Source organism: Meleagris gallopavo, chromosome 17 (assembly GCF_905368555.1).
Source record: "Meleagris gallopavo chromosome 17, MGAL_WU_HG_1.1, whole genome shotgun sequence".
Lineage (NCBI taxonomy): Eukaryota > Metazoa > Chordata > Aves > Galliformes > Phasianidae > Meleagris > Meleagris gallopavo.
The window spans coordinates 354051-478467 of NC_139420.1; the positions used below are offsets into that span (position 1 = coordinate 354051).

Below are 124417 nucleotides of genomic sequence, written 5' to 3' on the forward strand. Positions count from 1 at the left end.
ACATTTTCCTGCTCCGTTATGGCTACTGAAGTTTCCCCGGTGTGTGTTCCCAGCTACCAAAATTTCAGTCTCCTTCTCAGAACATGTAACACTGAGCAGTAGGAGAGGTCCAGGTGATACAACAAGGAATTTGCTTGTTTTGTTCCTGCGATTGCATGGCGGATTTGTATTGCTTTCAGCAGCTTTCCTGGCTCTGCTTGGAACAAAGTGTGACTTCTGTGGGACACAAATGTTTCCAGTGGCACCGGATAGACACTTCTGTGGCCATCTTAAAATTACAGTAAGCATAAACAGTTCATCTGTTACTTTTGTTTTTCTGCTGAAAAAGCAAGAATGGGATAAAAATGGGATAAAAAGCAAAATGAGCTGATAACCCACATGTGTATTGCTGTTGCTGCTTTAAATATTTTGTTCTTAATTAAGAATTAGAGGTTTATATACACACATCTACAGCGGAGACCCCTGAGTGATTCCAAGATGAGGGTAAGCTGTAGGGTTTTTTTCAGCTAGTTGGGTTGAAATTGCTTACCACTTGAATAGCATCTGCAACAGCGTAAGGCACGGAAGCAATTTTTCTTTTGTAAGAAGATGAAAAAGAAATAAAAAAGGAGTCAAAGAATAAGCAGGCTGAATGGGCCATTAGCACCAAACTCTAAAGATGTAGAAGTCAAATAGGATAGAAGGGCGCCATAAATTTTTACAACTCCTTGGAGAAAAACACCACGATTATTAAAACATGAAACCTTGCTTTTCTAAAATGCTTAAAAGATTAATATAGAAATGTCATACTGTGGCTGCTGGAGGGATTATCCTTAATGGGAATGTTAGAAGTTATTTTAATGTAAAGCAAACATAGCCACTGAAGAAAGATCAAAAGTAAAGCAAATTCAGGGCACTTAGTTTCAGGAAAATGAAGTTTGTCAAGAAACTATTTCTACTTTATTAATTAGAACGAGCAAATATTGCTCCATAAATATTGCATATATGTGGCATAGAAAGTGATGACCTCATCTAATTAGTCATTACCTAATCCAATCACTAGCACAGAAGCACAGCTTAGGTCTCTTTTATGAAAATTTTTGTTCTCTTTCTGCCTGGAGAAAAAAAGTGTGTGTTCCTGTGAAGTTGTGTGTGTGTGTCACCTGGTGGACCGCGATCCTCCGCCGTGTGGGCACAGGAAGGTCGTGCAGCACGGTGCCAAATGCTCACAGACTTTGTGGTCTTTTCCATGGAAAAGTAAATTCCGTGGAAGAGTAAATTCAGCAGCTTTTTGGTTTTTTTTCAATCCAGCATTGTTACTTTTTGTTGTAAACTCACCTCGGAGCTACGCACTGCTTTAGCCTCAGTGTGCACCTTTGAAGTCTAAAGGAATATTTCGTGTTGTTAATTCAGAGCAAGAAACAGAATTTCCTTTGCAGCCCGGAATAGCAGTTAATTGGCTGCCTGTCCCTGTCTGGTCCCTGCTGCAGTTCCTGAGTCTGTGGTGCCCTCAGTTAGCAGCCTGAGCCTATCAGCTCCAGAAGCACTAATTGGTTTACAGATTGCACTGCCGTCAACTTTTTTTTTTCTGCCAACATGAAGCACAAAACCACACCGCACCATGCAGCGGTCTTCACACATTGCTGCCCTTGTTTCCCTGTGAAGGAGTTGGCCGTACCGAACACAGGTTCTTTTAATGCTCGGATCTAAAAAGTTCCATCGTGTCCCAGTCTGCCAACTTTTGTAAAAAAAAAACTTGCCTGGAGAGTAAAAAAGTGCGAAATCACTCCCTGAGGTGCAAAAGTTCATTGATTCAAATGCATGGTGTCACACATGAAGCAAGATATTTCTTGCAAATAATTGCAAATATTTGTAGGGAGGTTTTGCTCAGCTTCTCAAATACGCTGCCTCTTTTGCTTGCCTTATCCTGAGCATAGAAATAGATTCCACTGAAATTAATGCCATTTTTTACCTGCTTGAAAACACAGAAAGAGCCTGCAACTTCTCTATTTTCAAAATAGTTCATTTTCATAACTGACTTGATAACAAGTTTATTGAATGTTACAGCATTGTACAGTGCATGAAGATACCCCACAAGCCAGTACCTGTGCTTTGCAGCTGTGTTGCTTAACATCCACCTCTTCGTGCAGCTTCAACAGCCATGGCAATGACTCTTCCTGAATCTGGAGCAAAACAAGTTGGTCTTTATGTTGTATTTCTTGATGTTGCTCTGGCAAATGAGCTAGTGTCAGTATTCTTCATTTTCCCCCAGCCTTTTCTGATTTCCTTACGTCTTAGCAGATGCCACTCCATGTCAGGAGAGAGGTTTCTTTGCATCTGTCCAGTACCCAGAGTCAGGAACATCTGTGCTGCCATGTGGCATAGAATAATGGGTCTCCTCAAAATCACAGGAGGTGTAACTGGTGTGAAGGTGGGCAGTCATTTGAGTAATCACATCTAACATAGCATGAACTGGGAAGTTTCTTAATAGTGGAAGTTATCTAAAGCAATTGAGCTTTGAAGTATTTTCCATACAGGGATATACAGTTTCTAGCATGGAAGACGGGACTGACTCTACCTGCAATAGAGCATTGTTTCTGTTGTATGTGTTCATGGAGGATCACAGGTAGTTACTGATTCAGGCAAGGAACAGCTTACAGCCAAAGCAAGGATGTGGGAGTGGCAACCAAGAAAAGTGGCCCCTGAAATTCTCAGTTCTCTTGACACACTGTGCAGATCTTGACCAAATGTATCCTCATCAATCCTGGACTCATCAATCCATCGGGTAGATACTGGCTGTACACCAGACTAGATCTGAAGGAATGTTTTAAGGAATTGAATGGAGGTGCCATCTCTCAGAAATCACGTGCGCCCTGTGTACCACCTGCTGGAACTGAACCATGTGTAATTGGCAGTGTTGCATTTGCACAGCAGTTGGATGGCAGGAGTCAGTGGTCTGGCAGTTGGATGTGCAGGAGCTAGCACAGTGATGTGTTCTAAATGCAGGAAGAGGCTTTCTCCTTCCATCACATTCCCGCAGAATCTGCACATAGCATGCAGATAGCGGCTGGTGATCAGGCATTTGCTGGAGAAGTGCACACAGCAAGTATGAAATGCATTTTATAAACATTATTTTATATTAAAGACATAACACAGTGTGTGGATGCAGTTCCAGGCGCAGTTCCAGGCACAGTTCCGTGTAAGATCTTATTTACCCTTTAAATGTGAGCATTCTTGAAACCCACTCTTTTCTTATATGTGAGTGGTTTTCAGTTTCACATGGGGGACTGGTAAGGTGGATGTCTGGAAACAAGGAGCAAATCAGTGACCTCGTGTGCTGCAACCTCCAAGAGCCCCGTGGAGAATACAAACACAGCTAACCAGATACAGTGAGATATAACAGAGGGAGCTGCGTGTAGATATGCAGCGAGTGAGCCAGCAAGCGGTAATACAGGGACCTTGGGAAATCTATTAAAAGGGGGAGGATCTCTCATTTTCTTGCTCACGCCTTTTCATCAAGAAATGAAGGGGCACATGTAGAGGCTGGGTAGCCTAGGAGAGAAGTGAGCTGGACCAAAAATGACAGCCAGAGCTTGCAGTCTGCTCTCTGGCCTGTGTCAGCGCAGCAGCAGCACAGCAGCAGAGCAGGAGCAGAGCAGCAGCAGCACAGCAGCACAGCCATCTCCTGACATCTTGTGGCTCTGCTGCAGAGTACAGCGACCCCTTCCCCCTGCAGCCTCAGTCAGTGTGTCAGCTGGAGCCGACCTTGGCATTAACCACAAACACTGGAGATCCGTATATATAGCCACATTACTCTCACAAATGCAAGGCCAATTCTTTTTCCCTCCTGTGCAAGAATGAGTGTGTTGTGAGTGAGCCCGTGTTTTCACAAGTGCTTGTGTATCAGGCTCAGGGTGATTTACAGCAGAGGAACCCGAATTGGCATTGAGCACAGATAAACATAAACTAAGTCCCTGGTTCTGCATTGGTTATCCTCCCTGTAGCAGGTGGAACAAAACCCAGACCCAAGCCCAGGTTTGCTGTTATCTCTCCCAGCCCCACATGTCCACGAGTGCTCAGATCCACGCCTGCTTTCAGCGCAGTGATTCTCTTTGCGTCTTTGCTGGAGAATCACTACTTTCAGTTGCAGTGCTCACCATGTATGATCTCCAGGGGAAAGGACGGGAATTTTAAGTATTCCGTAAGGTATATTTATTTTTGCACATAGATATTGTTTTTTTTAAAAACATGGCTACTAAGAATATTAAGTGTACACACATACACACATCCATGCAATGCAGTCCCAACCCCTGTCACCTGAAAAGTGTTGCCTGTTCTTGAAGACTCTTTTGTCTCCTCCTCCAAGTACCTGTGGCTGACTGGAATTAACCTCAATTCGTTTCAGAACTGGGAAAAAGATGAACCACAGTGAATTTTTTAAACAGAAATCAAGTTGTTTTCTGAATGCTAGGTCCTGTCGAATCTCCTCCGGTTCCTCATCATACCAGGCTCTTGCTCTGGCTGGAATCACTGTGGCAGGGCAGAAGACAGCAGGGATGGAGCTGGAGCTTTCAAATGCCACCCACCAGAGATTGGTGGAAGGAAGTGAGCAGTCTTTGCTGTTGGAATGGCAGAGGAAAGAGATGGAGCCATCTGGCTGGGAAACCCTTCAGGGAGCTGAAAGGTCATTTTCTTCTGTGTCTGTGGAGTCCCACTAGACCTGCACCTCAGGGAAGCAGGCATCCTGCTTTGCTTACCATAGCAACCTTCTGCTTTACCATATACCCATCTGCAGATGTACAGACACGCATATCCGCAACAAAGCCCATGATGGGAAATTCAAGGTATTAAAAAAATCCAGCTTCTGAAGAAGTGTGGAATGGGTGAAGTGGCACTAAAACATGGGAGGTTTTTCCCAATCCTCACTATTTTTTCAGTGCACCTAGGGCTTGTAATTTAAGATAAATACCAAACAAAGAACAAAAGACTTTCTTGCTCTTCATATGATGTCTTTGAATTTGTCATGGTCTCAACTGAAAATAAAAGTGGTTTTAATGTGCAGGTGCTATATTCTGTAATGAAACTTGCACTACCATCTTGTAAGATAAATTGCCCCTGAATATGTGTTACCGAAATTATTGCTACGGTTCTTGTAGCAGAGACTGCAGGACACACATACCATTTCCAGTTCAGCTCTTTCAGCCTCTTTGTTAAAGTCTGCTGCTGGTATACAATTGACTGGCTGTGGCTTGTGGCTGCTCTGTGAAGAGAAGCTATAAGCTGAAAGTGATACCAAGTGTTATATACAATGGGGAAACAAGTCACAAAATAGGAGGTATCAAAACCTAAAAAATCCTCTTTTAAATATATATAATTAATATGTGCACGTGTAATGCATGCACGCAGATGCACACATACGCAGATGTGTTTCCTTCAGCATAAGAGAATAAATTTTGGAAAACAGAATAGTTTCAACGCAGTATTTTGCTGCTGAAAACCAAAGTCATCTGTTCCTCTTGAATGCTAACTGGGGAAGGCAGCTGCAATCTGAGCTTCTCTGCCTGGCCAGCTGGTTGCTTAATGCAGCAAATAGGAGGAGGTGGGTTACCCCTCTGGTTGGTCTCGGGAGCGGTCACTGGAGCCTTGAGATGACATGAGCTGTGGTTCACAGAAGCTGCTGGGCTGACATTATCATTATTACAGATTTTGTTAAGCAAGACTGAGCAGAGGCTGGAAACTCAGCACTAGGTAACTGCAGTTCCATACACTTACTCAGTGCCCCTGTATGGGAAGAAATGTACCACTTTTTCTATACTTTCCATTTACTTCTCTCAGTTGTCTTTGAATGATCATAACTGTCAGCTCACTGTGAGCGGTACTCATTTGCACAGACCAGAAGTATAGGATCGTGGTTAGGAACAGGGAGCACCGAGCAGGCTGGGTACAACTCCTTATAGCTGCGGAGCGTGTTTAGAGGATTTCCTGCACTTGGTGTGTAAAAGGGAGAGAAGCGTTACCTTGCTTCAGCAGCTGCATGCAGCAAACTGGCACAATGGCATGTATAGGGGGCTCATTTGAATGAGTAACAAGAAGAAAGAGATGGGAGGGAAATGTGATTTATACCCATTTCATTATTTTCAATGACAAAACGCTACATATAAGCGGGCTGCAGCTGGATTTCTGGGTGGTGCAGCCCGTGGACTGCCCTGTGTGATACCTGCGGGGACTGAGCCCCTCGTGGCAGTGCAGTAACAGCAGTGGGTGACCTATCTGCCACCACTCTGAACTGGTCCCAGTGGTTTCTGTTTGCATCATTTCCAAACCTCAGTGCAAGAGCCATATGGCCCTTAACCAGCCATGTGGAAAAACAGTGTGAAGTACACACATGCAGCGTGTCTGGAAGCATAGCCATATCTTTCTCCAAAGAATTTCTTTAGGTTACACAAAAGGAATAGGCAGAAACCCATGGTTTTTCCTTTGGTGGTTCTCCCTCTGTTCTGCTTGGCTTCTCGGCTTTCAATAGATCCCAAGGTCAGGATGTTATTTGTTGCTAGGCCAAAGTGGCAGCCTCCCACCCTAACAATGCCACTATCTTCATATCTTCGCGGCTATGGGGGCCACATTGTGATGCTTTGGCAGTGTTGCTAGGGAGGTTGCTAGGTTAGATTGATGTCACTATGTGGGTTATAAATTGCCTTTACCCTCCTGGCCCTAACTTGCTCCCATAACACAATGATGTAGTAGATGGCATCGAAGTGTTCAGATGATGCATTGGAGCAGCATCTTCAGACCCTGAACCTGGCAGCAAACACATGGCGTATCTTGTCAGCAAAGGAACCCACTTGTAATCTAGAGAAGAAAATAACTGCTTTGGAAAGTACAACTTAAATAAAAATGCATTCATTCATGTCCAGAAATAAACTAAACTTGGGTGAAAAATTACTGACATGCACTCATGCACCAAAACCAAGCTTTCCCTTAGCACAGGCTATGCACACCCAGCTGTTCAGAAGAGGGAAGTTTTATAAATGTGGAAGTGAGAGCTGGGAAAACGAGGTGAGCTGAACTGAGGAGTTCCCAGCTTTGACCAATGCATGTCAGAACCGCAACTCGACCAAAATATACGCAGCGCCTTTGTTATTACCTCTGTTTCTTCTAGCACAGAACTGCCATGCCACATAGTGAAATTATTTGCATGTTTCTGGTTTGTGTTCCCAAGGGTCACTTTTATCCTGCTTGATGCAAAGAAATACTAATGGCTTAAGAATCATTTAAATCATTTTTCAGTATATTAATATATACAAAACTTAGAAATACTCTGTTCAAGTATCTGTATCTGTAGGATATTGATGCACTTGTGTGTGTGTGCATGTGTGTATGCATTTCATTTCATTTGAAAATGAATAAATAAAAATAGATAAACGTGCGTGCCCTCAGAGCTGTTGTGGTTTAATAAGTAAATACATCATTAGGGAGTCTTTTCCTTATGCATGATATCGATATTCGGGGCTGTAGCTCCGCACCTCTCATTAGTGATAATGAAATTTATTTGGCTAAATCCACATGCACTTTGTTGAATGTACACCTTAGTATATTTGTAATTATTTTTTAAAGACTACCTTCATTTCAAGACAGACCAGAACACAGCTCCTGCAGTGCCGTGTGTGTCCATAGGGTGTATACATATTTATAAATGTTTTCAGAATGCATATTATATTTTGCCAACAGAGCATAACATCTCCGCTGGGTGGAAACATATATTAAAGAAGGCAACAAAAATCCAGTGGAAATGTCTTTGAAAAAACAGTTAATACACATGAGATACAGCTGCCTTTTAAAGATTAATTTCTTGCCCATTTTCAATGTGTTTTTTATTATCAGAAGCCACTGGACCATATTACAGAAAGTCCTGCTCTGTAATGCCTTTTGCGCTTCTTGGGCCTGATCCTGTCATGTAAAAGTCAGTGATTTTCCTTCCAGACTGAACACCATTGCAAGCCCCAAACTGGACTTAGGCTGTCACAGGGTTAATGCCTGTCCTCCTTCATTGTCACTGTAGCAAGCAGTGCTCCTTGTGCGTGTGTCCCTGCTATCAAGAGGTGAAAGATAGAGATCTGCACCTTTGCTTAAATGTGGCTTGTAATGCTATAAACACAAGCATGACTTTGTAAAGGTAAGTCATAAACACGGGTGTGAATAGTTGCATAAATTAAATATGTAAAAGATTTTATAAAGATGGGGTCATACTTTTAAAATGAGATCTTAATGAAGGTGCACTAGTTTGGACTGTATTGCTTATAATTTCTTTTGGTTGTTGATTTCCACAAATATTTTAAAATTAAGTAAGGACCTTGGCAGCGCAGATACCTCATTATTCCTTCTGCTGGCTTTTGCCTGTTTTTTTCCCAACACACACAGAGTTTATCTCAGTGCCATACACTCCTCTGTTTCAACATGGGAGTGGGCAAAATGAAGAAGTCCGCAACGCTGCAAACTCTGCAAATCCTGAGCTCTCTGCCTTCTGACCTCCAAACAGCAAAGCCTCCAATAGGCAAAGGATTTGTAGAGTCCATTTTAGTGTGCAGTGTGTTCAAAGGTGACCGGAGATACTGATGGAAGCCTTTGTCTGGTGATATAGTGTCTGCATTAACAGTGAAATTTGCATTTCTTGGGAAGTGTTAAAACCTAATACATAAATGCTGGTGTTTTTTTTTAATGTGCTCCTGGGGCTTTTTCTTCTTTGCAGAATTAAGTGCAAGGGGAATTTTTACAGCCGACTTGTAAATTCCTGACAAGAGGAGTTTATAATAGATGTGTTGACATAACCTCAGCTACAGTGACAACTGAAGCTGGTTTGTTAGGAAAACAGCAAATAATTTTCTCACAGGACAGCAGGAGTTGGGCAGAGAACATGAGGCTGCTAAATTTTTTTTTCCTGAGAATCCCCAGAGGCCACTGTGTGAGACAGCATGTGAAATGAAGCTGAAGCGAATCGCAGAGCAGGCAGGGGAAGAAATGCTCTGGAATTTGTTCGTTTTCATGAAGGAGAAGGTGCATCTATCCACTTCTAAATGTTTTACAAGCCCATCTCCGAGGTAATCACGAGGAGCTGATAGCAAGTCAGTGCTCACTTTGGTCTTACCACTGGTTCCTGCCTTGCTTTGTCCTGCAGCAGCCAGGAGTGAATCCTTGCCCAGGAGCAGGGAGCATCCCTTTGTCTGCCATGTCTGTGTCTCTTACAAGCTACTTCTGCTCCTCTGTACCACTGCTGCTTGGTCAAAAAGGAAAGCATTGTAGCTACGTATGTACAAAGGAGAGCAGAGACTTCTCCAGGTGATGAGTGAAAGAGCCGTAAGGCTGGCAGAGTGCTTGAGAAGTTATCTAATCTGGCATCATCAGTTTGTTTACCGGAAGACTGCCCTCGTTTGTTGTTTATTCCCGTTCCATTGCAGAGTGCCATCACAATGGTTTAAGCATAAAAGTTGTATTTTACTCTTTACGCTGGGAAAGACCAATGTTGAGCAGATGTTATAACACAAAATTAAAGCCACATCTACTTGTTCTTTAACATAGGCATGAGTTCCTTTGCCCTGATCAGTTTCATCCTGACACCCTTTGTTTCTGTAGATGTTTATGGGTGTTTACTTGTTAGTCCACTCTGCTGAAATGTAATGGAATCAAAACATGATTCCACCACACACATCTCACAGACTGTGGAGTTGGAGATCTCCCAGAAAAATTACCAGCTCCATCCTGATCCCAAAAACATTGCTTCCTTTATTAATCACCCAAAATATCATGATGTCAGCTGTAGTTTTCTTTTCTCCATTCATGTGGAAGGTCATAGAAAGTTCTTCTATCCAAACAAACCTACAGTGCAAATAACAACAGCAATTATTGCTCTGTACTTAAAAGCATAGTTATTGGGAAGAACAGTTAGAAAGAGGACCTGTAAGGGAGGTAATTACAGAAGAAAATACCAATCAAAGATCACACTTTTTCATGATTAATTTCTGTGTGCCTGAGCAGAGGATTGCATTCATCTACCTCTCCTTGGCTGAGCCTGCTGAAATGTGCAAGGTAATGCACTGCCACAGCTGCTCCACAGGCAGCAGAACTTTAATATAGTTTTGTAATGATGCTGTTATGTGATCATCTTCTTCGTATTAACTGATTCATGTCCTGTACATCCAGGAAGCACTGAGCATTTTATTAGAGCTGATGAATGTACATTGACCGCTCAAACACAGTATATTCACAAAGACATGCGTTAATGTTGTTGTGCTCTGCTTCAGATAACTGAGAAATAGGGGTAAAAGGGCAAATAGGCAGTGTCCTGATCAACTTACCAAGTAGTCGATAATGCTCATTATTCCAATCCATATTATGGTCACCAAAGCTTTAATTTGATAGGAATAACCAAGAGAAGACTGAAAAAGTGTCAGATAATTTCTGAGTCGTAGAGCATAAAAACAAACCTGTGTTATTTCATACCTGAAATAAGAACTTAGAGCTGAAATTGCCATACTTCTTCTTGATATGTTTAATATATGACACAAAAGGAGAAAATTCTCCGTAGCTGTTTACATTACAAATGCGATAAGATCCTTTATCTCTGGAAGCAAATGGAGAAGCATCTTGTGATTTCAGCTTTGGAGGACTGCTTCTTACTGATGAGTAGGACACTGCAGTGTCCATAATAACTCCAGTGTCTGGAATGACTCCAGTGGTTTAAGTCTGGTAGAGCAACAGAGAGCAAGTTTTAAGAGGCAAGTGAAGTTCTGCTAATTCAGAAAATGGCATTTTATCCAGGAGTAATAGAAATTGAGAGAAGTTACTGAAATAACGTCACACATCTGTGTGTGTGCCCAGTTGCACGTTTCTGCACTGTAGAATGAGAGCAGTGAAGGCACGTCTTCGCTCATTAATTTACCTCAGCTTTCTCTCCAGTACAGGATCCAAACCAATGAAGAAGGCAGTGAGCTGTGGATTGTCACCAACTGGCTGTACATGGAAGTTAGGCTGAGTTTTCCTCTCCGTGAGCCAGCTGCAAGGGGCAGAGCTGGACTGAGAAATCCAGATGGGAAATGTCCCACGTGGCAAAATCCTGAACCTGGTCTGGTCAGGGAGAAAAATCCATTCCTAACTGTACTTTCATTATGTCTGGCTTTTTTCATTTAAATGTTCCCTTGGTACCTCCTACTTTTCCCTCTAATTGTGTTGATGCAAAGGGGGAAAAGCAGTAACATTTTGTGCATATGACCAGCAGCCAGTTCCTTCTTGAAAACCCCCACAAAGGATGAAGTACTCTGAATGCTTCCTAAATCCACCACCCTAGTTTGAAAAAGATTTACACCGAGATTCACAGATATAATTTATCTGGACAAACTAATAAAAGTGCAGTGTATCACATGCACACATAAGCACAGCCTCCCTTTGTGTGCTCCCACGGAGTGAACCCCCCACCACACGCACAACCCCCACCGTGAGAGTTGCACTTTATAGATTCAAGGACAGCTCTCTCCAAGAGGAGCAGAGATGTTGCCAAGATACCAGATGCGGTTCTATTCAAGACCACTCATAGGAGCAATTCAAGATGAAATCAAATTAGATGTGTTGGTTATACATAGCGCAGCCTGCTCGGGATACTAAATGACAGAGTTTGCCAATAATTAAGTGAAATCTCAGAGATGATGAGTCCCCAGAGCTCTCTAGGTTATGTCGGCCTAATTCTAAGTGTCATCATTATAGCAGCAGAGCAAAATACTCTACATAGGCCACCGAGATGGAATTTTTACTGTGAATATTAGTTTTTCATAGCCAGTGCTACGGGGCAGCAGTGAGCTTCATTACATGTCTTCTGCTATTATACTTGCTTAACCTTTCCCTCTTATAAAGCTCCTGAAACCTGATTCCTGCTTAATAATTGATAGTTAGCACTTACTGTCTCTAGCGGTATTTGTATTCAAAGCACTTTACAAAGAGCTCATTAATCTCTCCAAGCCCTCTCCCATCGAGGTGTCCAGCATAATTACTCTAGTTCTGCAGAAGGGGAAACTGAGGCAGAAAGGTTATGACTTATCCTGGGGCTAGAGGACAGTGTTACAGCTGCCACTGATAGAACTGGCTGAATTTGTGTTGTCAGGAAGCAGATAATTCTCAAATTCACTTCGGTGTTGGAGGTGCAGGAAGCCTCCCTAAAACTGCAGAACTGCTGAGCACACTGTGAGCACCAAGAGGAGGCTGGAAGGTTCCACAGATGACTGGGAAAAGTGCCACCTCCTGGTGGCACTTCAGCTTCACTGGCAGCCTTACTTGAGACCCCCAAGATGGGCCCCCCACGGGTGCCGCTGCCTCTTTCCATCCTTGTAGCCAGGGCTGGACAGATCTGCTCAAGGAGCACAGTGGCCCGCTTTGCACAAGGATTCAGAGCATGACAACGGCCTTTCATGGACAACAGTGGCATGGAAAGGACCAGACCAACAGCACTGCAGAGCCTCCGCCGGCCCCATCTGGCCATGTCTTCCTTCTCCCTGTGGAGTGACACAGGCAGCCCTGCTCCCACTGCTCAAGCAACACGTGGGCAGCAGAATGCAAAACAGCATCTCCAAGATGGCCAGGAGGAAGCTGTGAAATGGATAAAAGGTTCTGATAAAGATCTTGGATAGATACGGTCATTTTGCTAAAAGATTCAAGCGTCAGAGGCTTTTAATTAAAGACTGGAGTGCTCGAAGCTGTCTTACCAAAGAGGTAATAAAATTATTGACTCGATCACTAATAAAAGCAACCAAAGCAAAGAGTTTAAATGATTTCCACAGACTGTTCTCCAGGTGAAGGTTATAGTTAGAGAGTTAGGAGTGCAGCTAAGCCAAGTGAGGTCAAGCACGTTGGGCCTTAAGGCCTCTGCCTGCTTTTCAGCTTCCTTTTGTTCTTATAATTCAATTATAAAGACACCTCCCCCTCAAGAACCATTTAACTGTCTTGTAAAATGGTTTGTAAACATTATTATTTATCTGTAAATTGTCTCCTAAAAGCAGCTTTCAGCATTTCAGGCAGTGTGGATTGTGAGCAGGCTTCCCCATGCCTTTAGTTCCCACTTGTACACTGCACGTACATGGCATGCACCAGAGATCTCCCACAGCATCCCCTACCTATGCAAAATTTGATGGCTGTAGGTGGCAGCTGGTGGAACAGTGGGATGGGAGCTGGGCCTGCAGTGCTCTGCCTCGCAGTCACCATTGTTCCTTCAGTTTTCCCAGGTTTTCTTTATCCCATTTCTAAGTGGGGCAAAAAGAGGGAAACTGTGTGTGTGCCCACTTTCCTGACACTGAGTCCAGATATCCCAACTCCTTGTGTCATAAATGAGCGGGAAGTTCTGCTGGCCTGCAGATGCCCGTACAGGTTCACATAATTAAACACTTCTAAGGTATAGGGATTTTTTTTTTTTTTTTTTTTTTTTTTTTTTGGCAGACATATAGTTGTAAAACAGGAACAGGTAGAAGTTGGTACTGGCTTCCAAATGCAAAAATTCTGCAGCATGCAGTCCTGCTGTTCGCAGCAATCCACTGACCAAAAGGAAAACACCCATAATTTGGAGACCTTGTAGGGCTGGGTCTCGTGGCGCAATCTTTCAGTCTGGGTAAAAAGGCAAAAAAAGTTATTTTCTCCTTTCAAGAAAGAGAGAATTTGAAGAATGAAACCATTCCTCATTCACAATTGTGTGTAATTGCCCATGGAAGAAGATAGATGTCCAGAAGGATTAATAAACTTCTAATCAGTTTAAGCAAAAAACTCCGTATCATGGCTTTAGGGTCTTAAAAATGACTTAAGGGTCTCGGATTCCTGTCTGCATCATGAGGGCCTTGATACCTTTGTAAATCAAGCCCAGAGCGGCAGCATTCAGAAGTGAGAGTCAGAGCGTCATAGCCAGCAGCATTCCCATTTGGAAATGAAGCTTGCCAGGTGTCACGTGAAGTCCCAGGTAACAGATCAGTGCTTGGAGATGGGCCATGGAGCACAGTGCCTGGGATTCGTCTCTGCAGTCGTGGGGCCCATAGATTCACTTGTATGTGTCTAAACCAGCTGCAAACCTGGTAGCACTTGCTTGGTGGCAAGGGGGATTTCAGCTGAGAAAGTGCTTTTATTACTGTAAAAAATTAATGCAAAATGTCAAATATTTCACACCCAAGCCGATACTGGCAAAAAGCCAGTAATAGCCTGGTTTCGCTTGGGGTGTGAATATGTTTGATCATCTGTAATTCAAAACCTTTGATTTCAAAGGAAAGAGAGTGTTGCAACAGACTTTGTAGTGATAAATATCATCTGTGCCACTGCTCTCCCAAAAGGGGTTTCCCACAGTTCTGTAGTAATGTACAGTTCAAAAGGCCATGCTGAGATTTATAGAGCGATATATTCAAAAAACGGCATACAAATCACTTTGCTCAGCTAACGTGGGTTTGACTTGCAGCCTTTGCAGCTCTGCAGGACTGAAGAAGTAGCCACAGGTCCGGGTTGCCAGCTGGCCCTCGTAATCAGTGCATGTGTGGTAGTTGTGGTCACTCAGACCTGTACCAGCCCTTAATCTAGCAGTTCCTCAGCTGTGTTGCTGGAGAGTCTGTAAGCATTGAAAAGTACTTGACCAGGAGATCTGGTCAGTTTGGAGGAAAGGATAGAATTTGATTTAAACCAAGAGAATCCAAGCAGCTGGTGATAGCAGTGAATTTGGTCCTCTGTGTGGATTTATGGTTGTGACAAACTGCTCTTGCACTCTTCAGAGAGCATCCCGATTTCCTCCTGCTGCATTTTAAGCCTCACTCAAGTTCTAACCTACTGTTAAGGCAGTAGTTTTTCCTTGTGGATTTCTACTGGATGCCCCAAAATTATTTATCTGAAGACAGAAGGAAAATCTCTACTAATTTTATTAGGAACACTCTTGGACCCTTAAAGAAGGAAACTCATACCATAAGATATGTTCTGTGATAGTCTTAACAAGTTTGTGTTTGAAGGCTCTAGATGAGGCCCCACCTGTGAACAAGTCCTGAAGTCACTGCCCAGTGTCCACTTAGAGATTTAGATATATGCAGTATCTGTCCATAATACAAAGCCTTCCTATCCAATTTTCAGTGTGCACCCTGAAGGACCTTGAGGTACAGGAGTTTGGGAGCCATGTGGAAACATTAGATTTGTTAAGTGGATTGGAATTACCAGCAGTAAGATTCAATACCAAATGTGGGACTTTTCAAGCATCTGTAAACAAAAGTATGCACCACAGATTTTCTATCTGTAGATCTTCAGAGATTGGATCAGCCTGCAGAAGAGCAGCAGAAATTTTGTTATTGAAGAGCTTTCCAATAATTTCATTCATAAAAGACAAGACATCAAACAAGGCTTCACAATCTCTGACCCTTAAGATGATGGAGCCTGCCAAGAACTTTCTTTGACCCATCATAATGCTCTAGTAAACAATCTTCTCTGGACTGCCTTCCTCAATGAACTGTGTGTAGCACACAGCTGGAATGATGCTGAGCCTGCCTGAGGTCAGTACACATGGAGATTTGCTAACTCTTAGTCATTTCATTAACTTTAAAATGAAGAATGATTTTTCCTCTTGGTTACTTGCTGCAATAATTCAGTTCTCCGTGACATAAATGCACGGGAATGTGGTGCATGGGTAGCTGGCTGGCATGAAGGGCTGTTGTCTATTACAGACTTAACGTATCTACAGAAAGGGACATACAGAAATACAGAGGAATTCCTCTGCTGGGCTTAGTGCCTGTGAGAGTTCAGCCAGGTTATTGTATCTGGTTCTGGATTCTGCAGATTGAAAAGAACAAAACTGAGGAGAGGAGAGAGCAAGAGGGAGAACTGGAGTGTTAAAATGTTAGAAAACACGACCCCTCTGAACACTTGAGGTCATTAACAAATTAAAAATGAAACTTCTTGCAAAATCTACTGACATTCTTACCCAGAGTGTCTGTGTTTTCCAGAGCTGTCTGTACTAAAAGCTATTCAGACAAATGCCAAAAATTTAACAGTACAGGACAAATCATATTGGGTGCAGATGCACAACAATTAAAACAAATTTGCTGTCGCTGCAAGCAATTAGGATGAATTCTGGTCTGAAGTTGCAAGGCCCCTGGATTTCAATGAGATGATAATAATTTAATCCATGTGATTGCTTCTGTCTTGTTCTTTGATGTTGCTGTGATCGCCTATTCTACTTTAGTCCAAAATAACTGAGACAAAAAGGAAAAGTCACATATGTTTTTATTAAAAAAGGGCAATACAGGATGTTAAAAAAATGTTTAATCAAAGGTGGTACCATTTGAAATGCTAAGCAGATACTGGAGAGGTGACAAATTCAAGTTCGTACTCAGTGTTTTTATGTAAGATCTTTCAAGTTTTCATTTGCCAGACACTTGTTTAATTTTTTTAATGTATTCAGTTAGTCATATTCAGTTCTCTTTTATGTCCACTTCTCGTGAATCCCTTGACAGATGGTCTTCTATAAGCACATCCCTTTGGGGAAAGTAAATTTTAAGTCATAATAAGAACATAAGACCTGCCATGCTGGATCAGAGCAAAGGTCTGTCCAGTCTGTCCAGTCCGTGTGCCGATTGCGGCAGTAGCCCAGAGTATATGCTAGGTTTTAATGGTCACGGATTTGATCTTTCAGTGAGTACTGAGCAGAAAATGAAAAGGAATTCCAAGAGCAGACAACCAGAAGAAAAAGCAAGATTTCTCCCTGTGCCTCAGATGTAACTCGAGGTCTCTGTCCCCCCAGCAGTACATAGCAATACATACCACGAGCATGCTTTCCCTCGCAGGGCTCTGAGGTACTGAAGCTTGCGTACCGACGGCAGTTACGTTCTGAGGCCCCACCACATACAGCTACTCTGCAGGACTGCCTTCAGATCTTATGAAGAAGGGAATTTATTAGATTTTATTAGAAGGGAAGTGTATAATCAAACTCTAGCAATGTGAAAAGAACTTGTTGGAGAAGGATGAGAAGAAGACAAGCAAGTTGTCTGAACACTTAGAGATTTGGATTTGCGCAAAGTAACCGTCAATAGCTGACACATCTTTCTGTTATTTGCAGCAGCTCTGTATTTTTCCACTGAGATTGTACTTAAAAGTGCTCAGGATTTATGTCATCTTCTTAATTGCTGCTGTTTCAATTAAATTTTGTCATAGCAGCCCACCTGGAGACCCAAAAGGAATTTGAACAGGTTGTGAGCGAATTAAATAATTGTGGGAATTATAAAGTTTACCCCTACAGGCCATTGCAGGAAAAACTGCATACAGGGTGCATGTTTTTGTAACCTTAGTGCTTCTGGGAAACTTCAGAAAAAAAGGAGTTTCCCTGACAAAAGTCTGTAGGGATCACTGATAATTTGTTGATCAGCATTAGGTTCATTAGATCCATGTGCTTCATTATCTGATTAATTCAGAGGCAGGTTTGTAATCAGTGATGAAACGTTTAAGATTCTTCTGCTCTGGCCTCCACAACCTTCTGCAGCTCATTAGATAAGCTCATCGGATTGAATTTTCCACCATGCTGTTTATTGTAGCTCTAATGGAAGAGAGTCACTTCAAAATTACACACTTGGTAGGTAATTTCTAAAAGCCACGAGCTGTGGAATCGCTGTTCTCTCATTGCCTTGCTATAGAAAGGTAAATTGTGGTGATTTATGTTAAAATTTGCAGAGCTGTTTTGCAACATAACATGTAATGAAATGCTACTGAAAATATTGTTTTTTTTGTCTTTGCTATTCTTCTTGTCACCTGCCTGCTCTTTCAGAGTTGTTGTGTGGTGTGTGATGAGCTGAATTTAATACTCATACTTTCCCATCTTTGTGATTTGTTTTTGTTTGATTTTTGTGTTGTTTTTGCTTGTTTGTTTGTTTAGAGCATTAAGTGCTTTCTTCTCATGCTCTTATCTTGGGATGAATAATGATAGTAAAAATACCAAGACAAATTTTCAGTCCTCATGTTTCACAGATTGGTTGCTATAACCCACGTAGTGCTGAAGGGCATGGTTTTGGTTATACAGTGGGGAACCAGTCAGCTGGCATGCCCTGAATGTGCCAGCCTCAGGCTAGATCCTTCTTTGGGGATTTGTCTTTAGTCACACTCATTTCATGAATAAGCAGCAAGCTGCATAATGCCAGCTCTGCTTCCTCCACCTCTGTGGATGTGACAGCTTGAGTAGGAAGCGCCACGTGCACCCGGGTCATGGGAGTGAAATGTGCTGCTCAGGAAAAGGTCAGGGGTAAAAGTCATAGCAAAATATATCCCCTTAAAGTGGGTGGCACTCTCGCTTCTCGTTGCTTAAAATAATATTGGGGTTTTTGAAATACTGAAATCTATTAAAACTAAGCTGGTCTTCTGTGACATCATTCCACAGAGTCTACTCCACTGAAGGTGCGTGGAGATAACTGAGCTCAGAACACAGGAATGCTGTAAGCAGTGCTTGTGAAGTGCAACGACCGGTGCCCAGACTGTGTCTAACACAGTATTTCTTGGAGGAAATGCTTCTCAAGTGACACATCGTGGTTTCGGGTGAATTTTGCAGGGTTAACGTGGGCTGCTCTGTCTGTCAGTGCTCCCCTCCACCGGCAGTGCTGCCTACCTGATGTCTGTAGGGCTGAATTTACCCGAGCCCATGTGTAGGAGCTCCCTTTCATTACTCTCAAAATCCACCGCCAAACAATACCATCTTTGTCCTTCAGCCGTCCAGTGTTTCAGTGAGTTTGCAAGCCCCTTGCAGGTGGTGAGATTCAGGACAACTGTACGGAGTTGCAGTCATATGTCACAAGAAAGGCAGTATTTCACCTGTTGCTGCGTTGCTCTCTGTTTCATCCGGCTCAGCACCGCTCGCTGTGAGCTCCATCCCATGACCCGGGTTTGCCCTCCCAGTGGCAGGCAGCCCAGCTCAGCACTGGGGGCCTGGCTCGCTTTCCTGTTAGTTGCTGCAGGCTGATATCTGGCCTGGAGATCCACATGGATAGGGCTGATCCAGGCTTTCAGCAGCTATACAGCACCCACACAGCCGTCCCCCAAGCTGTCCTCCACCCTTCTCCACCTGGCCCGAACTTCAGAACGCATGCTTGCTCTACGCCACTGGATTATTCCATTGTTGTTGTTCTTTCCCAAACTAGTAGCTATACATCTGGAGAAACAGATTTTTGATAGCTTCCTCAGCGCTTTCTACACTGCTTGAGTTCACATCGTCTTTACTAAAAGTTTGCTGTGGTAAAAAGATTCTCTATGCTTTATCTTAAAATAGAGATCCAATTATTGTTCAAATTTCTGCAACTGTGAGAAATATAAGAAGTGATGTAACACAGGAATGAAGAACAAGGCTTTTGATTAGAGTTCCCCTTAAAAAGTACGCTTGTAAGTAGCACTAAGACCCACTTGGGACAGAAGTGATATTTAATGCAGAGGTCCCTCCCACGCAGGGTGCTCGTTCCATGGGCTCTGCTGCCCTCTCATGGCTTCATCACCAGGTTCTGAACTCGGTCATTTGAAGTGGCTTGCTTTTTGCGGGGGTAACGCTACGTTAGTGGCATGTGTTCTATGGTTTGGATTGGTTTTCCTGTTTGATTTTCTTCCTGGTTTGGTTTTATTCGTTACAGAAGTGTAGGACATTACTGAAGTACTCTTTTGTCTGGCTTTTCTTTTTTCTCCTCCAATCATGGAATAAATTGATTATGGTAGAGAAAGGGGTTGTGGACTACTTCTGAGGCATCTAACCAACTCAGAAAAGCAGCTTCATATCAACAGTAAGCTTAAGGTTTTTGTGTTCTCTTTTTAAATTAGCTATGAAATGAACTGTTTAGTTGCTCTTGAAGATGAACGTAACCCCTGCTGATCGTATGTAGCTCCCTAAAGTGTGTTCTAAATGAGTTAGAATCACTTTGAAATCTGAGTTTTGTCTATTCTGTAAATCAGCATGTCTAGGAATCCCAGATGCAAGGATGTCAGACCAAGACAGAAGTCCATCTAGCTCAGTGCCCTGCCCGTGGCAGCAGCTTATGCCCTATCTGGGGGCAGTGTGCAGATGAGGTCATTCACCTCATCCTTCCAAGCATCCGTAATTACATCTGGGCGTCAATTGGAGATGTTTGGTGAGGATTATTCCCTGCTTATTCTTTTTTATTTCTGTTTATGGACCTGTCACCCATCTCAATTAGTTCATTTTTTAACTTGCTGAGTTTTGCCTTTTCTACAGCTCATGGTAGGGAGCTCCAGAAGAGAAAGGTACTGCTTTGGCAGTACTGATTTCCTGTTAGTTTCACTGTATGTGGCTTAGTTCTGTGTGCCCCTTAGCTGCTGCCTTTATGATTTTTGTAAGCTCAATCCCATTCTTTCTCAGCCTCCACCTCTGCAGGTAGAAGAGCTCTGGCCATTTCAGCCTCTCTTAATATGGCAGATGTTCCATTCCCTTGATCGCTGCCCTTCTCTTTACCACTTCTTATTCTGTTGCATTTTTTCTTGATGTGTAGACCCATACTTTGTATTCAAGTTGTTGGCATGATCAGGTTTAATATACCAACAATTTTTTCTTTTTCTTAGTTCCTCCTATTCAGATTTCCTGATATGTTTTGTCTCTTTTCAGCAGTCTGTATGGGAACTGTTGAGTCATAGCCTGAAGCACTGATGGAACACCTGGGAAAGGACCCAGTCAGCCCTGAGAGTACAGGTGAAGGCAATAAACCTGTGTGACCAGAAGGGGTGGAGCCTGGCTGCACCTCTCTTAGACCTCATTTGAGGGCTGACCCCCACTGGGGAAGGTTCTCTGCTTGGAGATCCCTTCTTTGTGGCGTTTCCTCTGTGAGCCAAGATCTTGGGAGGTGAGTGAGCACTTCCCTTTTTTCTTTGTAACACCCCTTCCATTGTGCTCGTCCCTTTGTCATGTCACCTCCTGTATCACCATTCCATTGTGTTGATCTGTATGATTGTTACGAGTCCATTTCATGACAGAAGTTATGCACGGAGATTTTTTTATTTTATTTATTTATTTATTAAGTCTTCAAGGGTCAGGCTATTTTGTTATTCACCTGTTTGGAAAGTTTGTTTATGCCTTTTTTCTTTTTTTTGAACAGTTATGGTCCTAAAATGGTGATAGAAAATGATCTTTAGAAGAGAGCAGGCATAGATGTGATGTCTTCAAGGGACTGGCAAGCCCTACAAAATAAACACCAAAATGTGTATTTTAGATGCTCTCCATTGTCAAATAAAATAATGGATGCAACCTGGAAACAACAACAAAGTTCAAAAATGCAGAAAGGTCTGCAAAACTTTGTATAACTAGCAGCCTGTGTCCTGTCACTAACAAGGAGGTAAGAGTTACAATTGAAATTCTGTCTGAAAGTAAACTCTTTTTGCTTTGATATCAGACAGTATTTCATTACTACTAGTGAATTATATCCAGGAGAAATGCAGCAGTGTGACTGTGGCTGCACAGCCCTTGCTAATAAATAAGGCACTGCTCATCAGTGCTGGCAGCAGGTATGCGAGCTGTGTGCAATTGTGTAGACTTCCTTCAACACCTTGCAGTAAGAAAGGATGTCAGCATCAGGTGATAACTTGTGAGGACAGCTGTACCCAGTAGTGATTTCTTAAGAGCCGGCTGGGCTATTGTTAGTTTAGTGTGGGCGGTGTTTTTTCTTGTCGAAGGAAGTGTGGATTATCTTAGTAATTATCCCAGGTACTTCTGACATTCTCTTACAAGCTATAAAAACCATGGATTAAAATTACAGATCGTAATTCAGGTTTCCCTGCAGTTCTTTTAGTAGTACCTTTTGTGCATATGTCAGTGCAGATATGGGTGAGAGCTTGAATGAGTTCTCTGAGACATATGGTGGTCCTGGAAAACTGTACAGCTGAAGGAAGATGAGATGGAAAAAAAGTGGATAGAATTCTGACAAATGCATAAATACAGATAATAGCTGAAGCAGCTCATTTTTCATATCTGTGGGTATCTGTAAAATAATCTTAAAAAACCATGGTATCAGACATAAGTATTTCTGAACTTCAGCAGCACATAATCTGAAGTAGCCCTCTTAGTCAACTCAGTTCTTCAGTACACATCACAAGTCCTCAGCCTCTGCCACTCCTGTTCTCACACTGGGTGCATCTGATTGACATGTGGAGCTCCCCAGCTGCCACACACTGCGTATGTTACACCTCTCCTGCGATCAGGATGATAGAATAAGATCACAACGCTAAATAGTTATGATGATACAGTCTCAAAGATGTTTACAGTTTCGCAACACCCGTGTGAAGAGGTGAGCATTAAGCTGGCTTCTATGTATGCTGTGTATTTCTTCTCAAATGTTGAGATTTGGAGCAATAAGCACTATTGTAGACGTAAAATCTTGATTATCAAATAGCTGTTCAGGGAGTTGTATGGGAACTGTTGAGTCACAGCCTGAAGCACTGATTGAGCACCTGAGGAAAGGACCCGCTCAGCCCTGGGAGCACAGGTGAAGGCAATTCAGCTGTGGGACAGGAAGGGGCACAGCCTGGCTGCAGCTCCTAGACAGCAGTTAAGGGCCGAGTGCCACTGGGGAAGGATCTCTGGTTGGAGATTCCTCCTTGGTGAAGCTTTTCCCGTGAACCTGGAATCTCCTGATACAGGTGAGCGATCTTCTCCTTACAGCGCCTTTCTGTCTTGCTGGTCCTTCTGTCGTTCGCCTCTGTGAAGCACCGTCCCCATCCCACGGATCTGTCCAGAGTGATACTAATGGTACAGTGATCCTTGTTCTTCATAACCGATAGCTTCTGTTGCATCTCCACAAGTTTTTGAAAGCCTCTTACGATACTTCATTATTTTACATTTACTTTGTTTTTTCACGTTCCGTGTCTGTAAGGCTTATTTTAAAACACAGAACTTTTTCGGATGATAGCGGTAACTTCGCTGCGGAGCAGCGCCGGCCCAGCGAGGACAGCGGCGAACGGCGCAGGGAGCGATTCCGGCCCTGACACGGCGTCCGACGGCGTTTCGGATGCGAAGCGGCAGCTGAAGGCCAGAGGATTCCAGCGCAGCGCTGCGGGTGCCCCGGGGCGGCCGCGTGAGGCGCCCGGCCACCGCGACGGCCGGCTGGCGGGGATCGGAGCCCAGCCGTGAGCTCGGCGGGCCGGGGCTGAGGGCACGGCCGGGGCCGCCCCCCGCTCTCTCTCTCTTCCAAGGAGCGCTCCGAGAACGCACGGCCCCGCTCGTGCCCGGACAATGGGCGAAGCCCGCGGCCGTGCCCGCGCTCGCCCCGCCCTCCGCCCCGCCCGCCGCAGGAAGCGCGGCGCCGAGCGCCCTGCCCGCCGCCATGCATTGTGGGGCGGCGGCAGCAGAGCCAAGATGGCGGCCAGCAGGAGGCTGATGAAGGTAACAGCGGCGCCGCGTCGGGAAGGGCCGCGGGACGGGCGGCCCCCGCCTCCCCATCGCCCTCGGCGCTCCTACGGGACCGGGCTTCTCGCCTCCCCCCGCCGCGGGCCGCTCGAGCGGCCCCTTCCCGTCTCCGGCCCGGAGCGGCCGTGCGGGAGCGGTCGGCGCTTGGGCCTCGGCCGTGAGGGGCCGCGCCGCCTTCCCGGCCCCGCGCCGCGCTCGGGCAGCGCGCCTCGGCCGCCGCTCTCCGCGCGGGGCGGCCCGGGAGGGGTTCGGAGGGCGCCGCGAGGCCGTGCGGAGCGGGTCGGCCCCCTCCCTCGGGGGGCTCCCGCGGTGACTAAGCAAAGAGGAAGGGCTGAGGGGGAAGGAAACGGCGCGGCCGGGACGCCCCGCGCCCGGCCCATCCCCGGGGCGGTGTGACGGCCGGGCTCCGGCGGGCCGCGCTCGGCCGGGCAGGGGAGAGCGGGAGCGGCCCGAGCCCTCTGCGTCCCTCGGCCGGGGGGTTCCGCTGCCCCCGCAGTGGGGGGGATGGGGGTGGGGGGTTCGGCGCCGCAGTTTGGGTTGGGGACCGCCGCGCCCGCGTGAGTCAGAGGCTTATCGAGGTGAAGCATCGGCCCGGGTTCAGAAGTTGCCTCGCTCACCCCGGGCGCGGTGACGGTTTTGTCTTCACTGCAATGTAGTGAGACAGAGGGAGATTCTTATGTGCGGACAGCCTTGAGTGTGAGTTTCCACGAAGACTGTGCGTTTAGTTTAAAATACCGTTTGGGGTGAAAATTGGTACATAACTATGCTGTCAACCTTCTCCTTCAATAGCAGATCTAGAGGTGCCCTTAAGGTTGTGAGCCCCCGCTAGGGTTGGGGTTCTGCAGGGGGCTGTAGGTTGTTTGAGGTTACGTTTCCATGGCTGATCGCATCCATGTGCATGTGAGCAGTCGCTTTTGAGGAAACCCATAGCTCAGCATTGCTTTCGCAAGACTCATTTTGTCACTTTAATTGTGCCGTGTAGGCATCAAAAATTAAGTAGTAAATATATTACATGCAGAGTCATTCAGATATGTATTAGATCAGCAAGCGTGAGGCCTTGGTTCTACTGAAGGCTCCTGAGGAGTTTGGTTTTTATTTTGTTTCTGGTAGCTGTTATTTTTTGATCAGAGTTGGAGAGACATCAGCACATCTGCTGCTTTGTATTTGAATTAGGTTCTTTCCTTCAGATAGGATAGGTGTAGCTTCTTGCAAGTCGGCTTTAATGCCTGCTCTGTTGTTCAAAAGCACATCAATATTTTTTTCTTAGAGGAAAAATATCTAACTCAATGTCAAACTATTTAGTGCAGAACGTGAAAATGTGAGTGGCAAGAAAGTTTGTCCTTAAATTTACAGAGCCCTTGTGCTTTTCAGCCCCTCACGCAGTCCCCTGTGCTCCTAAAGCATCATACAGTGCCTTGGTCTTCCATGAAATACCATAGAAATGGTTTTGACGATGTGACCTTTTCTAGAAAAACAGCGGCAGTTTCTTTTCAGAGGGAGTGGTGCAGGAAGGAAGAAGACATTGATAACTTCCCTCTTACGTTTTTACTTTCATTTTTATTGCCTTCTGTTTATGGACTGTGCACGTCATGTGCTTTTTTTTTTATGCAACTCCAACAGCTGTGAGACGCTTTATCGCAGAACTTGTACAGGCTGTTCAACAAGCAGCTTCATTTGTTCGTTTTGTGGCATCGGATCAGCCTGTTGTGCTTTAAGTTTGCCATTCATCTGGGTAGGAACGGACCAGAGTTCTTATAACTCGCATATACCAGCCTGATACTGCTGTTTAGGTTATAAAGTGGAAATTCACTGATCGCAAGTCTTTCACTGTCAGAATTTTGCTCTATGGAAGAGCCTGTGGGATTCCTTTCTCAGGGCCATAGGATGATGGGTGATTCTATGTGTCACTCTATCCAAAACAAACAAACAAAAAAAAACTAACCAAGCTAATAATAAGGTACAATAAGCTTTAATTGGGTTGATCTCTTCCAACCCAATTAGTTCTCTTCTTTGGGGGGCTGAACATCAACTTTGTCTTTGCTAGCTGAGAATGAATCTTTTATAGGTCACATAAAATAAAGGCATTTCCATTTCCGTAAGGTCTTGCCAACATTTTGAAGTGCTGTAATCTTTCCTGAGTACGTGTCACATATCATAGTCACTCATGAGTCACGATGCCACAGAGACTGGGTGAAGTTGATTCATAATAACATGCAGCCTGCCTACAGACAATGGAGATGTTATTGTAGTTGCCACCTTTCAGGTGGAAGTGGGTTTCCTTTTCAGATTGTGGACTCTTCAGTTTGCAAACCTCCTCGTGAAAGAAGCACTGAAACTTTGCTATCATACAGTTCAGTTTTAACATTTAAGTCAGGTTATAACGTGCTTAAGATTGCCTTGTTATTGCACTCTGTGTGCAAATGGCCTATCTTAGGCCAAGGCCCTAATTTATGGCCTCTCTTAGCAGGGCTTTATGTGATGGTCTGGTCTAACTGTTTTCTCTTCTGTTTGTTCAAGTCTTTCCGGGAGTACACCCAGGTTAGTAAAAATGTGAAATGTTCTTAGCTAATGAATTGTGCTACAGCAGCATTTGAGGTGGAGTTTTGATCTCTGAGCCACCGTTACGCCTCTTCAAAGAGCCACAGCTGTCGGATCTCCACTGTTTGTGGAATATGAGAGGTGGGAATAAGGCAGCCTGCACCGAGGGTGTGTTGTTATGGGTTATCCCTTGTAGGATGGGATTGAGAACAGGGCAAACGCAGCATAGTTCAGTTTAAGAAAGCAGCTCATTCTTTGCTTTTGGGGAGCTGCTTTGCTTCGTGACTGTTTCTCGTGAGAAGCAACTTTTCCCCAAACACACACGATGGGCAGTACGTCTGCAGGAGACGTGAGAGATTTCACTGAAGAGCTTGCAATTTCCACTCACTAACATGAAACAAGCTGTTTTCTGGAGTTGAATGATCTGTGGGGAGGCAGAGCATAGCTGCAAAGGGGAGGCTGTCGGGGTGCTGACTGTCACGGTACCCACTTGTGTCAGCAGTGTGTGGTGCTCAGGCACAGACAGCACTCGCTTTCAGGTGGGGCTGAGCTGTCGTGGGTCTGCAGCTACTTCCTCCAGTGCTCATCTGCAGTATGATCTAGCTGAGGTCTGTGCTTTTGCTTCCTGGCTTTTAGGTGTTACAAGTATTTATAGCATTAAGAATTGAAAACAGATTTAAAGAGTAGGTAGTGATTCTTTAAATCTCTGTTCTCAATCTGCCTCCATGATTGCATAGTCAGACATATATGCCACCATTGAACTCAGTGGTAAAACCCAGGGCTGCCCTGCTGCAGGTGGCCTGCAGAGTGCTGCAATCTCCTGAACAGCAAAGCCGTCCCAGGAAAGGTGTTGGAAGCAACTCTGTGTGTCCAAGCACCGCTTCTCAGTAATAAGGGATGGAAGGCCTTGTGCCTCGTGGTTGTTCGCATGTGAGTGAGAGCACTGATTCCTTCTTCGAAAATGAAAATTGAGAAAAAGGTTTATAATCAAAACTGTAAGAGAACACTTCTGAATAAAAACCAGATGTAAACATTTTGTCAAAAAGTAGAATTAATAAATAAAAAAGCATGTGAGCATATGGAACTGCAGTGTCGCAGCCTCTTGGTTTCAGAAACTCTGTAACAGCTCCTAAACGAGCTGGAATCTGGTTTGTTTTCTTTTTTGGTTTTGTTTGTTTTGTTTCTTTGTTTTTAGCATTTCTCAGCAGTATGCGAGATTCAGAGAGTCAAGTTGGAGCTCCTTATCGGTGTCTTGGAGCCTATTTAGCTTTGTCACACATCTTTTAGGTAATGTATGAACAGATAAACAAATTGTAAATGTTAGGTAAGCAAAGCGTGCAGTCATTTCAGTAGACCTTTGTTTTCCTTTATGAATTTAATAGCATCTGCAGCTTAATGCAGAACTTCCTGAAGTCAATGAACTTAACCATTTCAGTCTTCACTGCATTTTCCTATCCAGTTTGTTTCTTTTTAGCCAAGTCCCCACACTTCAAAGATGTGTAAGCAAAACAGTTCCAGGATTGTGCTGGACACCTGGTGGTTGGTGGCTTTGTTTTTTTTTTTTTTTTTGTTTTAGCCTTCAGTGAATTTTGAGGAGCTGGGAGTTCTAAAAGTTACTATAATCTATGGATCTAAGTGTGAATCTGGTATTTCAGCTTTCTTCTAAAAGGCAAGTAGATTTTACTCAATGGTCTCTAGGGTCTCTTCCAACCCAAGGCATTCTATGATTTTAAGGTGATGTCACTTCATTTTCTATTTCAATCACTTGATTTTCAATAGCATACAATCACTTGTGCTGTTGAAAGCCAAAAACTGAAACTTTATGTATTGGCTATATATGAGAAAGGTAGCAGGTGCATGCAGGCCTGCTGCCAGCGCTCTTCCCAAAGGCCGGACGTCACCCCTGGAACAAGGCTTTCTCCTTCCCACGTGCTGGGCAGAATGTTGTCTGAACGCACCCACGCTGCGGCGACGTCCGGAGGGAGAAACGAGCAAACACCTCTGTAAGTGGGGGAGCAAAGCAGCCAGGTTGTGTGCGGTGCTGATAGCAGTGGGAAGTTAAAGATGGCTTAAACTCTTCTGCAGCATTCTAACCTTTGGTTGTGCTGCTTCTGTGCGCCTTTAATGATGGTGCTTGACAAAGGGGTGGAGGACAGAAGAGGAATTATTCTATTCACTGCCTGCCTAGACTATTAGGATTTAATTTAAAATAAACATCCAGACTATATTCTTATACCCCATGAAGTAGTTTCTGACCCTTTAAGCTTAGCTCTCATCAGTGAAGCATTAACTTCTAATCTAATGCCGTCTGGTGACATTTAGTAGTTCGTTCACTTCTAACTATGACTATATCCTTGAGTTGTCTGCTGCTGTAGTTCTGAGGTTATTTAGTCTTTATTGTGAGTTCCCACCCCTTTTTACTCCTGAGTGCTTAATCTCCTATCACTCCTGGTGAATTAGACATAAAAACACTAAAAATACTATTTAGAAATAAGAGTAATACATTGCAAATATGCTTCTAGGATAAGAAAAGCCCCTGCTAGGATAAATTGGCACCTGTCTTAAGCAAGTTATTCAGGTGAGTCATATCTCCACATGAGGAAAAGGACTGCCTGCTTTATCCTCCTGTTCCCCTTTTGGTTACGTGTTGCTCCTGCAGGACCCACGGCAGCAGGGAAGGAGGCACAGAGTCTGGGCCTGACACACTGCAGTCATTGGCTGCTTCTGTCACTACGGGAGTGAACTCCAGGATTGCTCCACGTGTCATTTTGAAAGAAGATGGACAGAGTTTCTGCTGGCTCTTCCCTGTATTGTCTTCCAGGCTGTTTAATTCCTTCTGCCATATGATGGACTTGACAAAAAAAAATAGGGAACAATTTGTTTACTTGCTTGGATTTTTTTTCCTTTTGTGCAGTTCTTATTACAATTTTATAATGATCAGTGCCCTACTTGATTGCATTTCTTAAGTAATAATTCATTTTTTAACCTGCATCTGCTTATGAAATACAGATATTTCATTTTCCGCTAGTGCAAAGACATTCTATCGTTTTATTAGCTTAATAATAGTAATTTTCCAGTCAGTATACTTAAAACATTGAACTCAGGTTTTTCTCTTTTAGAGGCAAGGTATTTGTGTTGCATGTTTATTCATGCATAGTGGTAAACTTAGCCTGATTTGTTCCTGGTGACCGGTGCGTTGTATCTGGTGTGGAATGGGATTTATCCCTTGTGGGACAGCTGCTTTTTGGATGTGGCAGTTGTGTGTGTGGAGAGCTCCATCCTTAGAACAGCTGCAGGAGGGGCCTGAGCTGCTCCCTGCTTTCCAAGCAGGTGCTCTGTGCCTTCAGCACTCAGCAGCTCGAATGCATTCCAGCATTCCTGTGCTGGAAGTTGGTGTTTAATCGTAGTCTCCTGCCCAGGTTTGCAAATGTGGTTGTCTCCAGTGGAGATCTGTGTGCTGGCAGCGTGCACCTCAGCAGTGCTTTTTCCCAGTGTGTGTGGGCACGCAGTCATGTGCTTCAGACTTGGAACCACAGGGAAAGTTTTACGTTTCATGGCAGGAGGCTTGAATTTGAGTTCAGTTACATTGTCTGTGCAGATAAAACTCTTGAAGGGCTGTCATTATTGTGGGAAAAGGTGGAGCCTTGAGGTTTTGCTTTTTTTTTTTTTTTTTGGTCTTACGGCTTCCTGATGAAATAAATACTCAGGGAAACAGCTGCTGCAGTAGGGCTTAGAGTCATTTTAATATAAAAATAGCATAAGTACTTCTTTGGTGATGCCTACATCACTAACCAAGAAAAGATAATTTTACTGGTGATTGATGGGTATAGAAAGATACCTTGTTTGTATTCCTTCTTGTTTCAGAGAGAGTGGCATCTTAGTAAATGCTGTAAGCTCTGATGAATGAAACGAAGGTAGAGCTGTAACAGCTCAAGTTATTGATCTAGATCAGATGAGTATTGCTGAGATATCCATTAGCGTTTGCATCATTTAAGTTGATGTTGCGGGAATTTATTGGTTTGCAGCCGAGAGAATTGGTCTGTTCAGTGACTTGATAAGTTTTTAAAACTATTATGAACTAATTCTTCCAAATCACTGGTTTTCATTTGGGTGAGTCCTATTTTATATACATAATAATCTTATTAACAAAGTATTATTGTATATTTGTGACATCAAAACCCTTTTTGAACAGCTTGTCTCAGGATTTTACTTCTCACAAGGACAACGCTTTGCTTTCTGTGGGTTGCTGCCACTGAAGCCTCAGGCTTCTTTAATGTTAGAGGAGCTCACGCTGACCTCCAGGCGTTTGCTGAAACAGAGCTGAGCGTTGTGCCTCGTGTCACTATTAACTGTTGACTTACTCTGCTTGTTTTCCAGGAGCTTGAAGAAATCCGCAAATGTGGAATGAAAAACTTCCGTAATATCCAGGTTGATGAAGCTAATTTATTGACCTGGCAAGGACTTATTGTTCCTGTGAGTATGGAACGTTCCTTATTTTAATGAGCTTTAAAACATAATCATTTTTTTACCATAAATCCCCAGTTGAGCATTGCTGTTAGCAACTATTAGATAGCTTTTGTACATTGACAAGATTTCTTCATTTTAGGGAAGTTGGCTCTCAGAGTTGTTGCTTTCTGGGCAGTGAAGGGTGCTAATGGATTTAATTCTTGGCCCTCTTAGACTTCTCATATAGCTGCAGGCAAATATTGTAATTTTTCTTTTCACTTCATGTGAATGTCTTGCGTGGTTTTATTAGTGCCTGATAATGTTAGTAGGTGTTTGTTGTAAGCAGTGTGAAGAAAAATCTATGTGTAATTGATAGGGGCTTTAGACAACTCTGAATACCTGGCTGAATGCTGTGTAACTGGGTCTGATCCAGCAAATGGCTGCTCTGGAAAGGCTGCAGACCCAGTGATGGCACTGGGTTGCTTGGGAAAGGTTCTGGAAAGGGGAAGCAGCTGAGTTCTGTAGTTTATCTCAAGCTGAAAGTATAAAATTTACATCATCGTAGGAGAATGCCTGAGTTATGAAATAGTTTATTCACTCCTCAGTAGATTTCGGTGCCTGTTGTTTTCTGGTGGTTTTGGTTAGTTTGGGGTGTTTAGTTTGTAAATTATTCATTTCTAGGGAGAAAATTAAATGTTGGAAAAAGTCTGCAGGGAAAAGGTTTGGATTTCTACAAGTGAGCTCTTTAAAAGAAAGTCCTTAGGCATTAATTGCTTCCAGAAACACTAATGCTGCTGTTTAAAAGCAGAAGTAGAATACTTCTATTAGCAGTATTAGAATAATAATAATAGAAGTAAATGACCACTGTATTGGTCAAATAGAGAGGGACTTGTTACGAAGGGGATAGCAGGAATCTAGTATGTTAAATTCCTTGGTTGCATGGCTCTTCACCTTCCTTTAGTTTGCACTGCTGCGGCTCACGTTCATTTATTATATCAGCTACTTTTAAGTCTGGGTCTTTGCTTCTTCTTTTCCTTGGTGCTACCTAAAAGGTCTCCTGACCAATGTAAATTATTTCAAAAGAAGCTGAAGCATTTTATTTTGGCACTGCTTTCGCTTTCACAGCTGAAGGCCATTCACAGACTTGGGTCGTGTCATCTCTGCTAAGATCTTTGCGAGGCCTTTGATCTTGAAGTGCTGTAGAACAGATTTAATTTACTCGCGTTCTGTGAGCAATTCCCTCGAGTGGTTGAGTCTACTCTTCCTAATAAAGTAAGCAGGATTTGGTGCTAAAATCTGACATAACTGAGAAACGGTGCTTTGCAAGCCACTCCAATACACGTGGTTCGTTGTGCCAGGTTAGCTTTTGGCAATACTTCGAAGTGGTGTACGGGTGGTAAACATGGCTAATAAAGCAAAGCACCAGAATGTTTGCTGCTGCTAAAGTTAGAAATATGTAGGGTACAACAGTTAGAAATATGTAGGGTACAACGTCTACTTATTGCAAGGGAAATAACTACACCAGTAAGGATTTAAGGCCAAGAGGGAATTTTGTTATGAAATCTGCTTATTAGAGCAGTTAATATTTGTGTCATAGCTGTTTTGAAGAGTAGTATAGATTACTGTTGTGAGGAAATGCTATAAACGATGCTTCTTCTGAAGCATAATTTGGGTTTTTTTTTTAGCTGGGATAAAAGGCTTGAAAATATCAAATATAAACTGGATACAAGTGAGGTGTGCTGGTTTTGGTTGTAGTGGTGGTTTCTAGGTATTTTCCCAAGTTCTGAAGTTTTACATGCTGTTCCCAGTTTTGTTCTTGTTGAGAGTTTGAGATACAAGTACAGTGCCATTAGTAATCAGTTATTGATTATTAAACTCTGTAACTAGGCAGTATTTTGGTTTGCTTCTTAATTAAAATATTAAAGATATGAAGGTTAGTATTTTGACAGTGTTTGTGCAGGAGTGCTATGAGAACCTTTATGCATCGTATTTTGTTTTTAGTGTTTGTTCAATTGAGAACCCTGTTGAAGGTGGTTTTTCGACACGTTTTCCCGTTCTAAATTGCAGAATAGGGTATAGCTAAAGTTCTGTATGTTGAAAAAGCACCGTTTGATTTTTTTTTTTTTTTGAATGCCAGTATGAGGCTCCTGGCTGTTGTAAAAGGTGCTGCTGGTTTACACTGAATTTTATTTCACTTTGTCCGTAGCAAACACTTCTGATAAACTTCTGCGGAATAAAAATACGTCAGATGAATGCAAGTCAAGTGTTAGCTATCTGTATTTCAGCATTTGTAATTCAGACTGTCTACCTTGTCAGTATAAGTGTAACAAATTACTGGAAATGAATTTCTTGAATATTCTGTTTTCTGTCTCTTGAAAAGATGAGCAACTGCTTTACGTACATTTTTAGTTAAAATTTATTGGTGAGTTATGGTGAAAAACTGTTCTGAGAGTCAAGCAGAAAATGTGTATCTTAAGCCAGGTCTGATCCTGTAGCATTTCACTGAACGTCCTCACACGTTCTAGCAGGTGATGGAGATAAGAACAAAGCGAACAATGTGAGAAGAGGGCATTAATGTAAATTGCCAGTACAGCCAGAAAGTTATTTGTTAAACTTGAAAAGCTTCTAGGATTGCTTAAGTAAAAAGGGTCTTAAGCTACTCGAGTTATTTCTTCCCTTGACTCAAAAAATCATATGTCACTTCTTAGAAGCACGCAACCAGACTTCCCTATATGGATAAAAACAAAATTGAATGTTATGTGTTGAATAGCATCTTAAAAGAGTGTTCCCCAACCCTAAGTATTTGTAAAAGTTTTTTAACCTCTGGAGTGGAATTGAATGAAGGAAATGGCCTGATAGGTAATGCAGAATAATTATACTTAACGCAAACTGGAAACACTAATTCTTCAAGTGTTTGGGAATGTATTTTGTCCTGGTTATTATTACTTACAGAATGTCATTTTCATCATCTTTAAACGTAGCAGTAGCTTTTTTCCTGCCTTTCTTCTGCAGTTAGCATTTGAAGTAGTAGCAGCGGTCGAAAATCTTTGCCTACTTCACAGTTCTCTCATTGTACTCCATCAAAAATGATCTGATAGCAGTGGGTGCTAAAACTGCATACGAATTCAGAATGTTCTCATCAGCAGATGCAGTGGATATCTATCTTTAGTACAAATTAATGCTCAGCAGATTTTTATGCAGTCAGCACAAAAGGGTTCTCAGAATGCTTATGGGAATGTGACAAATCAAACTGCTTTGCTGTTTGAACCACCATGTTGTGTGAGATACAAAATAAGCAGGTTTAGAGAAACAGATATCCTCATGAGGTTTCCTGTTTGTGTATCAGAAAGGGTTTACAGTGTATTTCAAAATACTGATAAATGCGGGAATAAAAATACTTGTTAGATCTCTGAGCATGGAGTAAATGGGATTGGTTGCTTTCCTACTAGCAGCAATGTCAGCCAGCTTCAGAACAGCAATAGCCTGCCTTTTCCATGGTGAAACAGAAAGGTGATGGAGGTTGTATTGCCTCTTCGTTAGCACATTAGTTTTGATGTTCATAGATGTAGGAATGTGTTTGGAAAAAGTGCCTTTAAAAGAGGTCATTTAGTAGACGGAAGCCTGAACATGCTTTTAGTTGGTGTGTTACAGAATGCTAGATTCCTTATGTTCTGTCATCTCGTTGCAGGACAATCCTCCATATGACAAAGGAGCCTTCAGAATCGAAATCAACTTTCCAGCAGAATATCCATTCAAACCTCCTAAGATTACATTTAAAACAAAGATCTATCACCCTAACATCGATGAAAAGGGGCAGGTTTGTCTGCCAGTAATTAGTGCTGAAAACTGGAAGCCAGCAACCAAAACTGACCAAGGTAGGACTCCTTGTGGAGGAAAAAAAGAGTATTAAGAGACTTTGCGTTGTGTGTTTGAAGCAAACAGCCTTTTAGCTTGTTAGCCGGTCACTGCTTTTCTGGTTTATTCATTTTCCTAAGGTTTGCCTCAAGAATACATGTTGTGAGTAAAGCATGCAGCTCTCTTGGAATGTCATTAGAACATAAAGTAATGACACTGACTTGTGGCATTTCCACCTCCAGGAAACCAACTCTTAATGGCTGAAGAGTTCATTAAGGTTGTGTCCTTGGTATATTTAAATCCAAAATGGAGGAAAAAAATTTATGTTGGTGTTACTGTATGTTTCTTTTTAAACAGTAACTATATATATGTTTGGCTTGTTTGCTTAAAGAAAAAGCAAAATCATGACACAGATTAACTTTTAGCTATTAAAAGATCACTGCTGTGAGGCAAGTGGAGTGTCTTTGGATAAAAATTTAAGTATTTTAAGGAAGTCTCATTAGGTTCTCTGTCAGACTTGAGAGCATGAAATGTCTTGCCTCTCGTTGCTCCTAGTAGTTAGGGGGAAATTTTCACATTTTCTGGCAGGTAACGATAAACTTGATGTTAAATGTTTATTACTGTACATAAAGAGGCTTTACTGAGTGAAAAGGCATTGTTACGGGCTGTATTAGTTTGTTACAGTTTAAAGGTCATGGTAAGAAATGTTCCTACTTGGCCCCCCTTCCTTTCAGGTAAAGGTAGAAAAGAGTGAGAAGACTGCGCTCTGAAAGAAGCTCCCGTGATATTCTAGCATCTTCCAGGGTGATAAGCATTGTAAGCACTTACACTGCAAAACTAGGGAGAATCCAGTTAAACTGGGAGGTGGCAGACTGAAAACAAACCCTGGCTTCTCACGTTCTGTTGTGGCTGTCAGCACTTTGTGTGAGTTCAGGAGGTCGCTGGCTGTAGTAATGGCACAAAGTTAACAGCTTTTGGTATTCTTGTTTTGAAAAACCATAGGGTGCTGCTTTATATTGCTCTGGAGAGTCCATTACCTCAAGTAGAAAACTATTAACTTTGCTGTTCAGGGAAATGCATCTTTGGTGTTTTCGCTGTCTGTAGACTTGCTGAGTTCTGTATATACTTCAGTAGGTGGATTTGAGAACTCATGATGATTGTAACCAAGCTACCATTACTGGTCATAAGAATGTGTACATAAGGAAAAACAGCAGTAAGTTTCATGGTGGCATAAAAGACTGGCTGTGTAAATGCAAAGTACACTTGTGAGAATAGTTTCTGTTGAAAGTGGTATGGGAATGCTGATTAAATGGCAACTGTTACAGAAAGATCAATGCGGTGGAGAGGAGATACAGGAGTGTAACAGCAAAGGGACCAGTGCAGATAGGATGGTATTTCAAAGGAAAAGATGCTCGCCCATCTCTGAAGATCTCAGTTCACAGGAAAGACTCCACAAAGGAGGAATCTCCAACCAGAGATCCTTCCCCAGTGGCACTCGGCCCTCAACTGCTGTCTAGGAGCTGCAGCCAGGCTGTGCCCCTTCCTGTCCCACAGCTGAATTGCCTTCACCTGTGCTCCCAGGGCTGAGCGGGTCCTTTCCCCAGGTGCTCAATCAGTGCTTCAGGCTGCGACTCAACAGTTCCCATACAGCTGTGAACAGTGGTATGAAAAGCACCTTACAGTTCTTACTGTACTGCCTCTATACTAAAAACATTTGGTAGTTCAAAATGTCAAGAGTTGTTCCCTACTTATAGGGGAAGTCAGTCACAGAAAAATAAAGCTGAAAAAAATGGTTTCCAAAAGTAGATCAAATTATAACTGAATTACTTAATTTATTGTGAGAGGTATTAGGGGAAAAATGTTCTGTGATAGAAATTCTGGGGCTCTCTTCACTTGATGCATTATAGGTGAAGCTGTCTGTGAAAGTCCTTGCTCAGCCATAAGGAGGGCAGGGTGCTCAGTGCTTGGGAAAATACTGCATTGTGCATTTTGGTCTTTACTCACAGGTAGTTGGTTTTGTTTACAGATGTGATTTCCTGATGTCTTTGCTGTCATTGAACTACGCGTTGGCATATTGCTATAGCTTACTGATGTGGTATCTTACTCTGCTCTTGAAAAGAAACAAGATTTATTGGGATATATTTAAACGCAGTTTAAGTTATTTTTTTTATTGGGAAATTTTTCTTATATTTTGATATATCATTTTTTTTTCCTTTAAATTAACAATCTTAGTCTCTGACAGTGTTCTTACTTCTTTTGACAGTAATCCAGTCCCTCATAGCACTGGTGAATGATCCACAGCCTGAGCATCCCCTGCGGGCTGACCTAGCTGAAGAATACTCTAAGGACCGTAAAAAATTCTGTAAGAATGCTGAAGAGTTTACAAAGAAATATGGTGAAAAGCGACCAGTGGACTAATCTGACACAGCTGATGTCAGCAACGTATGATAGAAGATCGGAGCAGTGCATTTGAGACATCCCGTAAAGCAGGACTCTATGGAAAATTGACAAGTGCCACCTTTTGGTGTTAACTTGTGGCTGTTACTAACTTTCTACAGTTTTCTTAATCAAAAGTGGGCTAGGTAACCTGTAAAGGAGGAATTAAAAATTTAAGATGTTCTAGTTCTGCTTTCTTTGTTTAAAAATCACTGCTTCAATATACTTTAAAGTATGCTGTTTCCTTTTTTTTTTTTTTGTCAGAATTTATCAAAAATATCTTAGACTTATATTCTGCCCTTAAATTGAAAAGGTTGTGGCTGTCATTTCTTACTTCTCCTTGCAGTTACCACTATCCTGAGTTCATTTTAATTCACCATTGAATTTTTGCCCCTCCTCAAACTGATGTCTTAGAAAAAATATCCCACTTCTGGCAGAAAATGATTGAGTGTTTGGCAGTTTTGTTTACTCTTCTCTTCAAACATTGCACTGTGCTCTGTGGGACTTGCTGCAAGTTCCCCTTAACTTCAGTTTGTAACGTTATAAAAAAACAACCCAACTACAATCAGAAATGTCCAGGTCTTATGTAAATCTGGCTGATGTTACCACAAAATGTTTATTAAATGGGGAAATCCAGTTTCTTGTCTGCGTTATTGAATTAGAATATGGCTTATGTCCTGCTTTTGGAAAATGCTGGAAAAGAAGTAGTAGTAAAATGTGATTCCAAACTCCTTTCACTTCTATTCTTAATAAAAGTTAGCATAAGTTGGCTTGGATAACGTGAACAGAACAACAGTGAGAGACCAGTTTAGAAGTTTCAGAAATTGCGGACCAAGAGATACACCAAAACAATAAACTGGTATTGAGTGAAAAAGTTGGTATTCTAGAAATGAATTAATTTCAAATACTAAATGTTAGCACTGCTAGTGAGATTTTTTTCATCCAAATGCATATGATATATGTTCTAGGGAATGGCACTCACGCCACTTCCTTCCCAGTTGCTGTACAGTTATTACTGAAAATAGTACAAGAGTAGGATTAAGCAATAAACTGAATACACTTCACTGCTACTGTTCCTATGTTTTAAAAGTACACGTTAGATCGTTTAATGACTACTTCACCTTACTGTTCTGACTTGGGCAGAGCTGTTTTCCCTTTGCTCCAGGCGCAGCCACGCATGCTGAAGGATGCCCTTTCTGTTCAGAATTGGGCACCCTTTACTGTGTCTCTATTGCTTTTCTTCTGCCTGCGTGTCCTAAGTCTGAAGTGTGATTGTAGCTCCAATCAAACTGCCATACAATCAAACTGCCTTCCCCACCTGTAGAACCTGAGTATGTTACTGAGTAAACAGATTTCCAGAAATCCATAGGTAGCTGGGAGTACATATCATCACTTTGATTTGCAAGAACTTGAATTAGAAAATCCCTCACATCTGGATGGTTGTCTGTGCTCCTAGATTCAGTTTTAATACAGCCTCTACCTTTGCAACCTTGCAGAAGTAGTGCATTAAGCTGTAGGGCTCCTGGTTTTTAATGTATATTTACTATTCCTTCATTTGCCCTTCTTATCTGGCTTTTATTTTGGATTTAGTGTGAACAATGACAGCCCAGTACCTCACCTCTGTTGAAAGTAATTTTTTTTTATTAGTTAGGGAGCTAAGAAATTTCATGTTAAGTGTTCTTAGACGGATTCTTTGGCAGGTAAATGAAGTTAAACCACATTCACCTTATTTACGGAAACTTACCTTCCCTAAGTGTTTCCTGGCTTGTGAGAGCACTATTACCAAATTTTTCACATCTTTGTCTTTGGTTGCAGAAAGTTGGTACTGATTTTGTTTTCTTCACACTCACTCAGATTCGTAATAAAATAATGCCAAATTATCTGTTGAATTGAAGTGTGTAACTTCCGCATCAGCCGAGTCACTGTACTTTTTGATCATGTCTGTTCACAATTGAAACGTTCTTTAAATTTGCATTATTTTTATTATTATTTAAAACAACTGTAGCACTAGTTTGCTGCCATCATTACTACTAAACAATATACTTTCTGGTTGTAAGCCTCTCAGGTTAAAGACTGCATTTATTTCAGTGTGGCTTGGATGCCACTGTAAGGAAACTGGAAGAGCTGTGTAACTGAAGGAGCTTCAGCTGATTTGTAGAGGTCTGTAGCAGTGCTGTATGCTAGCTGTTCTCATTTCATTTGTAAAGATCACATAGAAGATGAGCATTACCATCAGTTTTCTTTGTGTGTTTTTCAGAGCTCAGTTTTTAATCATGAAGTGTGTAACATAAGTGATGGCTTTTGTTTGCAGGTGGCCCTCTAAAAGGAAGATAAAGATCAAATACTGTATTGTGTGGTTGAAGTCTGAGGTGCAAAAAAATCAAATCCTTTGTTAACTCAGGAAATCAAGCTCTTGTGCTCTCTGGTTCCCTAAGCCATGCTGAATTCTAAACATGCAGTTGAAAATCCAAAATAAAAACATACTGGTGCAACTACACCCACGAACACTGGTATAGGCTTTCTGCAATTCCATTCTGCTACCCTAATAAAAATTGCTCTCAAAGGTATTGTGGCATGGTTTTATTTTCAAAGAGATTTCATGTTTGTTCCTCGGCTATCCTTGTACAGCGTTGTTTATCACAGCAGTCTGTGCGCGCTTTTAATTTCAACTCCATGGTGAACGTGGAGCTCATAGAGCCCCTGAGAAACCTCCTCTGTGCGTTCCGTGCAAGGGAAGGGTTCCTTATTTAGCAGTCTTTCAGTAGCCACATTTAGAACTCGTTTTAATTTAAAAATTGGGTTTCAGTTCTGTTCATCTGACAACGGAGTATTTATAAAATACCTTTCTTAACAACGTCTGCTCAGGTAAGACTGTTGTTGTGTTCATTTCCATGTTCAGCTAGGAGAAAATCACACAAGCTATGTTACATCCTAATGGTTGTGAACAGAGCAAAGTCGCCAATTATTGTGTTTAAATTAGAGTTTAAAAATACCCATAATGTCACGGTCACACTGCAGAAAAGGCTGAGCTTCAGCATTGGCGCATCGGCTGCACTGCACGTGTGAGGGCACTAGGTGGCACTCGTGTGTCCAGCCGCGCTCTGGCACTTCAGGCACCTGCCGCAGCTCTGAGGGCTGCTGTCTTCCGCGTTTCGTTTCCGCACCGCGTAAACTCCGCCCTCAGACGGCGGTGAGCCGAACTGCAGCACTGAGGGCGCTGCTCACACTGCTCCTGTGAGGACTCGGCTGTTCTGCACAGCACGGGCACAGTGTGGCAAGATAAAAAAAATTGTCCCATGTCAAATCAGCTCTGTTACGATAACTAGGAAAGAGCCTGAGAAAACATTTTACCAAGTGTCCTCGGTGATCTTTTGTGTTCGTACAGAGCAAACATTGCCTCAGGCGCACAGGAGTGGTGGATCACACAGCTCCCCAGACCAGCACACAAAGATGCCCCCAGGAACTTGCCCGTCATTGCTCACAAACTGCTCCAACTTTCACATAAGGCTTCATGCGACTTCCAGGCCACTGGCAGCTCCTGTCAGCTGTGCTGGGAGGTATTACAAAGGCTGGCAACGGTGGTCTGGCTTATGGGGACTTATGGGGACATTAGCAACTGTGTATCCTTGAAGTACAAAGATAGGGATGTATATACGTATATTTACAGATCTTTGAATGAACAAAGCTGAATGTTCCTTGTTTTGTAATGGCTCTGCAGCTCCGGCTTGATTAATGTCTGGAGTTCATGCAGGCGCTCCCAGGACTGAGAGAAATCATCTGGTCCTTCTCCACAGCCACCGATGGGAGGGAGGCTTGGGTACCCTGGGTGCACCATCAGTTCAATTGTTACTGTCCTGTGCTGTGGCACTGGGTGTGCAGGCACCTTGGATGTGAACTCCACAATGGCGGTGTCTATGGCATTCTGGATGGCACTCACAGACATGTTCTTGCCCATGGTACTCAAACCTACATAAATGTCTGGCCACCTGTAGCCAGAGGTGGGAACACAGATATTAATGTTAACGAGGTAGTTAGACAAAAGTGTGTTATGCCCAGTGGATGAGGAATCAAAAGTAAAACCATAACTACAAGACAATAATGCTCTTTCATTCCTTGTCAAAATCAAGATACTGTTTAGAACATCAGCTCTTCAGTCTGGCAGAAAGTCCCAGCACAGCCCCGATACCAACATTTATGTTATTACTCTGATAATGTATGCTGTCACGGCACTGGAATTGTGTGGCATCTGAGAGCTTACAGGTGCACATTATTAGCAGTGAAGGGACAAACAGAGCTGTAACTGAGAAATGCTGCTATCAACTAACATAGTAGGCCAAATAAAAGCCTACGTAAAAGTTACGTTTGTTTAGTAGCAATCGATTCCTCCTCACTCTCAGCAGCAGCAGAAGAGGTGGAGTGCAGCCCACTGCAGCATTTCCATGCAAGAGACAGCCACAGACTTCCACTTGTCAGGGTGTTGCCACAACAGGTATAAAGGCACAGCTCCCTTAGCAGCCATATGAGTTCCATCCTGAGGGCAGCAAGAGGGTCCTGGAGCAGTAGTTTCTCTGCAGTACCAAAGCATGGTCCCTGGGGTGGCATGGGGATCCTTGGAGCATGCAAGATTTCCATCAAATTCTCCTGCACTGCCCCTGGCACAAAGCTTCCCTGAAAGGTTAGCTCATTTCTCCCAATTTCTCACTCTGTGCCCTTTGCTTTCTCAGAAATAGGCTGTCCTAGTACAGTCTGAGTGCTCTGCACAGAAAGAGCACAGTGCCATGCTGGCCTTCTGCTAGTTGAGAGCAAGCAATACTGCCATCCAGCTTATATCAATACACGACTTCATGTAAAAGCCAAGAAGGCAATACTTTTCAGTCAAGCAAGAAAACAAGGAAAAGTAACATCATCCAAGGGCAGGCGAGTGCGCGGATCTCAGCTGAAGAGTTTTTCATCTGTAAAACTAAGACTCACAGGACTCTGACAAGACTGTTTGCTTTAAAGCAGTGATCACTTGCTCTGGCACTGTACGCCCTATGATCTTCTTGCTTCCCCATAACAAATAGTGACTCTTAATTAGCTTATTTCCTGCTACTTAAAACTCTTTCTTCACAAGTCAAGGATGTAAAAAGTTATCTTTCGAAAACATTCCCTAAATCTTACAACTAAAGTTCCAGTGCTTGAAGCACATCTAACGCTTCTAATCAAGTGGCATTACTCTGGCATCTGAAATGGTAAGAGAATGAAAGGTTGAGAAACACCCTGAGAAGAACAATCCATTTCACATGAAAAGTGAGTCATCTCTTTCCAAACAAATCTGCACAGTAACCCATAGTGTCTCCAGAGCTTCTGTACTCTTGCAGAATTCCTTGTAAGCCCCAAATTGGAAAGAGAAATTGGAAGAGATATTTCTCATCGGGAACTGATAACATCTTAAAGTTTCACTCCAAAAAGAATGAGTTATGCCTGTCTTACCTTATTCCATGCTTTGTAAACACATCCACAGTGTTCAGAGAATCTTCTTCTACTCCCACATAGAAGTCCATCAGGGATGGCTCAATCCAGTCACAGTTATGAAGGCCTGGCTCTATTGGGACACGAGTGTATTCAATCCCATATTCCTCTAACACCTCTGCAAATACATGCCTGACCTCTGTAAATAAAAAGAAACTTTAGTCAGGAATTAGATAACCAACTCACATCCCCTGAAAGCTGTTAGCACAGATATCTTTTTCCTTCAGTGTTTTAAATATAAAACTTCATTTGGCTTTTCTGCTGGAATGGTTTTGTTCATCTGGATCAAAGCCCCCTTTTGAAGTGGAAATACCTGAAAGCATTACTCATTCAACATCTGCTGTATGTGCCTTGTCTCCCCTTCAGCACTGAGTGCTTAGTCCAGTAACCATTTCTGAGGTTGGGAGTCTTGTCCTGAAGTGCACCTGAGGTGGCTGTACTGTTGGGAACACATTCTTCACCAAGTCCCTGCCATATTTCTTGAGTCAGCTGTTAACACAGGGAAGTACTGATTTTTTTTTTTTTGCCAAGTTTTCCATCTCTGTACAAACAATGATCTTAGTTGGAAAACTGAGACACTGGTACTTGCCTATGATATACATATGAAAAACAAGCTGAAATCACAGATAAAGTTTGAAATAGAAATACAACCAACAGGACAGCTTTTGTAGCACCCGATCTTCAATCTCAGAGGCTAACTTGTCCAAGGTGGGAACACAACTGCAACTGTAGAGCCTTACACAAATCCTATAAGGTTTATTGCCCAGGGAGCCACGGCAAGAGTGGGGCTTCTCATCTGCTTAGTGCTGGAAAGAAAAGGACTGTTTGCTTACTTGGGAGAACGTGAATGTGCTGGTGTCCATCCATGTGAGGAGGTAGGTGGCCTGTTAGCTCATGGAACAGATCCACCTGGGCCTTTAGCTCCTGCTTCACCTACACAGCAGAAAAGAATTAAAGAAAAGGCTGAGAGCAGGAGGATACAAGGTGGGTGTTGGAGACCTTGCTTGCTAGTACTTGATTTGGCACTGAAAGGCACAAAGTGCTGGACTGCCTGGCATCCTTCCTAAGTACAGGTCTCCTTTCAGCTCTGGCTGAGTGGATGATGCTGCTGCTGTGATTTTTTTTTTAAGCTATGATATTTGAATACCCATTTCCCTTTACTTTGAAAGGCAGTTTTGGTCACTAGAACACACTCATCCTTGCTTAACAGTGCAAAACCAAATATCTGCCTAGAGAATGAAAGCCTCTCAAGATGACACAGAGTCTACTGAGAAGTTCTCTGGCATTTTCCCTTTATTGATCTCCAGGCTCTTCACAGGTATCTGTTTCAATATCTCTTCTGCCTCCTCAGATAAGTAGTTAACAAGCACATTAGTGTATGTTTTAATGAAGCAGGGAGAAGTGAGTTCTCAAAGACTGCATAGTCTTCAGCAGCATTACATGTAGGACACAGAAAGCCAACTTCAGATGCCAAGGCACCACAGCCTAGATTCATCTGTAAGCATGCTCACAGATGCGACCTACAAACAGATGTTCAACTATTATGTGCTGGAATAAGTGTAGGCTGAGCTAGGTCAGGAAAGCAAGTTGCATGTGTGTGATGTTACAATGTGACAGAAAGCAAAGCAATAATAGCAGGGGGCAAAGTCCTGCACTGCAGAGTATTGCATACATCTGAACTCCTTTGGGTTGCCCCTGCCTTCCCACCAGGTGCTCAGTCACCACTTCAGGCCATGACTTAGTGTTTCTGCTACACATGCGGCTTTCTCCTACCTCTGACATATTTAGGAGGCCTTTTGATAGAGCTGTTCTGAATCCCATTTTCCCATGAAAAAATCCAGCTTCACTGAGCAGAGAAGAGTTTGTCTTGAGCATCTCACATACAGGGGAGCCCTCAGAGAGGTTGGCGTGCAGTCCTATGGGGATGTTGTATCTGTAATAGAAATAACATACCTCTTAAACTTTACACCTCTACCTCCCTCACTGCATCAAAAGCATGAGGCTTCTGTGAAAGATCCGGACTAATCCAGATTATTGTGGTCACTAGTACACATCTTTGGATCTTTTCTTTTTTAGAAAGGAAAGCAAAATAGCCCAGAGCAGAATATCTCCAGATAACAAACCTGTCCAGCCTATGGTATTCCCCAACAGTGTTCTCACCCTGGCTCACATGGAGAGAGCAGCCATGACACATCTCAGAATAAATTTTATATCTGTATTAAAAACTATAACTAACTGTATGGTATCAGTATCTGTCCTGAAGTCACTAGCAACTGACAGAAAAATATGCAACCATAACGCTGTAATAAGATGGAAAGCAGGGCAGCAAAGTCTTTAGCTGCAGCAAATGAGAACAAGCCCAAGTGCAGCAGCCATGGATGCAGAAACAAAGGAAAAAAGCTGCTTACATTTGGAAGGCCTCAGGTATGCAGGGATCTCCAGTGAGATACCCTCACCTCCACTGCCAACCCTTACACCATACCCGAGAAGGGGTCGATCCTGGCTCCAACCCTTCCAGTCACTCAGGCACTCAGGTGACTGGAATGTGAAAGTGCAGAGAGCTCCCCTAGGTTGGCCCTGCCTTCCCACCAGCGCTCAGTCACTGCTTCAGGCCATGGCTCAGCATTTCTGCCACTGCAACTCTTTCAGAAAACAATTAATAAACTCTAAAGCTTATACTACTGAAAATGCTGCCTTTATAAAAGATGTTAGTCTTACTCAACAACTTCATCCAAAGTTGTACGTAAGTGCAATCCAGCTGTACCTAAATAGTGCCTAAGGCAGCTATTATGGCAACAGCAAAGGCTACAAGCATGAATATTTTCCGAGTTTAAGGGTAACTTGGTGTGTATGGCAACTACTGAGTCACAGCCTGAAGCACTGATTGAGCACCTGAGGAAAGGACCCGCTCAGCCCTGGGAGCACAGGTGAAGGCAATTCAGCTGTGGGACAGGAAGGGGCGCAGCCTGGCTGCAGCTCCTAGACAGCAGTTAAGGGCCGAGTGCCACTGGGGAAGGATCTCTGGTTGAAGATCCTTCCCTTGTTAAGTCTTTCCCTGGAGTCTAGATCTTCAGAGACAGGTGAGCACTCTTCCTTTTCTCTGTAACACCACTCTATCCATGCTGGTCCTTTTGCTGTTATGCTCCATTGCCTTTCTGCCCTGTCAATCTTTCCAACTGTAGCACCGGTGAAGTGGCTGCAGCTGAAATGGCCTGTAGTGGTCGGGTTCCTGTCTAACCCTGCAGATGATCAAGCAGGGCTGTACAAAGTAGCACTACTCTAGCACAGGGACATCAGTGGTTTAAGTGTGTAGAGACTTGCTAAGGACTCACAAGGGTCCAACCTGTTACTGAGTTGCATTCTGTAATGCTTAAATGAAAAACACAGAGTTCATCTATCTACAGAGCTCCTGTAAGCCACAAGGCTTTGCAGAGTGGTGGTTTCTCCTACAACAAGAACAGGAATTGCAAGTGCTCAGGCTTGTGCTGAGCTTCATTACCACCACCTCTGAAATTCTCTGAGGGTGGACAAAACGATGCTTTGAAACTTCTTCCAAGACACCCTCTCTGACCCAATAAGCTGCTGCTCTGAAGCTGGTTAGTGAGTGCAAAGTTGCTGGGAACTAAAGCCCTGTGGATGGGTTGGACCAGGCCAGGGTAAGTTAGTTCCTTGAGGTTCTAAGACCTTGCAGGATTGAAATTCTTTCCTCCTGGCTCCTCCATGTCTTGTGCTCCAGGACTATGGTTTAGGCACCTGCTCTTTCTCAGGTATGGATAGCTCTGAGAAGAGCTGAAGCAGAACGACATCCCTTTCCTCCCATGACCTGCTGTCCACTTTGAATGAGCCCAAAGGTAGAGGGGGAACTCATTCTTTCAGAAGTCTCAGGTTCTTTATCCTGTTTCTGGGAAGTTCTGACTACGTCAGCTGATTAGCACTACTTGCACCATAGCCACTGCTGTCTGGAAGAAAAGGATGCATGTGCTACCATGAATTAGCAGACAGAAAACTTTCTGTTGAGTACTTGCCTTCTTGTGATGCAGGAGGACAAGAAATGAACAGCTGGGCCCCTCAGCGTTGTCTCCCAAGGGCATCAAATGAACCTCCAGTTGTGCAACGCTGTGAGCAATGCTATTTTCAGGAAAAGGCAAACTCTTCTGACAGGTGTGGGACACCGAGGAGCCAGGCACTGTGCTGCACTGCATTAGAGTTGCTCCTGTGCCTGAGCTGAAACCAGCCTTGCAGCAGGGGAATGTGCAGAATGTGGAAGTGCAGAGAGCTGGCCCTGTTCTCGCTGTAAGGAGAGACTCTGACTGTAACATTAGAGCATGTTTCAGAGCTTTGGTAAACACCAGCTGAGTATCTTAATAGTTTTCTCCTGGAATTAGTCTTGGCTGGTTCGAGTGACTGTTGGTGTGAAGGAATCTGAAGAGGAACTGTTAGTATTTAATGGCTCTGGGATACAGGCACTGAAACCAAAACTCAAAACACAGCATACGAGAAACTTCTAAAGAAGTATTGATCTATGGGAGATACACAGAAGCAAACATGCCAGGAGAGCTTTAAGGACATGAGAAGGTGGACAACTCAGTGGGCACAGCAGGGTTCTGCCTCTAGATCGCATTTTCCTGTATACAAATATGTGCATTTCCTCTGGATGCAGAGTCAGGCAATACTCCTTCCAGCACCACATGCCCAATGGCTCAGTGTTCATCCCAAACAATCCTGACACTGCATGAGTCTCTGAAGCCCTAAGAGCAATGAGATGAAAATGAGAGTAGAACTTCAAGATTATGGTAACACTTGGGCTGCACCTCAGGAGACTGGGATCCAATAATGCTCTGTCCAAAGCCCTGAGGCTTGGCCTTTAAGACTGAACCTGCAGGCTTTCTTCTGCTATCAGATACACTGGACTAGCTCTTTGGAGTACTCTGGAGTGTCTCTCGCCAGAGACATGTAGCTTCTGTAAAAAGTACATGTTCTTTGTACATGTACAAAGAAGTATAGTAAGGCACGCTGTGTTGCAGGAGAGAGGGGACAAAAAGGCAGGGAAAAAAGTCAAGGGAACTTCCCCTACACAAATATACCTCACAGCTGTCCAGATCTTCTCAAAGGCAATAAAATACCTGCTATTTTATTGGCAGAAATGTGATGCCAACTGGAAGCAAAGTTCAGCTATGGTGGGTCTGCCCTCATAACCAATCCTCTGCCTCAGACATTCAGCACAAATTCTGCCTTGTCCAGATTTTGTTGCCAATCAAATCTAACTGTTAGTTGTTCTACCCAACATAAAATTTAAAAGGATGAGCACTGAGATTCAAGGAACAGATTCTGCTATAAGAACTGCCAACACAAAACAATATGGACACAAATCTATGAGGTGGTCTCTAAATTAATTCTATTTGTTGTTTTAAGCGACAATGACCCTTCTACCTCTTTTTTGGAGGCTGCAGTCTAGATGTTTGCAAGCCTCTCCTGCTGTCCTGGAGAATGCACAGATTTGACCACAGATGTGGTGATTGTTGAAAAAGAGTGCTTTTTGGCTGAGAATTTGCTCTTTAAAGTAGAGTTATTTTGCTCTTTATATGTCTTGTAGTTTCCATAGATACAATCAGGAGACGTTACTTGTGAAGCAACCGATGTAGATATGGCCCTAGACAATTCCCCTTCACTCAGTGCAGCTCAGGCAAGCTGAAAGTTTGGACACCTGTGAAATAGAGGAAATACGACCAGATGAACTGCTTCCTTTTCAAGTAGTTGCTTATTTTGCCACACGAGTGCTCTGAACAAATCTCTGCTGAGGCAACAGGCTTTTGTACAGTTGCATTCAGTGGTAAAGGGTCCCCAGGCTGTGTCCCTGAACTGAGTCACTTTAAAATACTGCCAGCTTTGTTGCACACTTCTGAGTTTGGTACATAAGCAGCTGTGCCCCGGCTCCTGACTGGCCACTCTGTTCAGTCCCTATGATCCCTGAAGCTGCTGTAATGACTGTGGGAATTATGTGATTTCCCTAATACCAGACCCTTGGCAATTCTTTGCTCAAGGCTGCATACTCTGGGATAAGCATAGCACTTATTCTTTTCCCTGGTGGGTAAACAGATTCCACCTTCAACATCCTGTTTGTATCCTTATCTGGGAAATCACTGCCTCACTGGGTATCAGACCAAGAGTGATGCAGTTAAGGGCTTCACATAAATATCCAGACATCCTCCTTCAGTAAATATTCAAGTGTCTGAATCCAAACAAAGCCAAGCCATGCTCTATGTGAAGAGCACATAATAGTTTTTCCATGTGGGCACTTGCATGTTTGTTTGTTTATACCCACTGCCCACTTTCACCCTATAGCAGTATTTTGTCTAACTGCATCCTATCAAATACCATCTTGGCTTGCTCTGTTACTGCTAAGGACTTATTCTTGTAGACAGAAACACCCCATATCCTCTGTAGTGTTAAGAACTGGTTCTGTACATTGTGTAAGGCTGTACCTTTATTTTCAATTAAACCTTTGTATCAGTTGAAGATCTACTGTCCATGATCCCACATCATCAAAGAGCGCTGTGCCCTCTGAAATCAATCTGATTTGGGATTCCAGTTTAAGGCCTCAGCACACTATCCTGAATCCAAACACAGTTTGACAGCAGAACTGCCTGTCTGTGATTAAAAGTCAGATAAAGCAGGTGATGAGAAGTACGAGGGACTTCTAGATTAATCAGACATCGACTGGAGGGTCAGAATTAATTCACAATTTACACACACATTTTGCAATTAATGTTGATGGGAAAGGAAGAGAAAAACATACACAGCAATTAAATGCGGTTTTGTTAGATTCTTCTGTTAAATGTACCCAGCTGTTGTGGGGGCTTCAGCTTTTGTGTAGCTGAGATTCAACATTTAAGAAAAGGAGAAGGGAAAACAAAAAACAAAAAAAAAAAAAACAGGAAGGCTGGAGCTGTGCTCTAAAACTTGCCACTATTCAAGTGTTTGGACATAATCACCTAGAAAACGGGAAAAGGGTCCTAACAGTCACAACTGAGCTGGTAAGGGGTGGTAAATAGCTGTAGGTCTCTGTATTTCTGCCATCTCCATATGTGTTTCTACGGAAAAATGAAGACACCTTTTCAATTAACAAAATAACCCTAGTCTATAGATCTCTTCTCTGGAAGAAGCACCAAGAGCAGTGTCTCCAATGGGGGGCTTGATAAATATATGAGATGATAGTACATGGATAACCAGGACATCGCTTCAGTCTTATGCCCCATCAAAAGAAAGCTTTTTGAGTTACTGATAACACAGTAATTCTTTCTTCCTTCTGCTGTTCTCATTGTGCATTGCTCTAGCAATTGTTATCGTTTGTCATCTGACAAAGAATCAGGCCTCTGGTGAAACTACACTTTTGCCTGAAATAACCAGATCCTTTCTTTCAGCGCAGTTGTGGAAATGAATAAGAAAAGCCCAAAATCCAAAGCCTGAATGTTAGGAAAGGTGAAATATTGACTCCTTGGTTCTGCAATTAGTTTGCATTAGAGCTGGTAAAACCACCTGCTGACTACTGTCAAACTTCTGCCAAGTCTTCTAATCAAACTCAGGGCAACAGATGGTATACCCAGAAGCCTATGGGAATTACTGCGAAAATGCAGGAAATAGTAGAATTCCAGAGGAACAGTGTTTCTTCTTGAAGGATGCAGGGAGTCACAAAGTGCTTAAGAAAAACTATCCTGCAAGAAAAGCTGCCTTGTTGCTAATTACCTTTCCCTGCATGCAATTAATCAAAGATGGGAGGAGAGCTCAAAACCTGCAATGACAGGCAGCCACACACAGTTCATCAAGAATTACACATGATCTCGACAAGTCACTGAAACACCAGCACTCTGACAATCCTGGCACCATGTGTGCAAAAGATCACAATGCTGGAATGCACCACAAGAAAGCACAACCTGCTTACTTCAACTGGTGATGGATCCAGCCTCCCAGCTTACGCTGCTGCCTAGTCACAGGCTGAAAGCTCTGCTATGGAGCTCTCTTTCTCTGAAAGAGGCACTGGAATGGGCTGCCCAGGGAGGTGGTGGATCACTGACCCTGGAGGTGTTCAAGAAACGTTTGGATGTTGTGTTGAGGGATGTGGTTTAGAGAGAACTAATGGTGATAGGTGGATGGTTGGACTGGATGATCTTGTAGGTCTTTTCCAACCTTGGTGTTTCTGTGATTCTGTGATGTGTGGTACTTGCTTAGATGGGTGGTTATGGGATAACACAAACATGGGGGAAAAAGAACAGGGCACAGAACACAAAACATTATAAAACTTAAACATTCACAGTGAGATAGGAGACAACACCAAGTAAGGGAAAGAGGGAGTAAGAGTGGTGAGGTAGTAAAGCAGTGAGTCATACTTTTCCCCCTAATTTTCTTGCATCGTAGCATTGCAAGATGAAGATTAAATGTTATTTTTAATAAGTCTGGCCTATATGTCTTAGGGGTGACATGATTTTATTTACATGCTCAGATGTCAGTTTAATATAGGTATGCTAGCACCACCTGATTTGAGGCTTGCATTAGACAAATCCCTTGCCCCACGCCTGCAAACACTTTCCCCGTGCATGGGCAGGATTGAACACAGCTGCAGGAAATTACAGACAAGTGAGGAATTGTAGAACCTGGCTCATTAATCTTCAGTGCTAACAGATGTTTCTAAAGTCATCCAGCTTATATTCTCAGAAATAGATTTAAATATATGTAATTCACATGTACAATTCAAAATTACCCTCCAGAAGAGCAAAACTGCAGCAGCACGTTGCAGCTTCTATTGTCACTCACCATCCAACGTGGCTTTTTTTTTTTTTTTTTAACACCCATATCAGCTGTCAGCACAAGTGTCGTGACCTGGATTCAAAGATGTTTTTTAAACCTCTGATTACACAGCCTACATTCTAGCTATGGAAATGAGGCCAGGTGGATTCTATATTTAAAAGCCTGCTAAAGAACCACAGCTAAAATAGCAGAGCTATTACCAGAGCTTTGAGGCTTAAAGGCTTCATGGTGCCTATATGTCTGAGAGAAGTGCTAGCTTTATCTCCTCGTTTTACATTTCATTCATTTTACTTACTAACAGGATTTTAGGTATCTCAACAGTGTTGTGCCTTGCTCTGCTGCCTTTCTCCTCATCAGCCTAGGGATGGTTCCCCTCCCAGTGTTCGTGTGGCATCTCCAACCTTGCTAACAGAAGACCAATTTGCTGTTAACACCACACTCTTGACTTTCCTGCACCACCCAATGTTCATTTTCACCAGAGAAGCTGCAGGCAATTTCCAAGTACCTTGAAAAGCACAGTAATAAGGTGGAAGAGATGCTCAAGGAGAACAAGGGCACCAGGACTCTCATCACACTGTCCTTTGCAGAAGATGTATCTGAAGCATAAAGTCTCAGTGTTTCTAGTCCTAGCACAGCTCCTCTCCCTTTTCTGTTTTCCTAATTTTTTTCTCAGCCTTACTGCTCTGGGACATGCTCCTACTTCAAAGTCCCTGCCCACCCAGAAGCTAAAAGCATTAGCTGGGTTTTACCTTCTAAACTTTCTATTAAAAGACTTGCTGGACTAGCCCAGGAGAACAACACGTGCTATTTGATTTGCTACGCAGTCGGATGTGCCACAAACCTCTGAAAAACTTATGAGGGAGCAAAGGTACGTACAACACAGAGATGAGGTATTATGGGGGGACGGTGCTGTTTGGTTTTGAGTTCTTTGTTTGATCATGGATTTTCTGCTGTTGTTATGAAGTAGGGAGTCTTATTTGTTTTGATCTTGTTTGTTTCACAAATTGATTTATTGATTTTAAAATGAATAGAAATATTGATTTTATTGTTTAAGATTTTTTGGTTGAAAAAGCCAAGTTTTCTGCTGAGCTTCTGCAGAATTATACCTTTTCCAAATTCTGAAAAAAGCCTGGCTGTCCTCATGTTCAACTTGTTCAAATGCATTGAATTAAATTAGATGTAAAGGTTTGTACATTCGTGTCCCAATGGTTCTAGGGGTAGCATTTTGGTCTGAAAGTGTAGCATGGGCTTTTATTCCAATGGTATGTTTTAGAAGTATGGCAAAAGACAATCGAACAAATTCAAACTATACGAGTAAAACTGTAAGTGGTTTTCTATTACCTTAACAGAATGGGCAATAGAGTGGATAATTCCAGAGGAAGAGCCACATTTGGGGTATGCATTACATGTCAGTGGTTTAAAGATGAAGAACACTAGTAAAGATGCCCAGAATCCAACTTTCTTATGACAGCCTAGATTCTGAAACAGTGTTCATACTGGGGTTACTAAACAGGCAGCTTTACGAGATTATCTTTCTTTGCGATAGCCTGAGCAGGCTGTCCACAAAGGAGCTAAAGAAAGTAGCTTACCTCCTTGCCAGTTTGGCTGCATCTTCTGCAGCACTTCCATTGACCAAAAGGGACACATTAGATACAGCTCCAGCTAGGAAACACTCTACGATGCCTTGGTTTCTCCGAGGGCAGTAGCCAAAGTCATCTCCAGTTACTATTAGCTTTGCTTGAAACATCCTTAGAGGTCATGGCTAGTTTAAAAAAAAAAAAAAAAAAAACAATCAGCAATTTGTAAATTGGAAGCAAGGAGAAAAAGGCAGGTCAAACCCAGCCGTGACACAGCTCTTCGTGGACTCCGGCATCACTTCAGCCTGCCTGCTGTCTCACAGTTTGTGCAGCAGCTGGACTGGTGCGTGGCGCCCAGCTCACACCGTGCCCGCTTCCTGAAAGAAAGCACCACAGCCTCATCTGCAGAAAGGCAGCCTGCCTGCGCTTCGTACTGTGCCGAACTGCACAGAAGGTCAGGGGCTCTGTGCGCGAGTTTAATAGACCGAGGGCGCATCACAGGGTTCAAATTCCCTTTCCCGAGCCTCACCCGCAGGGCCCAGAGCGAGGCGGCAGAACTGCAGAACGCCTGGGGCGTCCCCGAGAGGACGCGGCTCCCCGCCCCCGGGCGGCGCGTACCTCCGCTCCCGACCGCTCCTGAGCCGAGGGCCGCCGCTCCGCAGGGCGCCGGTTCTGCCTGCGGAGCTCCGCACGCGCCTCGCCGCCGCACGTCCCGCCGCTCCTCCGCGGCGCTGCGAGAGCCGGGACCTTCCGCCGGCGGCCCCTGGCGGCCGCGACGACGCAGGAGGGAGCCTGCGGGGAGGCACCGCGCGGCGAGGAGCGGTGCGGGGGGCGGCCCGGGTCGGCCTCGGCGGGTGCGGGGAGGCTCGTGCCGGCGGCTGCAGGTGCTGCGAGTTATTCCGTTACTCTTTGATTGCTCCGGTGCAAAATGAAGCGCCCCAACAATGCCACGAACACGTAGCTCCTCGGTCCGTGATCTCCACCGTACCGCTCGCATCTTTCCCCCACCTTGGCTTGCCGGCGGTGCGAACTCTCCAGTCTTAGAGCTTCGTTTCACCCGACTCGGCTCAGGAAATCCCCACAGATCTCAGCTCCCGACTGGGGAAGGGCAGAGAGAACAGAGTTCTGGGAAGGGCAGCTCCTACCACGTGCTGTCGCTCAGGGTTGGATGTAAGCCAGTTCTCCATCGGGCTGTGTGTAAAATCCTGCTTGTCCTCGCATTCAACTGCCGTTTTTCCTTACTGTAGAAAAATTATTCTTGACGGACCAGAGTGAAAATGAGAAAACGCACTGAGTAGCTCATTAATGTTGAATGGGAGATGTTATCAGCCTGCAGAAGGAAAACATGAAGTTCCAGCAAGGCAGAACACGCCCTCTCTCAGTCTGTAATGTTACTTCAAATTATTCAGCCATTCCCATTATAGCAGAAAAAAATGACAATCTGATGTTTGGAGCAGGGAAAGGGTGACAGTTCAGAAAGCACAGGGATAACACGCATGTGAATTCAGGGTTACCATTAACCACTTCCAAGGAGCAGGAGTGCAAAAGTGGGAGGTCTGCCCCCTTAGCAACTCCCTTCCCATAAGAAAGATTACATGTAATTAATTTTTTTTATGAGAGATATTTAAAAGTATTAGAGAACTTGCTAACTCTGGCAATATCTGCGTTTCACAGCAGTGTACTTCTGTTACAGACGAGTTTTTCGTGTTCTATAAGGGCTTCCAATGCCCCTGGCATTTCTGAGCGGATATTCGTGCGCTGCTACTTGCTTCCTCTTCTAGATGAAGCTCTCATTCACCCATGGCTTCATTTACTGATGAGGGCTATTACTACAACAGATCAAATCAGCGTGGCCCTGAAGTAATGTCATGAATGAATAACAGATACATCTCCCCCTTACCAATGCAAACTCCGGGGTTTTCTGCCTCCTTTCTAATACTACCAATGCTGCTTGACTCTGCACAGGTGAGAGATGATACATATGAATCTTAGACAACGCCTGGCTTCTCAACCTTCTTAACCTTCGTGTGCATTTAACGCTATCAACAGTAACATCCTTCTTAATCACTGAACGAAGTTCCTGGAAGCTTTTCTTATCTGATTTTATTCTCATTTATCCATTAACCCATCCTGTGATTGGACCTTTCCCAAGATCCTGTACTTTGTAGCTCACCCCCTGCACAGTCTTGAGGAAAACAGACTCAATGTGGAACTGAAAGGCAAGGCAGACTTCCTCTGGCTACTCTCTGATCTTCTTTTAAGTAATGGCTGAGGATATTGGACAGCACTTCTGGTGGAACTCTATGAGCCAGGACGTGCATTAAGCACAGGCTGCATCTTCTAGCAACCTTATCTTAGTCACAGAAGCCAGCAAGAACTTTCTCCATCCTTGAGTCATGGTGCTTCACTGGTTTTGAGCTTCAATTTCTTTCCCCAAACTTCCTTTTATTCAGTAGCAGATTTAGAGGCTTCCTGCATTTTACAAAAACCTTTCCTAAATGCAAATACTTCAAGCAAACTGTTTGTTGACATAGAACATGCACATTGTTTTTCTTGTTCCCTCAGCTGCAGTGGGTCAGTTCATTTGGGATTACAATGGTAGCACAGTAGGACTCCATTTTTCTTATCTTTGAACATCATATTTTGTTCAAAGTGTGAAATGTAAAAAACAAGGTGTTTGAGTCAAATGAAGTAAAATCCACTTTAAATGAAAGGATGATAACATTTTATTTTCTAATACATCCTGAAAGATTTAAAAATTACTGCAAAGGCAGTGGCTACTGTAGAAATGTTTAAGTCTTTACATGACTGTAAAGAAGACTATTTTCAGAGGGAGAAAAAGACGTTTTTGTTCACATGGTCACTGCCTGTCCCACAGTCTTGTTTTAGTTAACAGTGAGAGGAGGCCAGTTTCAGCCTCCTTTGCAGCAGAGGTATAGGTCTTCCTATACTTCCAGTTTCTATATGTCCAGTGTCTTCTGCTTAGTTAGCTATTTACCTCATTCTTACATTCTATTTTTGTCTACTGAATGCAGAATTACAAACAGCTGATTTGGGGTGTTTAATCCTCAAACAATGTGGGCTAAGTAATAAGCTGCAATTCTATAAATTTTAGGCAAGCTACATCTTTTGTCATTTTGATTTCTCCTTAGGTAACAGCATCCTGCTGATACTACTACTGCTTACTATTTGTATTATAGCCACGCTTAAAGGTCACAGAAGAGGCCTAGTGTAAGGCATGCCAATGGATACAAATATTTGATCTGGAATGAGGTTATAACTCTCCGTTCATCAGCATGAGTGCAAAAGGAGAAGACAGAAAAAAACACAGCATGTTTACAGGCCTGATTCTCTATTGTTACTCTCTTGTACTCAGTAGTTTGTCCTTACTGCCACCAATGAGAACACAAGGTGCACAAAAAAGTCAATAGGAAAGCTCATGCAGACTTATTTTTGCATCATATCCTAATAAGGTCAGAACTGTGCCCCATATATTTTGCCTGGGGTTAGTGACACTCCAGGAAAGAGAAACCAGGCAATATTATTGCAGTGTTCTTCATAAATCAGAGGCTGTCTACATGCAAAGATGCACTACTTCTTTCTGAGGTGTACATCAATCCCAGGAGTTGTCTGCCATGCTACCTTGGTTGTCAGTCACTGCTATTGTTGCATGCAGCAAACAGAAAACTTAAAGCATTTTATAAAAAGGCCAATATGAAAAGAAGGAAAATCCTTTTCTGTAATACATTTCTTTGGGTTAGTGCTACACGTGCTACATGATCTCCCATTCCTGTACACCAAAATTACATTAAAATCCGCTTTTCAGGGAGGGCCAGGTTGTACTTAGAGGTGCACCTGAGTGGAAATTCTAGGTGCTTTCAGTCCTCGAAAATCAAGTATGTGAAATGACTGCAGGGTTAAGTGTCTGAAAACAGAAGGCACTGTAGTTGCACACCATATACTTCGCTTTTGCAGCGCTGCTGAATTACTGTGTGTGTGTAAAGAAGCAGCACAATGAGATTCCTATCAAATATCTGTCATTTCCATTCCCAACATGCACCATTAGTTAATTTCAGTGGCAAGTTTACCTGCAACTTACAGCATTCTGCTAGAAACAATAGTGGGCCCTATAGCAATGAGGTGGCTGTCAATTGCCATGGGTGTTTGGCATTGATAGGGTTCTTTGTTGGCAACTGTTCTAACCCAATTACGTTTCTAAAGTACAACTGAAAAGCATTGTAGGAAGTACCGTGTAAATAGTATTAAGTGCACTGAGGCTGAGCAACCTCCCAGAAAGACAGACAGGTGCCAGCTAAAGCCCCATATGATTGATTTTCCATGGCTAAAATGGCAACTACAGACATCTGTTTTTGCCATATGTGTAACAAGTGCAAATGTGAGCTCCTGTCTTAGCAAGGTTTCTTAGAATGACAAAGAAATATAGCACTTGGCTATCAATGTAAGATTTTTTATTTTGCGTGTGTGAAGAAACATACTTCTGAGACTACGAAGTTTTACTCCTCAGGTAAACACGCCGGGCTTGTGTGTGTGCACGCAAACGTGAACACATGACTGAGTTTAGGACACAGGCTTCTTTTAAGGTAAGTTTGACATTTAAGTCAGAAATTCTTCTTAGAGCAGATATACAAAACAGGCCAGCATGAAAAAAACCCTAAGCATTCAAGTGAGTGGTAGAAAACAACCTCACAGATTGGTGGTAGAGATAAAGGGTCATCTGAGCATCTTATGATGTTTCTGCTAGCCAGCAGTACTAATGTGTTTTCTAAATCATCCCATGATAGAAAAGAGCAATGTTGCAATCCTGTGCTGTTGCCAATGCAGAGTACAATCCTTACAAATAATTAAATCCCAAGGCAGGTGCTCTTCTACGTGCTACTGCATTGCTAAGAAGGTAAAAAGTTTTTCCTCTGTTAAATGATGCTGATTTTGGGAGCATCACACCAGACTGTTCCTGAGATACGGGTCAATTCAGTGATGAGTTTCAGAGGCAAAAGCTAATGGACTGTGTAGGCGTTCCTGTGTCCTTTGTCCATAGCTGTTTCCTACTGATAAAGGAGGTTGATATTATTTGCAGAGGGGAAAATCCTTCAGTCTCCAGCACCACGCAATGAAGTACAATGCTTTCTTTATCCGGTTTCCTTTTATACAGAATAGGTCCTAATAATCTCCTTATATTAGAAGAATTTTACAAAAGGAACTGAAACACAGCAGTGAACTTTCAGGTGCAAAACCAGACACGATCACCACAGCCAGCCGCACAGCAGTCAGCACTAGCTCTCTGTATGGCACTTACACCCCAGCACGAAAAGCTCTAGCGCAGAGCTGCACTATCACACAATTTGCTCGGTGCTTCCTTGCAAGGCCTGTCACCAGCTATTCTTTCTCTAACAGTCCCGACTACGCGTTCGCTGAGAATGCTGCTGTAACGAACCTGGCAGGCTGTCCTCCAACACCCAATTTTCACCAAGGGGAAGCTCCTCGCGAGAAAAGCGCACGGATTTCCCAGAGCCCTTGGGAGCACCCGGGGGTGATAACGCTCCGTGCCTGGCCACGGCCACAGCAGGGGTTGGGAGCCGCGCGGACAGGTGCCGGGGTGGGCGAAACGAACGGCCCACACAAGCCCGATCCCGGCGCAGGGCCCCGCCCGGCCCGTCGCTGAGGTAAAAGCGTCTCAGCGCGCCCTCGCGTCCCGCCCCGGGAGGCGCCACGCCGCTTTCTCTGATTGGTCGCCTCTTTCCGTCGGCCCAATGAGCTCCTCCTGCCAAGCTCTGAGTTCTCTTGCTCGCGGTCCAATACGAGATGGAGGCCGAGCGGAGGGAGGGCGGCGATTGGTTGACTGCGGTGCTGGCGGGGAGCGATTGGCTGAGCTCGCTGAGGGGCTGCGGAAGCGCGCTCCGCTGTGTGGCGGCGGTGCCGGGTGGGCTGTGTCGCGATGCGGGGTGGCTGCCGCCTCCTTCCTCTGCTGCTCCTGTGCGGGCTGTGTGGCGGGAGGGAGCTGGCGCCGGGCGCCGTAACCTGCGGTTCGGTGCTGAAGCTGCTTAACACCCGCCACAGCGTTCGGTTGCATTCTCACGAGGTCAAATACGGCTCCGGTGAGCAGGATCGGGCTGGGAGGCGCCGCGCTGAGGGGCCAGAAGCAGGGAAGTGGTGGGGGGAGCGCTGAGGTGGCGAGGAAATGGCGGGAGGGGGGCAGGAAATGGCCGCGGGAAGCTGTGAGGGGGCCGGGGAATGAAGTCGGAGGTTGCTCCGATCTGTTGCCGGGGCGGCGGTGGGATTGTGCGGTGGGCTGGAGGGAGAGGGGAGGGGAGGGGAGGGGAGTGGGGCGGGGATGGGGGCGGCTGTGGCCCGGGGCCGGCAAGGCCGTACATATCCTGCGTTTGTGGTGTGAGGGGATGCTTTGCCCTCCCCCTGAGGTGAGATCTGCGCTGTGCCAGCGGCCTCGGTCCCATTCTTCAGTCTGGAGGGTGCGATACCGCGTTCCACGGGAACCGGTAAATGGACTGTGAGAATTAAGTGTGTCTTAGTACTGTCGTGCCTTCGTGTTTAAAGCAGCTTTCCTCAGGTCTTTCAGGACTTCCTGAGCTCCAGAAGTGGGTTGGGTCTCCTGCCATTTAATTCTGTTCTAACAGGAAGTGGGCAACAGTCGGTGACAGGAGTTGAAGCTTCAGATGATGCCAACAGTTACTGGCGGGTTCGTGGGAAGGCTGATGGCAGCTGCCAACGCGGAACGCCGGTGAAATGTGGGCAGGCAATACGACTTACCCATGTAAACACAGGAAAAAACTTACACACCCATCACTTCCCATCACCACTCTCCAATAACCAGGTAAGTTGTTCTGAATCGTAAGTTTTTGTACAAATAGTGCATGACTGATACTAACAATACCTCTTTCCAGATTTCTTGCTTTTGAAGAATCAGGGTTAGATGCCAGCTGCCGTCTCTGGATATGCAAAGTTCATATAGTTGCTTCTCTGCATCATAGAATAATGTGTTAAAGGTCCTGACAGAGACAAAACGTAGTATCTACCAGTATCAGTTTGTCACTAGTTTTTACAAACATATATTGGTTTCTTTATTCTGCACCACTGATACTTTGATGATTGTTTTGAAATGTTTAGCATTTCTACAATATGGGACATTAGCCACTTTTCTTAATATCATGAAGACTGATCTAGAGCCAGACAGTTAACAGTGTGTTAGGACACTTACGATTAACTATATCCAAGTTCCTTGGTGTTCCAGTCCATTAATCTCAATCATCTTCTCTCTGTCTGTATTAGTTCCGTCTGCTTATTTATTTGTCCTCCCTTACCAGAAATAAATGAATCCACTTTCACAATCATCTGTATTTACTATTTTATGTATTTCTAGAGCAGTGTTCCTCTCTGTAACTAGGGTCCAGCCTTATCCTTGAACAAATGATTGTCCAAAATTGAAAGTCTTTCTTAAAATGTAATCCAAATGTGTTGGAAGTTTGTTTTCAGTAGTCATTTTAGTCTTCCATTAGATTAAGTAGATAGGTCATTAGATTCTATTTCGGGAAACCAGACTATTTCTAGAAAGAGTCTGAAAATAGCTGAAACAATAAAAGTCAGTTTTCTGTAAGGTATCTAGTTTATGTACTTATTAAGCAAAATAAATGGTGAAAAAATAGCATTTTAGAAGAATTATTTAAAAACCAGGTGGACTCCTGAAGACTTTTCACCTTTCCTCATTTGCTAGTTTAGACAATTCACTCAAAATTATCATTAATATGAAAATATTCAGCAACTGTCTTTTTTTTTTTTCCTTTGCATTTGCTATATGTTTTCACAGTATCTAAGCAAAAGGAGAATTTAAGTGGTTTCCTAGAGATTGATGGGACTGTGACTTATTATCTTATTGAAGTAAGGTGTGGTTCTGAATACAAACTTTTATTTCATATTCTTAACAAAGAAGTTTGATTTTCAATTGGTATGTTGTCTTTGACACTGTTTGGACTACATAAGCTTGAATTAACATGACCCTAAATTATTAGCTCAATAGGTTCAAACTATTGCAGTTCTATTCTCAAGTTGTTAATCACTTCTATCTGATTTTTAAGTCTGTGCTGAGTCTTAAACAGTTGGAGCTGAACCTGCCACGTTCATGAAAAGACTTGGAGTTTTGGGGGCACATAATGAAATCTGATCACTGACTTTTGTTTTAGCAGGAATTTATTTGTCTTAATGGTTGTCTTTATTTTTTAATGAGCCATTCAGCTGTCTGTCCAACAGTGCAAACCAAAATAGTTGTTGACTTGTAATCTTGGTATAATAAAGTAAAAAAGGAATACAGTTCCTTAATAAGTTAGAATGTTGGGACCTGGTGATTAAAAACTTTTGCAGTGATAACTATGAAGCATCGTGCTACAAAATTAGATATTTACAGTTACAAACTTGTTTTAGTGGGGAATTAGTGTCGTTTCTTTTGAAATTGTTTTGCCAGAAGGATTGCTCTGAACTCTGTGCTTGAGATGTCTTTAATTTCTAATGTATGTTGCAGTCTGTTGGCACTTTGCGCTCAGGTTATGTGTTGGAGTTTGTTGGCAATTTATGTTCAAGTTGTAGTTGCAGAGATTTACTGCTTCTGGATTTGAGAGCTGTTGACAGCAGTGTAACGTTTCTTTCCTCTGCATCCTTGCCTTTAAGTTTTGCTGGCTTTGTGGCTGATATTTTTGTGTGTGCATTAGCAATGTATGCTTATATTTTCACTTCAGGAGGTTTGTGTCTCTAACAGGAAGTAAGTGCCTTTGGTGATGATGGTGAAGGAGATGACCTCGATATATGGATTGTGCAATGCAGTGGGACACACTGGGAGCGGGAGGATGCAGTGCGCTTCAAGCACGTAGGAACTGAGGTGTTCCTTTCCATAACGGGGGAGCAATATGGCCATCCCATTAGAGGTCAACGGGAAGTTCATGGCATGCCCACTGCTAATCATCACAACTATTGGAAAGCAATGGAAGGAGTCTTCATCAAACCCAGTATGGACCTTGCAAAGCATGATGAGCTCTGAATTGCCAGAGGATCCCATAAGATTCATCTTGCTCCAGTGTTCAGAGATGCTAATACTTGGTCTCTTAAAAAGTCCCACCTTACCTAAGTGATTGACTTTCTGTGTTATTGAAGGGCATTAGTTCACTCTAGGAATGCTGCACTTCTGTGAGAATGACATCTGCCAGGCTAAGACATTTTACATTTATTTAAGAAATCCTTTCTAAATCTTCAAGCTTATTTGGTGAAGCTAGATTATACATGTTAGTTCTCATTGTCGTTTGTTTTGTTCATTACTTCTCCAAATTAGAAGAAATGGAAAAACAAAGTAGTACATCTCTGTAGTCCCAGGTACCACAAAACTTTGTATTTTGTAATCTTTTTTTCAATTATAATTAAATATTTGGAAACTTATTTCTAGCTAGTGAGAGAATGCTATTAATGAAGAGATGGAGTAAGTCTAGAAAGGGAAAATATTTCGTGGAAAATGGTGTCTTTTGAATGAGTCAAATTCAGCTATTTCAGCCTTACAGGAAAATATTTCAGTCCATCTGAAAATTGCTTCCAATGTATTTCGTGAGTTTCATTCTGTGTTTATGGAAAAGTTGAAAATACTGTGTATATTGAAGTAAGAAGACAAGTTTTTATTTATTACCTTTCTCCGAAGAAATTTGTGGTCTTTTTTCTGCTGATTGTGATACTGCTACTTCTCAAACGGTAAGACTTTTGCTCTAGGAGCTGGTGCAGAAGGCTACTACTTGTTTAATTAATGTTTGAATTTTATAAACTTTCATGGGATGTGAATAAATTTGTCTTATGTTGTTCTTGCATATCATTGCAAGCTCAATATGAGGGTCCAGGTGAATAAGTAGTGGGACTTACATCCATGTGGGGTTCTTTTATGCGAATCCAGAAGAAATGGAAAAAAGAGTGAATCTTAGAAAATTGTTTGGTCCTGGATTTTTAACAGGGGGGTAATTTCTAGAGTGATAGCGAGGAGTCCTCATTGCATAAGACAGTAACGTCTGTGTTCTTCTGGGGAAAGAGGGGAAAAAAACAAACTCTGGAACACTTATGTTACAGTGTACTACTGGAAATACTGACTGAAGCACCAAGTACCAGACATTTTCTATTTGCTTTAAAGAGAAAAGCTCAGTAAATGAAGTCAGCAAATTCAGGTGTTGTTTTTTTCATCTGTAACTAGTTTACTGATTATACTCCTAATTAGTCAGTTAACGAAGGAGGAAAGTTATGTGCTGCTTTTACATTTCTAGTTACATGCTGTTAGAGAGTGTTAATGAAGTGTAATATGTAATTTCATTTAAATTTGATAAATGTACCTATACACTTACACTGCATGTCCTGATCCCTCACACGCTCCTGCTGCACACAATAGCTTCAGTTTTAATTCAGGGTTTAATACTAGTGAAGATCTTTCATGTTCTGCAGAATAAGATGCCTCTGTTTTGTGATATTCTTCGAAGGAGGTAAGAGTGTTCTTCTGTTAATCTTACGGTACTGAAGGATAAGAGGCATTTTGGAGATGAAACAAGCTTTTACTGCTTTGTATTGGAAGCAAACTTTTCGGTAAGGTTCACTGGTATTCCTGACTAATTGTTATTGAAGTAATAAAGGGTAATTACTTTAAAAAAAAAAAAAAAAAACAGAGCTGTTTAAACGAGCTGCCCTTTCCTTTAATAAAAAGAAGGGCTTTTCTTTTGAAGTTGGTTTATGAGAAACTACAAAAAAAGCAGTAGCACTTACAAAATGAAGAAATAAATTTGGCAATGAGTTCTCTAGTTTTCTTTAACAGAGAGCTAAACACTTTATGCCTAAACCATATGGCCTTAGTTTAGTGTTTGCTGGCATGCTTGTGGAATACTGGTTTAGCTGAGGAAAGGGTAGATCCGTGTGGCTCATCTTGGTCTGTGTGCCACTTGTATTTGCTTCAGTTCCCACTGCAGAAGTTGTGCTGACAGACTCTTGACTAAGCCTAGTTGAAGCACATCTTAGGAAAAGTCTATTACCATCGTCATACAAAAGTTTTGAGTTGTTGTAAGAAATGCAGAAGCTTGTAGTTGTGAAAATTGACAGCTTGTGCAATTGCAAATGTGCATTTCTTTTTATGTAACTTCTAGATTTATAAGACCTTAGTTAGTAATGTTTAATGCCATACTGTATCTTTTTAAACTGAATTACTACGATTTCAAAATCTCAGGTGTTTTGATTTCTTCTGATTGCTTACAGTTAGCTTTCCAATGCACCTCCACAGCTGAGGGCTAGAGGCTTGATCTCTATTTTTGTACTGAGTTTTTTAGTTGCTTCTTTTCTATATGACTTTAATAATCTGACAAAAGGTGTTGAGACTTAGAGTAAGATATGAAATGCTCCGACATGTAGATATGAAGATCTTAAATGTTGTTTTGCTGCCTTTTTTTTTTTTAAGTTGGTAATTAAATTTTATAGTACCTCTTTCCAAAGTTCTCTGTGCACTTAAATGTTAAGTAAAAGCTTTTTGTTCGTTTTGCTTCTGTTGATAGCAAAACAGAGTTCTATCAAGTGATCAACAGATGCATTCTGACTTCTTGCTTATTGTACGATTACAAGCACTCAGTGAGAAGGAGGCATGCCAGCATTGCCCTGATAGACTAGAAAGGCTTTTGGGAAAATCATTAGTGGGATCTTTATTTATAGTTGTTCTCAGTGAGAATAATTGTTGAAGGAAATCTGCTTACTTTAAACTCTACTTCGAAAAATCTGCCAAATACTGCGTTTATTTAACACTGAATTAGATACGTTGTATGTATGTGTCTGTACGAAATGATACAAACAATGCTTCTGGAATTCTTTTTGAGGAATGCTTGTTTGAGCGCAAACACTTTTAGGGTCTGTTTCTTGAGTCTTTTTAAAACTTTGTGTAACTGCTTAGCATACGAACTGAGCACTTGTCATTTACTTTGTCTTTTCAGTATGAATAAGGAGTGCTGACTACTCCGTCCCGCTTAGGAAGCAGTGCGTTAGAGTACCCGTATAAAAACTTGGGTGGGAAGCAGGGCGGTTGTGAGGAAAACAGACGGGCACAAGTCGGAAGAGTCTCCCGTCAACCCCCGGCGCTGCAGCCCGAAAGCCGTGCTGGAAGCGGGTCGGAGCGGCCGCTAGTGAGCGCTGCTGCCCGCCGGCTCCCGGCCGGCCGCGGTGGATCGTGGCTGGGCTCCTCGGCGGGTTTGTGCTCCTCGGAGGAACGAGTGCCAGCCGGCTGCCCCGCCACGGCTCGCCTTAGCTGCGCCCTACCGTGTCCGGTGCTGCTGTTATTTCAAAGAGAAACAAAGTATTAGCGTAGGCTGAAGAGAGATGCTTTAGGCGTTTCTGTTCGCTATCTTTCTGTGGGATCCATAAAGCTCTGCCAAGGTTGAAGTGTGTTTGTTTAAGGTAGACGTTTAAGGCAATTAGCTGTATATTAAAAGTAGGTACGGATTTCCGTTTCAGTAGGGGGGAATGAAGGACACAAAAGGATTATTAATGGGAGGAGGAAAGAGTTCGCTGCCTGTATACGACAGTCCCATTGCGTTTTCTGAGATCTCGAAAGCAAAAGCTAAAAATAAAACGATCCGTTTCCAGCTGGTGCAAGATGCATTTCACATAAGCGGTAATATTACATGAATGCATCTTGGCCCCGGCGTAACTGCCTGGCTGCCCTCGGCTACTGCCTGGATCGCTTCCCTTGGAGGGTCCTGTGTAATACGGATGAAAGCCGGGCTGTTCTCTTACCGAGCCGGTACCGGTCTGTGAGCTGCTGGGACGTGATCTTCCTGCCGTCCTGTGGGGCTGCAAGTCCCACGTCCTTCCCAGCCGGCGCGGCTGTTGTCGCAGGCTTTGCTCATTTGCCAAGAGAGCGTAGTTCTTCCTTGAGCCTACCTGGCAGTGGTTCCTCAGCATCGACTGCCCGCTACTGTTCCTTGATGTGTAGCGAAAAGATGCTCTTGGTGAGGAGCCTTCCGCAATCCCGAGTAGCAGCGTTTGCAGCCTGCTCCTGCTGACAGCGCTCTTCGGGTGATGGCGGGAGGCTTCCTCCCAGCCGCGCTCGCCCGTACCCGAAGCTGTCCTTAGACCCTGCTCCACCGGGCACTGATGACGTCTCTTTACGCACCCTCGCCCTCCGCAGCGGGGCGTGGAGGGGAGCGGGGAGGTGCCACCTCTGCCTCCCGCGCGCAGCCACGTGTGCTGCCGGCACGATGCCACTGTCCGCGACAGATTTCTGGCAGCAGCCTCCCTGAGACGGGGCACGCAGGAACTCCCAGGCACCCGAAAGCTTGTCTCGCACAAGGAGCCGGAGGGCTCCTTGCTCATGGAGATTCTGTCTGTGCTGTTTTACTAGGGCTTGAGAGAGGGTTTCCAGCCTTCCCTGTCTCCTGGCATTGTGGCAGAAGCACAGTATCATAGTGCCCTTCTAGCAGTTCCAAACTGGTGTAGCACAGCAGCTGGTTTAGATGCGGAAGGCACGTGGGGTGCGATGTGATAACTGTATAGGCACTTGTAGGCATAGGCGCAACGGGTGCGTTTGCTCCTTAGGGGGCTAATTCTTAGCTGGGAGAAAACGTCCTCCTTGCCTATCTAAAAAGGAACAGGTAATTGTGACTTTGAAATTGGCTGTTAAAAGAGATACTCTCCTCCGGGAGAGCTGTGGAAGGAAAAAAAAAAGCCTCTCCGAGACTTTCAGCTTCCAGTCTCTTCACTTCCCCCGGGTTTTAACGCTTCCTTAACGTGCCTCCCGAAAGCGAGCGCCGGCTGCATGCTGTCCCCGCAGCTCTGCAGGGCGGTGACTGTTGTCCTGCGGGGCCAGGGGAATGAAGGAGGAGGATTTCTGCCCGGCGGGAGGGGGCCAGGCAGGCAGAGGCTGCGTGGGACCGAGTGGCCGCCGGAACGCTCGTGAAGGAGACGCGCCGTGCGAACTGGGCGCAGGAGGACGGCTCGGCGCTCCCAGCCCCTTCTTGCCCGCAGCAGCCCCTCCTCTGCCGCTGCTGAGCCCAGCGGCAAAGCGCCGGAGTGGAGCTTCCAACAGCTTCGTGCCACGGCGCTAGGCTGCCGCGGGACGGATGCGGTTATGTTGAGAGGGCGGGTGTCGTGTGGGACACTGCATTAAAAGGTATTTCTGAAGGCAAACTAATAATGCGGATCGACTGCTTTCTTTCTGGGCTGTTTTTTGCGCTCTTCTCCATAGGAAAGCTGCCTGGTCTAGATTATTCTTGCCAGAAAAGCACCATGACACTAGATCATATTTTATTCTATTTAGTGCCTTAAGAAATAGAAGGAAAATTATTATCTGTTGTTCAGTCTGAGACACTATGGTTCACAGTGAAAGAAAAAAAAAATCCTTTCTAAAAAAGTGTTAGCTATAGTCGAGGGGTCTTTAATAGAGGTAAGTGTGCAAAAGTGGTCACACTGGGGATGGTGAATAGGACAGAATTGAGTGATCCAAAGAAACGTGTTGGTATACCTTTTTCCCACCTGGAATTACAGATTTTCTTTGCCTTGCCCTTAAGTGCTATGCTGTGACTCAGGCCGGGCACAAGAAGGGTGGGCTGCCTGGCCAAACGCCTGGCTTCACAAACTATCCTTGCACCTCAGAGCTGCCCCTAGGCCTGCTCAAAGCACATTAAAATGATGACGGCTATACTTTCCCTCGAAGGCAGCAGCTCCAATGGCCCTGGCCCGGCTGCTGGTGGGATCCACAGCCGAAGGGGAGGGCTGCATGTCTTACCTGGATCTGTGGGCTGGCAGGAATCCCCCACCCATCCTCCTCCAGGACTGACCCACTCAGGCTGGGAGCCCCCCAGGGCTTCGCAGAAGGTAGTGGTGGGATCTCCCGGTGATACGGGAGGAGCTATAGTGGGCTCCCTCCGTGCTGATCTCACAGGACGTTCGGTCGGTTTAAGAGTCAGTGGAGCAGAGCCAGAGAAGGATGTCCTTGGATTTCAGGGATATTCTAAGCAGGAATGGTCGGAAGTGTATGAGTGGCTAGGCTGAGCAACCATTACTGAGCAGCCTCTCCTGCTAAGGTCCTCTTCTCTTTTCCCACCTATTTTATTGCATGCCCGTGAGTTAACCAAAATGTTCTGAGGATTGGTTTCAGTCGGTGTCCCCTTTACACCACCCTTAGCCTTCCACCCCTACGAGGGCCGCTGGATATTTTCCCACGGACGCCCGGTGGTGCTGAGCGGAGCGCACCTTCCTGCGGTGGGAGAAAGCAGCCCGATGCTCCCTCCGACTCGGCGGGTGAAGCTCGGCCGCCTTCCCCCGGGACGGAGCCGCGCCGACAAAACGGCGGGGCAGGAAGTCAGCGGTGTTCTTTCGAGAGCGAGGTCCCTCCGAAATCCCCAAGCAGTCGCTTTGCGGGGCCCGGTTTCCCTCGGTGGTAGCTGTCGGGCTCGGTCGCCTTGCGATGCGCTGTTCCGCACCGAGACCGTTCTTATCGGCAGCGGCAACGCGACTCGGCTCTGCCCTGTCCAGCCGCTCGAGAGCTGCCCGTGCCGGCGGAGCCCGGGCAGAGCTGTCCTTTTCCCTGGGATGCGCTGCCCCAGGCAGGCACAGGCAGCTTCTCGTGCCGCCGGGAGCCCGCTGGCTGTGACCCGCTTGTGAAGTGTGCTCTTGCTCCAGTGCCATTCCGCTGGTCGAGGCTTTAAAGCGTCACCACGTTCTCTCTCTTACACGGGATGCAAATGCAAAACAGTGCGGCTTCACTTTTCCCGATTTAAATATTATTCCCCCTGCTCTGTCCCAGTTTAAAAGCTCTCTTGCTTTTTCAGTGTCTTTGTACTAGCTTGGTGAATTTTCTTTGATTCGTTGTTCTTTTGTAAGTGTTCACCTCACAGTAGGAATAGTGGGGGAGGATGTTTTTGTGTGAAGAGGGAAAGGAGATGGAATCGATTTTGATCAGAGAATGTGGCCAAAGATTGAACAGGGAAACGGCAAAACTGCTCTTCAGCTTGCTCCAAATGCTACTTTAAATACCTCCAAATGAGTCACTTAATACTGAGGGCTACAGGGCTGGCCGTGAGGAATCTTTCATTTTGCTAGTGCTCAGCATCTGTAACAGCTTGCACATGGAAGTGGCCTCCTGTACCTCTCCGGAGCTGTTGATAGATCTGTGTTTTCTTCAGGTCTGGAGGTTTCCTTCCTTTCCTTCCTTTCCTTCCTTTCCTTCCTTTCCTTCCTTTCCTTCCTTTCCTTCCTTTCCTTCCTTTCCTTCCTTTCCTTCCTTTCCTTCCTTTCCTTCCTTTCCTTCCTTTCCTTCCTTTCCTTCCTTTCCTTCCTTTCCTTCCTTTCCTTCCTTTCCTTTCCTTCCTTTCCTTCCTTTCCTTCCTTTCCTTTCCTTCCTTTCCTTCCTTTCTTTTTTTTTTCCCTCAGAGCAGAGATCATTTGAGGCAGTGGGTTTGTTTTGTTGATTTTGTTGTTACTAATTTAGATGTGTGTTTAAGATCTAACTCTGTAAAACGAAAACCAAGCAGCAGGCTTTCTGCTATCACCCTTAACTTATCCTGAAAAGTGATGGAAATTCATGGCAGAGGAAGAAAACAAAGTTTCTCTTCTGGTATAGTGTGATGGAGGCTTTTGTGCAAAGTGTAATTCCCTACTGATTTTAATGGGGTGAAGTGCTGGTAAGGATGTAGCAGCTCCTGGCAAATGTGTTGCTTCCCAGCAGAGAAGTGTTTGAAAAAGGCAAAGAAGAGGTCTGACGTTGTTGTAGCAGGGTGATTCCTTAAAATAGTTGCTTTATTACTGGTATATTATTATCATTGTAATTTGATCATTCAGTGGGTCTAAGGATGTTTACAAGACCAAGGGAGGTTTACAAGACCTAAGGTTTACAATACAAAGCACATCACCTCCAAGGTGAGTAAGCAGGATTTTACCAAACTGGTGTTTGAGCACTGGCAGTGTACCTAGTTCTGTGCAGTGCCACGTGAATGATTTTGCTCTGCCAGTAAAGAACTTCCATTCTCAATCAGCCACCTACCTGCTGTTCTGCTAGCTTCTTATGGCAGAGATCTCTGCCCATGGAGCTCCTGGTGACAACACGTTAAAGAGAAGAGCACGATTCTAAAGCTGTGGAAGTTTGAGATGCTTCTTCCCATCCATTGACTTTTGAGCAGTGGGTCTCTGTAAGGATGTGGAGGTACTAGATCCAGGCCTTGCAGGGGAAGCTCACTGTTCTGAGGAAGGGTTTAGATGGAGTCTGAGGAGTTGTGTGCTGACTGAGTGAGGCTTTAGCTGAAAAGCTGGGTGGCTAATGCCATTGTCAAGCCTCCAATGGAGCAGTTTGACCACCTGCTACTCTCTTTGGATGGCAACAGGATGCTTGCTAGAAGACTTATTGGGAAGAGAATATGCTTTCAGGTACCCATGTGAGTGGGATTCTCAGAAGATAACAAGGAATTGCAGTTGGTGTTTTTTTTTTTTTGTTTGTTTGCTTTTATTGTTTTTTGTTTGTTTGTTTTTCCTAATCAAAGAAGGCTCTAGGATTTTTTAAGTGTTATTACTAAAGTATCCCTTGCCTTCTTGCTTAGCACTTTGCCATAATTGCCAGACCATATTGTGTCTTTGGTTTGTGTTGGATGAATCTTGAGGGCTGGATGTGTAACCAGTAGCAGGATAGAGTCCTAAAAACCAGCAGCCTTTGCTTTTTGCAGGGAAGTGGCTGTCTATGACAGCCCTTCTACAGGCAGAGTGACACCCTCCACTGCAGGAGAATGAGCACGAGGCTTTCCAACAGTTGGGGACTGGGGTGGGGTCGGAAATCTATTGTGCATTGGTTTCCAGTAAATATATTATGAGCTACCTGGTGTTATTAGGTCTAATCACAAGAGTTTTCCTCTTAAAGCTGGATTTATGTTGATCGCTTTAAAACAAATGTCACAGATATATTTAATAGAAGTATGTGTAAAACCCCAACCCCTAGATGGTATTATGTAACCAATACAGTATTTAAGTGCCCCCTGTGTAAACTAACTGAAAAGCCCGCTGTTTGCCTTCTTTGCCTCTGTTGTGTATTGGTCAACTAAAGCCAGGCACTCTGTTTGCTGTTCTGATTACTATTTTAAAAGGCCGGATCCATAGGATCATGTTATCTAGAAAGTGAAAAAGACTTAAACCCCATTTTCTGGGCTTAGAGGTCTCTGGGACTGAGTGAGAGCCCTCTCGTGGGCTGCCCAGAGTGTGAATTGCCAAGCAAGCCTGTGCTGTTTGAAAGCACGCACTCACAATGTACTCTGTCCTTTTACTTTGGTATCTTCAGGGCAGTCCTTCTCAGTGGCTTCATAACAGCCTCAGCCATGGGGTTCAGCTAAGCTCAACAAAGGTGAAGATGTGTTAGTGTGAGGTCATGGAGATAGTGGAAGATAGTGATACATGTCTACAGATGGAATCAGGTGAAAATTAAGAAGTGGATTTCCTCTTACTTTTAGCCAAATAGCGTTTATAGGCTTCCCACTAATTCATTGTTATTTATCTGCCATCAGCTCCTTGCCCAGTCAAATCCTTTATTCAAGGTGCTGGATCTCAGGAGCACAGTGGTTTCCCATTATTGTTATAATCTTTAGCCAAAGAGATGTCCCTCCTTCTCAGTAATGCACCAAAGTGGAAGTAATCGCTCTTTTTTTCTTCTTGCATTTGTCCTTTCCTGTTTCATTCACCAATTGAAAAATGGCTAAAGAGCAGCCCCCATTTCACCTCCCCTTTTCCATGATTGACTCAGCAGCTCCTGGGACAGAGAGAGGAAAGGGGCCTCGAGGTCACAACCTTCACAATCTTCAAAGCCCCTGCCGCTTCCAGCAGCTGTCACAGCTCTCACTGACCATATCCCCAGAAGGTCAGCAAAAAAATAAACACTGGGGCCCGAATGATCCCCTTCTCATGCAAACTGTCCATTTCCCTCCCCAGCTCCCATTCCATGCATAGCTCACACGTTGGAGACCCCCTTGGATTTGCACAGAGCTATGCAAGAGCAAAATGCCACAGAAAAGGAAAGCAGAAGGGCTTCCTGGGCAGGCAGAGCGGGAAAAAGAAAAGCAGCTTCCTGAGCTCTCCATGCCCACCCACAGGCTGCAGCCATTTTGTGTGCGCAAAGCCTGGAGGTGAAGCTGGGAAGGGGCTGTCTTTTCCCTGGGAGAGAGACTGCAGGGAAGGATTCAGCTTCTGTATCTGCTTGTGCACGTGAGAGATGGAAGAAAGAGAGAATCCAACGGGAATAGGAAATTGTGCATAGACTGGAAAAGCCTTCTCATCAGGATTAGATTGCATTCCTCTTTTCCAGCTGGTTTGCTTTCTGCACTCACCTTCCTCTGCAAAAACTCATGATGAAGCAGAAACAGGGTCGAGAAATGCAGGTTCAAGAGGCCAGAGTGGAAAGGTCCTTCACTAAAGGAAATACCCCTCCCCAGCCTTCATTTATAGAAGTATCCATTTCACCATGGCCACTAATAATCAAAGGGCTATTTCCTGGCCTTCCCAGCACAGCTCCCGGCCGCACTGCCGGTCTGATGTCCGTTACTGTAAACCATTCCTCTGTTGCCCCGTGCTCCCCCCCAGTCCCACTGCTGAACCCAGCACTAGGGCACGCCTCGAGCCTGTTTCCCAGTCTGCTCGGCTAAGGAAGACACTCATTTTCCGTTTTCACCCTCTTCCCGCAAAGAACAAGCGGGCTATTAGCACGCTGGACGGCCCGACAAAAAACCGTCGAGGGGCCGCCGCTGGGGAGGCAGGAGGGGCTGGAGACCTGCAAGAAAACCCGCCCGGAAGAAAAGGCAGCGACGGGAACGTGGGAAGGCACTTTATTTAGGCGGATGGCCGAGGCCGGCCCGCTCCCTTCGCCCTGCGCGTTCCGATAGAGCGAGCAGCGCGGCGACCCCTGCCCCGCTCGAGTGGCTCCTGGGGGCCCGGCCCGACGGCCCGTCTCTTCCCCGCCCGCTGTTACACCGGCTGGGCCCGGCTCTCGCCGCTCCCCGGCGCACTGACGCCCTTTCATTATTGCACTGCTCGCTGCGACCGTGACAGTAGTGCAACAGGGAAAGAGGGGCAGCCCGCCCGGTAGCCCCGGCCGCCGGACTGGGGCACGGAGGGAGAGCCCGGGCTTTGAGGCGAGGAGGGGGGGGGGGGGGGAGTATTTCCTGGCTTTGTCCCTTAGCTGGTCGCCTCCCCTCGGAGTGATGCCGAGGGGGGTTAAACAGAGGGCAGGGTTGTGGTCGGGCGAGCAGACGGGAGGCAGCGGTCCTACAGGGCTTCTCGCCCTCCCGCGCCCACCGCCGCAGAGAGAACGCGGCCCCGTGCTGCCCGGGGGCGGCTAAGAGAGCCCCGCGGCTGCGGCCGCTCCGCCGCACCCTGAGCCGGCCCCAATCCCCTCCCACCACCCCTCTGCCTGGGCCTCAGAGGTCCCGAAAGGGACCGCGGCGACCACCTGAAATGGAAGGCGAGGCCACCCACCCGGCCAGCCCGGCTGCTGTCAGCCCCCAGCTGATTTCTCACAAAGCGGAGAGGAGATTGAGATTGAACACCCCCGGCCCTGCTCCTTTCCCACGTACCTCCGTAGGCAGCTCCCGGGAAGGGCTGGGGGCAGTGCCCAGCCCAGCCTTGCCTGCACCAAGCCCGGGCTGCGGAGCCCGACCGCGTTCGCCAGGCAGAGGCACGAGCTTTGTTTAGAGGAGGTTATCGGGATTAGAGCCTCGGGCTCTTCGTGCAACGCTCTGCTTTGCACAGCACTGGTTTTCGGGCTAGGATCAGGCGCAGGAACAGCCGAGTGTGGCTGTATATCTCCTCCCATCCCTTGGTGGGTGTTTACGTCGTTATGTAAAATAGGCACCCTTCAAACATCTCAGGACTTGTACTGTTTTAAAATGGATACGCTATGGGTTTCTGCAGTTTCAGTCACTGCTTGCGCCTTTTAAACATAATACCATTTTGAATCCTGTGTGATAGCATCAAAAATATGCCCATTACTCACAACTTGAGTCACCACAATAGCATGATTATTTGTCACACATAACATCTCTGCACAATTACTTGCCTATCTAACAATGTTTGGTATTTCACAACTTTTCCCTTAACTCGATGGGCACATAGGATTAATTTTTCCTGCTGTGGCTGTCTTCTCTCCATGAAGAATACCCTCAAAAGAAAAGACCCTATAAGCAATATTGCACTACTACCCTGAGCACAAAAGCAGAGGCAATATTGATAGGGTCTCATCCTTAAGGTTAGGAAGCTGGATAATGTTTCTTGCGACAGGTGATTGGAGGGAGCTTCATTCCATGCCTGTAAATGGGGAAGGGGTAAAAAGTTAGAAAGTAGTGCAGTGCCCTGTGGATTGCAGCACCATGTGCTCCCTGGGGTCTGGGATGAAGGGATGGCTCAAACCCCTGCCCCCCGCTTTCTCCCAGGATGTACTTAACATGGACTTTTTTCTAAGGATTCTATACCTCTGTCTTCAGTTCTCACATTTCTTCTGCATAGTTTTCTCTCCTTCATTAATAAACTCAGTCAATTAGCTGCCTGAGCTGTTAGAGGCTGGGAAAAGCTATTTATTAGATTAACCGACAGTTGTATTTTGAACCTCTTTGTAACAGGCATTGAGCACACAGAGAACTTCCTTTCCAACACTGTCCAACTTAGAGAGCCCAGTGTTTTAAAAAATCCCACCTTTCATTAGAAATCACAGGATTGAGTACACAAACATCAAAAATTAGAAAGTGAAACAGTATCTTCAGGGCTGGTTGGTTTTTTGTTTGTTTGTTTTTTTTGTTGTTGTTTTTGTTTTGTTTTGTTTTTTGTCTGTTTTCTCTCCTCCCCCAGCACCTTTCTGTCCTAGGCTGGATGGCACAGTCTTCAGCTGGAGCTGGCCTGGTGCTAAATGCACCAACGGCCACAGAAAAGAATCCCAGGGAGAGGCCAGCACACCTCCAGCTTCAGGGCTGCTTTGCCAGCTAGACTCTTCCTCTGCATTCTGGCTCCCAGTAAATCTGCCTGGTGCTTCCATCATGTAGGAGTACTTGAGAGCACGGGAAGATGAGGGAAACTTCATTTCCAAACCATCCCAAACCAGCTCATTATTTCGATGCTGTCAGATTCTCTTTCCTCAGCCTACTTTGCAGTGGATTAAATAAGAGCAGTAGTGGAGAGACAATCCTCTAATTCATGGTTTCCTGGCTAATTTATGCATACCACATTGATCTGGTCTTTACCATTAGAGATCCCTGGCATTTGGCATGCTGGTGTGAGGCAGCCCTGCACCCCCTTTGATGTTGCCTGACTTGCCCAAAGCAGCTAAGGACATGCCAGAGAAAAGAACAGGAGAAGCTCCATTAATTGTTTGTTTTTCTAATGGCCTGATACACCAAATCTCCAGTCTGCACCAGTCCCTCCCTATCACCATCCTTTACGATGCCTGTTGGAAGCAAACAGGGATCTTTGTTCCATATTATTTATTTGTATTAACCTTTGCTCACACTAATTAAAAGGCCATGTTCACAGAGATTGCTATAAGCAGCTCAGGAGTTTTATCAAACTTCAGTATTTTTGTTACCTTGACAAAACCTCAGGTTTTAATCCTGCCACTCTGCTTCTCAGCAATCCCTGCAACCTAGACATCCAGTTGGGCTGAGAACAAAAAAAGATGCAACTGGGCTCTGCCTTACCTTTCCATCTATTCCCGTCCAGTCTCTACTTTACTTATGTTTACCACGTGTTTTCCACTCTTCAGCCTCGATGGTGTTTCAAACAAGACTTATGCTTAACACACACCATTTAACTTCTCCACTGGCCCACTGGTGAGTTCACAGTTGAAATGTTCAACTTGCACACCAAGTCACATTGCTAATCATTAGTAATATTGGGGGAATGCACAACTTGACAATGTCTACACAACTTCAGAACTTTAGTAGCTGCAGAAGCTACAGTTGTAGCAGGAAAGAGTAAGGGATGTAATTAGAAACATCAGCCAGAAGTTAAGGTCCAAGGAAAGGCAATTAAGTCACAATGTGTTTCTGGGTCTGCACTGAGAGCCTAGATGCGCCTCAGGAATTCCTTTATCTCCACGTGGTGCACTGGCACAGGGCAGCCCACGGTATTTATTTATTTATTTTATAAGACAGGAAAAATAAAGGCTGCTTCTGTCAGCAGTAATATTTCCCCAGTTTGCAAACAATATGCAAAGCCCGGGTCAATCCATGTTCTATAGCAGGGAGGCATCTCTGGAATGTATATGGGGGTTATTTTAAAATAAATGTTTAAACACGAGATTATGAAATGCACGCTATTTATACTCCAGGAGGCTCAACATCTCTAGATATGTTTAGAAACCTCTCTCGCCTTTAATCACAGTTACAGAAACTGAATGGAAATGTCACCCATACTAGTATAGAAATAACACTCTATGTTGCTCAATAATTGAAGATTTTTTTTCTTTTGGCAGTGCTGGGGGGATCTTTAACTGTAGTGGAGTTGTTGCTTTCTGTTTAAGCCCTCTTTTCTGATGCAGACAAACAGACTGAGTGTCCCTATGATGAAGCTTTGGAATAAATATGAAGCAGTGAACTGACTCTCAGGAGCTCAGAGGCCTCCTGCTCCTTCTGAGAGTAGATCTCATCCTCCCTGGCTTAGTTTGGAAGCCATTTTCCCTTCCATTCCTTGCTGTTTGCTTTTTCGTGTGGTTAAATGTGCCACTTTGGGCAAATGTGTGTTTTAGATATTCATCTGGGTTGCAGCTTCACATAATGTGGCAGGTCAACAAAGCCTCAGTCCAGCCTTGTTTCCCTGCTCACAGCCATTTCACTAGCCCAAGGAAAGGAGGCCGTTTAAAAGCCATCTTGCAATTAAATACATCACATAGTCTGTGATAAATTTTCTGCAGTGGAATTGACGCTGTTACCAATGGTCAGAGCCAACACTTTGAAAGCAGCTGAGAGTTGATTTTAGACTTCTCCATTGTTTTAAAACTGGGAAGTGTTGCCTTTCTAATTCTCCCCCTCCTCCATTCCCCCCCTCCCCCTTTTTTTTTTTTCTGAAAGAGAATTCTTAGCATTCCAATCCGGACTCCTTAAGTCTATCTAGCAAGTTACTACAAATCCATCCACAGAAAAAGGGGATTCTTGCTTCCACGCAAGAGTCAACCTGTCCAGGTGTGAGACTGCAGAGAGGAAGGGCTGGGAGTCCTCCCTGAGCACCCGCCTGCTGTGCATGTCTCACCCGCTGGCCTGGGGATGGTCTCCCACTGCCACTGAGCAGTACTTCACCCCTGATATAGGCTGATATCTCCTCCTCTAAAACCAGGAAGGATTACACTCCAAAATGTCCTGCCATTTAATTCTTGCTTATAATATTTAGTTTGTGGGTTTCAATAACCCTTTTCTCAGCAGCAACATTTCCTCAGCTGGCAGAAGCCAGATCTGCGTCAGTGAGCTCCATTAAAAGGAACGACAGAGCTCCTTAAACAGCCTAGACTTTGTAACCCCACAATACGGCTTTTCTGCATGGTGTTTACCAGGGCTCTGCTGTCTGATGGGAAAAAACAACAACAAAAAATACAACAACAGCACAAAATGCCCTCACAGTATGAAATGCAGCAGCAAATAGGGGGCTAAATCCTATCTCTTTGGAAATGACAATCCCATTCTGGCCCTGTGTGTGCAGGACAGCCGCACTCTTACTACTTGCCTCCACCGGTGAAGGCACAGCACGGGGCCAACCTTGGGGCCCCCCAGCCACACTGTGAGCCCCGATGGCTGTTCCCTGCAGCAGGACACGGCTCCCCCCGCTAAAATCCCAAAGGCCCTGAGCACGGTAGGGGCCGTGCACCCTCCCCAGGTCCCATCCCTGCAGCTGGGGCCGAGGGGGAGGGCGCGAGAGGGAAACCATCGACCACTGTCCTCCCCAGCCACCTCTTGTCCCTAGAGCACCCGAGAGCTGTGAGAGCGACCTTAACACAGATCGAGCTCTAAATGCAATGACTCCAAAAGTCCCCCTGAAAAAAAAAAAAAAAAAATCGCCTCTGAAAACTTAAACCATCTGATTTCACTTTCCGCTCCAATTGGTTGTGTAGTCAGGGCGCAGGTCTGGCCTCCTCCACCACACTAATACTCTATGTGTGCTGCCTCCACAGAGGAGGGGTTCTTTTAACAAGTTTATGCAACAACAGGATGGAGGCTCTGCCGGAGCCCTTCCCCCCGCAGCCCGACCTGATTCCCCGCATTCCTCCCTCGCCCTCCCCCTCCGACCCAACTGGAGACAAACTCTGGCATCTCCACACACATGCAAATGGTTTCCCTTGCACAAATACAGACTCCTGAAGGGGGCCTTTGCTTCCGAATCCCCCCTTCTTTTTTTTTTTTTTTTCGCTATTGCATTCCTCAGCCAGGCTGGGTTAAAAAAGAAAAAAAAAAAAGAAAAAAGAAAAAGGAGAGAGAGTGAGCAAGTGGGGAAGGGAGCGTTTGGAATGTGCAGCCTCCATCCCAGGCCCCAGTCTGCAGGGAACCCCGTCCTTTACCCCCCACCCCAGGGCCTCGCAGGGCTGCGGCTCAGTCCCAGCAGGCAGGCAGCCCTGGGAAGGTGTCCCCTATGTGTGAGCAGGACATGGTCCTTGTCATCACCCAGTCCTTCCCCTACATCACATGCCTCAAATGCCCTTGCCCAAATGCAGCTACCATCTTGTTTGTAAAGGACTAACTTTATACCAAAAAACAACCATGCGCAGATTCCCCCCAGGATTTCTGCAGTGCCAACTGAGGCTGACATGGCTGAGAGGCCATCTTACATCTGGTGTCAGCATCACCGGGGCTTTTGCTGCCACTTGCTCCTGCCCAGCGATGGGCTCCACACACTCACGTACTCAACATGCACGTGGCCCAGCACTGCCTGCACCAGTGCCTCACTGGGCCTCCTCATACCCTCTGATCTCCTTGGCCAGAGGCAGTGCTGGGCCCTTGTGCCCCTGCTCTGGTCTGGTAAAGGCCACAGGGCCTTTACAGATTTCACTTTCTCCTACTTCTTAATTAAGCAAAAATTAGAAGAGGAAAGCACCCATGCTAAACAGGCCTCCTCATTCCTTAAGGAGCACAGAAATGGCAGCCATGCTACATACAATGCAGAGATGAAGGAAAAGAAGAGCTCCAGAGAGAGGGAGCCACGCAGGACCATGTTACCTCCACTGAGGCACGGGAAGCGTTCTGCAGCCACCATCGGTCCCCAGCCTCCATGTGGGAGGGTTCAGCATTCTTCTCTGAGCATGGAAGGGAGGCTGGCAGACTCCAACTCCCCAACAGAAATACGGGGACAGAGAAGGTGTCTTTTGTTTGCTCCCCGCTCATGGAGGAACAGGAATGTAATATTGGGGACGCAGCTTCCCCTCATCCTTCTCAACTGGGATCGCCCCCTTAGGATGTGCTTCTCCATTTTCTGACTCCCTGTGGCTTGCCAGCATGCAGACCCTGGCCTGGCTAGGGGTGTGCAATCCAATCTGAAAATGCCCCTTTACCTAGATTTAATTTCCCATATGATAGCTCTCCCCACCCCCACCCTTTGCTCCCAAGGTAACAGCTCAAGGCTTCAGGAAAAAAGAGAGAAAGGTCCCATCCCCCAGCCTCCAACCCCCTTTCTTAGCAGCTGCAAGTGAAAATACCATATCTGCCTCCAACTACAGCACGAGTGACAGTCACCAACATATTGTTTTTTAAAGATCAATTCTGAATGCAATATTGCTGTTCCTAGGCCTGCATCATCCCTGAGTCTCTCAGACTCACTTCATGTTTGTTACTGAGACATGCAGAGAAAGATTGTCTTTTAAAATGCATTATTAGATGCCTCCTTTTTTTTTTTTTTACATAAATAAAGGTATCAATATTGCTTTAATCATAGCAGTAATTCCTCTAAAAGTGAAATACGATGGAATTTGAAAAGTCCATTAATAGGAAGCAAAAATGAAATTGCCATGAATGAACACGTATGTATTAAAGTCACTGAATTCTCAACACAGTAACATCCTTAGGTTCATAAAACTAATTTTTAAAGCAGACACAAGATAATACTCAAACTTGGTCAGGCTATTTTTAAAGGTGGTGATTGCTCTAAAGGAGGACAAGAGGGCTTTAGAATGTGAATAGGCCAGCTTTTTATTTTACAACTTGGAAACACAAACCCACGCTAGTGGCAGAAAGGGCAATCCATTTTGTACACTAAAACAGTCAAAATGGGGAACAAAACCCAAGGAATTTCTGTACAACCACTCAGCTTAAACACAAGCCCAACAAACAAACACGAGGGTAGGGATTTTTTGGTCAATTTCTACATGATCTCAATTTTTTTGCACACATTTGAGCATTTATAGCAGGGGGTCTGTGTATGTGTGTGTGTATAAGAAATCAGAGCAGGGGGATGGTTCCCTGCCAGAATGTATTAAATGTCTACAGAATCCCATCATGTCAGGGGCTGGGTGTGCAACAGTAACTGATCATGAGGATGTATTAGGACTGGAACCAAATGCTTTGACAATATTATTGCACTGCTTTATTTGTGCAGACAGTAGTGCAACATTGTCAGAGCCAGCGATACCAGCAGCCACTGTCACTCCTGCACAGCTGCCCTGCATCCTTTTGTAAGGGACTGCTACATTACAGTGTTAACCACAATAACGTTTTTATGTTTAGCCCCCAGTAAAACTCTGCATGACAAAGTTTATTTGCAATCGTAATTAGACAAGGTAAAAAACAACAACAACAAAAAGTTAGTAAAAAAAAAAAAAAAAAAAAGAAAGAAAGGGAGGGAGAAAGAGGAATAGAGAGAGCACTGTTAGCCTGGCTTGTTAACCAGGGCATTCAGGGCTTTTCCTACACGCCCAGTGTATCTAGGCATGGTATGTTATGAAGGTTTTATACAATAAAATATTTTGCTACAGTAATGGAGAATAAAGGAAGGGGGCTAACTCTGCACCCCCAAGTGTACAGGTTTCCACAAAAACCAAACTGGTCGCTCAATGAATCTCAACTCTGCAATTTAAATAAATCACTGAGCGCCAACCCCTTCCTGTTCCTTCACAAGTTTTCTTAATTGTGCTGAGTATTTTGTAGTGGTTGACTAGCACAGACCAAAAAGCCTAGAATGGTGTAAATACACACTGCCTGGATTTGCTACGAAGGGAAAATGTTACAGAATTATTAGACTTTTGCATACGAAAATATTAGTATCTGTGCTTCTATCTCACAGATGACTGTGACACCACTCAAAAAAAATAATCGCAGTATAAATGCAGTAGATTCATAGAAACAAATCAACAGCCTTAGATCCCCACAGATATTGGTAAGGACCACCTTAAATACATATGGAAATGTTTCTGCAAAGGAAAAAGACTATAAAGAAATCACTATAAAATTTCAATGTAGATACTATATGGAAGCATGTAGAAATTTAATAATGAATTACTCACAAGATATTAGTAAACAAATCAGGTAATGTGATGCCCTGAAAGCCCCCAGAAACACCTAGAGCTCATTTTAAATAGAATGTGTTTAAATTATTCCAGCTCTTTAATATGTAAGTATATATCACATGTATAACCCAGAATCTCTCCTTATTCAAAACCACTCCCACATGTATAAAACCTTATTTCACACACGTGCATAAATACACTGAAGGAGGCATCTATTTTAGGGTTGTTTGCCCACTCTGAACAAGGTGGGCTGCTAAAGGGGGTCATGTTTCTGCCAGCCAATGCCCTTTTAATATTGCACTGCTCATCATAATTGCCAGTAGTACAACAGAAAAAGGGCTCTGGACAACAGCATACTTCAGAGACTTCCCAATAGAAATGATAAATCAGTTAGAAACTTCTCCAAGTGATGGCCTTCTGTGCAAGATTTACTCTAAAAGAGATCTATTACATTTGAAAGAAAAAGAAAAAAAGAAAAAAAGAAAAAAAGAAAAAAAGAAAAAAAGAAAAAAAGAAAAAAAGAAAAAAAGAAAAAAAGAAAAAAAGAAAAAAAGAAAAAAAGAAAAAAAGAAAAAAAGAAAAAAAGAGTTTCTGCAACAATCACATTGATTCAATACCATTCTTTATAATTAGATTTTCATATTTCACGACTGCATCCTGAATTAAGTTCAGCAAGAATTTAGACAAGCCTGTTTTAGGGACTTTTTTCAGTGACAAACGTGCTACATTAGGACACGTGAAGCAGAGGTCAGAACTGCACTGTCCTGCTTGCATTTCTGGACCTCAGCAAGTTTCAGAAGGCAGTGCAATGAATTAGATTCACTGTTACCTTAAAGACACAATGCAGGAGAAGTTCTCATTCCTTCTATTGCTTTTATCTGAATCATCTGCTAAAATAATTGGTATTTATTAGAGACATGCTTGCTAGCAGCTCAAATTGCTCTTATTTATTTTGGAGTACTGAGGAAGTTTTGCTATTTCACACAAACATCCAAACAAGCTTCCAAAGCAGCTGCCAGCCAGGAGGGGCAGAGCTTTCACAGCCTCTCCTTGCACCGTGAAAACGTTACTGTTGAATCTTTCTTTCCTTTTGCTAAAAGAAAAGGCGGGCACGAAGGAGCAAACGCCAGTTAATAACTGCAAATCGCACATCCTAAATATTTCTAGCAAAAATAACATTTAAAAGTCAACTTGATAGTCTCTGGTTTTCAAACTGTTTACCATTTGTTTATTTAAACAACTTCAAACTTAAAAGTTAGACAATGGAACTGCTCATTAAATGAGATCACTGGAGAAATTATTTGATTGCAAACTTCAAAAAATGCAAAGAAATTACATGCAAGCAAATCCAAACCTGAAAGCAATTTTCCATAAGCTGTACCGACCAGGCAGAATTGTACCAAGTGCTGACAGGAATTAAACTGAATTGAGTCTGGGCTGAGTGAGAAAATACACTAAATGAATTCTAATTGTGAACTTTATTGAGAAGTATTCACAGAAAGCCAATTGGTTTGGAAACGTCCCAACCCAATTACAATCTTGAACTGTATCATTCTCCGATTTAATTTTTTTTCATTTTTTTCTTTTTTTCTTTTTTTTTTTGTATAGTAATTTATCCCTAACCCAGAAGCCCAGGCTAGTTTGGAGATGTTGAAAAGAGAAGGAAAGAATGAGAGAAGTGAGGGGAGAGGGGAAAAAAAAAAAGGAAATAAAAAAAGAAGAGGGAGTTGGACGAAAGGATGCGCTTTCAGCTTTAGGAAGTTGGGCTTTTGTAATTCCGGTGCCCCAGGTTTGTGTCCGAGGGTGCGAAGCTCCCTTCCCCAGCCCGCAGACCACACTGGAGGGAATCAGAGCGGAATTGGGGCAAAGTGCAAGAACGCCAAAGAAACACTTCGGGCTGCGCACCCCGGTTTACTGCAGAAACTATTTGAGCAAAGCATCAGTTTTACGAGATTTAAATATTAAGCCAATATAAATACTGGCTGGAGATAGCGTGTGACGTAGTGCTTTGCTATTGGGGGGGGGGGGGGGTGTTAAGCAAAAAAATAAACTAAAAGGAAAAAAAGAAGAAAAAAAAAAAGGAAAGGGAAGGAGATGGAGATCTGCTGGCAAATAGTAACCATCACGATCCACGCGGTGCCCGCAGAGCGGCTCTCCCGGGCTCGGGCCGCTGCCCTCCCCGCCGCGCTCAGCGCCCGCGGAGCACAAAGCGCGGCCCGACGGGAGGGATCTGATCAGAGGGTCGTGCTCGGTTTCTCGGAAGTGTTTGCATAGGCGAAATGTTTGCGGGAGGAGGAAAAAAAACAACAACAAAAAGCCAACCGGCTCAATCTCAGCTACCGCCGCCCAGCCCAGCCTGCAGCCCTCGCCTCCCGCGCTACTCGTGCGGCGCTCGCGGACGGACGATCCCCACCGCATCCCCGCTCCTCCCTCCGTTTTCTCCTGACCCGGGCTCCGCGCCGCTCCGGGAGAGCTCCGAGTTCGCCTCCCGGCCCCGCTCCGGCTCCCTTCGCCCCTCGCAACGCTCCCGGGCCCGACGGCCCCGGCGCCGCTCCCGCGGGCGGGAAGAGGGGGTCCGCTCCGGGCGGCGGGTCCGAGGCCGGCCGCGATCCCGCCTCGCCCGGCCGCCCGCGGCCGTCGTCGGATGGGCGGCGCTCCCCGCGGCCCCGACCCTCCGCTCCCTCCCGGCCGCGGCTCCCGAAAGGCGGCGGCGGAGCCCGGCGGGTGCCGTTCGCCCCCGAGCCCCGCGCCGCGGGCGAGGAAAGTTGCCAAAAGAGGCGCAAAAGAGGCGGCGGGACCGGCGCCGCGCCCGACCCCCGGCCCCGTGGCCCCGCGCCACCGTCCCGCAGGGAGAGTGGGGTCCGCTCGCGCTCGGACAGAACCGCGGGCAAAGCCTCCGGTACCAACCTCATGGCCTCCCCGCTCCAGCCTCCATCTTTGACTAGTTGACATTCAGCTCCTGCCTGACCAAGTCCTCATTAGCATACCTCCCCGCCATTGGCCCGGCCCTGCGCTAGTTTTTGCCACCGTCTCTCCCATTGGCTCGCGGGGAGGATATTTAAAAATATTATCCTTGCCCCCATTGGCGGGCGACTGCCGACGTCACGGCACGCTCTTTATTTTAACAATGAACGCACAAACACATTCTTCCATTCACAAATTTTTTTTTTCAGTAGTTTGCCCGCCTTTTCTCCAACTACATTTTCATTGATTTTTTGTTTCAACTGAGGGAGTCCCGGTTGTAAACAGATAAATTAAAGGCCAACAGAAGGGGGACCTGAGCAAATATTACTTTCTCTCTTTTGTTCGGTAGCGGCGGTGTTGGGGGAACAAAACTCATCTCCAGCGGTCCCTCGGCTGAGAGGTGCGGTCGCCGTTCTCCTGCTCAGCCCAGGAGACCGCGGCGACTTCGGGCGCATCGAGGAGCTCGAGCTCTTTCCCGCAAACAGAACGGCCGGTCCCGCCTCGCCAAAACAAATCGCCGAATTTGTCGCGTTAGGAGAGCGGCTGGGGCCGGGGTGCGGCGGCTGCATTCCCGGCCGCTCCCCCCGCCGCACTCGGGGCCGCTCCGCGCCGGGCAGAGCGGGGCTGCGAGGCGGGGAGCCGCGGGCGGCCGGGAGGTGCGCGCTGTGAGCGGCCGCAGCCCCGCCGGCTGTGAGAGCGGCCGCGGCGGTCCGGGGGCTGGGAGCGGGGGTGGCTGGCGGGGCTCTTTGCTGCAAACGGTGAAACGGAGGGTTTCCTGCGAAAAACGAGTGGAGGGGCCGGGAGAGTAGCTGAGGCGCAGTCTCTCTGTCAGAGACGTGTCTTGGTGAGTTTCTGGTTTTGAAAAGATTTCTGCTGTATTGTTAAGCAAGAAACTCGGTTAGTGCAGTTGCTTTCACCTCTGAAATAAATAGCTCCCCCCGTGGAATCAGCTATTCAGCAATTGGTTTCAACAACTGTTTTTAAATAAAATGGTTTTAAAGCTCAAATGAAACCAACTTAGAAGCAAACGAACAGTACGAGCTTCAAGAAAATGGTATCCTTTTGTAGGTAAAAAGTTGTTTCGTTTTTTTCCCCACTTTGCTAACATTTTATTAAGTAGTCAGCGTTTAAAAAGGTATTTCTCTCTAAACCGTTGGACGATTGTGTTTAAAAATCTCTTTTCCTCTCTTTTGCTAACTACCTTTTTACTCAACCCCGCTAAAACATGACTCATGGACACGGGAAGTAGAATTTTACAGTATGCAAGAAGAATATTCGCTTTTTGAATTATTATTATTATTAAACGAAACTTCCTTTGTGCCTCTTCTTGGGTTTGGGAGGTGGTTCTGATTTGGATGCTTTCTCCATATATGTATATACATGCCTGCATAGCCCCACGCGCAGATATTGAGCCCGAGCTGTAAGCGCTGGGTCTGGGTACTAATGGGTGGGGATTGGAGCAGTGGATCTCTGGCAGTGTTTTTGGAGATGGGAGAGAAGGGCATTGGGCTGTGAAATCACACATTCCTGTCCAATGGAGCTGAAATAGTGGTATTGTTCTCTGGAAAAGAGGTTGCTTTTCTCTTCTCCATTCTTCCCCTGATCTGCAGGGACCTGATTGTGCAGTTAATCAGCAAAAAAGCGTTTGATGTAAGGCAGGGCGTGAATTCAAAAGGGCCAGGGGGGATTCAAGAGGGATTCTTGTGTCTGTTAGACTTTTTTTTTTTTTTTTTTTTTTTTTTCCTGATTTCAAAATGGTAGGCGTTTGAAAAGCTGCGCTGGTCTCTCGTCAGAGATCCGGGTTTGTAGTGGGTACCAGCACTAATTATATCGCTTTCTTTGTGGGTTTGACACTTTACTGCTGGGGAAACAGAAAAAAAAAAAAGAAAAAAAAATAGATATCTTACAGCAGAACAGAAAGATGTTTTTCCTGGAGCAAAGGTGAGCCCCTACATCCCTGCAGCTAATTCCTTCAGCTTGCTATCGCTCTCCAGTGTGCTTCCTTACGCCGTTCTGCTTAGTGTTTAGCACTGAACAGTTCACTCTAAGATAAAGGCTGCGGGGATCAGGTAAGAACCAAATTGGTTTCGCAGCTCCTGGTGGTGACCTGCGCCCTGGGTGTGACACCCAGCTCCACGAGGCTGCAGGCACGGGAGCTTTCCTGTCCCCCTCCGGCTCGTGTAGTTTCTCATTGCCAACCTCGTCCCAGACGCTAAGAATATTTGAAAGCACCTTCCTTATTTCAGTGCGGTTGTTTCCCAAAACTTTCAGTAAAATGCTTTGTGCTGATTTCTGGCTTTCTTTCTTTCCAAATCACAGCGTACACAAATACGTAAATTCACTGAGATCCTCTTACTTCACGTATTATCCCAGCTACACAGGAAATGACACATCCCAGAGAAAGGGAGCTGCCTTGGATGTTCACGTGAAAAATGTAACTGTGCAGCCCGTTCCGAGCAGGTTTCTCAGGTTCATTTTGGCCACCCCGTCAATGAGGCGCAGGACCATTCCCAGCCCCGGCCCGGTGCTCTGCCCTCGGGCTGAGCGCTGCTCCGCTGCGGTGCTCTGAGCGTTCGGAGCTGGCGGACATCGGGGAGTTCTCTGGAATGTTTTGCTGTTGTTTTGCTGTAAATGCGCGGTTGTGCTCTTTCCTTCCTTTGGAAAGGAAGGCTGACATAAAGCGTCCGTTCTGATGTGTGTTTGCTTCAAAGAAGTGCTCCTCGCTGAACGACCGATGCTGGAGAAGAATGGCGTTTTTATCGTTTTTAAACATCAAGGAGGGGAAGGAGAAAACTGATTTTTCCCCCATATCTTGGGGTATTTTGCGGTGTAACTCAATCTGATGTCACTGGGGGTGGAGTCTGCACTGCGTTTGCTCAAACCGGAGCTGCCTCGGTTCAAGGCCTCGTGGCTGAAAGTTCTTAAATCTGTGGCAGACAGGCATGACTATTTCTTAATGAGACCCCCGCTGCAATAATGCGTTTTTTATTCTAATCAACTTCTTAATGCTATTAATTATGATTTCTTTAATAACATTCTTCCCATCTGAAAGGTTAGTGCAGTCTCACATGAGCACCACCGGTACCATCTGTGTGAAAACACATGTACAAACTCATATAAAACCCTCCTAATTAGAGCTCCAACACACATATGCTTTGTGAATGTGGGTGACAGGCAGAAACAGAGAGGAAAGATTGGGGCAAGGGAAATTTCACAGAAGTTTCCAAAGATATTTACAGAGGCTGTTATAAATTAACTTTAAAATCCATCCTTGGGGAAGGCTGCAAAGTTTGGGAAGAATAGATTTGATTTTTGTGTTTTCTCTTTTATTTCCAGCTCCCAGGCTGCAAACATTTGCTCCTGTGGACAAAACTGTACAGCTGGGTTCAAAATAAATTGGTAAAACTCCATGGGAGACAGGAACAAATGGATTCATAAAATGTTCACAGGGCAGCGCTGCCTAGTAATGTTTAACCTGAACAGCTTGGGCTTTTGGTTTGCCTCAGCATCAAAAAAATCCCTGCACCCCCCCCACGTGGGCTGGGAGTCAGAGCCACCCCCTGGCTGCTCTAAAATCCCAACTTGCTTCCAATGATGCACGACTGCCGCCTCTTTTCTTCTTTCAAAACACACAAACGTGAAATATGAAGGGCACCATTCCTTCAGACACCGACCTGAACGGTCCCCCAGGCTGCCACTGAATGGGTGACATGTCACCATTCCCATACTTCGGCTCATGTAGTTTACAGAAGAGTTTTGTTTTGGGCTTTGATTCCACCACAGTAGAATTGAACTGTTTAAAATAACTCTGTATGTGTACCCCCATCCACATATGTATCTGTGTGTCACTGCAATTCAAAGCATTATTTTTTTTCCCTTTCTCTTTCAATGAATACGGTTACTTAAAGGATTTTTACATGAACAACATAAACAAAAAACCGACTCACGACAGAAAGCCAACCTCGGACACGTGGGGATATTGAAGTTGTCACAAACGATTTTTAGAAGTTTGAAGTCCACCCTCACTCACCCTCCCCAAACATGCCTTTATTTAGGCTGAGCAATCGTTTTAATTAGATAAAATCTCAGTACTTTCTTAATGGCATTGTCCCATCTGCAGGGTTGAAAACAAGAAAGCCAGAGAATCCCCACGTTCCTTTCCATAGAAATAATCGGAATTGTTCCCTAGCTAGCAGATGGCCAGAAATACCTTCTATGTTTCCATAAACATGTCCCATCGATTGCTTCAAAGTGACTGAACGTAACCAACGCGCAGCACAGAGATCTCCCATCCCCGCCGATCAGAGCCCACAAAGCACACTCTGTGCTCGCTGACATTGGCGGAGCGGAGGGGAACGTGAATCAGAAAACTGGTCAGTAAATGCGAGCTGTGAATGAGGGGTTGGATGGGAAAAAAAAAAAGAAAGGAAAAAAAAGAAAAAAAAGGAAAAAAAAGAAACAGAGAAAGAAAAAAAAGAAAGAAAAAAAAGAAAAGAAAGAAGGAGAAGAAAGAACAGAAAAAAAGAAGGAAAAGAAAAAAAAAGAAGGAAAAGAAAAAAAAAGAAGGAAAAGAAAAAAAAAGAAGGAAAAGAAAAAAAAAGAAGGAAAAGAAAAAAAAGAAGGAAAAGAAAAAAAAAAGAAGGAAAAGAAAAAAAAAAGAAGGAAAAGAAAAAAAAAAGAAGGAAAAGAAAAAAAAAAGAAGGAAAAGAAAAAAAAAGAAGGAAAAGAAGGAAAAACAAGGGGATACACGGCTACACAGCTCGTGCCAAAACCCGTGCCGTTCCACAGACGCACACGGCGGCTTTGCCCCGGGCCCGCAGCAGAGGGGCTTTGTGCGGGGCGGCTCTGCTCGCCTCTCCCCCCAGCGCTCCCCTTCCCCTTTTGTAAATCACAACGAGGAGGTTTTACAGTGAGTCTAATTCTCACTCCCTCCATTTCCTTCCTTTCTGCATTTTTTATCCCCCCGCGGCCCGCCCCTCCCCTGCCTGCAGCCCTGCTATTGATTAACCACTTCGCTGCTCCCCGCGCTGCCCGGCCCGGCCCCTCGCAGCCCCCACCCGGCGGCACCCGGCCCGTCGGCGCGGCCGAGCGGCGGGGGGGCGGGCGGAGCCCCGGGGCTGCGGGCGGCCGGAGCGCGGCCCCGAAGCGGCCGAGGGCGGCGGGATGCATTGATTAGTATTGATGGCTTTGGTAGCTTTAATGGATTTGTTGTTGGTGGGAGGTGGGGAGTTTTCTGCCCCGCTTTGAATTCTAACCCCCCGGCCGGGAGCTCGCTCCTAATTGCATGCACAGCATTCCTTCGGAGTGGGTGGTATCACCTTTTACTGCTGCTCCCTTCCACGGGGAAGGCCTGTAAAAAATGCCTTTCATGTGCCCGAAAATCAATACCCAGGGCTCTGGATGGCTGCTGTAAAAACAAAACAAAATCCTGCCCCTCCCCTGGAAAATAAATAAATAAATAAATAAATAAATAAATAAATAAGGAACAACCGTAATAACAAATATATGAAGAGAAGGGCAAAAGCCCCCCTCGGAGCAGCCCACCCCGCAACCCAACGTGGGTGAGTGGGTCCCCGTTGCCCCCAGCACCGAGCTGTTTGTGCAGCTGCCGGGATCCGGGCGGTAACGACGGACGGGGCTCGAAAACGCCTTCTGCAGGGGCAGGGAGGATGGAGGTCAGGAGCAGTGCTTAAAAGGTTAAAAAGGATGGAGTGAGTGGGAAGTTACAGAGTTATGGGTGGAGTTACCCACACTTTAAAAAAAAGCACAACGCAGTGAAAAAAAATCATCTTTCAGTGAGTGTCACGGCGGTGTGCGGGCGCCGTGCCTCGCTGCGGCCAGCGCCGGGCTTTGGAAATGAGGAATGAGGCTTTTTCCTCGGAAACTCTTTAACCGAGTTCATTTCTCATCCTGCCCGGAGCGTGCGGGAGCGAGACGGGCTGACGGGCGGGCGGACCTCGTGCCCACCGCTCCCTACTGGATCTTCCTTCCTTTAGCGCTGAGGGAAGAGAGGGGGGTCGTTAAGCATTTAGAAATCCACGCACAATAAATCAATGTGTTTCTGTCATCTACATTTCAATTCAATGCCGTTGTTTTCACGGAGCTATTTCATTGATACGGAGTAACTCACCTGTAAGTAATTACAGCTGACTTGCTTTCTAGCAGAGACCAACACAGGAGCAGAAAGGGGATGAGGGTTAGCTCAAAGAAATCCTGCGGGGCTTTGGCATGGGAATGAAAGTGAACAGCAATGCTGAATCGTCATTTAAAAGAAAACTCATGGCTGTGCCTGAAAGCTTCATTTCAATTTAAAAACAGAAAGAACGTGGCGGCGTTCCATCAGAAAAGGGTATCGAGCAGAGAAAAGCTCCAAAGAGACAACGAGCCGAAGTTCCTCTATTAGTTGTTTGAGGAATCTGCCGGTCTCGGATTTCATGCAGTTTCAAACAGTTTGTTTGATATTTGTTGGTGTAATTCTACTTCTTGTTGAGACTGTGTTGGCACTGAGCTACGTTTGTTTGAAATGAGTTTATCAGGGTAACACTGAGAGATGAGGTTACTCGTTCAAAAGTGCACTGCTTTGAGTGAGATCGTTTAAGTGGGGCCACACAGAGGAAAAAAACACAACAACACAAGGAGTCTTTTAAATGATCATTCATTTTCTGTCTAATATTTTAAAGAAAATGTACAGACAGTTTGGTGTAAAATCCTACTTAAATCACAGTTCAAATGCTTCTTAATTTCATGCATGATTTTTAGCCAGAGCAAAGTGCCCCAAATATTTTGCATTAACTCAGACTACTGCACAGAACTTTCTGCCTGATCAGAAGATGCTTCGGCAGGGTTCCTGGGGTATTTTCTATTCAGACTGCTCTGAGTTTCTGACTAACCAAATTCTGAACAGAAAGAACCTTTTTCAGGATCCGCTGATTTTGGGCAGCTCATCCTTCCACCACTGGAGAAGCACCGTTTGTGCGCATTTTAAAACAGAATAGTTACAAACAAAATCCCTTCCTGAAACGCCTAGGATGCACTCCTCTGTTGTGTAGCTGTTGTGGCTGTGCATTGCAACCTCTTATTGCAGCACAAGTATCAAGGCTGTTTTCCTGCATCGGACAATGAAAGCCTGCTCTCGGCCGGCCACGGAGGCTGCAGGGCTGTGCTGGGACTGCAAGTGGTTTTTGGAGTGTGCTGCAGTGACAAAACGCACTGCAGGATCTCACTTTCTTTTAATGTCCAGGACATTCTTCTTCTTCTTCTTCTTCTTTTCATTTTTACTAAAAAGAAAATCCATAGAACTTCATCAGAAACCAAATCTGGGATTCAGTTCTTCCCTCCTCTCCAAATCTGTTTCCTAGCTGTTGATTTTTAAGGAGTTGTGTTTTTTAATAGCAAAACAACAACAACAAGAAAGTGAAATGTATCGTACACTGTCTGGAGAGCATGGGATGAGGAGGGGTTTTTCCTTCATTCACTGATTTAATCGTAACAGTTTACGACTTTCATTTGTTTGAGATCTCCAGCACAGTTATCCTGCAGCCATTTCAGCGCACAGATCTGTTTAATGTTCATGAAAACGAACCAAAGAATGAAGGCAGCTCCACAGCCACCCGGCAGCACTGCCTGCTGCTATGGATGTGTGAGCGCCGGGCACGGGGTGCCTGTGGGAGATGGACCTGAGGGACACATCTCTGCTGCACCAAGGATTCAACGTGAGGATAGATCAGCAGAAAGGTTTCCTCTTATGTTATCTGTGAGATGTGTGCCAAGCAAGAAGACGTCTGCAGAGGTGCAAGTGCAGCGTGTCTCTGGGCAGTGGTAGCAGGGGGGTTTGTTTCTCTGATAAATCTTGCAATCGTGCTTTTTTAGCTAAAAAATCCCATCAGTAAACACTTGTGCAGATATAGTTTGTGTATTTAAAAGGGGCTGACTTACACAAGTGGAATTAAGGAGTTATGGTTTGATTATCAAACAAATGGTTTCGTTCAAAAAACTTACGAATCTTCAGCCTAAACCGGGGGCTCGGGGGGGGCACGAGTGTCTGAGCACCCAGTTTGACTGTGTCATAAACTGTCCCTCAAAAGGAAACAGAACCTGCAGAGAAGTGCCTGCAGTATTGCTCACGCGACTGTCGCATTACATCCTAGAATTGAAGACTCCATTCCTTTTAGCTGTTAACCAATATCACCTTGTTTTAAACCTGCAGCCTTAGTGAATGCTTCCAAAGTTAAATCTAATCTTTGTATTGCTCAGCAGCACCCACAAGAACTAATTTTAAGTAACATTATTAAAAACTTTGTTTTGAGATTAATTTCCCATTACCTCAAAATTCATCTGGGTTTCTCATCTCATAAATCCAAAACAATTGATGCTGTCATTTAGTTCACTCATTTTCTCTTAAGCTGCATACCTGTTATTCAAGTGCACCACAGGTTGGTGCTTCAGCTACATGTCCCATATCACCTGGTGGTTCTCATTCAGCTTTCTGACTGGTCAGCTGAGCAGATCACCTTCCTTTAATTAGAATCAACTGTTCCTCATCATTTGCAACGAGAGAGAGCGAATGAGGCAAGTGAGACTTTGTTGGCACAAGCAGAAAATGAAATCAAATGAATTAACAAGCCCTGCAAACTAACCTTTGCAACTACAGATTTTCTTTAGTTAATATCTTGCATTTAACTACAGGGAAGCAGTGGGTGCTTAGAAATATTTCAGCCCTTAGAAATATTTCAGCTTATACTGCTAGCTCCTTCATGTAGTTCTGTGTACCTTCGTGTCAGTGGGGAAAAGAAGCAATGACGTTTGGGTATTAATACACCTCAAAACTGGGAAGTGCTGCTTCAGTGGGGCAGCGTGCAGCTGGGAGCCGTTCAGTGAGAGCTGAGCTTCTGCACCCACTGAGATCCGTACCTGGAAAACAACAGCCCACAGGGACAGGGCTGTGCAGTGAGCCTCCGACCCACTGTGAGCCCATTGCCAAACCTGCACGGCTCTGAGAGCTCTGCTGGGAATGCTCCTGCAGAACAGCAGCTTTCTGTTGGCAAAGGTGGAATTTAGATTGTAGAAATCATCAACTAAGATCCAACAGATAGCAGTATCTTTTCAAAACATTTAAAAATAGTCCTTATCCACAACGTCATCTTTCTGACTACAGGATTTTAGCAAACGCTGCAGAGAATTTGGCATTAGCTGAGTGCAGAGGGTCCCTGCTGGTCTCAGTCCTCCAGGTATTCCTCGCAGTGGACCAAGCTCACATTTAAAACATTCAAATGTGTTTTCCCAAATGACCTCAAAGACCTTTTAAATCAATATTTGGATGATCAGGGAGCAAATGTTTGAATTGGGAAAGGAAGGGGCAAATACAGCCCGCGCATGGCTGCTGCAGCGACCAGCGGGGGGTGGAGGATGGGGGTGCAGGGCAGTGCAGGGCTGGGAAGTGCAGGGCTGGGAAGTGTAATGCAGTACAGGGCTGGGCAGTGCAGGGCAGGGCTGGGCTGGGCAGGGCTGGGCTGGGAAGTGCAGTGCAGTACAGGGCTGGGCAGTGCAGGGCAGTGCAGTGCAGGGCTGGGAAGTGCAGTGCAGGGCAGGGCTGGGAAGTGCAGGGCAGGGCAGGGCTGGGCAGGGCAGGGCTGGGAAGGGCAGTGCAGTGCAGGGCAGGGCAGGGCAGGGCTGGGCAGGGCAGGGCTGGGTGAGGCGGGCGCCCCGCGGCGGCTCGGGGCTGTCAGCTCCACCGCGGACAGACGATGTGGGGGGAATCGCAGCGTCGTCCGGAAAGGGCTGAGTTTTACCCGGTTACTAATGACGCGGGCATAGAGAATAGGGTGAGAGACTTCGGGGCAGCATCATTCACCACCTTCTTCCAGGTACTTTATTTGATGTTGGCAGTGAAGTGGAAGACTTGCAATTCGTGGCAGAAACCAGAGAGAGCTCATTTTTTGTCTTAAGCTTAGAAGGAAACTCCTTTGGTGCTGTAAACACAACTGAAACCCTTTATGTGGTTGAAAAATTAAGAGAAAAATCACTGTCTTAAGACCTGATAGAGGAAGCTTCTGGCATCCTTACATCTCAGCTCAGCTTTTCTCTTTGTCATTTAAAAATTTAGGAGGGGAGAGATGTATGCCTAGCAGTGATTGAAAAAATTAAACCCCATTAAGAACACCTGGATAACATTTGAAACAGACTATTAGGGTTTCTTCCAAGCTTCGTCCAACAGGAGCTGACTCAGACGGGGTGCAGCTCATTCACTGCTCCCAGCTGACTCTTGGCAGACCTTGTCTTCGTTTCAGCACAACTCTCGGAAGACACTGATACTGAAAATTACTATGGTTCACCTCCTGGAAAGAGATAGCCAGCTTTTCTGCACTGCTCACATAGAAGATGTATGCTCTGGACTTCTCATTCAGACTTAAATATTGTGTTAAAAGAAATTATCAAAAGAAATCCCCAAAACCTTCAGACTCATTACATGACAGTGTGTTGTTATTAAGGGTATGTTAAACTATCCTGTTACTATTCAAGGAACAATCAAGATAGCATCTCTTTAAGCTACATTGATTCAAACTCTCACAGACTGACACAGATAGTGCAGATTGTGCAAATTAATGTGGTGAAGGATGGTGCACACTTAAACCACACTTTAAGCAACACACTGCTCCAGAAGATGGTCTGCTGAGAACACGCTCATCTCGTTTAACTGAAATTAATCAAAATTAAACGAATTCTCAATATGCCAAAAGCGACTGTAAAAAGAACAATGCGCATTGCAAACCCCTCCACCTCAGCAGCCATTATGTTTAAGGGAAATCTGTGATCTGCAACCAATTAGGAGCAAAATGGTTGTAAAATATTTAATTTGAGAGTAGCATTTTAAATTCAGTAACAGCTCTAGCAAAATGGGTAAGTAAATGACATTAATCACTCTTGATAGTAAATTATCCCTATTTTGCTTCTAAGACAGGAATCAGACTGGGCAATGTTTTCTATTAGTTAAATACATCCATAATCCAATGAAAGCCTAGGAGGCCATTTAACTAATAGGAATTTCAACATCCTTGCTGTTCCTTTATTTTGTGTACTTTTTAAAGGTCGTATAACCGTTTTAAAGAGTCACCCCTTGATGTTTCAGCAGAGGTAGTAAGCGTTGTTTTCCTGATAAGAGCTGTTTCAGACAGGTAGAGCAGTGTTTCCTGCAGTGAAGACTAAACACCAAGCTCATTTGAAATGATTTTAACAACTCCATGGCCTAGAGGAAAATACTGCTCTCTAGCCTACAACACCAGCACTTTGGTTTGGTTTTGTTGCTGTTCTTGCTTTTGTTCCAAAGAGGAAGAATTTTTGGTGGGTTACATAAAGCAATAAAATGTAAGTGGTTACTTTCCACAGCTGAGCTTTGGTTTCTTGGTATCTTGTTTGTTTGAATAAATGCATAACAAGTGCAGAGTGGTGCAAGTGCTGCGCTGCTCCCCGAGGGGCTCGGCACGGCCGCAGCCTCACGCTCACCTGCTTCCCAGGCTTCTCTATACCCCCTGGCTGTGTGCTTCCATTTCTCATTCATGAACGCTGAGGTTGTATTTTTAATACGTTTTAAAAGAAAATAAACATATTTTTAAAGCCCATTTTAATTCACAAACGTCTGAGGTTAGATTCAGCTTCTCAAGATGAATTATTTCCTGCTTTCTTTCTTGTAAATATCTTCCACCACCAACCACCTTCTGCAGATAAAACTTTACCAATTAGTCATTTACAGACATAAACTCACAAGGCAAAAAACAGCCTTTGCAGCTCTAGACCTCTTTGATGATGGTGATGTTTACAAATGCTTTCAGTGCTGCTCTAGTAATGTGCACTTTGCCATTAGCTCTCTGAAACTGTTCAACACACAGAATGTGCCTTTCAGTAAGTCAGATGGCAAGAAAGATTGTTCCTTTCATTACATGCAGGACACTTATAAAATAAATAGTGGCCGGGGAGAATGTACCGCAGCCTGATTTCGTCAGGCTGAAGAAAGATGTCTTTTTCACAGTGATTCCATCGAATGAACGGGTCACTTGTGTGAAAATCTGTCCCGGTGCGATTGCCACCCTGCCCGTGCTGCCTACCAGCAGCAGGCTGTGTGCCAGTGAGGGCTGTGCTCACTGCGCATCGACCCCTGCCTGAGAGACACCAAAACCCTCTTCTTCTTCTCTCTGGTTTCTCCAGTTCCTTTGGCAATTGTGGTTCTCTCCTTTTGGTGTCAGTTTCACCATCAGGACACACTGGTTCCTGGCAGCGCTATCATACATGGCAAAAAAAGCTCTATGTTTGATGGAGATAGGGGAGGTTAAAAGGGTTAAATCAGTCAAGAGAGACATGAGTAATCTGCACTGCCTGAACAGAAGCAGAAGTTCAGTTCCTGAATTGTGCAGCCCACAGGAAGAGTAAGTGAGACAAATGTCAGAACCCAGGGAATGAGAGCAAGCAGAGACTTTAGACTGTTTGAACATCACAGGTGTTAGAGCCCTTTTTATTGCTGCAAGCACTCTCAGATAAACAGCAAGTGTCCATTTGGAGTCAGACTGAAGAGAACACGAGGAATCCCAGCTCAGCTCTCCTGTGCACTCTGGTTTTCCTCCATTTATCTGCTGGGATCGACTTTTCCCTCTCCTGGAACTGCTTCACAGCTCAGTTTATCCCAGTACGGCCAGGTTTTGCTGACCTGGAAGAGGCCAGTGCACGGAGAACAGGCAGCATGTTTCATTTTCATCTGAGTACCAGACACTCTGAGGAACGCACAGGTGAGGAAGATGAATCACCCACCCTCTGCATTGCTTCCCCACAATGCTCTCCTGTAATCCACAGGATTACCTAAGCATCAGCTGAGTTTTGAGTTTGCTGAACGTCTACCAAAATATTTTAGTAGATAATTTTGCTATTTCAAGAAAGAGAAAAGTAGCTAGAATAAACTGGATTAAATCCTTAACCCTGTGGTGCAAAATCTCTCTATCAGAGTTTTAATAACTACGTTAAAATGAAAGTCAGAGAGAGAGTAGTACATTGTAAGAATAGAATCAAACTCCTCCAGCAATAGAATACCCCTCTTTGTGAGATGATTACAGTGTGGCTGTGCATCATAGTTCCTGCTTGGATGCAAGAATAGGAAATGCTCCGAGTAATGGTAGATTCCTGTGAATTTGTCGCTAGCGCATGTATTTGCTTGTCAGGAGAGAAAATCTTACCTTGAATCCTCTCATACTTACATACTGTGGGGCAAAGCAAGCACCAGGGTCTCTACTCCTCATATCTGCTCTCTGGTTAGATGTGTGCAGGGCACGAAGCTCTCCAATCTCAAGAAAAAATGGGAGAGGGAGTTGAAGTTTTGAGCATAAATATTGAAAACTATCTCTGGGTCAGCAGGAAAATAAATCAGAGTATCCTCAGAACATGGGTCTGCTTAAATAAATGTTCTTAGTGCATGGCACTGAGATTGCTGATGATCACAGTCTATTGATGCCTATACAATCTGGTGTCCTTAGTCCAGGGTTCTTGGATTTCAATTACATTCTTTTGTCTCCTGTCTGCAGCTAGAGGGGAAGCACGTTTCCTATGGTTGAGTTCCCGGAAGAAAAAGCTCTGGCATTTGATTGATTTTTTCCCCCTGAGACATTGGCTCCTCTGGGGACAGTAACTGGGGTGCTCCGGGTTCAAATGAGGGCTGCACAGAAATGTGAACCAGCCTATTTGATGACTTATTTTCTCCTGCTTTCTGCCGTTTCATAAGACCTCAGAGAATCTGGACAATAAGATTTTTCCCTGCACAGTACTCTAACACTGTCTCCACCTAGGTACAGTTATGCGGCGTGGCTCTGCATCAGCACTGCTGCTGAGTCTCTGAGCACTGCTGATAGGAATGAGAGATATTTGCTCCTCCTTGGGAGGATCTGTGCACATGATTTCTGTGCTATCCTGTCATCAGAGGAAGATAGGCATGCCTCTAGTAGATAAAAGAGCAATCTATCCAGGTTTGTTCCAGAGGAAGGCACTGACCTAATTTAATGTATTCAGAAAATAGAGATGAGGAAATCACTGTTAGTCTCTCTAGTTAAACTGCAGTTATTGGTGGCAGGACCTGTGCACTGAGAGACAGAGATCTGCGGTAAGGTGGGTGAAAAGCAAGAACTGCAGAAGTCAGGATCGTTTCCCATAGTCTCTACAGATGTGGGTAAGGTCCCTGGGAGCTGAGCAGGTTCAGCATTAGAACTCCGTGTAAATGAGCTTCTCTCCAAGAGTGTTTTACTCTTGGTATCGGTTCAATGCTTTTCTGCACTGTGCTTAGGAGTGGCTGATTATTCATCGTTTAGGACAAGACAGAGTATCACTGTTTTCAACTCTTTGAACACAGATGATGCCTCGCATTCAGTTTTCAGATGATGGTATGTTTTGGGGGAATGAGGAATGACTGCACATGAGCAGAGTGCTGTCAAGTACCACACCGGGTACTGGCACCCAGCTGAAAACCAGCAGGATTTTATTGTTGTTACTTGAACACCTGTATTTGATTGAAAGACTTCCAACGCCATCAGCACTTGTGAGCAGTGAAAGAAAATGTTCAGGTGACGATGTGTGCCTGGTAAAAAAGCTGCTCTTCCTACAGCCATGGGTTAAAGTCTGTTTTACTGCAGGATTTCATTGGGGTTGACTGGAATTTGGCCTGAGCAAGGTGCTCAAGGTTTTTCTTCAAGTAACTTCACAGTTACTCAGCATGGAGAACTGGGAACCACGTGATGCTCCCGACATCGAGTGATGTTTCCATTCTTGCTGCAGGAGCGCACTTATCTGAAGATTAAGCAGAACTTCACTTACAGAAGTGCACGCTCACGCTGAAGGCAGACAAAGACCTTGGAGCCTTTGTGTAATTGGAACTCAAGTTATTTATTCAACTGTCCACCGTGGCAGGAATTTTTCTGCTAGATATATAATTCCCTACTTTTTTTCCTCAAAGAAGAGAACCAGAGGGTGAAAGGGTTGAAGATTAAAATGTAAACAGCAAAATTTATTATAATTACAAGAGTGTTTCAAATTATTTCCTTAAACTGCAACATAATTTACCTCTAGTCAAGGTCTCTATTGGTGGTGAAAGAGGAAACTGCTTGACCTTGGGGCGACCTCTGGCCCCCGGGGGTCAGCGCCCGAGGAATGCGCAGATGTCACGGTTCATAAGCAAGGACAGAAACTCTCAGGTTTCCCAGGCAGAGAGGCGCCAGTTAGGGGATGGGGCCAATATGTGCACCTCCCTTTGAACCAACCACTTGTACCTGAAGTCGCGTGGAAAACAAGCGTGTGCTGGGCCAGGGATGGCAAGAGTGCAGGGCAGGATGGAGGCCTGCTCCAGGAACAGGCGCAGGCGGCAAGGAGCTTGTAGGAAATGTAAAGGCTCAAAAGAGAAGGGCCCATGTCTGCACTGCCTTGCTGTGTGTGTGGCATGCTGCAAATGTACGTGGTTTGCAGTACTGGTCCACGAGCAGCACCTGGCAGATGCTTTGACTGCAACAAACCAGTGCAGCCTGTCAGTGCAGCAAAAGCGATGTCCTGCACCCATAGCGGGGTGAAGAGAGGAGAGTGAAACCGAAGGAGTTATTGCCCACGCTGTGTCAAGAAAAACTGGGCGTGGGCTGAGTTAATGCAGTGCAAATTGCTGTTAGGACTTTTGGGACATCAGCAGAGATCCTCGAGGTAACCCCCCCGCAAGAAAGCGGCTTGCTTTGCCAAACTGTTTTCTTTCGACAAACGAAAAAAAGCATCTGAGACAAAAAATCAAGAGGTGCTTTAAGAAAATTGTTCTTAATAAATGCCAATAAATAAAGTCTGAGCTAAAACAAATTGCGTGGTGAATATTAAGCTAAGGGAGAGAAAATTACACCCACAATAATATTCAAAGAAGTAACGAGATGAGGGGAAAACACAGACACGAGGTTAATTTTAATACTGCTATCATAACTTATATATCAAAATAAAATTTATATTCAAGGAAATTGTGAACCCAAGGGTTCCTTTTAACTATTTTCAGTCTACAAACCACAAGTCGTGCTAAGCATGATCAAAGTACTGCACAATTAGTTTGGTCTTAAATCACTATAATTGTCAGCCTAGGTTGTAATCAGAGAAACATTGTTCTGAGGCAGCAGCAAACTTGTCCTGGTTGTAATCTGGGGAAAATTCGAGAAAAATGCTGGGATGTGGTTGATTCACAGGAGCGCGGCATGAGTACCTGGGGACATTGTGCTCAGCACGGTAAGCACCAGAGAGACTGCGCCGAATCTGAGACTGCCAGGGTGCCTCTCCACCGGTGCCAGGACCTCTCTGCTGGTTCCGATCAGATCCGGGCCTCAGTTTCCTTTGTGGGAAAAGTGGGGATGATACCAGAGAGCCCTTGTGAAGAGTAACTCATGAACTGCTACAGGCCACGTGAGCTTCAGGTGGTGCTGCAAAGTGCCTGCACGTGCCAGTTGCGGGTTGATAGAAGAGGCGGCTGGGGGAAGCGCAGCACAGAGCGCTTGGATGGAGGAGAATGCAGGAGTGCCAAGAATGACTGCAATGCAAGCAGGAGCCTGCTCGCACACTGCTCCTTTAATGATGCTGGCAGCACGTTATCTGGAAGCTGCAATGGCTTTCTGAATAGATTGCTTGGAAGTTTCAGGTTGGAGAGCTCTCCTAGGGGCTTTGCCAACAACACAACAGAATAGAGGAAAAGAAAGCTCAAATGCTTTTGTAATTAGTAACAGCGTATTTCTTTGCAATTAAAGAGATCTTCCAGGAATACGGGAAATAAAACTGGTCTTTGAAGGAATCGTGCTTTCTAGACATTCAAAGAGAAGAGGTAGCTTTAATCTGGACTTTGCTATGGAGAAACTGAAGGACATTTCCCCTCTGGAAGCCTTGAAAAGAGAACTCGCTCAGCAGTGCAAATGAAGAAAACAACAGGGCTTTGTGCTGGAGGATCTCAAAGCGCTTTCTGATCTGCACCAGGAAATGTAATACCTCCTGGGAGCTGCTCTAAATTGGAAACAGGGACACTGAAAGCTCACTCAGCTCCGCTCTGGCTGCATGCAGCCACGTTTCCATCCATGCTGGTGGACCAGAAAAGCGATGTTTTGACAACTTGAGTCTTCAGCTGTGACTTTTCCATAGGGATGCGGGAGATTAGTGGGCAGTGTAGGTTTAGTGAAGAAGGTTAAGAGAAGGGAATTAACTTTGCCACCTTGCATCCAGCCAAGCCCGAGGCTTTCCTTGGCCTTGGAAGAACAGCCACATTCTCACCTTGGCTGTTTTTGACTAGTGAACATCTGTGGTCCCAAAAATGAGGGTAACAGCATGGTGGCAATGAGGGGAGGGCATTGGCTGAGCAGGGTTTACGCTGCACAGCAAAGCTTCCCTAGCTCAGTTTCAGAAGGAACACAGGTCTGAAGGAAGAACAAACACCATTTACCCCTTCAGTCACCTTCCAGCCACTGAAATGTAACAAAGAGCAGACAAGAGGACTGCGAATGTGGAGGGGGATAGTTAGTGTGAGAGGTGGAGTCAGAGCTCAGCCTCTTCTCCCATGCAACTATCGGTAGGACGAGAGGGAACAGCCACAAGTTGTGCCAGGGGAGATTCAGATTGGATATTAGGAAAAATTCCTTCACTGAAAGAGTGGTCAGGTGCTGGAATGGGCTGCCCAGGGAGGCGGTGTGGTGTCCGTCTCTGTAAGTGTTCAAGAAACATTTAGATTTGGTACCAAAGGACATGGTTTAGTGGGGCAATACTGGCGGTAGGTGAACAGTTGGACTGGATGATCCTGAAGTTCTTTTCCAACTTTGGTGATTCTACGATATTAGGATTCTATGACTGAGTAAATCTTTTGGCTCCATTGTCAATTTGTGTGTTTGGTGGTACATCACATCTCAGTTCTTCATCACGAAAGCGTTATGAGTGCAGCCCTGTGTCCAGTCGGCACAGTTTTGTGTACCTTAATGTGAAGCAATAGTCTGTTTTGCTCTTGTGTGGATTTGAGTATCCAGTGCACTTGAGAACAAACAAACTCCAGCACTGCTGCAACATGTGTTTGATCCAGCTTCTGACTGCATATGAGCTGCATGCAGCCTGGAAAGTCTGTCTGGGGGTTGGTCTCTATGATCTCTAGAGGTCCCTTCCAACCCCTACAATTCTGTGATTCTGTGATTCTGTGATTCTGTGAGTCAGCGCAGGCCAGGTAGCGGGATGCAGTCCATAAACTTGGTGAGGGGGAGAGCAGTAATGAAGCAAAGGAGAAGAGGTAAACCAAGATTGCTTCTGGTATTTTTTCCCCCCATTTCACGAGGGGGGATGGAGGGACAGCTTCTGGGATGTGGTGATGGAGGGCTGTTCCTTTGAGTGCCTTGTCTCAGGAAACAAAACCCTTCCCCATGAGAAGCCGAGGAAAGCAGAGGAGACAGAGGGAAAGAAGTGAGATGGCGGTGCTGCAGCCAGCCCTCTGGCAGCGCTGAAAGCTGGTAATGGAGGCTGTTTCCCAAGCAGGCAAAACCCGGGGCTGCATCTTCAGCTCTCCTTTGGCTGGTCTAAGTTTTCACGCTGATGGGAAGAGCTGAGGTGGGAACGGTGGGGAGGGGTTTTGTGTGATTCTTCTGCTTGAGTGTAGAGAACAGAGAGCAGAAGGTGCAGACTTTCAAAGAGGTCATAGAAGTGGGAGGTCTGATTCTGTTTTCCAAGCCGTGTCTGTTAGACACGAGCGCAGGGGGGTCGCTGAGCTCTGCTGCCTTGTGGGGCTCAGGAGGCAGCGGCACGGCGCGGCCAGCAGCTCCAGCGGCGCGGTGGGAGGGAGGAGGCCGGGTTTTGCTGTGCTCTGCTAACGGCATCTCGCCACGGCCAGGCACTTGTGTTTAAAATCGCACCGCTCTTTGCGATTATGCAAAGGGTTACTCTGGAGATGAGTACGGCTTACTGGTGGGGTTTTAAGCGCAGCGGCCACTTTCTTCAGTCACACCTAAAATCCTGTAATTTGCTGGATCTAAAAATTAGGCATTTTCCCAGAGCAGGAAACCTATTCCGGACTGAGTGGCAGGTATTAGCAGCTGCTCTCCTGGAGAAGGGCAGCCCTGCTGCAACCTGCAAGCCGTGCTTCCTCCCCAGCCCTTCCCAATTCACTGAGTATCTTTTTGGGAGGGGGCACCGGGGGCTCCTCATGCAGGTTTTGATTCAGTATAAGATTTATTTCCGAGGAAGAGGCAGATTTACCTGTTTAGGTGATATTACCTTGGCTTTATTGGCATCGATATCCTCTTGGACAAACAGAAAAAAAAGGCCAGAAAGTCACCCTGCATGGACACTGCTTTGCCAATAATTGTACTACTCACTAATATTAAGATTCTTGTTGCATCCAAGCCAACCCACGGCATGTCTGTAGTAGGCCACAAGTAAAGACAAAAAGGGACAGATATGAAAGGGGAGATGTGATAGGGTCTCAATTTAAGGCTGGCCATGGACTGTATATGACATTCCTGTAAGTAAACTGACAGTGTCCAGGTTTATAATAGCTAAACTCCTCAGTTTCCTTTATGTAAACATTTCACTCTAATGGAACATTATACCCAGGACTGTGCTTCAGCAGACAGGCATGTATATGAATTGCATAAAGATAGACCGATAGATAAATAGATATCTGGATTTAATAAACACTCACGTTCTAACACTAGTAGGCTGGTGAAATCTTACAGAGAGGGAGCGGGAGACTGAAGGAAAACACAAAATATTGCTGAGAGTTTACAGACTGGAACAACTGGAAGCACTCAGCATCAAAAGAATGAGGGGAGAGTAAGATCGAGATGGAACAGGCAAATTCAACATTAATAATATTTTCCCATCTCACTCCAATGGACGTCTGCTTTTTCTTCAGAGGCAAAATCACCATTCGGTTCAGTTTCACTTATAAACTATGGAAGTAGAAGGATTCAGGTACGTTTTTGCCAAAGTCAGAGGATCTCTAGGGATGTATTTTCCTTGAAAATCGGGTAGGTGCTTTTGAAGATTTTTTCTTAGCTGTTTCTCAGAAGCAAGAATGCTTTTCCACTGGGATAGACTCTCTTCTGGATGATCATTTTCCTGTACACTTTTCTTGACATTCTCCCTGCTGTCATTCATCTTAACATAAAGAATTAATAATAGCTGAATAAAGTCCTCCATTCCCTATCACAAGCATTTATCTTCCAATACTTACTCTGAAAACCAAAATCCTCTAACACTTGTTGCTTTCTACTGAACCTGTTGAAACTGTGCCACTTGATAGAACGTGGTCCTGGCGGCTGGCATGGAAGGCAGGAGGATTGCATGTCCAAAAATCCTGCATGGGAGGGCTCAGATAATCCCCTTCAATTATTTCACAGAATCACAGGCGTTGGAAGGGACCTCAAGAGATCATGGAGTCCAACCCCCCTGCTCAAGCAGGTTCCCCGGAATAGGTCACACACATCCAGCCAGATCTTGAATATCTCCGTAGAAGGAGGATCCACAGCCTCGCTGGGCAACCTGTTCAGTGCCCCATCACCCTTACCATAAAGAAGTACTTCTGTCTGTTAGTACGGAACTTCCTATGTTCAAGTTTTAGGCCACTGCTCCTTGTTCTGCCTCTATGCATCACCAAGAAGAGCCTGGTTTCATCCATTTGCCTCCAACCTCCCTTCAGATATTTATAAACTTGAGTCAGATTCCCCCTCAATCTTCTTTTCCCCAGGCTGAACAGTCTCAGGTTACTCAGCCTTCCTCGCATGGGAGATGCTCCAGGCTCTCAACCATCTTTGTGGTCCTCTGCCAGGCTCCTAGGAGATCCCTGTCTTTTTTGAACCAAGGAGCCCAGAACTGGACACAGTATTCGAACTGCAGCCTCACCAGGGCAGAGTAGCGGGGGAGGAACACCTCCATCGACCTGCTGGCCATGCTCTTTTTAATGCACCCTAGGATCCCATTGGCCTTCTAGGCTTCAAGGGCACACTGCTGGCTTATGACCAGCCTGTTGTCCACCGGGACTCCTGGGCCCTTCTCCATGGAGCTCCTCTCCAGCAGCTCATCCCTTATCCCGTACTGATGTATGTAGGTTAGTGGATACTTCCTATGGCTTCAGGCTTCAAAGCAGCCAGGTAAGAAAGAATATTTCCTGCCAGTAGATAAGCAACAAATCAAAGCCCCAGATTGGACTTAAACTGGGGAAATTAACTTCTAAGCTCCAGCTTGCCCGCTCCAGTCTGTCTTTCAGTCTAGTGTCATCTATTATCCAAGTAAGGTGCCTCAGCCCAGGCACCCTTTTTTTTCCTCTGTTTTTGTAGTCCCTGAGTTTATTTTTCTTCTCTTTATTTGACTCCATGCCATCTCACAGGCTAACGTTCATGCTGGTCGCGTGGAGCAGCGAATGTCCCTCCTTCGCCACGTCCGCGCTGTGTGAGATGTCCGTGTGTGACAGAGCCCACGGTCCCCAGAGGGCTCTCTGTGTGGACTCTGCCACCGTAGGGATCCTTGGATTTTTGGAGAGCCCGTGGCTCCAGAAGGAGGCTCCCTCCCTAGCTGTCTTTTGTTGCAGCTTTGTGCCGGGCTCAGGGAGTTCTCTCCTTTCCGAAGAAAAAGCAGTAACACAGGGGGCTGCGGCGCAGAGCTGGAGCACGGTGCAGGAGCAGCCCCACACGCGCTGTGTTCGCTCCCACCAGGGATCTGGCAATCTTGCATGCATGAATTGCCTTGCAACGGCCACTCGGCTGTCATTCTGTCAGGCCCATTTACAAATCGCATAACAGGTTTAATTTTGAAATCTCTCTTCCCTTCCCCCCCTCCCTTTATTTTTGCTGAAATGGATTTACAATGAAAGTATTTGAAAAGGAATAATTATCTATATGAGCACCAGCGGCACAATGCCTGCAGAAGGGGGGTGGGGCAGCAGGAGAAACGAGTCCTGAAGCCTGAAATCTCCGTTTGTACATGCCTACGTATTTACAGAGCTGGGTGTTTGTAAATACCTATGAAATATCTGGTGGATGTGTGCATGACGTGATTTTAAATTGTCAGACACGTGAAACCCGATCTCAGCTCCTATTCTGAGATAAATGCCACGTTTTCAAATAGTCTCCCACCGTACGATTGTGCACTTTATATCTGGAGTCACATTAACCAAGGGGTTGGTTACCCAATCCTCAGAAATGCTTCCTGCAGCCTTCATGCTTTATATTTTAAAAAGGAGAGCAGCCCACTCCCTGCTTTATGCAGCAGTGGACGCGAAGCTTGGGCTTTTTCTATAGTCTCTGTCCATTTCTCTCTGTGAATTGAATCCAGTCAAAGGTCAAACTGGCCAGAGGCACTTTTATTGTCATGGTAACCATGACTTAATCAAACAATCCTGAGATTCCAGGTTTGTGGGAACAGGCAAAGATCTGAAGAGGCTGGAATTAATCAATCAAAGGGGGCAGGGAAGAAAATCCTAAGATATATGACTTATCCTGCCAAATCTATTACTCTGCCCTTAAACACACAAGAATTATGCCTTGGACAAAGCTTCTTTTCAGACCAAATACCTCTGAATTTTATTTTCTTGTCCTTTACACCAAATTTCCTAACGTACCTCCGTCCTACAGCAATCGAGCCTAAGCCTAGATTGAACCAACAGAAAAAGAGGAAAACAACAATTTAGGAAAGATGAGGATTATTTTGTAAAAAGCTGCTTAAAGGAAGAAAAAAAAAAAAAAGAAAAAGAAAAACAAGAGAAAATTCTATCAGTGGAATAGCCATATTTGATTTGGAAACCTATTTAAGCTTGTTAGTAGCTATCTAGTGCAGATCCACAGGCAGTAAGTATTTTTAAGGTGGCCTTGATTTGGGGACTTCATTCCATTTGTCCCTCATGCTGCATCTTCATGGGAAGGCAAGGCTGGGGACTTGATGTTGTCCCAGGACATTCAGCAGTGCTGAGCTCATCTGACCTCTGCTCTTTCCTGAGAGCACAGCTGCTCAAAGACTGTTCTGATGCATCTGGTGAGCACCAGGGGTTAATCTAGAACTCAGCTGGGGATACTCTTTTATTTTGTGCATCTTTGTTATTTTTGAAATCAATCTGCTTGTGCCTTACCTCTTGCAGGAAGGGATGGACCTGCAACTTCTGTTCTCCTCCTCTGTTAATATCTGGTGTTTTCCTGGGACCTAACTGCAAGCTGCACCCATGTGCCATTGAACCAAGAAACAAATTATTGACTTGGCTTCTAACAAGTATGATGCTCTGCTTTGTATTCTTTCCGACCATAGAGGTGACAACTCAAACAGTAGAATCATGTTGGTATGGCAGGAGTAGGAGGGTTTGCTGAACTGTTGGTGGCAGTAGATTTGCCTTCTGAGCCCTGGTTAGGTGGAGGTGTGCCTGTTGTGTTCTGGTTTCACAGAATTAGCCAGAAACCCGAGATGTGTTGCTCTTGGAGGCCTTGCAGAAATTGGTGTCTGGTGGGTGGGATTAGTTGCCCAGTGTATCTGTGCAGGCACTTGCTCTGCAGTACAGAGTCATGGGAAAGTTGAAAAGCTATTGCCTGCTAGGCCATGCTGGGAGCTTGCTTTTGTGTCTGTGCATAGAGATCTTCATCTTTCCACCCTGCCCTCAAATGCAAGGCAGGCCAAGAGGCTACTGCCTGTTTCCTGATGGCTACTTAGTCCCTGGGAGGCTGCTACTGAAATTTTGCTATATTCATGTTATCTGAGGGATGCTGGTAACTTCTTGCAAACCCCAAACCTAGTTATTTTAATGGCAATCAAAGCATGAAAAGAGATGATTGCTTCTTGTTCTAACTCTAAGGAGTGAATTGGCCTGGAAAAAGAAAAAAGCTCTTTTTTCACTGCTAGATGATCAGGGACTCACCTGCAGAGGCAGGTGTTGGTAGTTAAAAGACACAGAGAAAATTGTATTGTAGAGCATAGCAGATGGACAGGACTTAATGGAGGAGCAGGGTGCTGGCAGAATAGAAAAGAAATGAATGAAGCTTGAGCATCAGATAGGGAAAGGGAGATTTGGTAGCACAGGAAGTCTGGAAGGAAGAAGCACTGACCCACACCCAAGGAAGATGTGAAAGGAAAAGATCCCCTTTTGATTCAGCTGTAAGGAGGGGCACTGGTACCTCTGACCAGTAGGATGACTTGGAGTGGAGACAATTGAAGCCGTGTGGGGAGAACGGAGGAGACACTTGGTGTGAAGAATGGTAGAGCTTAGAAAGTTAGAAAACAACAAGAAGGGTGAGACACGAGGCTGATCGTGGTAAGCAAAAGCTTGTTCAAAGATTTACAGACATGACTGCAAACAAAAGGAATGCAAAATAAAAGTGGAGGTGGGATGAGAGAGGATAGAGATCAGGAATGAGAAGCAGGTGGTTGGTTGAGCAGCTGTGTGAGCTGAGAAATGGGACTGCTGACGTTCAGGGAGGCTTACTGAGGGCACAGAGAGAAAAAATGCAAGGGAGGACAAACTGTGCAGAGCCTGCTCTAGGGATAGGAAGGGGCTGCGGCAGAGAACTTGGCATTATGAGAATCTAAGAGTATTTTGATGGGTTTTGATACATAAATCTTCTTCTTTTCTTGTCCAGTATGTCAAGGCACCTTTAAATACCAGGGCAAAGAACAATGCTGACAGAGATGAGTCGCCTCCTGCAGAAGTGCTGGGCACCCTCCCTATCACAAGCGCTGGAGCAGCGGGCACTCAGCACTGCTGAGAAAGAAGCTTTAAATCCTCTTTGCTCCTAAATCTGTTGATCCTCTCAGGTCAAGGCTGAGGAAATTGGTGAAATGAGGGACCGTGGGCAGGTTATGCACAGAGCCAGCGCTGCACATGACCTGTGCTGAAATGAAATGCAAGTCTGGGAGGTAAAAAGTGCTGTAAAACTCCACCCCCTTTGCAAAAATACACTCTGAGTTAGCTTTAGCACTAAGTACCACGGTTCCTGAATGCTACCTTTAAAGGTTAGCGTTTAAACTATAGGAACAGCCAGGGGCAAAAAGAGGCCCATTTCTATTTTATATGTAGAGATCCTGCAGAAACCAGACTGGGGGGTCTCAGAGCTCTCTGTGCTTTCCTTCCCTCCTGAACCTGAGATGGCTTTGAGGCTCACATGGAGCCGTGTGCCAGTATCCTTTCTTTTTCTTCCTGCATTGCAGTAAATTAGCCATTACCAAAGGGCTCAGGAGGGGAGCATTCTCCATCCCTGGCTTGCATGTCACACAGGGCTGCCCTGCAGGAGGGAACTAAAAGTGGAAGGACAGTGGTGCACAGAGAGAAGAGAGATGCCTCTGCCGGGAGTTCCCAGCTTTCTTTGCTGTCTGCTCATCTCTGCACGTTTGCTCCAAGGCAAGGGGACCCGTGGGACAGTCAGGGTGACCGGGATAGCTGTTTGCTTCAGATGTGGGTATCTTGAGCTGGGACCTTGCTTTGTGTGTATGGGTGAGCAGTACACCTGCCTTCCCCGTCCAACAGCTCACTGTGATGAGCAGCAGAATTTTCCTGGTTCCCTGACTTTATCTTGTCCCTGTTCTTGGAGCAGGCACAGGACTGACGCTTACTGCTGAGCAGAGTCAGCCCTGCTCCCGGCCACGTATTAGGTGTTACTGCAATACAAATAGCAGAACTTTCCTGGTGTCCAATGAATGTTTAGCTTGCAGAGATATGAGAACACTCTGCGGACTTTACCCCACACTGTAATCAAAAGAGTTTATTCCAGACTAAGCCTTTCTGCAAGCTGCTGCTTTCTACTCTATTATCTGCTCCGATAGCAACAATATTAATAGCAGGAACCTTCCTTGCAAAGAACCAACTGCAGCTGCAGCATGGCTCCCATTGCACTCCTTGCTGGCAGTGCTATCGCTCCGTGCAAGAAAACACTTCCAGGTTTACTCTGGTGGTTACAGTTAATGGAGATCTCCATTCATTTATCCTGCATCAGCATAAACAGTCCTATCTGTGGGTGGTGCCTGCTGTCAGCTTCCACCCTTTAAAACAATGCTGGAATTCCCTGTGCTCAGAGGTATGAACCAAGGTCTCCAGCACTTTCTAGACAAGAGCAAGGCTGAATGTGACTCCTGAGGAACAGAAGTGCAAAATCATTCTGGGATCCTCTGCCAGAGAGGGCTTCTTCCATCGTGCTTTTCTCTTTTAAAGAGGTCTCTTTGAAAAACTTTAAAAATACCTGGAGGGATTTGCAAGTGTTCACTTAAGGGATCAGGAAAGCCCAACCACTTGATAAAGGTCATTATTTTTATCTTCAGTGAAAGAATGTTAATACTGGGAAGCTGCCATGTGCTGTTGCAAGGTTGTCCTTACGAAGACATGTCGTCTTAGAACAGCTACTTTCTGGGAGGAAAGAATAGCTTTATCTGGCCAGGGAAGCTTTCCAAGGATCTTTCCAAAGCTCAGCTTTTTATAAGAACAGATAATGCTCTGGGAACCACTTCTGTTGCCATGATAGACTTCACTTCTTCTGTGACAGCTGCAGGACCAGTCCTCTCTGGATACTTGAGCATCCCTGTCTGTGAGAAGTCTGAATAACGTTGATTGCTGAATGCTTCAGAAAGTATTTTCTGGAATTCATTTTCGGGGGGGGAAATGTTACTTGTACCAAGCAAAACCTGTAAACTATCTATTACTTACTTGAAAAAAAAATGTGGAAAAGTACATGAAAGTGGCCACTTGGAATCACTACTGGATGAGTTTCACTGTGCTCTCTAACAGATACTCAGCACCCACCGTCCTGCCCCTGTGCAGCCTGGGACTGTGGCTTTGCTGGAGAAAGCTGAATTCCACTGGTGTCTGTTTCCATGTTCCTCGGTCACACAAGTCAGAACAAGATCATATCAAGAGACGCAAATTCCTTTGCCAAACTTAGTCTGATCTGTTGAATAGTTCCAAATAATCTTGAATTTTCATACAACACATTGATACCTCTTCAAACAGTTTCTGCAAAGGTCTGCAGTAGACTTTTGAGGTGCATTAAAGCATAGAAGCGACATGTGCAGATGACTGGGAAAACCCAGCATAGGGCCATTTGCTTCAATGACAGGTGCTCAGAATATTCTTTTACCAATCGTGAACTCCACGAGTAAGGGCCGAGAGGATATGCCTGAGGAGTTTTGCTGGCAGATGGCAGATGCAAGAGGAAAACTCAAGGTTAGTTCCCGAGGTTGTGTGCAAAGGTTGCAGAAGAAAGTACAGGGTTTAGTTCAATCAGAGGGAGATGCCTAAAGCTAAATCACTTCGTCCAAAAAGTGATGGCCACATCTATCTGAATTTGTTTAGAGAATAAAACTAGTTCTACTTCTCAATAAACTTAGCAACAACAGAAGTGGTTATGAAAAAAGAATTATACTGCTAAATGAAGCTTAGAGTCTTATTCCAGCTTCACTGTAAAACACGTGAATATGAAGGAACTCGATAGAAGTTAATGAGTTTACATCCCTCCGTGCCCACTGGTAGGGAATGCAAGTGTTGACTGTGAGCCTGGCGATGTTGGGCAGGCAGGCAGGCAGGCACATCACACTGCTTTGGAGGAAGTCACATTTCTCAGATAAGGATCAGTCAGCTGCAAAAAGAGCGCCACATACTTTGCCACAGAAGTTGCAAAGTGGTCTCTTTGCTTCTATGAAACTTGGAAAGAACAGTGCAGAAAGTTCGGAGCTTTCAGTGCTCACAGGTAAGAACAAGTTTTGGGAGAGCTGGTGTGCCTGGAGCGTGCCTCACCTTCATTTCCAGGCTCCGGATGTGAATCCTGGGTGGATGTTCCTCAGACCTTTCACACTGCTGGCTCTGGTGTCTGCCTCATTGCCAGGTCTGCCTAGCAGGGAGCGCTTCAGGGGGTATGCAGACATCACAACTGTGTTCCCTCCCATATGCGAACAGAAGGTAAGGTGTAAATCTAAGAGGAGTACAGGTAAAATGCTTGAGTAAAAGTTTGGTCAGCAGAATGATATTATTGGATGTGACGTGCATGCTTCTCTGCAGCAGGCAGAACTATTTCTCTAACCAGCTATTGTCAAGATTATCCCCTCTGCTCTGCTTCTCCCCTGGCTGTGAGTGTCAGACCTGGAAACACATCTTGCTTCCTTGTCACTGTTTCACCTTATCAGTCAAGAAAGTACAGTGCACGTTTCCGAAACGTTTCTAGAAGTTCTCATTTAGCTCTTCCAGGCAGGTCAATGGACAGCTGGAACTGGGATGACCCAGAAGCACTGAGTCATTTGCTGACTGCTTTTTTCCTTCCTTGCAACTCCAATCATTGATTTGTTTTCTGCCTTCCTTTTGATTAGCTCTATAATATACTCAGATTGTAAAGTGAACTCAATTTTCTCTCTTATTTTATCTGTAGTGCCTCATTACCCTTGGTGCCATTATAACCCCTATTTGAATCATCATTTTTCTATGAAAGTTTGACATATTGGCTGATTGTTCCTTTTTTTTTTTTTTTTTTTTTTTTTTTTTTCCTTTTCTGTTTCTTCTGGAAGGCAATGGAGTTATTTCTGTTGATACTCAAATATTGCAGTTTCTTCCACTATTTCTAATGGCATAATGGCATTGTGGAGGACTCTCCTGAAGTGCATTTTTGTGCGATGCATTGCAAGCAAGGTGGAACTTAGAGAAAACATCCTTAAAGTTACTCTCTTAAAACTCATTAAGAGTGAGCAAAACGTTTGGAGCAAGCAGATGTGTTTGGTTTGTTGTTGTTCTTTCTTTTTCAGTGACTACATATTGACTGGAATATTCACAGGACAGTTTCAACCAGGGCAAACCTGATATGGCAGAAGGTGCCACAGTGTTTGTGTACACCTGATCACAAAGTAGGCAGAAAAACAGATCATTGTGAGAATCAGCATGGCACAAAATGGGTCCCATTGTCACCATTCTCATTGAGTGTGGGGATAACAGTTTCCTTAAGACATAGAAACATTTCTCCAGATAAATGCTAGAATAGGATTTCACGTCTCCTGCTTCTGCGTATCAGACAGCCAAAGTTAAGCTCTCCTGAGCTTTCTCTGTTCCGTGTGATGTAGCGTGAGATCCTTGCATACATATTACTTTATTTCTGTTTCCCTGGGGCTTCATTTTTGATTTATTTGATTTTGTCTCCTTCCAAAGACCTTTGCACAGAGAACTGCCACCTAATCAATATAAATCAATTAAGAACACCATCATTTTTAAACACAGGACAACAAAGTGTGGCAGACTGTTAGTATACTTGGTATCCTATGGAAACTGGCATTGCTTCACAAATGTTTCCAGATTTGGAATAGGTGGCATCAGCCACCCTGAGCTCAGCCACCTGCCTGGCACAGGGCAGGAGCAACCTCATGCTTTGCAGTGCTGCTCCTCAAGAGCTGAGGTCTGCAGGCAGTGCAGATGCTGCAGTGTGGCCTTCAGCAGGCAGGACGTGCTTCCTACCTGGGCTGGAATAAGGACAGCGAGTGAATTTGGTCTTCCTGACCCTGACAAAAATGCCTTGGGGGTTTTATAGGGGCTGGCAGAAGGAAACCCTCCTTCCCTGCTCCTCTCACATCTGCTTGGGAATCCAGCTGCTCTGTGGGAGGGCCTTAGGTGGAGAAATATTACTTTGTTAATATCTTGAAATAGTCAAAGCACGGTTGCTTATGCAGCTTCCTACTTGAACAAGGCTGCAGTGTTGATCAGCATTGAGCTCAGCCTCTCTCCACATCTCGTTCAGTTTCTACTGGAGCCTTTTATTCATCTGTGGGTATGCAGCACATACAGCTCTTGAGAAAACATTGAATTTCTCCCAGAGTATTTCCCCTTCCTCCACTGGCTTTGCACTGACTTTCACGATCTTGTTTCACTAAATACGATCTGCATTTTTCTAATATTTTTCTTTTCTCAGCTTCCCATTCCATGTGGTCTCAGTTGAGTCTTGGTTTAGCTATGATAAGTTCTTTTGTTTTCCTATTCATCTTATCTTCACAGCCATGTTTATTTTGCTAAAGGCAGGCAAAAATTTCTTATTGCTACAGAGCTGATGCAGAAAGCTAGAAAATTCTTCTCAGCAGTCCCAAGTCAGCTGGCTTCCAACAAGTGGAGCTGTGTGCACACAGAGCACGCACTTTGCTGAGCTGGGGCTTTTTCTTTACACGGTTCTGTAATGTTTTTGAGCTGCAGCAATGGGATGCTGTGACATCCTGAAAACAGTACAGTTATGAACTGTCTCTTAAGACTACCATTCTTTTGTCTACAAGACCGGGGAATGCCGTGTTCTCGTGGTATCTCTGCTGGGTTTCAGTTTGGCAGAATTTTGCTCTGGCTAGGAAATATATCACCAGTATTTAGGGTCCAGGGCGCCCTGCCTGGGGCTGTTCTGCAGGTACACCTTGTCTTGTGGTGTCACCAGAAGGCTCGTTTCCCATGCACTTGTGACTGGTATATTTTCGTTTTTGAAGGGGCTGAGAATGTTTCCCTCTCCTGAGTAGTCACACTGTTATGACGGAGAAGCTAAAAGGGCCAATTACCCACCCCATGATGTTGTCTGTAAAGCAATTAGAACTGACAGTGTGATTAAAGCCAAGAAGTTATTACTTCTTATCTTGGAGTGGGAAGAGTGACTGTTTGCAGATGAACACGCACCAGATCTACAATGGGAATAATTTCCTCACCCACTGCATAATCTCCTCTACTTCATTACTGGCTGAATGTATGTAGGTGCATAGTGGTGGTTGGGTTTTTTTGTTTTGTTTTTGTTTTTTTCACATGAATTAACGCTTGTAGCTAATAGCTGTAAACTCACAAATGGACTATTACTTTTTACAGCCTTTTAGCAGACTCAGCCTAATGGAGCAAAACCGTTAACAAATTAAGACACGTTTGACATGGCTTCAAGCAGGAATCATAACCCAGGAGTCACTGTTTGGAGCTGGAATGGAAAGATCTCTGCAGAACCTGCATGTATCTCAGCACGGGGCTGGTGGCAACAGCAAAACAGTTAAGGCAACAGTTTCTTGGTCTCTCTGAGATTTCCAGAGCAAGAAACTGACTTCCTTTAGTATTAGCAACAAGCTTGTCATATCTGGAATGCCACCAGATTCAAAACGGTAGTAACGATAGTTAAAGAAATCACAGGGGGCCTTTAGGGGGACAAATACGACTTGCAGCAATGTAAATATCTCAGGCACTGTAAGACCCCAAGGCCACAGGAGCATCTGATCCGCAGGCAATCATGAAGCCATGGACAAAACGTATCGTCAGAACAGGCACAGGGCTGTGGTGTTGGGTGCCTGAGCAAGGAAGGAGCAGGCAGTAAGGATGGCTAAAAGAGTGCCGGATGCGCTCAGGACGAGGTGCCTGCTCTAGCAGGCGCCCTGCAGCAGCCTGACACTGCGTGGGCCTTCTGGGGAAGCACATGCCTTTGGCTGCTGGTTTTTTAGTGCTGAGGTGGAGGTGGCTCAGCCAGGGCTGGACGTGTGCCGGAGTTAACGTGGAGCAGCTGCGTGCCTCGGAGCTTTCTTCCTTTCCACCTCCAACTTTCAACCCTATAATTCTGCTTCTTCTGGGGGATTTCTGTAGTGTTTAATCCCTTCTACCTCCATCTTAAAGCAAATCTTCTGGTCACCTCTAGCCTTTTGCTTGTTTTGGAGCTGGCTGATGAGGCACTTGTGTATGACACCGCTTTATTCTTCACTCAAGTCTTGTACAACTCAGCACTGTATGTGGTAGTAAGACAGAGATGTGACATATGCCTTGAAACCTCAGCATAAGCTGTAGACCCCAGGGGGGTTTTCTCCTGTGCATTCTTATTATGGGAGCTTGTTGACTGTAAGTGGCATCACACCAGGCACCCACATATGCTCCTGGCAGGGAGTTCAGCCTCTGGCAGCGGCTCTCCAGTTGCTGTGCTAATTACTAACTCACAAAGCCCAAGCAGTGATGTTCAGACTTACTTTTATTCTTTTTTTTTTTTTTTTTTCCTATTTCAAACCTCCTCCTCCTCCCCAGGCTTGCTAAAACTTCCTTCAGTGTCACGTGAAGGCTCATTCTCCTAATGATTTGTGATATTCCACTAAGAACATTCAATGTTACAATTCCAGCATAATAATATTTTCCTCATCGGTGTAAAATGTGTCTACACCAATAGCTTATTAAAAGAGTGTAATAAAAATTATGGCCCCACAATTTTGCTGTTAATATAATGATACAGAGCCAAGAAAAATCCCTGATTCTTCTTCCGCATCTTCTGTAGCATGATACAAGGGCAGAACATCTTAAGTCAGTTTAATCCCTTCTTTTCATCCCCTAGCAATATATGTTGGCCCACGAGAGTAACATGAACTAAAAGTTTAATTTATTAATATGCAATAGTGATAATGTCAAAAGAACAATATATAAAAACCCACACAGAAAAGGATTATGCAGCGCAGAGGGGAAAGCCTAGAGCTAATATTTAATACCGTAAAACAGAGCCAAAAATAACTTCTCATCCAAGGAGCAAAAGCGGGAGAAGTGTGCAAGGGATGGAGACACAGCGAGCAGCCCTGAGCCAGAGCCGCTCCTGTGGAGCCTGCGGAGATCACAGGCTGGGGGTGGTGGCTGTTGGGGCAGTGACCAAAGGCCCCAGCTGTCAGCTTGTCAAGCTCAGGCTCTCGCAGCTCCAGGAGAACTGCACACAAGACTCCAAGCAGCAGGCACAAGTGGCACACGTGGAGAGCAAGCCGTGTCCAGCGCGCAGTGAGCAGGGAGCCTCGTGGCTCAGCATTTCAGTAGGCGAAGCGTGAAACCAGCTGTTCACTTCAGCTAAATTGTTCACTTAAGCTTGGATGATTAAACTTTCACCAGCAGCCAATATAACCTGCAGCCTTAGGAGGCATACAGACACATTAGCGTTTCATGAGCTTCGCCTTAAAGAGCAATTTGCCCTATAGTCTTTAACCAGTAACATTCTTGGAAGTGGAAAATGTTTCAGCCTCCAAGAGGCTGGCAGGTTTCAAACACTTTCTAGTTTGCTTTCCTGCCACTTCCCTAAAAGGAAGAACAGGGGAGGAGGGAACAGATGTGGAGGAATAAATCCCAGTACTTTCCCAGCATTACTAAGCGTGCAACGTGCAGCCCCCGCCAGAAGGGCAGAACTCGCTCGAGGAAATCCGGGCCTGCAAGGGGAAGGCCTGCAGAGGGCTGTGCCTGTGGGGAGTGGGCCCGTCCCGCTGAGGCTGTTGCTGGCCTTTGGCCTTGGTTCAGGTTCCAACCAAAGTGTGAATCCAGACCAAAATGACTTCTGGGATTCCTTCTGAAGGATGCTAATGGTAGAGCTGAAAATATAGATAAAAATGTTGGTAAGGATTGGACTCCTAGACTGTGGCAAAGCACTGGATCTTAGACCAGAGGAAGAATGGCTCCTCAGAGGAGCCAGCGCTGGAGGTTATGCAGAAAGCATCTGTGACATGAGTATCTATGGAGTGTTATTCCATGGCCTCAAGGACCAAAGGAGCGTGAGGCTGGAGGCAGATAAGCGAGTCTCACTAGTACAGAGTTTATCTAACTTTTACATCAGTGGGTCCTCAGCTGCCTTCTGCAGCTCTGGTAAGTGAGGGAAAATAAATCAAAGAAGAATCTGGCTTGCATAGGCGCTTCTATTTTTCTGTGGTTTTAAATATCTCCTTGTATTACATCAGTCAGACACAGGACTACGGAGGAAAGAGGAAAAAGAAAAGTGAAAGAAAATGAAGAAAAATGCCATCCTGTTCAGTACAAATGGTTCTTCCCTGGGCTGAAGAGGGCAGAGGGAAAGAATTACAGAAAATTTTCATCACCTGTTGAAAGGCAAACCTGAAAGGAGCTGAGAGAAAACCGGAGGGAGTGATTCTGTAGTAAAGTTGGGAAGAAAAGATTAAGATCTGACCTAGATACAAAAATTGCTCCTATCCTGCCCCTCATTTGCTGGGTCAGGAGAGGTAACAAGAAGAGCAAGATGTTCCAAGCGCTGCTACAGAATGCCTCCTAGGATCTGAGCCCAGCTCTGTGCTAACACCAAGATCCCGGTGCACTGCCTGCGAGCTGCTGCCTGCCTGTGTGCCTCTGGAAAGTGCTTCGTTCAACATGTCCCCAGTGCTCAGCAGCTCTCAGCACTGGGTAAAACCAAGAGGTGGAGGATGATGCATGTGGAGCAACAGGTGAGGTTAGATTGGCCCACGAGTGACATGGTTTTGCTCGGTGTCTGTCTTTGCAGCAGCACCTGAGCTCCCACCGTGTGCGGGAACTGATCTTTGTGTACGCTTTTGCCCTGCCCTGGGAACGGTCAGGCTCTTGCTTTGTCCACCTCAAAATAAGTGCCGGAAGCTCGGCTGCACAATCTGCCAGCAGATGGGGGATCTGAAAATACAGAGGATGCATTAGGAGAAATGGTAGAAGAACAGGGCTAGGAATAATCAAATGAAGTTGAAAATGGAAGAGACTCCTGGAAAGTGTGCTGGAAGGTCTGCTACAGTGAGGCATAGCCATTTGGGATAAACACGAGCCTCCTGTGAAGTCATTCATCTGTTATGTGATCTGTTTGCTTTTAAAGCTTTGTAGTGGAGACAACAGCCAGCTCACCCGTTAGCTCCCAGGACTTCCAGGATCTTTTCTTGCCTGTTATGTCAGGACCCCTATGATAAGGCTTCCTTACACCGACAAGTTAAGTTGGCTTCCCCAGACGATCTGTGCCAGCAAGGCTTGCTTTTTGTGGAGCTCATTCACCAGAAATTTGACAAAAATATTTCTTCCTCGAAATGCAAGCTCTTTTACATGAACATTGATGCTGTGTGTATATATATATATGTATGTATGTATTCTGGATTTGAATTAAATTTTAAAAAGTGCCCAAAGTGATTGCCTAGTTTAAATCTAGTTTAATTTTTAGAAGTGATTGGGCATCTCAGCCCATGTGAATGTGGGTCCATTTAAATTCTGGGCAAGGTCTGGGTCACGCATTCCTTCAGCCAGGCTTGGCTCCCTGCTGGTAACTGGATCCAGAGCTTTGTGCTGAAGCTCTCCAGTGTGAGCTGAGAAGGAAGAACACCCACGTGGACTCTGTTGATAAAAACCTTTGGGTCCTTGAGTGAGATAATTAAGTAACGTGAGAGAGATTTGTGGAAAAGCTTATTTGACATTTGTTTTTTACGGACCAAGAACACAAAAATGATGCATGTAACATGAAAATCAAAGTTTTACCTGCTGGCTTTCCTAACCAAGGCACACAACGTTTTTTTTCCACTCCACAGTTTGAGAAAACATTGATTTGATCCACTGAAGTGATGAATGCCCACAGAATAAAACCTTTTTTTTTTTTTTTTGCTGGATGACCTTGCGCAGATTAGAGCAGCGAGGTAAGAAATCCAGCAAGTATTTATCAAAGGATTCTAAGACAGTGCAAACTCTATCGAGTTCAAAAGCGAGAGACTTTTCGTCTTCATACAACTGACAGGGTTATAACGTTTCAAGAATGCCAGGAATCCATGTGGCTGTTCCATTAAACACCTCTGATTAGTGAATGTGCTGATAAACTTTGAGAGTCAGAGGTCAGAGCGTGGAGCCGAAGGTACCCCAGGTATCTGAAAATGTCTCCAGGATTCCTGGTCCCCTTTCCCAGTTAACCCCTTCTGTCACGTCACCCACAGAGGCCTAAAGTGGAGCCTCTGACACAGTACCTCCCTGATAGTTCTGCAGAGATGTTAAGAGTTATTTTGAAAACTGTGGAAAAACGACCTCAGGAGCTTCCCGTGGAAATGTTCTTGACAGCTGGCTGCTCTTTGATTTCAGCCCCAGTTACTCGTTCATGAGCAGAATGCCACGTTGCCACTGGATCATCCAGCCCCTCTCTCATCAGCTTCAGGTGATACAATGATGGCAGCAGGCTGTGCATTAAAATACCTCTGGAGCTATCAAATTGCGAAGAGGAATGCGATTTCAGAATGCTCAGACAGGAGCAGTCGCAGCACCCTGTCACTGCGTAAAGCTCTCCGCTTTGTTCACATTTCATCCTAGCAGCTACAGCTCTGCTCCCCCGAATGCCTGCAATCAGCAATTGGGAAATCCAGCAAACACGGACTCTGTGCCCGACTGCTGCTTTATCAGGAGGACCCCAGGAAGCTGAGTTATCCCAGCAGAGTCCCAGACCATTTTTCAGGCCTTTGCCCTAGCATGCAAGCCTATCCCGATGCAGTGTGGGTGCTGTTTTTTCTCTGTCTCCCAGATGGCAGCTCAGGGCTCCAAGTTTATCCGCTCCTGCAATATACGGCTTTTCATCCCACGCTCTGGTTATGAGCTGCTGGAGGTACTGAGGATTTGTCAAAGTGTGACCCCATCAGCTTCTTTGAAAATCAATAGGAAAATGCCGAGGAATGCAAAGGAAGCAGGAACAGTCAAAGTACAGACAAGTGATGTCCTGTAATGGCCATAATGATTCTGAAACACGCAAGGTCACAGATAATTAGGAACCTAATTCTCCTTTGAAAGAATCTGTCAAGTTACTTCCCTACCTCAAAAACAATTGCTGATTGATGTTATTTCTGGGCTAACAAACTCATTGAAGGTAGTCTGAATGGGAGGTGTACGGCCCTTGCTGTCCAGGTGGGGTCAGGTAGTCGCAGCTGGAGAGTAAAACTTGAGTAAAAGAGATTTTCATTGCTGCAGTAATGGTCTTAATTTGGCCTGATTCACAGAGGTGCCAGCTCCTTCCTCTCTATAGCATTCCCACCCACTTGTGCTCTTTTTGATTTTATTTTATTTTTACTTCTAATTGCAAAGAGTGAGGCATATGCTCTCCTGTAGGAGAGAGGGAAGAGGTTTTCTGACACCCACAGGGACTGAGCCGGCTCCTTCCCTGCCGCTGTGTGCCCACTGCAGGGCTGCTGGAGCTCAAGGCACGGGTCCAGAGCCACAGCAGCATCCAAACAGTGGAGATGCAATGTGGACTTCAGCACAAGCACGGATGTTAGCTTGAAATGTATAACACTACTGACTCACAGCTCAAAGGCCAGGGCCATAACCAGTGAAACAGCAACCCTGTAGCTCCAAGGCAAAAATTTGTTATTAGAGCAGATGACAGCCACAGGCAGAGCAAGGAAGAGGCTTTACGAGCCTCTTATCTAAAAAAATGGGTAGTGATGAGCCATGTCCTGAGAGCTTTCTGGTTATAAGATGTCTTCATTTTTTCCAAGGCTGGTTCTCCAGCTTTTTCACAGCTACTGCAACCTGGGCAAGGACCTGCGTGTGAGGGGAGGTCGGTGATTTCTCCTGAACAAAGAGCAGTGCAGCTATGGTTCTTTGGGTCATTTTAACTTCAGAGGTGCGGGACAGAGAGAGGATGTAAGAAAGGTTAGAACATAAAAATGCAGTTATGTTTTCTGCCCCAGCTTGGATGGAGCGGGATGTAAAACTCGGGCAAAAATGAACTTTTGGTTTGCTCCAAATGGGGTCAGCAGGCAGAGCTCTTGGTACTGAGAGTTCAACCCAACTCAGAGCAGAAATCCCAATTTCCAAACCCAACTATAAACCAAAACCAAAACCAAACAAACAGCTGAAGTTTCTGCAAAGTGACAGCAAAGAATTTACCTCACCCCTAATTTACACAGCTCAGACACTTGGAAAGCAGAGATGTGAGTAATTAGGTATACAGCAGACTTTACAAGACTGTCTGAACCTGTCTGTATGGTTCTGAATTATAAAACACATATTTGCTCACATCCAAATGTTGGTTCTGTCAAGGTATATTGGTATCTAAGATTGATTTGTTTGAAAAAGGTCTTTAAAATTGCAAATATATTTGACTGTAGCCAGAGCACATGTAAGTCTGTTCTGCCAGACCAGCGTTAGGTTGTTAGCAGGGCGACCTGCATGTCTCCGTGCTAAGTGTTACAGCTGGGAACACCGTGAGCATATAGGTGTGGGACATGGAGCAGAGATGTGTGACTGCAAGCAACCCAGGGCATTTATCAGCCTGGGCCTGGAGCCAGGGTAAGGGAGAGAGGGCAGCCGTAGTGGGTCCTCAGGGTGGGAATGAGGAGCTGGTCACAGAGCAGGGTGGAGACTGTGCAGGAGTTTGGAAGGTAGATCAGCTCTTGGAGAGCTCGCACGTCAGTGTCCCTGTGACAGTGACTTCCCTGATGTGACACGCAGACGACGCTACCCCCTCTGGGAGGACAGGCTCTCCAGGGATGGGAAGCACGCCGACCTGCTGATAGGAAGTGATCCCAGAGCATGTCTGCACCAAGGCAGTGAGAGTGCAACTTGTGCAGATCTTTCTGCTCAGATAGGCTCCCACATGAGCTGCACTTCCCTGATCTCAGCTCCTGGCTTGGAGATGGGGCCTTTGTGGCAACGTGGCTGTACTGCATCAATTTGCAAATAACCGCATGAAAGCAGCTGAGGTCTGCACTGAGGTCTGCATCTCTTACAGCTGTACCCTCAGGTCTGCAGCGCAGTTACCCACACGCAGGGGACGTGGGGGTATGGATTTCAGATGGTCGCCACCATGTTGCTTTTGTTTGTTTTTGCTTTGTTTCTGTTACTGTTTTGTTTTCTTACTTCAGACTGCATTTGGAGAGGGATTATCCAGCCTGAACTGTGGTTTATTGTCAGTGCCCAAACTGGGCTGGAACACAGAGGCTGGTGCAAGACCAAACCTGAACGCAGTTTGTGTGTTTAGTTTCTCTTGTTTCATCCCTGCGGATCAATTCCCATTCACACAGATCCTTTCCATCAATTTTAAGAAAGCCTTAAATGAGAAGTAATGCTTCAGATGATAAATGGGCACTTTTAGCTCTGCAGTCTCTTTAATATGACATGTTCCCCCATCATGTCAGTAGGTGAGCCTTTCTGCCTGCCAGTACCTGACGAACTGGCAAACACACATTGGATATGTATGGGATTGAAGTCTGAGTATTTTCTAACACAGAGCTCTGGTTATCTGTGGGCTTTTCCATTTCTCTTTGAATAAGAGACTGCTACCAAAGGGGAAAATTGGGTCAAGATCCTACGAGATGGTGTGTGTGTGTGTGTGTGTCCAGGAAGTAAGAATATCCTATTGCAGCCAGCATCCACCTTCATCCTTCTCCTCTCCCTTCTATTATTCTTTTTTGTTTGTTTGTTTGTTTTAATTTCTTATAAGGAACACGTAACTTTTGCTTCAACCCAAAGTACTTTGAGAGCTGTTATTTCTCTGTATGCAGTTGACTCTATCTCCTGCTTCCCATCTCTGAAGTATCTGGAGACCAGACCCATGCTCAAGATTTCAGGCACATTTTTGTGGCCTCATAGTTCTTTATTAGTTCCAAAAAAGAAGAAAAACTGTTTTTTCATCACCTGCATTTTCATCATTTCTGATGTCTATGGCATCCTTCCAGATGTGTTTCTGCCTGCCTGATCCTCCTGTCGATACTTATTAATTTCATGACTGTCTCTTCAAGTGTGTTTGGAAACAAACAGGGCAAAGTTACCCTCAGGTCAGGAATGAGCCAAGAGAAGTGAAAACGGGAGTGACCATGCTCTCCGCAACAGTTGGTACTTCTGCAGCTTTTCCTATCTTGCCTTTAAAAAAAGCTTTGCAAACAGATCTGTTGAACACCCCCGAACTGAGGGGAGCCGCTGCCCAAACCCGGGAGCTCCAGGCACCGAGGCGTTGTGACCGAAGTCGTTCAGAGACGCGGAGCCCAAGGCTCCGGCACGGCGCAAGCTCCGCCGATGCGGCACGGATGTCAGGACGAGGGCTTTCGCCGCTGAAATAACCATCCGCCGAAACAACCCAGGAATAAACGGCGCCGGAAAACACGGAGCTGTACGGGCAGCAGCGGGGGCAAGGCGCTCCCGGCCCGCAGATGTTTTCCAGGCCGAGGTGGGCGCCGGCTCCGAGCCCCCGGCCCGGCCCAGGCCCAGCAGCCCCGACCCCGCGCCGCCACCGCTCCCTGGCGGGGAAGCGCTCCGTAACGCGGCGATGGCTGCGGCTCCGCAGGCCGGCTCCTTCCGCGCCGTCCTTCTGCGCTCCGAGCCTTTCCTGCCTGCTGGGCCGCCGTGCCGCCAGCCGCGCAGCACGGGGAGCGCTTCGCGAAGGCCGTGGGGAACCCGTTCGGTCTGCGCCCGCCGCCCGTGGTCCTGGCACGCTGGGTGCTGCTGAAGAGAACCTGTGTGTATGGACATGCAGAGGGTGGCCGGGGTGCTGGGGGATTTTTTGGTGGCGATAAACCTTCACCTGGACCCGAGCAGCTGAAAGCAGCAGCGGGGCAGCTGCCGCTGAGGATCTCCGGCCGTGGTGGTGGCTGCGGAGATGGAGCGATGCAGCGGGGCGGAGGAAATGGGCACGTAGGGCAGCGCTGCGCACCCTATCCCTGCTCTGATCTGGGAATTGGCCCGTAATCAGCAACAGTTTGTTAATG

At 45.1% G+C, this 124417-nt stretch overlaps 3 protein-coding genes across 7 annotated transcripts; 2 read left to right on the forward strand and 1 right to left on the reverse strand.

Moving 5' to 3' along the window:
* Positions 1-23217: 23217 nt before the first annotated feature.
* UBE2L3 (ubiquitin conjugating enzyme E2 L3) lies at positions 23218-39234 on the forward strand. The gene is made up of 4 exons (XM_085238560.1): positions 23218-23368; positions 30308-30403; positions 34065-34251; positions 36495-39234. Exons 1-4 carry the CDS (start codon positions 23219-23221, stop codon positions 36647-36649), a joined length of 588 nt encoding a protein of 195 aa, XP_085094686.1. The 5' UTR covers position 23218; the 3' UTR covers positions 36650-39234.
* Positions 39233-58282, reverse strand: YDJC (YdjC chitooligosaccharide deacetylase homolog). 5 transcript variants are annotated; one of them, XM_010719958.3, is made up of 7 exons: positions 58010-58271; positions 53566-53887; positions 52570-52742; positions 43952-44111; positions 43012-43111; positions 42140-42317; positions 39233-40653 (listed from the first exon to the last, which is right to left on the reverse strand). In XM_010719958.3, exons 3-7 carry the CDS (start codon positions 52725-52727, stop codon positions 40329-40331), a joined length of 921 nt encoding a protein of 306 aa, XP_010718260.1. In that variant the 5' UTR covers positions 52728-52742; positions 53566-53887; positions 58010-58271; the 3' UTR covers positions 39233-40328. The 5 variants fall into 5 exon arrangements, with proteins under 5 accessions (XP_010718260.1, XP_085094683.1, XP_085094684.1 ...); XM_085238557.1 differs by having other exon boundaries at positions 53176-53887; XM_085238558.1 differs by having other exon boundaries at positions 53087-53887.
* A 134-nt stretch (positions 58283-58416) lies between these two features.
* Positions 58417-62766, forward strand: SDF2L1 (stromal cell derived factor 2 like 1). The gene is made up of 3 exons (XM_010719957.4): positions 58417-58670; positions 59208-59404; positions 61337-62766. Exons 1-3 carry the CDS (start codon positions 58511-58513, stop codon positions 61613-61615), a joined length of 636 nt encoding a protein of 211 aa, XP_010718259.1. The 5' UTR covers positions 58417-58510; the 3' UTR covers positions 61616-62766.
* The last annotated feature ends 61651 nt before the right edge of the window (positions 62767-124417 follow it).

What these genes read in the sequence shown, in the direction of transcription:
- UBE2L3 (XM_085238560.1), top strand. Translation starts at nt 23,219, where the DNA reads ATGGGCGAAGCCCGCGGCCGTGCCCGCGCTCGCCCCGCCCTCCGCCCC. An exon ending in GGCAAGGACTTATTGTTCCT is followed by an intron (nt 30,404 to 34,064) that starts GTGAGTATGGAA and finishes ATCTCGTTGCAG; the next exon opens with GACAATCCTCCATATGACAA. An exon ending in AGCAACCAAAACTGACCAAG is followed by an intron (nt 34,252 to 36,494) that starts GTAGGACTCCTT and finishes TTCTTTTGACAG; the next exon opens with TAATCCAGTCCCTCATAGCA.
- YDJC (XM_010719959.4), bottom strand. Translation starts at nt 52,727, where the DNA reads ATGTTTCAAGCAAAGCTAATAGTAACTGGAGATGACTTTGGCTACTGC. An exon ending in GCAGCCAAACTGGCAAGGAG is followed by an intron (nt 44,112 to 52,569) that starts GTAAGCTACTTT and finishes TTTCTATTACAG; the next exon opens with ATACAACATCCCCATAGGAC. An exon ending in GCACATTCACGTTCTCCCAA is followed by an intron (nt 42,318 to 43,011) that starts GTAAGCAAACAG and finishes TTTTATTTACAG; the next exon opens with AGGTCAGGCATGTATTTGCA.
- SDF2L1 (XM_010719957.4), top strand. Translation starts at nt 58,511, where the DNA reads ATGCGGGGTGGCTGCCGCCTCCTTCCTCTGCTGCTCCTGTGCGGGCTG. An exon ending in CGAGGTCAAATACGGCTCCG is followed by an intron (nt 58,671 to 59,207) that starts GTGAGCAGGATC and finishes CTGTTCTAACAG; the next exon opens with GAAGTGGGCAACAGTCGGTG. An exon ending in CACCACTCTCCAATAACCAG is followed by an intron (nt 59,405 to 61,336) that starts GTAAGTTGTTCT and finishes TGTCTCTAACAG; the next exon opens with GAAGTAAGTGCCTTTGGTGA.